The 101,657-nt window shown below is 38.4% G+C and overlaps 1 protein-coding gene across 2 annotated transcripts; it reads right to left on the bottom strand.

Annotated features, from left to right (window-relative positions):
* Positions 1 to 7,193: 7,193 nt before the first annotated feature.
* CD2AP (CD2 associated protein) lies at positions 7,194 to 93,593 on the bottom strand. Of its 2 annotated transcripts, none has more exons than XM_034426816.3 (18): positions 92,961 to 93,593; positions 79,241 to 79,401; positions 71,984 to 72,131; positions 64,618 to 64,718; positions 61,497 to 61,617; positions 51,667 to 51,848; positions 49,082 to 49,190; positions 47,916 to 48,010; positions 44,636 to 44,740; positions 38,378 to 38,414; positions 36,132 to 36,194; positions 35,087 to 35,246; positions 34,267 to 34,409; positions 17,689 to 17,810; positions 15,834 to 15,917; positions 13,864 to 14,051; positions 13,139 to 13,202; positions 7,194 to 10,364 (listed from the first exon to the last, which is right to left on the bottom strand). In XM_034426816.3, exons 1-18 carry the CDS (start codon positions 92,962 to 92,964, stop codon positions 10,323 to 10,325), a joined length of 1,929 nt encoding a protein of 642 aa, XP_034282707.2. In that variant the 5' UTR covers positions 92,965 to 93,593; the 3' UTR covers positions 7,194 to 10,322. The 2 variants fall into 2 exon arrangements, with proteins under 2 accessions (XP_034282707.2, XP_034282706.2); XM_034426815.3 differs by lacking the exon at positions 92,961 to 93,593 and adding an exon at positions 92,342 to 92,721.
* Positions 93,594 to 101,657: the final 8,064 nt, after the last annotated feature.

Here is a 101,657-nt window from a genome sequence, read left to right on the forward strand (position 1 = left end):
TTCCAGTCCATATTTTAACATTCCAATATCTCAATAGGAAAAGGAAAGATTGAATTTTGACTGGGATTAAAGTTTAAATTGGGTCTATGAAAAGAGAAGATAAGGGAAAAAGACTAAGAAATATAATACAAAGCGTCTAAGGGCAAAAAATATTAAAAAATCATCCACGTAGGAAGAGGAGGAAGGAGACCAAACTGAGAGTAGACTTTTAACAGCTTTGAAAATACAGTAGGTTGGGAAGGAAGACAAGTGGGGGCTAAAATGTGAGGTAACAATTTTACTTCCTGATTCCAGCTGAATTGTCAGCTCACTAAAAATGGTAACAAGCACAATTGTGGCATTTTAAGGCTCTGCTCCTAGTATCTGTCAGTGAAAAGGTTAAATGGAGACATACCAATATAGGAAGTACACATTTTTAGAATCCCTAACATAAGAGGAGGAAAGGTATTTGAAACTGGAAAATGGTTACAGTGTTTCAAAAATGGTATGATTTAATAGCAGTTTTTGGTTTGAGCAAATGTATGAAAACAATAGTAGTGTACTATGGCATTTATTGGATTAATAATCTTCAGATTAAATGGAAAGGGACGCAAGGACAACTTTTCTGGGTGCTGTTAGGGAATATGATAAGACTAAAAACATTCATAATGTATTTATAATGTTTGAGCAGTTTACAATTTATAACCCATTCCTTTTGTTAAAATTATCTCAGCTTCCCGACTGATGGGATCTTCAGATTTGTGTGGTGCTGCATAACAATATTGCCTGGAAAGTGGTATATAGGTAGGCATTTCTGCAGACAAGTGATCATTTTACTAGACTACCTTCCCCAGGTATAACTGTTAGGTTTTAATTGTAGGGAAGAACAAAATTAATTGTACATTTTTTATCTGAATTCGAGAAGATAAAATATTGTAATGTTGGTCTCATTTTAAATTATACCTTGAGAGACTAATTTGTCTCTCTAAATATCTCACTAGAGGTAATTCTCGATTTAACCATTTAGTGACCGTTCAAAGTTACAATGGCCATGAAAAAAGTGACTTATGACCAGTCCTGACACTTACAACCATCGCAACATCCCCATGGTCATATGATCAGAAGTTGGGTGCTTGGAAGCCATTATGTATTTACATATGGTTGCAGCGTCCCAGGATCACATGAACACCACTTGCAACCTTCCCAGTCAGTTTCTGCCAAGCAAAGTCAATGGGGAAGCTGGATTTGCTTAATGACCATGTGATTCACTTAACAACTGCAGTAGTTCAGAACAGAAGAGTACCTTAATGCAAAACCACAAAAAATATCTGGAATTAATCAGCAGTGGTTTTGCTGAAGTTGGCCAAGGGTCAAGTCTATTTCATGAACATAAATAGTACATTCACGTCTCCATGAGGTCAGATTTATTCTTGGATTCTGCCCAATGGTGGGTTTCAAATATTTTTACTACTGGTTCTGTGGGCGTGGCTTGGTGGGAGTGGCAGGGGAATGATACTGTAAAATCTCCATTCCCACCCCACTCCAGGGGAAGGATACTGCAAAATCCCCCTTTCCTCCCGATCAGCTGGGACTTGGGAGGCAGAGAATAGATGAGGCCTATGCCAATCAGAATTTTTACTACCGGTTCTCTGAACTACTCAAAATTTCCACTACCGGTTCTCCAGAACTGGTCAGAACATGCTGAAATCCACCTCTGATTCTGCCTGTAACATAATTGCTAAGGCTGATGCATATCACAGATTGCTCTACTTCAGGAATTTCCAACTATTTTGTTCAGTGGGCACACTTGGATTTTGAGAACATATTGAGACTGAAGGTGCTGGAGAGCGATATCACAAAGCAAAATGTCAGGTGGGGTATAGCAGTTGGAGGGTGCCAAGGGACACATTGGTCCCGGTGACATCACACTGAGGACTCCAGCATTAAGCACTATTGGAATTTGTTTGATTTAGCTTACACTATTATGTGGACTCAGCAACTATAGACTGTAAACCTGGTTTGATTTAATATTAATGAGCCTTGGTGGTGCAGCACACTAAAGTGCTGTTAAATAGCACCAGCTACCTGCAATTACTGCAAGTTCAAATCTCACCAGGCTCAAGGTTGACTCAGCCTTCCATCCTTTCGAGGTAGGTAAAATGAGGACCTGGATTGTGGGGGCAATAAGCTGACTTTGTATAAAAAAGAACACCGTTAGGGGTGGCCGAAAGCCCTACTAAGCAGGTATATACAAAAGTATGAAGGCTATTGCTTAATGCATTGTAAGCCGCCCTGAGTCTCTGGAGAAGAGCGGCATATAAATCATACCAATAAATAAATAAATAAATTATGGTAAAGCCCAACCATTCTAGTTTATTCAACAGAACCTAGATAAAGCAAACCTTGGCTTCATGCAATGTGTGAACTACTGTCAGATGGAATGACATAATAACAGACTAACGGAAGGGATCTTAGAGGCCTTCTAATCCTCCATTATAATGACCTGTTATTCTATTTACTAATTTGCAATAATCTTAGGAAATTTTACACTTGCAATTAGATGCAGCAACAGGTAGAAGATGTGGGCACAATACCAGAATGCCTTCTGCCATTCCTTTAGCTCCTCTCCTGCCCCTGCAGGATGCTTCCTACTACCTCTACTTACCTTTGTTCATTTTCTGGGCAGGTAAACCCATGTCCAGGACTAGGCTAAAGCACCCCAGCATTATTATTTTCTGTGGAGACCATTTGGACTCAGAGGCATTCTTGAAAATGCCTACCATCAACATTTGACAAAGCAAGGAATGGAAATGATGGTGGTGGTGTGTATTCTCAGTCCCCAGTATTTGATATATTGGGAACTATATATATCTAGTGAGATGGGATTCTTAATTGAGCATGCTTAAAATGTAAGATGTATTTGCACTTGAAAAGCACTCCAGTGATTTAGAGAAATTCATCATAACACCCTGGTGTTCTGGCTTTCAATCAGATTTGACACAATTAGACACCCATAACGTGTGCTTTTTGTGGAAAGCTAGAAGTTAAATGGACAAAATTAGTAAAGTTATGTTTGTGCCTTAAGGGCAGCATTTTGGAAGTGCTAAGAAAATTGCAGAATGTTAATTAGAGATATTTTTTTCTTATCAGCACTCTTCATAGTTAAGTTAGGCTTTTGCTTTATAGGGTGCTTATTTCATTGGATATATTGATGCCTGAGGATCTTCACAGCCAGATGAAATTGTGGTAACCTTTTAGGGAAGAGATAACATCTTTTCTGCTTTCGTCCCCAGAGGGACAGTCTTAATCAACTTCAAATGATAATGGAGAATTGCAAAGAGGAATTATGTGGAAGTTGCTATTTCCAAAAATAGATAACTGACAGATTTATTTAAGATTATGATTTTGGGTAAGTTTCCAGTGCTTGACTAAATAACATCAGAATAAGGCTGAAGATTGATTTCAGTTTCCTAAAAGCAGATAAAGGAAAGACGTAATTGGTCTGTTCCAAGTAAGCAATACTGAGACTCCATTCATCCACAGTTAGTAGCATAGGATCCAATTTCCCACTGATTATTTAGATTTGTGGAAAACATTGTCACAAACACAATTCTAGGTTGCCAGGGTTTTATTTGCATTACGCTACTTACTGTAATATCTATATAGAACTAGGATGGTTGTATTCACACATAAGATTACACTATGAAGTCAACTGAGTGGGTAAAAAATAAATCTAGGAATCTTTTTTTTAATGTTCTATACATTAAAATTCCATACAGCCAGACAGATTAATTTTTGATGCTCTGAAGAAGAAATGTGGGACAATGATAGAACCTATTAAAGTCTAGATAGAATGAACCAAAGAAGCTCCAGTGGGCTGTGAATGGAGGATCAGACATGATAAGAAGGTGAAAACCAAAATCAAATGAAGCCTGAATTCTCTAAATTTAAATCTAGGCAAGACTACTTGGAGCAATAGTTTGTATAAAAAATTATTTAAATAAACCTGAAGGTCTCTAACCTTTGCTTGGAGGAATTATGATCTTGTAGATCATAGGATGTAATCAACAGTCAATGAAAATCCAAAGAAATTGTGTCTTGTGAAATTTGGGTGTGACATCAGAACAACAGTGGCTAGATGACTTCTGAAGAAGAATGGAGGCGTGAAGACAGATCCATGTAAGTGGAATTGACAATTGCAACTAAAAACAGACAGGTGAACGAGCAGATCACCTTCTTTGACCCACTCTGGGCGAACAGAGTGTATGTTCACACAAGCTGTGCTCCATAGAGTGGCTTTTCATGAAATCTCAAGGTAGCAAACCAGGAACCAAGGGAATATAAATTCGTATTTCCTCTGCTAATCAGCTATTAGAAATTGATTATTAACTACTTTAAAAACTACTTTAAAAATAACAAGGCTGGAAACACAGATGAATGCCTTCATTCCTTAATATTTCTTAACAGTTACGGTACTTTAAAAGCTTTAAGAATATAAAATAAACAGCAAAAAACAAGATGTTTAGAAAGTTTTAAACAGATTAAGGGATTGAAAAGTTGGAATATTTGATTTTGAATATTAATACTTTGAAATAAATTCTAAAGAATAATTGTATTTTTGTGAGAAAGGAAAGTTATTTTCAATATTGGAGATACTAGAAGAGAAATAACAAGATAAGCAAGTTGGTGTTCAAAGACATTTTTGAGGAATTGCACTGGGACCTTGAATCATTGATGTCAGCTATGTTGTCTGTTCTTAGCAACATTCTATTTCCCAGATGAGGCTGTTATAGAAAAAGATTTGCAACAAAATCTATCTGAGAATGTGAACAAGAATTTGTCATTAGACATAAAAAAAAATCAGACGAGGCTTTAAAAAAAACAAAATAAGAATGCCAATCCCAGAGAGTAATTGGTATAATATTTTTTGGGTGGACTTAGAAAAGAGGCTTTTAAAATTTTTGAAGAAATTTGAGACAAGAATCAACAATCATCTGAATGGATTAAAGAGCAAGATTGTTTTATGCAAAAAGTAAGAACACAAATTTACTTTATTCAATCAGGGTTAAAACTGGGACATATTGTTTTGGGTGGTTCTTTTTGGACTTGCTGACATCTGAACTGGATTTGCTTATGGTTAATATGGTGTTTGGAGAGTCAGTTTTGTATAGTGGTTAAAGCATTAGGCTAGAAACAGGAAGGTCATGAGTTCTAAACCTGCCTGAGGCACAAAGCCAGCTGGATAATTGTGAAATTCTGAAAAACTGCCCCTAAAACTGCAGTAACTTGTTCAAGCAGACTCCGAGAGTTAGGCACAATTGAATGGAAGGGGGGAAATGTTTAAGCCTTTAAACATGTTCAAGTTTAGCAGCATCTAAATTGACTTGTCTTTTCATTTAAATTAAGAGAACTTTATGAGCTTGCTCACTTTAAAGGATATATTGTCCCCTTTGTCATGTATAATTTCAGCCTTTGGTTTATACTAGGATACTGGGACTACTTTATACCTTTTAAATGTGGATTTACTCAGTTAAGAGTCAAGATATAGAATGATGAGTCTTATGTTTGTTAGGTAATATTATTTTAGAGCTCTGTTTGAATGTTTTTGCTTAGCAGCTGAATTGGAAAAGATATTACTTCCTGAATTTCCTTATAGTTGAATTATAGGATGAAGTTTTTTTTTAATCTGTTAATTAAGAGGTGAAAAGAGAGTGAAATTGTTTACACTTGTTATGATGTGAATAGGAAGTTGCTTTCTTAAGAGTTTATTCTCTCTTTTGCATCTTTTATTTGCTTTCTTTCCGCCCCCCCCTTTTTTAGTTTATATCACCTTTTACTATTGTACCATTGAGAACAGGTTTGGTAGGTAGTGGGAGAAAACCAAACAATGTTCTCCACAAGCAGATACCCTGTGATAAATAGACAGAGTAACTGATTTAATATGTTTCCTTGCAAAAAGTAGTCCCTAAAGGGAAACTAAGAAATTCTATTTGCCTAAATTGGGATTGGGGATATACTAACCACAAATTTGCTTTTTAAACTGTGGTCAATGCGCCAGTCCAGACTGAAGGACTGAGTCAAAAGCTGGTCTGCCCGGCAACAAGGGTGGGACTTAACATTATTGACAGACTCAGTCCTTCAGGCTGATTGGGCGAGTACTATCCATACTGGCTGCTGTCTCCACTCTCAATGGAGAATATGGCAAATGGCAGCACAAAATGAATGTAATTGCTCATTTTCATGGCCCCTTCAGAGATTGGTCTTAACTAAGTGAAAACAAGGGCAATGACAAAGACATTGTGAACATGGCTTTTACTAGCAATTCTGAAATTTTTTTGTCATAACTTTTAATTATTCCAAATTGGATTTTAAGTTTGATCAGAGAGACATAGCCAAACTATTCAAGGCTAAGAGAATTAGTTTGCTTAGTACAGGGGTGTCAAACTCACGGCATCATGGCATCATCAAGTAATGTATCGGGACTTTTTCCCCCTTCGCTAAACCAAGCATCTCGCTAAACCAGAGTGTGACGCATCTGGCCCATGGGCCGGGAATTTGACAGCTCTGGCTTAGTACTTCACTATTTGTTGATCAGGCTAAACTAATTTAGAGAAGTATCAGTTAATCTACTTGCAGTGTCACCCTTCTATTATTTTGTTAGTATACTTTAATATTGAGGACTCGTTTATTATAATTAACAAAGTTTTCTCTTAAAATGTTACATATTCCATTGAAGAAAGAAAAAGACCTAAACACTGTTTTGGGCGCAGGCTGCCCACTCCTGTGCCACTGATTGCATCTTGGTTCTGGAGAGGAAATGCTGTCATTCCATCTTCCCAGTTGTCTAATTCCTATTTTGTTTCACAAGAAGTACGAATATCAGCTTTTATCTCATCAATTTTATACTAATCAGATTTCCAGATTTCCCTAATATTTCCATTCACCTCCTCAAAGATGGTTTTGAATTCAAGACCATGGTATCATTAAATAATGTTACCTTATTCCATCTAGTAAAAATTTTGATTGTACTATATTGTACTGACATCTTAAAAATTAAAAATTGAAAATCAGTGGTGACAAAATTTTTCTCACCTCTCACATGTAAATAGAATTATTTGTTTTGTAATCACACAAATGTCCTTTTCTCTGTACACAAATACAGTTGAGTGACATAAAAGATGTTTGAATGCTTTTAAACAAAAATACATTTCACATTAACAGCATATAATTTTATTTGTGGCATTCTGATAGCATACATAATTTTGCAGCACCTGTAAACAAGTCAGTAAAGATTCCTCCTTGAAAAAAATTTTATTCTTTGGAATGTCTGCATCCAGTCCCATTTCCCATCACAGAGCATAAAGACAGACATTAGAGAAAATAGCCATCATTAAAAAAAAAACCCTTCATAGTGGCAATCTCTAGGATTTATTACATCAGTCATTGCACTTGGTTATTTATTGCTACAGGAAAAAAGACAATATAATAATTAACACTTCTGAGTTCCATGATTGTCTTAAATTTATCTGCTATAAGCTTCAAGGTAGAAAAAAACTGTTTTACAGTGACCTATTCTGCCTCACATTCAGGTTCTAAATAAGGAGTATATAAATAACCTTTTTTTAATTAAAACCAATTCTTGTTTGCATAATCATGGTAGGGTGTAAAGGAACTGAAATCAGAAAAAAACCTCTCAAATTTCAACACTCAAGGCCATTTTGTTTAATTTAGGATGGATTTGATCAATTAAGAGATCATACATCTATCTCCTCTTACTGAGTGTGCTGTTCCACTCTGCCCAGGTTCGGTACTGCACCAAAACCTCTAGTTGTGGAACAATTCAGTATAGCTTTGGGGAGGAACAGAACTATGTTTTGACTAGTGCAAGTAAGGCTTTTCTTTTTAAGGCACCATTTTTACTTATTATTTCTGCTTCTGAAAAAGTATGAAGGGAAGAGGAAAATCATTCCTTTTCTTATCCTAGGAAGAATGAAGAAGTCATTTTCCCTTCAAGTTCAGTTACCAGAAGGAAGAAGTGGATTTTTGGTGAAAAAATCCTTGCAGCTTTTAAAAAAAATCCCCTTGCAAGAGAGAAAAAATATCTTTCTTCTGTGGGGATATGGAATAAAGAAAAGGCAGCTTTGCTCTATGCTGGAGTGTTCCCAAGAAAGTACGAACTATCTCTCATTGCTGGTGCTTGGGTTTATTTTTTGTTTTTTGTTTGTAAACCCAAAGTCACGTTTTAAAATTCCCCATGCTTTCTCAATTGTATAGTGTTAGTGTGTGTGTGTGTGTGTGTGTGTGTGTGTGTAGGTTAAAAAAAATAGAAAGTCAGGGTTGAAGGTGCTATCAAAAAGCTACCTTGTACTGGAAAAAAAATAATACTTTAATGAACATTGGGAGAGAAAAGGCAAATGGTTTCTAAGTTTCTATTCTGCAAAACTCTGCAAAATGACACCTAGAATGTGTAACTGCTGCTATTCACGGAAATATAAAAAACTAGTTTTTCCTATGACAAAGAAAAGTGGGGGAAGCTTTTCTAACTACTTTTTAGATAAAACAGCAACAACAAAATACAATGGTACTTTAGGTACTTTGGAGGATGGGCAACTTTTTTGTCTGTCAGTCTACCATGTTTGTTGAAGAAGATGGCTTATTGCTCTTTCTCCTAAATTTTGCAGAGGATTACTTGCAAATGATCTGTTCAAGACCAAACATGCCTCCCATCTCTGAATTCTCTGCAAAATGAGGAGGCCAATAAACCCACAAATGGTAATTTTGACTACTAAGCCAAGAATAATCAATCTCTTTATAAATTAGTATGAAGTGAATCTCTCTGAGCTAGAAATTAATAATCTGAGAACATTATTTATTACTATGATTACTAAGAAAAAACTGGCAACAGAGGATGATCATTAAGTGATATATTAGTTATATGTTATTAGCTCTGTATATATATAGTAAGCAAACAGGCATCATGACTTTACACACCCATTTTTTCATTTCCAATTTTAATCCACTGATTTATAATTGCAATTAGAATTAAGATTTTTTATGTTAAAAACACCAACATGGTTTGCTCACATCCAAGACAAAATATTATTGCCATATAAAACAGGACATAGGCATCAAAACATTCCACTCATTTAGAACAAGCCTAAAATCATTAATGAAACAGTTTCCTCTTTCAATGAAGTTTTAGGATAGCAATGCTAGAAGAAAAAAGGGCTGAATTATACTTTTATCTTTGGCTTGAACAGAGCACTGAATAAGTTGTTTTTCTTCTTTACAGAAAATAAATGGGATTTTAGGCTGTAGAAATAACTTAAAACAAGATGACTCAAAGAAACTTTGTTAAAAATATACAGTAATTCAATTTGAATTTTAAAACATAAGCCAAATATTTATCTAAAAACTCATTATTGATTTACTGAATACTTTAACAACTATGTAGATGATATACCCTTATTTTAAGACTGCATTTAGAAAACTGGTAGCTTTAAATATTTTGTTATATGTAGGTTTTTAAAATTTTACAATTATTAGTGCAAAGCATTTTAAAGCTCATAATATTGTAGTGTTAGATTTATAATTTGTAAAAAGAAATGAAACACTCAAGAGAATATTTAACATGTCAATTCTGTAGAAATTAGCAAAAATGTCATATTATAGGATTATCTCAATTTTATCCCTTGATTTTTCTAAGTATTCATGTGTTTATATGTGTCCATATGTCCTAATTATAGACCCTTTCTATAAATTCTATAGTGCAAGAATCACAGTACTGTACTTTGGATTCTCAGTTAAGGAAATATTACAATATCATAGTGGTAGAGTTTGGTGATCCTTCTGCTTCATAGTGAGAACAAACTCAAAAGACCTGAACAATAAAACAGCGTATGATTAACGTCATATTCCCTTTAGCATGATGAAAAGACTAGTAAACGTATAAAACTATACCATTTGCCTCTCTCCTATACTATATATTTTTACAGTTTATTTGCAAAGTTATATTGCCTTATTTATAGTACAGATCTCTTAAAATTAGGGTATATTCAATAAAAATATACTAAGAACCCCCCTTTTATACAGATTCAGTAGTATTCTCAAGCAAACCCTGCCATACTGCACAGTAAGAAATAAGGCCTCTCCTATATTGGCAAGAAACAAACAAAAAAGCTATCCATTTTTTTCCTCATAGCTCACAGAATATAAATAAGATTATACTCAGATTTTTTTTTCTAATGGAATGCTATCATCCGTTGGCTTGAGGTTTAAAAAAGTCAATTTCATTTCTGATTCTGAAATCCTGGCACATTAAGGATCAACGGAATGCGGCTCTTTCATGTAGTTATGAGAGCTTTCTTGAGCTTTTCTATTTCCATCTGTGAATCATATAAATAATAAACATTAATTAATTAATCAAATAGAGAATGCTTCATATTTCATACACATTTACAACCCATCAAATATATTTTAAATTTAGTACTGCTCTTCATTCTATTATATTCTTGAAATTTATTACTGGGATAAGTTATCCTCTGCCCTGACAGTCTTATGCAGCAGCAACACCACAACAGCTTCTTCCATGTAACTTATTTATTTAAATTTATATGGCTGCCTGTCTCACATAAAGCAACTCTGGGCAATTAATGCAATGAAGGATGAAATAAATAAAACACATCAGAAAACAAGCAAAAATGGATACCAAAAACAAATTCATTCAAGGAATTTCAAGAAACTGAATCCCAATTTGTATGGTTCTGAAGGTTTTAATTCAATGATTCAAGGCTTTGCTACTAATGAGTGTTTTGCAAAGTGCCTCATGACTCTACTCTCTCCCTCCCCTCTTTAATACCTACATGAAGCCATTGGGTGAGATTATATATTGGTACAGAATAAAGCATCATCAATTCTTGTATACTCAACCGCATAATGTGCACCAGTTGTGCTTGATCCTACATCAGCAGGTCTTGCTTATAGTCACCCATGCCTTAGTAATCTCTTAACTGCAATGAGAATGCCTTTGAAGACCACCTGAAGTCTTAATTTAGTCTAAATGGAACAGCCCAGAAAGTTATGGTGGAGCTCATTATGCCCATGGGATGCAACCACATTGTTAGTTCCATTGACTCCCAGCAGGCTTCTGGGTGCCTTTCAAGATGCTAATTAGGACTTTTCAAACCATATTTGGCTTAGGACCAGAATATCTGTGGAACTGCCTGTTCCCCAAAACATCAGCCTGGAGTATATGCTCCAGGTTTTCTTGTTTAAATACTGCCCTCTTATGGGATGTAGGAAGTCCATCTCTTTGGTGACTACTCCTATGCTCTGAAATAATCCCTTCCAATATATGATGGGTTCTAACTCTACTTTTTGAGTTTAACAACTCAAAAATTGTTAAAACATGGCTTTTCCTCCAGGTGTTTGGGTCTAATTGAGTTATTAATTATGGTTGCCATTTTACATTGTTTTTTAACATGTTTTTCTTGTTATTTTTACTTATTGATTTATTTTATTCCACCTTTGTTATTTTTAGAAATAACTCAAGGTGACAAACACACATAATACACTTTCCTCCTATATTTTTATTGTTTACTTTTGTTCTGTGCTGCCCAGAAACATCCATTGTTTGAGTTGAATGTCTGCCAAATATTTGAGCTGGATATCTTAGAAATGCATGAAAATAACCAAATAAATTTGAAGAACAGAGAATTTTCAGTTAACACCACAGTCCTCTATGGTACAGTGTAATATTTATTCTCTGGGAAACCCATAGCTGGAATAAATATCAATTAAAGATGAAATCTTAAGAGAAAATCTTAAATCTAAAGTAGCCATTTTATTCTTTACCCTTAGCTTTCAATTGTGGGTCTGACTATCTCAGTTTTATAGACGAATCGCTTGCCCTCAATTTCAATACCAGATTTTACAGGAGAGGATTTTTACCTCCTGCAAACTTGTAAGACTGCAGTTTTGATGGGAACGAGTGGATTGCCTAGAATCTTTGAAACATCTTGATTTTCTCAAGATTTAACTCCAAGTGACTACGCAGATATGTGGAAGTGTTTTTAAGTTTCTGTTTAGCTGCACCCTTGACAGTTTTATGTCAATTTGCATTCAAGTACTAATTAGACTCAATTCTGCTTAAATTCTAAGCCAGGAAAAGATCAATCACTAACAGTCTTTGAAACACTAATTACGGTATATTTCCTACAAATATATAAAAGTAATGTAGTTTACAAAATGGAGATTAAATACATAAATTAAAATTGAGTGTCATTTGTATAGTAAAGCTGGAAATAACATCTAACATTTACCTAGTCTTTTACCAATTTTCTCTTTAAAATATTTTCTCCAAAATTGCAATCTTGCCACAATGAAAGTGAAAATTCAAATATGTACCAAGTAGTCTGAATTTGAGGCTTCAGTAAAAGAATAGTTGAATGGCAAAATTCAAATAAAGTACAGGAAGTCTTTGCTTAACAACTGGTCACATTTGAAGTTCCAACATATGCTCCCCCACATTTATGTGATCACATTTTGTGTGCCCAGAAACCAGCGCATTATTTATAGCCATTTGCAACATCTTATGGTCATGTGAACACAATTTACACAATTTTTGTTGGAAATTGGTTATTACTTTTGCTTTCCAGCAAAATATGCCATTGAGAACTATGAGTTGCTTAACAACTGCTGTGTTCACTTTGCAATAGCTGCAAAAATGTTGTAAATTAGTTTGGTCACATGACTTGCTTAATGGGTGGCATGATTTACAATCATATTTCTGGGCTCATTTAGGATCATAAGTGAAGGACTACCTGTATATCAACAATCATTGTTTTATAGAGCCATTCACATAATATAGCAGTTCGCTGTGCCTCCGATTTTGTGTTTGCATTTTATCACCAGCTACTTTTCATAGTACTTCAGAGGAGCTTCCATCTTATTGGTTAAAATCACCCCAGAAAATCTCAGAGAATAGGAGGAAAATTGGCAAAAAAACCCCACAACCCCCCCCCATCTGTTCCCTGAAATTAGATGCCTAAAGAAGTCAAAGTTTACTTTACTATAGCTGTTTTGTTATATTCTTGCTAAGAATTTACATTATTTTATTGAAAGTAATGGAAACTGTTGGGCTTCTTTTTAAATATTTTACCTCTAAGGTACTTCGCATCTGCTTTTCTTCCTCCAATTCTTTTTTCAGTTTTTCCAGTTGTTTCCTTTAAAATTTGCACAGACAAAAAATTGCAGTGAAAAACCATCCTTACATAGCTTGTGCAATATACTAGCTAGATCTCAATTTAAAGGATAAGCAGCTTCCAAATAGAGTAGGAATGACCTACCTTGGGAGCAGAAATATGATCAAGTATTAACCGCCTTAAACTTCCTCTATGAACTAAAAGGAGCATATTTATCTGAGTGCAGAATCTCCTCACCCAGCAAGGAAACTGAAATGAGTATCTGAGTGCATATTCTGGTATGCACTCATATATTACCAATAAAACATGAAACCAGCAATCAAAAATAAAATCTCAGCTATTCCTGTTGCAGTACTTACATACATAGTTCTCACTTATGAACAAAGTAAAGTTGTTTCAGCTAGCCCTTTATCAACAAACACATTATAAAGTATTTCAAAACTAATTCTGGTAATGTATAAAAACATTGAATTAATATGACAAATATAGTAGGTTTTTCCTATCTACCTATATAGTAGGAATTGTAATACATGGTTCTCCAACTGTTGAATTCCTGTCTACCCTAGCCAACAAGACCAATGGTATGTGATGATGGGACCTATAGTACAACAATACCAGAAGGACTTCATGATGCCTAAACCACTTTAAAAAGCCATTGTGGAAAAAAATGAAAAGCTCTTACCCATGCTCCTTTTTCAAGCTTTCTACAGCCAACAGGAGATCAAAGATCTGAGATCTTAGTTCTTCTATAGAATATTTTTCCCCTTCATCTGTTTCCTGGTTGAGCTTTGCTTCTCCAGCAATTGCATTTATTACAATAGAACTTGGTCGTGGTAATGAAGTCAGAACTGGTGAAGTAAGTTTTGATGGCTGAAACAAAAGAACAATGATCTAAATGAGAATGGCGAGAATACAGTCAAATTTATTCACTAAGCAACAGCAACAGCACTTAGACTTACATATAACTCCACAGTGGTTTACAGCCCTCTCTAAGTGGTTTACAGAGTCAGCGTATTTCCCCCAACAATCTGGGTCCTCATTTTACCAACCTCAGAAGAATGGAAGGCTGAGTCAACCTTGAAACGGTCAGGATCAAACTCCTGACTATGGACAGAGTCAGCCTGCTATATTGCATTCTAACCACTGTTTCACCACAGCCATTTATTGAAGAAATAGCAAAATCTATATTCTTATATAGAATAATGGCTTAAAATATTGGCTGGTGGTACTTGATTGATACTTTGATGATTACTAAAACTATGGATAGACTATTATCATAGGAAACCAAAATTATTTTGCAATCTGCTGCATGAATAAAGACTTCTAATAAAAATGTGGTCTCTTTTATTTTAGAAAAATGATATATTATAATCAGAACTGCAGAAAAAACAATTGCTATCAATCTGCCTTCCATTGGGGACCTTTATACTGCAAAAGAGGGCTGTGAAAATATTTACAGACCCCTCACATCCTGGAAATAAACTGGAAATAAACTGTTTCAACTCCTACCCTCAAAACGACGCTATAGAGCACTGCACACCAGAACAACTAGACACAAGAACAGTTTTTTCCCAAATGCCATCACTCTGCTAAACAAATAATTGCCTCAACACTGTCAAACTATTTACTAAGTCTGCACTACTATTAATCTTCTCATTGTTCCCACCACCCATCTCCTTCCACTTATGACTGTATGACTGTAATTTTGTTGCTTGTATCCTTACGATTTATATCGATAGTTTTCTGATTGCTATTTGTACCCTATGACTAATTAAATGTTGTACCTTGTGATTCTTGACAAATGTATCTTTTCTTTTTATGTACATTGACAGCATACGCACCAAGACAAATTCCTTGTGTATCCAATCACACTTGGCCAATAAAAAATTCTATTCTATTCTATTCTATTCTATTCTATTCTATTCTATTCTATTCTATTCTATTCTATTCTATTCTACTCTACTCTACCCTACCCTACCCTACCCTACCCTACCCTACCCTACCCTACCCTACCCTACCCTACCCTACCCTATTGGAATATTGCAACTTGTGGGCTGTGAATCTCAAAAAGTACCCAAATATCTCATTTATACTGCCCAGCATCCTGAGACCATATCCCGAAAATTCAGCAGCAAAATTTGTGTAGTTTTTAAAAAAATATCTTTGATAAAGATGTGAAATTTGAGGAAAGCTAATCAAAAAGCTGTTTTTCCAATGTTATCCACAACTGAACTAGATAATAAGTAATATTTTATTTAGTCAATAACAGTATTTGTGCATTTTGATTCATCAGGCTGACACAAAAAAAATCTAACTTTAATAATCCACCACCCATAATTACTCAAGCTAAATCTGTATCAATGCACTAGAACAGTAGTTCTCAACCACCTTTTGTGGCCATGGACCACTGGGGGACCGTGATGTCATGACAGGGGCTCCGCAAAGGCTTGAAGAAATGTTTTGATTTAAATCTTGAGTTAAGTCTTGGTGGTTCGTGGCCACAAAAGGTATTTAAAGAAAGTCCATGGTGAAGAAAAGATTGAAAACTACCGCATTAGAATATTCCAGTAAGAATGTATCTTACTAAATGATTAGGATATTCTAATCATTTTGACTTCTTAGTACAGATAAACATAAGCAATGTCAACATACCTTTTTACACTCAGATAATTTTAATTTGGCACTTTCTTCTTCCTCTTTACGCACCTTCACATTTTTTTCTATGTTTTGAGTAGGCTTCAACCAAGAAAGGAAACATAAAACAGAAATCAGCGTTTTTGAGAAGTGTATTTACTCTAAAAGCTTTTTAGTATATCCATTTATAAAATCATTTGGTACATTTTATTTTATTCTTTAATAAAATTCAAGACGTTGGGTTAGCAACTATTTCTTTACAAAATGGCTAGCTATGCTTTAGTAACCACCCTTTTCACCTTGTGATTCATGGTCTGAGATCAAATGGGGCTTGCTGCTTCAGGGAACTCCACAATCTGCAATGATCACTAAAATTTATGCTATTACAGTTTTACCCAAATGAGAACTACTAGGCACTGTGTCCTGGAATGTGGTGAGTGATGTCCTCAACCCATTAGTGTTTTGGAAGCCAGAAGACACTATGTTATTTCAGCAGGCATTTGATGGATAATGTTCTCTTGTTCACTGGATTTGATTTGATGCAATGATTGGGGGAGGGAGGATTTTCGTGTGGGAGTTCTTTAACAAGTTTTGGATATTTATTGTAAACTGACTTGAGTATCACAAGCAAAACTTTTATATAAATGACTGTTTCCCTATCTGTTTATATGGTCTCTAAACACTTTACTTGTAGATGTCTATGGAGATTCTCAGTCATCCAGGTCATAGTTGTCCCAAAGGTGCTTTTTTCAAGAGGCGACTGGATTTTCTGGTTTTTCTTTGAAGACAACGAAGAGAACAATAAACAAAGTTACATTGTCATTCCATACGTTGCAGGAATATCGGAAAAGCTCAGGAGGATCTCCAGCCAACACAATGTACATGCTCACTTCAAATCCAAGAATACACTAAGGCAGAAGCTTGTCCACCCCAAGAATAAAACACCCAGACACAAACTGAGCAATGTGGTATATGAAGTATGATGCAGTTAGCCATGTACAGATCTGTACATTGGGAAAACAAAACAACCACTTCATAAACGCATGGCAGAACATAGGAGAAAAAAACCTATCAGGACTAAATTCAATACTCCATCTGCATTTAGAAGATACAGACCACTCTTTTGAAGACAACAAAGTCCACAATTTGGACAAAAGGACTGCTGATTTGAAAGAGAGTTAAAGAGGCCATCTATGTCAAAACTGAACAGCATTCTCTCAATAGAGGGGGAGGGATATGATATCATCTATCTCCAGTCTACAACACAGTCCTTTCAACAGTTCCAAGAAGGCTCCACACTCATTTGCACCACTCAGATGACCTTGATGACATAGATAAACCTCCATGTGATCTTAACAACTCGCTAAAAGAATGCAAATTACCAGCTCTGCAAGGAGTATAAATCCTTCCGTTCCCAACCATCCAGTCAGAGCTGAAGAAGCTTCTTGGATGAGAAGCAAAACGTCTTCGAAGAACAACCAGAAGGTCCAGTTGCCTCTTGAAAAAATACCATGACCAGGATGACTGAGAATCTCCATAGACACTCTAATATTTTTTATTTTCCAGATGCAAGCCAAATACCCATCCTTCTCTGCCCAAAAGGTTTCTACCTGTCCAATCCAGTCAGGCAGAATGGTCATGCTTTGGGGCCTGTTGGCTAAGGAATGCCAGTTGGTGGGGCCTAGAGGACATGCCTTTTCTGTCATAGCACTCGCCTTCTAGAACATTCTCCCTTTGGAGATCAGAATGGTCCCAACGCTGCTGGCTTTGAACTGGGCTTGGGACCCAAAGTGTGTACAGGGACCTGTTTCATGGTTAATTTAAATTACCCATTATGATGGGTAATTTATATATAAGTGGTTCATGTACTCACAGGATTCTTGCCATTGCCATTGAAGCGAGTAGGAAGTCTTCTGCCGGGCATCTTTGGCCTATTTGCAGTGGGATGTGATAAATTATCTGAGGTAGGCGATAGATCATCAAAACTTAAAAGTTCTAAAAAAAAAATTGAAAGCAGAGAACATAATGAAAGCTCAGGAGATTTCAACATCTCATATCTACATTCTAACATGGAAAAGAAATGGAGTGAGTATTAATAGGTTAAAAGAATATGCCGTCTTTAAAATGTTGAAGAGGCAAGACAGTGTAGGAGAGAAACTCACGAATTTCTAATGCAAGGATAGATCTTTCTTAAAACATCAAAACAGCATGCAATTCAAATAGAGAAGTGACTGAGCCAGCTCCCACACTTCAGGTTTGTGACACGTCTCCCACGGGACATGACCTTGAAATATCTTTTTTATGCCAATTCATCTCATGTACACCTCTTCATTTATAATATTTGTATCCTGTTTATACATCTCTATCAAGCATATCAAAATTACGCCTACCCAAGCCAATTATACACATCCCCTATTTCACATTACAGGTAGTCTTCGGCTTATGGCAGCAATTGGGCCAAAACTGCTATTGCTAAGCAATGCAATTGTACTGTAAAGTGTGATATCACATGGCTATGTCACTTAGTAGTGGCAGTTCCAGCACTCCTGGTTGCCCTAATTTAAGTGAGGATCTCATGCGACTCTGCTATTTCTGACTTTCTGCTGGCATCTCCACTGAATTTGTATGTGGGTAGCTGTCAGGAAACTTCGGAAATTGCAATCATGTGACTGCAGCTTGCTTCAACAATTGCGAGGCAGGTGGAGCACCCAGATCACAATCATGTGACCACAGGGACGCAGGTGGAGCATCCAGATCACAATCACGTGACAGTAATAAGTCTCCCTTGTTCTGCATCATTTGAACTCTTGTTGAATGAACGGTGGTAACCTAAGTACCATCTATACTCACAATATCTCCTTACTCTCAGACAGTGCTAGTTATATTACTGATCCCAATTCATATACTTTCATACATATAGAGTCCTCCATCTAACAGATTTTTCATAGTACTACGTCCCTCATACATTCTTTCCTAGCAGCAGCAAGAAGAGAGTAGAGATACCCTAGAGTACAGATAACTCTTATTTAGTGACTGTAACTGGGGCCAGTAACTCAGTTGTTAAGCAAAGTGGTTCCTAAATGAAAATCATGTAACTGCAACTGTGCTTACGATTTTGTACAGGACAATGCATATTAACCAACTGGAATAGCAAACACGTGATGGAAAGAGAGAACTTGTAAAGGTCAGAAATACTGGTATTGATCACAAATTAGTTTTTCAGCACTACAGTAACTGTGAACAGACACTGTCCAGGGCAGTCACTAAGTGAATACTATCTTTACTGATTATTTCTTTAAATTTCTATTTCACAATTGTACAAATGGCTAAGAGGGCTGAAGCTAAATTCTCATTTCCTGATTCTTGATTTATCAAAAGTGCTTTTGATTAATTGAAATGAGGAGCCTCATAATTATGAAAAAGGAAATCAAGTCCCTATTAAAAGATAATCTTTCTTTGCATAAATATAATGGCTATTTACTAAGACTATTAACTGTATAAAACAAAATCCCAGGAGAGATTATATAGATCTCATATCAAGATTACCAGAACAAAGTAGGAAATGAGTTCGACAATCTTAAAAGGACCAGAAAAAAGTATAAGAAAGTATCTAAAAAAACAGATCATTAGACTGATGTGATTGTGGACTGGTTGCTCCAGTACAGAAATTCCACATCAGCACGTCCTTCTTAAATTACATTCATCAGAACATCTTCATCCACGGGAACAGGAGAGATATTCCCAGCAAACTATTCAGGTTAATTTTGCATTTGTATTCTACAATAAACGCAAAAAGAAACTATAGCCCAACCTGCCAAAAACATAACTGTAAAAAACAGACTAGAAATAAAAGTTAAAATAAGCAAAAAAAAAAAAAGTAGTAAGAGAACACCTGTCTGATTTTGATGAATGCAAATCACTGGGATCTGATGGATTACATCCCAGAGTTCTAAAGGAGCTGGCAGATGTCATCTCAGAACTACTGTGCCATATCTTTCAAAAATCCTAGTCCCCACCAGGGAACTACCAGAGGACTGGAAAAGAGCTAATGTGGTTCCCATCTCCAAAAAAGGGAACCCCCCCCCAAAAAAAAAACCAGACCCAAGAAACTACAGACCAATCAGCCTAACATCAATACCTGGGAAGATATTGCAAAAGATAATAAAAAAACAGATCTGCCAACATCTAGAAACGAGCAAAGTAATAACTAGCAGTCAGCACGGGTTTGTTAAAAACAGATTATGCCAAACCAATCTTATTTCATTCTTCAACATAGTGACTAAATTAGTAGACCAGCGAAATGCTGCTGATATAATATACTTAGACTTCAACAAAGCATTCGACAAAGTAGCTTACCTACTTCTTTTTTTTTATTTATTTATTTTCTTTTTTTTATTGAAAGTTTTTCAAATACAAATTTTTCAACTTTTCCCCCCCTCCTCCCTAACCCCCCCTCCCCCTCCCCTCCCCCTGTGACTACTTCATAATAAAACCCAAATTCATAACAGATTATATAATACTTTACCATCCCCTTACTCCATCCCCATATACTGACCCTTTATTTCTAATAAAATTATCATATCCCCCTTATACTATACATTTCAAAATGACATTCTACTATAACATTATATAACTCCTAATTTAGCATAATAATAAATCAAATCTTTTATGTATATTAATCTAACATTTCAAAACAACCTTCCGCTATAAAACTATATAATAAATCCTAATTTAACATTTATTCAGTTCATAGTCTACCCATTTCCTTCACCCTCATCATTACTTAATAAATCTTAATATCTTTATTCTTCTGCCCACTCCCCTAAAAAATATTCCCTTATGTAAATAAAATCCTCTTAAAAAGACTTTAGGCTTGTAATCCATATAATATCTTCTGTAATGTCTTTCAGCTGGATTGTAAACTCCATCACCCATGTTAGGGTAACATCACATCCTAATTCCAACAGTATGTTCGGTATCTTCAATTACCATCTGCCCCCATCAATAGCAAATATCTTCATATTAAAAAAACAGCAACAACCACCCGAGTGACTTTATATTTGTATTCCATAAAGTGTCTGTAGAGGTGTCTTTTATCCAAATTATTAATTCCAACCACCGTAATAGGGTAACAACCAGATCTTCTGCATGCCCCAATCCCATAACTCTCTTGCCTTGTAACTCAGCATAAACGTAGTATATTTATCAAAGAATCCGGAAAAAAAAAAGATAGTTCCAATCCATTCAATTTAAGGCCCTTTTCACATCCCAAAAGTACAGCACTGCAGAGGTCTGTCACTCTCCTCAGGATAAAATAAACCAATACTTTGCCAATTATCTTTTCATATATTCAATCATCTCTTAAATAACTGGCATTACACTGTTGTTTAGTTTAAAAGTTTTTGTTTTTGTGAGACCTGCTTCTTCTTTTCTTGACTTTTTGTGGGTTGGATCTCCATCCTGAATTCCTTTCTGTAAATTGTATATCGACTATTTGGTTTTCATGCTGATCTATAACTTGATCTTGTTGGTTTTGCTTTTGTGGCTTAAATCTTTCTGGTTCTATAAATTGTATATCAACTGATTGATTTCCATGCTGGTTTGTGACTTGATGAGTCGTTACATTAGAATCCGGAACCGCCTCTCTTGTATTAAATAGTCCAGCTGAGACCTCTGAAAGAGAATCCAAAAGTGGCTCATCTGTAGAGACCTCTGTAACTTGTTGTTTCTTCATTACTTCCATCTCCTTCTGCTTTTCTTGAATTTCTATCTCTTGTTGATTTTGCTTTTTGAGGACCTTGTAGTAAAATTCTTCTGCTTTTTCAACAGTATTTAACTGATATCTTTCTCCTTGATATCTCAATATTATACCCACTGGAACATCCCACCTGAATAAAATATTTTGTTTTTTTAGCTCAGTCACCAAGCGTCCAAATTTCTTTCTATCTTTTAACATCTTAGGCGGCAGTTCTTTATATATCCAGATTTTTCTCCCATACAGTTGTGGAGTAGAATTAAAGGATTTTTGCACAATATCATTTCTTATTTCTTTATCTGTAAAGTAAATCACCACATCTCTAGGCAGTTGCCTTTGCTTTGCAATCCAGGAATTTACTCTATAGGCCTTGTCAATTTTACAAGATACCTCCTCAAGATGAACCTTTAAAATCCCAGCCAGAACTTGAGCAGATATTTTTCTTAAATCATCTCTGTTATTCTCCTGTAACCCTCTCATTCTGACCGCAAATTCTGTGAGCCTGTATTGCATCATTACAACTTCTCTTTCAATCCCTTGCTTTATATCTTCTGCATTGTAAGTCTCGTGACCAGCTTCCTTTTTAGACTTTACTTCTAAACTATTGTCTTGAATATTTATCAAATCATTTTCAATTCTTTGTATTTTATTGTCCAAATTATAAATCTTATCATCAACTTCCTCCATTTTAGACTCTAATAATTTGATATTTGTATCCATCTTTATAACAACTTCTGAAAAAGCATTAGTCACTGTTACAATCTTTCGTTGCAGATTATCATACTTTAGTTGTATCATTTCTTTAATTTCCTGCCTTAATTTTTCAAATTTGTGGTTCACAGTCTCATGATATTTTGCCATTTCCTCCTGAAGAAATTCTTTTAAATTAAAACCAATCTGCAAAGTCTGTAGGCTCAGAGCTTGTTCAGATAATTGTGGATGGGGGAACACCCCCCCCCCACTGCTTGTCTGTCAGGTTTCATTAACTTTAACGCCATCCTGCCACACAAAAAAGCTCTTTTTTTAAAAAGAAAACTTTTCCCCAAACAAGATCAAATACAGATCTCCAAGAAAAAAGAAACTTAAAATGGATATTTTCCTTCTAGTCTAGCCGGCACTGTATATTTCGCTACTGTGTAGCTTATTACGGAAGGACTTTCATTTTCGGCTTTATTCTCAAGCCTCAGCAGTCGCCATTTTAAACTTATTTTTTCCGTTCAAATAAAAACATTTGTAAAATCATTAAAAATACTTGCGATTAGGGTCCCAGGTACAAATCTCGCTCTCTTCAATTAAACCATCTGTTATTTTATTAATTGATCCAGTCCCGGCGCCTAGCTCTGCAAAAAAAAAAGCAGAGTCCTCCCGAAGCCCGGACCATCGGCGAGGGAAAATAGGGAGCCCCGCTCTGCTCGTCCCCAAGAGCAAAAAAAAAAAAAAAAAACTCTGGGGATTTCACAGAGGGCTCTACCTACCCTCGCCTGCTCTGACTCACATTTCCATCAGGAAATGGAGTTTTTCGAGCCGCCTTTCAGATGTAAAGGCGGCTCTTTATAGGCAACGGGGCTGGCGGTCACGGAGGACCGTCTGGCGGCAACGGACTAGCTTACCTACTTCTTGGTAAGCTAGAAAAAAGTGGGATAGATACTATCACCACCAGATGGATTTATAACTGGCTGACAAACCATACTCAATGAGTGGTCCTTAATGGGTCTATGCCTACATGGAGGGAAGTAAGCAGTGGGGTACCACAAGGTTCCATCTTAGGCCCAGTACTTTTCAATATCTTCATAAATGACTTAGATGAGGGAATAGAAGGGGAACTTACCAAATTTGAGGATGATACTAAGCTGGCAGGAATAGCTAACACCGTAGATGATAGCCTCAAGATCCAGATGGATCTTGACAGACTTGAACACTAGGCCCTATCTAATAAAATGAAATTCAATGTAGAGGAAAGTAAAGTCTTACACTTAGACAAGAAAAACCAAAAGTACACATATAGACTGGGTGAAACCAGGCTTAATAGCAGTAACTATGAGAGGAATCTTGGAGTTTTAGTGGACAACCCATTAAATATGAGCCAGCAACGTGTGGTGGCAGCCAAAAAAGCCAATGCAATTCTAAATTGCATTAAAAGAGGTATACAATCAAGATCAAGTGAGGTACTAATACCACTCTATAAAGCCCTAGTAAGACCACACATAGAATACTGCATCCAGTTTTGGTCACCACACTATAAAAAAGATGTTGAGACTCTAGAAAAAGTGCAGAAAAGAGCAACCAAGATGATTAGGGGACTGGAACATACATACATACATACATACATACATACATACATACATACATACATAAAAAACATACAAAGAACAGTTACAGGAATTGGGCATGCCCAGTCTAGTGAAGAGAAGGACCAGGGGAGACATGATAACAGTGTTCCAATATTTGAGGGGCTGCCACAGAGAGGTCAAGCTATTTTCCAAGGCACCCAAAGTCCAGACAAGGAATAATGGATAACTGATCAAGGAGAGATCCAACCTAAAAATAAGGAGTGATTTTCTGACAGCGAGAACAACCAACCAATGGAACAGCTTGCCTTCGGAGGTTATGGGAGCTTCATCACTGGAGGCTTTCAAAAAGAGATTGGACTGCCATTTGTCAGAAATGGTGTAGGATCTCCTGCTTGAGCGAGGGGTTGGACTAGATGACCTACAAGGCCCCTTCCAACTCTGTTAATCTGTTAAATAATTTCAAGAATATTTTTAAATGGAGCCCCATGTTCAACATTCTGCAAAAATCTAAACAAAAGGTTACAAAAGTGTGGATAATTAAGGCAGGGCTTGAGTTGGAAGATTATGTTTAGCTGATAAACACAGTCCTCATATCTAATCCTCTTCAGCCAATATACCCATCAACAGCAGTAGAAAAGGGAGGCAAGGACAGTAATCAGCAATAAATTCATCTATTTTCAAGACTGGTTGGGATTGAAGGCAGCAAATCCAAGTTCCATTGCTACTTAATTCATTGAGGATATGAAGATGTTGGGAGGATATTAAATAATCTATGTAAGGAAGTGGGACTCTTTGGAGTACTGGGTAAAAACCCTGACAATTGAAATATTAATAAACATTTATTGTTTTTAACTTAAGAAAGGGCTTTATAAATTTTATAAATAAATTTTACAAGTCTGCCACCCATCTGAGTTTTACTTACTAAAATAATCTACCATATTTTTCGGAGTATAAGACACAGCTTAGTTTTTGGGGAGGAAAATAGGAAAAAAAAATCTGCCTACCAGATATTCATCTGGCTACATCCTTAGTCTGGTCAGCTTCAGCACATTAGTTTGCTGGTTTTTTTATCCCCTACTTGGGGATAAAAAACAACTTCTAAGGCACAGGTGAGAGGAAGCAGCAATGAGAAAAGCAGGCCCCCACCCTTCATCAATGGGCCAGAGGCAGAAACTCAATCTTTGTCAATGGACCATCATCTGCAACACAATAGGACCCATCTAGCAACAGAAATTCACCACATGGCACCTGGGAAGATTACATCAGCCAGCAAGGCTAGCTAAGACTCCCACCCCCTGGGAGTCTGACAACCAATCAGGATACTCTTTCGGGGCCCCAGGAAGTTCAAAGCCAGAGAGGGCATAAAACCCGGGGACTAACTGCGTCTCACCTCCTTGTTCTGTTCAGGAATTCAAACCATGTGATCCTGTCCACCATTAAACCATCTTTCCAAGCAGTCTCCATGTTTCCAGTGTCTTTTTCCCCACTTGGAGCTGAACCCAGAAGGATATTTCTTCCTACGATACTTAGCAGAGTCTTTTTTTATACTTAAAATGACCCAACTAGCCTACCTACAATGGTCCAATAAAAGACTATGTGTTTTGCTCCTGGGATATATCAGCCTGTTCTTCCAAAGCCTGCCTCCTCCATCTGTTGCAGTCACTCAATTTTGAGAGCTTCTGAAACCACACAGTAGCCGTTCTGTCAGCAACTCTAACCTCTTGCTATAATAAAGTTAGGTGGGATTAAGCCATCTCTGTCTAATCCAGTAATAATAAAACTGTGATGCCACAACATTTTGAGTGTTGCGCCACTTTTCATCATCACCTGAAAACAACTATTCTCAAAAGCACACCCGTTCCTGCATTATTTTTGGAGGCTGCACGAGAATGGGGTGTGCTTTCACATGGCCTCTGGAGTCTCTGAAAGTTGTGGAAGAATGGGGCGTGCTTTCACAGTTTCAAGGATTGCATGGAACAGCATTCTTCAAAGCCACTTCAAAAATGAATGACTTGTGTGACCTGAGCTACCTCGGGTAGCCTGCAGGGGCCTGTCAACAGAAAATTAACACTGCCTGAAGGTAAGTCGTGCATGGTGGATACTGCGAATCACACACATGCTTGGACTGTATTGTTTTAAAAAATAAATGAATGTGTAAAGAATTGTCTTTTTTGCTTGGTGTGTGCGTGACACACCAGCAGTCAAGTTAGGCATTTTTAGAATTTTTGACAAGTCAAGCCCAAAAGGTTCACCATCACTGGTCTAATCTCTAGCATAGAGTACTGACAGAAAGTTACAGCTGGAATTTGTGTCACACTAAGATTATTGACCTTCCTCAAAATTAGTATGCTTGCCAAGTCTAAAGAAGGTACCCCATGCCTGATGGTAAAGGAAACCTGGAAGTTACAACGTGCACAAACTTGCAAAATGCCATTTGTCAAGATAATGAACGCTGCTAAAAAAAACATGTCCTATCTGCCAGCCCAGAAAGGTTTTATTTTTAAAATGGAAAAGAAAAACTTTCAGCACAATCTCTATATAAGCTTATGACCAGAAAAACTCGAGGCCGCTGAGCTATCCTTTCTATCTGCGTTACCTCTGTTTTAAAGCAAACACAAGAACATTTAAAAATATATATTGCAGTGAAACGCTTGAGTCTGAGTGAGCTGTCATTTTAAGAATATTAAAATGCTATTTTCATCTCATTCTGCCAAAATGGAAAATGGGCAGACATTTTAATATCTTCCAAATATAGCCTAATAAAATTCCTTTAAAACAAAATCTAGAATTAGGTTGAATCCAATTGTCCTTGAATCTGGAAGCCAGAAAATCAAATCAGATTTTCAAAGTAGTCAAAATAATAATCAAAATAATCAAAAGCTGAATGTCCAACCTGGGATAGACTGGTGGAGTTTAAATTGTGGATTTTTCAACTGTGTATTTTTATTGCTGCATGCCACCTGGAGTCACTTTGTGAGTTGGGCAGCTATATAAATTTGTTTAATAAAATAAATAAATACATTCAAATCAACTCAGGTGCCAGGCTTCAAACCAGTACTCAGATTACACCGCAACTTTCCAGTCATTTAATTCCTTATTAGACAACCCATGACCCCCTTGGATGATCATTTCAGAGATATTTTCTTACCAGATTCCTCAATGCCTTCAACAATGACAGAACTCCTAATGTCCTGCCTTCCAAGATACATACATTCAGAGATGTATCTGCCTTGAAAATAGCCCATGTAGAACTGTATACCACTGTCAAACATCTGCACAGGAAATGTTTTCTGACATTTTATATTATGTCATAAACTGTTTCATGATAATTTTCATATCATAATTTGTTTTATAAAATTAGCCAAATATCAATTTCATGGGAGTTATGGGTCCAGGAATTTGGACACTTTCTGAAAGTTAACTCATTTGAGGTATCTTGGTTCAAAAATTGTTGCCCTATGATGCATCATTTTGCTTAGTGAAAGGTTATGGGAACAAGATTTTTAGTGGTATACAGCAATTGGTTTTACTTGATTGAAGATTGTCAAATACAATTAGATTACCGGTATACTATTACCTAATCTTATTACTATTAGAGAAAAATAAAGTAATACAACAGTTTATTTGGTCTACTACAGGGTAAAACATCAAAGCCTTTACATATGTCTACATTCCATAACTTAGACCCTAGCCTTTTTCTTGTTGCCTTTCCAAGTTAATGGATCTTGATGGCCTTGGGAGGTAGCTGAATCATAGTTACATATTATTCTCTCTAGCTTGGGCATCACTTGTTTCTGCCATTCCAGCTTTAGCCACAAATACATCATTTTTACATTTCTTATTTATCACTGCAACTACATGAATAATTGCACAATAAATCCTATACAGGTAGTTCTCAATTTACAGCCTCAACTGGAATCTTAGTCATTGGGCAAAGTAATTAAGTGAGACACCACACACTCAATTCACTGAACTACCACAAACCCAGCTTTCCCAGTTGTGGTACTTAAGTGACTAAGTGGGTCGTTAAATGGAGTGCCGAGGAGAGGGCATAGGCTTCCCACCATATCCTGGAGGTCCAGGATTTCTCCCTACCCTATCGGGGAGACAATAACAAGATTAATTGCCAGATTAAATTGTGGTCCATTACTCCAGCATGCCGAGGGAGGGAAGATTCTTTGTCATGCAAGAAGAATGGAATGCAAATCTGGTAAAATCGCTAGCAAATGTCAGCATTCTAAAAAGCTCAGAATAGTATTTGTCTGATAGTATTTCTCTTCTGAAAGGGCAGAAACACTGGCATTCACTAGAGTTTTCCCTTCCAGAGATGAAAACGCTAGCAAAAGCTGACATATTCATTAGCATTTTCCCGTCCAGAGGGGTGGAAACATTGGTGTTTCTAGCTTTCCCCCCTCTGGAGTAGCAGAAATGATGGTTCTAGAGTTTTCCCTTCTGGAGGAGAAAACGCTAGGGAAAGGAAGCATTTTGAAAGGCTCTGAATGCCTGTGATTGCTAGTTTTCAGAGGTCTGTTCTTCTAGCACACGGAAGAATTTCCTCTTCCTGCATAGAGGGGAGGGGAAATATCTCAGTACTCTGGGGACTAGATCTCAAATCCAAAGTCCCTTCTGTTTGCATTGATTTTCTGGGTAAACTGGCAGAAAAGGTTGTAAACAGCAATTACATGATCACAGGTCATTTGGTAACTGATCATAAATACAAACAGACTGCAAGCACCCAAAATATGGTCACATGACTGAGGGGCACACATGGCAGGACATTTTACAACAGTCAAAAAGTGCTTTATGGCTGTAAAACATTTGTTTCAAGGCCATCATGACTGTGAATAGTCATAGAACAATTAGTTATAAGTCAACAACTACCTTTAAGCTTACCTTGACACAGTACAAATGTATTTAACGAGGCAAGTTATATTACGAAATAACAGATGCAAAAACCTGAACCATTAATAGCAATTACACAGTAGGCAGAAGTTCACAAATTTACTGTTACCTATAGGCATAATATGAATTTGCCCCAATAACAGTACAGTTTATCTTCTCTTCATGCTAGATTTTGTTGTCCTTTGCAGTCACCCATGTTCAAAATCAGAGCACTTACATATCTTATTTTGCATTTTAATGAAGGAGTTGCCTAGTAACTATACCAACTAACCATATGCTGAAGAGCTAAAGAATGCCTTACTCACAATGCCCCTCTTGGCCTTAGCCATACAAACAAACTTAAAATGGGAAAAGAGAGGGATTCTACTAATTACCAAAATTTACCTTTTATGCAACGTTATAAAATCATTCAAATATAACATTTTTCATTTGATACAGTTTAGTGTAAATTCTTGAAAACACAAACACGTAAGTTTAAAAAATAATTTAATAATATCTAAGAATAGAAATTTAGGTTCAAGAATTAATATGGAACAAAGGATGTGGATTGCTATATAGAAAGTTTCTTACCAAAATGGAGAAGGGGAGGGTAATTTCCTGACACGTAAGAAGGGAAACATGGCAAACAGGATAGGAAACAAAATCTGGAAAGAAAAGTCAAGGAGACGAATATCTAGAAAAGATTTTGAACAAAAAAAAAAGTATCTTGCAGGAAAAATATGGCAGCTTTATCTTCAATACATAATCAGGACATTTTTTATTTTAGCAACATCCATTCAATTTCATTCAGGGGAAGAATCTATGCTATTTTTAAAAATATGCCAAATTGGTTCTGGGTACATTTCTAACCATAGTAGCTGACTGGATCCATGACACTCTTTTTTCAGAGGTATTGAAATTCAGCTATCTCTGAATAAAGAGGTAGATGACAGGGATTATTGATTTCTACTTATTAAAGTATTACATACATCTTCTAAAAGCATATCAAAGCTTTTCTGCTAGCATATGGTTCTTGATTCCTCACAAATAGAAAATTTCACTATGCAAACTGAAGTCCTGTCCCATAGTGCTGAACAGAACTCCATGCATGCACACAACATCAAAGGTTTACAGAAATAAAGAACTAAAGTGTGAGTATTTTTCACATTTATCTCAACTTTAAAAAGTTGGACTTAAATACTGTACTGTAAGTAGTACAGTACTATTTAGTTTACTGAATGCAACAGTACCCTAGCATGGCTCATTTATAATTTATTAATTGGAATGCCTTGAAGACTGAATTAGTAGGGATTAAAAGCAGTTAAAATGTTAACAATACCAACAAAATGTTTACAAAAGTTACAAAGATATATTGTAGACTACGGAGCAAGATTATATAACAGTTTAAGAATGAAAAGGAAATAGCATATTGTAATACACAATGGGAAAATAGCAGGAAAGAAACTAGTGAATGACATTTGATAGCAATCCATTATTAAAAACTATTCAATTGCATGACCCAAATTATTACTTGGGTCATGTATTAGGGAGAGCAATATAAATCCTGCCAGATAGGCAAAATTACTTTTATTTACCTATTTTATAACAGGTTTTAATAAAAATAGATTTAGCTGTTTAAAGGTTTTATCTGTAGTATGATCATTGATGCCTGATACTGATACCTCTATCCTGAGAATGATTAAAGTATTTAAGTGCTGTATCTGAATACTACTAACATTCTCATGTCTGTTTGTAAATTTGTAACCTTCAATTGGGCAAAATTGGAAAGTACATGGCAACAATTATTGAATCAAGGAACTGAAATGGGATAACTTACAGAATGCTGAGAGCCATGACTCCTATGGAAATGAAATATGGGAAAGTTGTGGCTGCTTCAGTGCCACTATACCAACGACACTTCCCCAGAAACCCATAGGTTGTGTGGCACAAGGAGAGATTGTATTCCCACTCTCTTTCCCATGTTTCTCTTGCCCCTGTGCCCAATTGGCTGAATGGCTGTTGGCTGTATTAAAAATGAGGCCAAAATTTGAAATCTCTTAACAGCGGTGCCAGAAAGGAAAGGACGAGGGAATGACTCTGGAATGCCTGCTGACAAGGTAGGACTGCCTGGAGAGTTCCCCAAGCCTATATTCTGGAAAGAGGAAGGATGAGGGAGGGATACCTGCTGGGAAGGTAGGATTGGCTGGGGTGGGGCACTGGCATTGGTGGGTGAGCCACCTTCCCCCCTATAAGGAGGGGATCCTTGGGCACAGACCAGAATGGGGAGCAGGGGTTTAGTTGACTTTATGGTCTGTGGCTTTCTTGGTTTCCCCTCCCCTCAGCAGTGGCAGGTAATTCATTGGATCAGCTGAGGAGGAGGAAGAGGAGGCTTCACCAGAGCTCTCCTAAGGGTTGTGAGGTGAAGGGAAACTGTGCAAGCCTATATTATATGTGATCCAATGTATCAGATGTTGTATGGGAATGAGGCCTGTTGCTCTATTCCTCTGAAGGAGGAATCTCTCTCCAAAAAACACGCCCACCACAGGTGCCATGGCACATCTACAGTCCTCAACTTACAACCACAATTGAACCCAAAATTTATGTTGCTAAGCATAAAACACTTGTTAAGTGAGTTTTGCCCCATTTTATGACCCTTTTGTCACAATTGTTAAGTGAATCACTGCAGTTGTTAAATTAGTAACATGCTTGTTAAATGAATCTGGTTTCCCCATTGATTTTGCTTGTCAAAAGGTCACAAAAGGGGACCACGTGACCCCGGGGATGCTAAATGAGTTAGTTGTCAAGTACTTTAATTTTGATCATTTGACTATGGAGATGCTGCAATGGTCATAAATCAGAGGTCTTCAAACTTGGCAGCTTTAAGACTTGTGGACTTTAACTCCCAGAATTCTCCAGCCAGCTACGCTATGCTGGCTGGAGAATTCTGGGAGTTGAAGTCCACAAGTCTTAAAGCTGCCAAGTTTGAAGACCTCTGTCATAAGTGGTCATAAGTCACTTTTTTCAGTGCCGTTATAACTTTGAATAGTCACTAAATCAACTGTTGTAAATTGAGGACTACCTGTACATTTTGCCTTAAGCTCAGTTGGAAAGGACATTATTCGGGTTCAGAACGGAAGAGAGCAATCCAGTCAGGTGTAGAGCAAGTCAGAAACCAGAAATATTTAGTGGGAAAATTAATAAATATTTACACTACTGCACTCATAAAACTTCAGTCCTTTGTACATATTCAAATTGGATTAATATATGCATATAATATATAAATATAAATATACCAAGTATAAAATATATATACCAAAATTTTTTCATTTTTCCAAATATTAAATCAGATTAAAAGTATACTGCAAATATGTACAAATCAAAAGCTATCAACACTATTGCTAAAGTAGTAAAGGATATGTGCCACTGACACTACAGAATGCACACACATAGCAGCAAATCCTTCAAAATGATATTCCAGTAATCTAAACAGCAGTTTTATAGGGTTGTCTTTTAGAAAAGTTGTTTCACTAGGTTAAAAGGTGTGTGTATGTGTGTGTGTGTGTGTAATACATGGGGGAAGGGAGAGGAGAAAGGAGGTTAAAAAGGCAAATCAATTTCAGTTTATAAACTGAGCAAAAAAACCTATATCCCTGAGTACAAGGAGATTATGGGATTTCTTTTTAAAGGAAATCATTTCTTGTTTAAAGAAAACATACTTAGAAATATAAATGCACAGATATAGAGAGATGTATTATGTATCATATCTCTTTAAGATAACAGATGATTTATTGCCCTGTAATTATTAGAAGTGCTGTCTCATGAAGGGGTGAAAGAAGTCGTTCGCATGATTCTCTACAAATCCTTTTTAATCTTGTCCAGGCAAACAGGGTTTTAGAACCCAAAGATGTACAATATAGAGACAAAACCTGTTGCTTATATCTCCCTGGATCGCTCTGAGAGATTCAGGTGAACTTTTCACACAAACATCCCCAACCAGGCTGACAGACACTTGAATGGCAATGATCAGAAATACCCCATAATTTCAACCCTACATGAAATCCTCTATGTTCTGAAAGTTTGGAAATTTTTAGTCCCCATTCTTTACCCTAACCAGGCATAAAAAGGATAGCTGGGTTTGGTACATCAAGAACATTTGTATGCCCAAATAACAAAATTATCTACCAACCTACACTAGTGAGATAAACTCCATAAGAGTTTATCTATACTAGGGCTGAGAGAGAGAGAGAGAGAGAGAGAAAGTGGCCCAAAATCACAGTGTCAGCTTCCACACCTAAGGAAGAACTAGAAACTGGGCCTTCTTGCTCTTAGTCTACCTTGTGCTCTTATTTAAATAAAGATTCTGAAGGAAATACCAACTCCAATTAATAACTAATAACCTAGTAACTATGAAAGTAGTTTTGTGCTTTGCTTCAGTATTCTGATTTTTGCTTTGCTAATATGAATGAGACCCCAGTTTATTCCTAGTACACCTTCAATTTGCTTATCAGATACTAATTTATTCCACTCACTTCTGCAGACCCTTTCTGACATTAGGACAAATAATTGTAATACAAAATCTTTGATTCCCTTTTAAATTTTATATGCATTGAACTTCAACAAAATAGATGCTTGAGACCTTCTTTTGAAGTATAATAAAATAACAGAATGAGTTCTATAATGTGAAAGCGCTTGTTTTAAGGATTCTTTTTAAAAAAATGCATTATACAAAAACATTATTTTTCCCATTATCTACTTGAAATGTTAACTTTTAACATTTGGGCATAAGCATTCTCAACATTATACAGTGCACCTCATTTCAGCTTTCCAAGTATTGGAATAATTCAAAAATAAATTAATAAACAAACAAACAAATTCCAGAAGCCTGTAGAGTCTATTTGAATAACTATTTTTAAATAATTCCAAAAGTCTAAGGTAGGGAAAATCTTCCAGTATTTTAAAAAATGAATATTTATTGCGCCATAAGCAAAACAAAGTCCACATTTGGAGATGGTGGACAACATCTGGAATTTTGAAAGTCAGAAACATCTGCCATTGAGAGTGGAAGCAATGATGGATAGAAGATATCAATTTATCAAAAGGCAAATTTCAGGGCACTCTTTTTCAAGGCAGGTGAGTATGTATCCAAGTAATCCTGTGTGATGCAACCATCCATTATTTCTATTTTGTAACAATGCCTAAGGATCCTAGAAGGTGCTCAGAAGCATTCTTATGATTAAAGAATATTGCTAGAGCTTTCTGCTTTGCTGCAAGACAACTTCCTCTTTAAATTTGCCACTAAAACTACAGAAAAATGTATGAAGGGATTCTGAGGGCCATGAAGGGAATGATACACTTATACCTATAGGTCCTCTCCTACCAACCTCTACCACAGAGCTTTTCCACAACAGAATCCACTAATTATAAAGTATTCCTTTCTGAAGATGTTGTTTATTCTTTTTTGTGGTTTATTCTAATACTATGTAGCAGAAAATTGAGACTCATTATGTACACTTTTCAAATTTACCTGTTTCTTTCAAGTTCCGTAGTGCGGCTGAGTCTACCTCTACTGATTTTGATTTCAATGGTAACTGTTCAGAGTCTATCTTTGGTTTCACTGTTGGCTCAATTTCGGACTTTGGCCTCCAGGATGCAATTTCCCCATTTATCCTATGTTTGAAAGTTAAATAATTTTATCAGCAATTAAGAAAAAATGAAACATGTAACAAAAACTTTATATATGCTTTTACAAAAATTACATCAGTTCTTCAAGAATCCAGTTCTTCAAATTGTGAGTTAGAAGCTGAGATATATGCAGAGACACACTTCTTACATGCAGGTTCCCTCCTTCAGTTCTCTTTTATCGAACTGTTACTATGACTTATGATTTATATACTCAGCAATTTATGGTTTCAACATGCACTTGGGAAATAAAGTAGAGAAATTACATTTCATTACTCCGTGTGTCTGAGAAAATAACAATAAAGAAAACAAATTGAGATGGCAGAAACAAGTGTGAATGTAAAAACCTACAGCGTGTTCTCCCAATCTCAATATGATTCTTTAGAAGGACAGGATCATAAAAGGTAAATAAAGATGTATTAATTGCAATATACCCTGTTTCCCCCAAAATAAAACATCCCCTGATAATAAGCCCGATTGGGCTTTTGAGCGCATGGCAGTAAGGTCAAGTGCTTATTTCAAGGTTCAAAAAAATATAAGACAGGGTCTGATTTTCGGGGAAACACGGTAGTTACATATGCAATTCTTAACTTGTTCAAACTTTGTCTTACAGCAATTTAAAAACGGCATGTTGAAGAATATCACGTACAAAATAAGATACTTACTTAGGAACTGGTGGTTGCAAAACTGTTTTATCTGGCCATTTTGAAAGCAAGATCCCAGCTTTTAATATGCTATTAGCCTTGTTTGGAGGGACAGGTTTTTTGGGTGGTACTTGGGGAGCCACTGGTTTAGAGATCTTCTGATCCAACACTGGTTTTTCATCTGGGAACAGAGTGAGAGAATAATGTTTACCATAAAAATAATGTAGAAATGATTTATGAAAGTTTCTTCCATGGGCATAGGCGGTTCTGAACAAATACCCCAATTTGCATTCTAGAAGCCATTTCAGATAAGACTAAGACATAGTTGAATTAAGACCAAGGAATCTTGCTTCCTTTAGTTTATTTTCTCAGGTTCATACAGCTGCAACGGACTCTTTTTAAACGGATACAAGTGGAATCCAGCATATTATTCATAAAGTCTGTAAAATATTGACTTTTCCTGGCTGTAGGATTTATTAGCAAAGTTTTTGCAGAAAATCATGAATTTATATTCTTTAAAATGTATGAGAGCCAGTCTAGTCTAATGGTTAAGGCACCAGGAAGCTGTGAGTTCTAATCCACCTTTTGGCATGAAAACCAGCTGGCTGGCTTTGGGCCAGTCTCTCTCAGCTCAACCCATAAGGTTGTTGTTCTGGGGGAAAATAGGAGGAGGAAGGAATATTAAATATGTTCACCATATCAAGTTATTTATAAAAATAATAAAAGTAGGACAAAACTCTAAAAAATCTATTTTGGATGGAGTTTAAATTTCTTTTTACTGCCAACAAAATAAATTTTACACAACTTTCGGTTGTTTTACAAAAAACTTTATTTTTAATCTGTATACGCTTCTAATGTTACACTGAACAGTGTAATTTTTAGTTAGTGCTTGTTATTTCAGGGATACATACAGTTTTAAAATTCTGTAAATATTATATGCCTTTTCTTATTTAGCTCCTTTCTACCACCTGAATCATATGCTTGTATTTATACTAAAGCTGCTTTGCTTTAAACCACAGTCCTAAAAATTTTTGTTTTGGGTATCAGGGGATAAACCTGAACTTACCCTTTTCTTCATTCCTGAGATGAGGAAACTTCTTCTCCACAGGCAGAAGATCAGCCTTAGAACCTGCAGATAGAGCCAATATTTAAAAATCACACTGCTTTAGTAGAGAAACTACTGTATGATAATTTAATACTAAAATGTATTGTACACCTATCAAATATGTGGTAGAAATCCAATTAGAAGTGCTGAGTGGCACAGGAATTTTAGTCCTTAAGAACAAGAATTGTTTTATGGCGTAGCCTTTTAAAATGATTGAATATATTGTTAAAGAGATTTTTTAACTACAGTTGCAAGAAAAAGTATGTGAAACCCTTGGGATTACGTGGAGTTTTACATGAATTGGTCATAAAATGTGCTCTGAACTTTATCTAAGTCACAACAATAGAAAAACACAGTCTGCTTAAAATAATACTACACAAACATTAGATGTTGCCATGGTTTAATTGAACATAACATGTAAACATTCACAGTGCAGGGAGGAAAAAGTATGTGAGCCCCTAGCCTAATGACTTCTCCAAGAGCTAATTGGAGCCAGGAGTGAGCCAACCTTGACTCCAATCAGTGTGATGATATTGGATGTGTTGCTGACAGCTGTCCTGCCCTTTAAAAACACACACCTGTTTTGGGTTTACTGGTTTCCAGAAACACTGTCTGATGTGAACCATGCCTCGCAGAAAAGAGGTCTCAGAAGACCTACAATCAAGAATTGTTGACTTGCATGAAGCTGGAAAGGGTTACAAAAGTATCTCCAAAAGCCTTGATGTTCATGTGTCCACGGTAAGACAGACTGTCTACAAATGAAGAAAGTTTAGCACTGTTGCTACTCTCCCTAGGTGTGGTCGTCCTGTAAAAATGACTGCAAGAGCACAGCACAGAATGCTTCATTAGGTAAAGAAGAATCCTAGAGTGTCAGCTAAAGACCTACAGAAATCTCTGGCACATGCTAACATTTTTGCTGACACATCTACAATAAGGAAAACATTAAACAAGAATGGAGTACATGGGAGGACCCCACGGAGGAAGCCATTGCTGTCCAAAAAAAATATTGCAGCACGTTTGAAGTTTGCAAAAGAGCACCTGGATGTTCCACAGCACTACTGGCAAAATATAATGTGGACAGATGAAACTAAAATTGAGTTGTTTGGGAAGAACACACAACACTATGTGTGGAGAAAAAAAGGCACAGCACACCAACATTGAAACCTCATCCCCACTGTAAAACATGGCGGAGGGAGCATCATGGTTTGGGGCTGCTTTGCTGCCTCAGGGCCTGGACGGATTGTTGTCATTGATGGGAAAATGAATTCCAGGGTTTATCAAGACATTTTGCAGGAAAACCTACGACCATCTGTCCGCCAACTGAAGCTCCGCAGAGGATGGGTGATGCAACAGGACAATGACCCAAAGCATACAAGTAATTCAACAAAAAAATGGCTTCAACAGCACAGAATACGCCTTCTGGAGTGGCCCAGTCAGAGTCCTGACCTCAACCCGATTGAAATGCTGTGGCATGACCTTAAGAGAGCGATTCACACCAGACATCCCAAGAATATTGCTACACTGAAACAGTTTTGTGAAGAGGAGTGATCCAAAATTACTCCAGATCGCTGTGCAGGTCTGACCTGCAACTACAGGAAACGTTTGGTTGAGGTTATTGCTGCCAAAGGAGGGTCAACCAGTTATTAAGTCCAAAGGTTCACATACTTTTTCCTCCCCGCACTGTGAATGTTTACATGTTATGTTCAATTAAACCATGGCAACATCTAATGTTTGTGTAGTATTATTTTAAGCAGACTGTGTTTTTCTATTGTTGTGACTTAGATGAAGTTCAGAGCACATTGTATGACCAATTCATGCAAAACTCCACGTAATCCCAAGGGGTTCACATACTTTTTCTTGCAACTGTATAGGAAAAAATAGTTATACACTATCACATGGAAGTATGTTCAGGATTATCTCCTCATTTGTATTCATAGAAGTCATGAATTCATATATATATATAAATTATTGTATAGGTAAGTCACAATTAATGCGAGTTTGAATAGTGCACAATTTGATTATGATTTATAAAATGAAACTAGGCTGTGACTATAGCATGTGAGCAGTTACCATTGAGATTGGAGATGTGAATCTTTGTGTGTGCAAAATGGAGAAAAGGAAGTTCTGATTGAGACAATTATTAATAATTTCCAATCAATTACAGTCTCTTTTGCAATTATGGTCTAATAAAACCCTATCTTACATACCTTGACTTTTTGCAGGAGGTGGTGGCTTCTTTGGCTTCTGCAAAGAGGACAAAATATAAATAACTAATATTTATGCCAAGTATTTTCTTGAATTAAGACCCAGAAGACAACAGGTATACTCAGTAACTCAATTGTACTGTCTATAAATTACTGGTGCAAGGATTACAAATCTTAGGCAGACCAAAGTTTTCGAAAATGATCAGGAAAATGATAGCTGAGAAAGAAGAGGAAGCAGAGAAGGCAAGGGGAATCAACAACTCTTTCTCCTCTATTTTATTTGTTTATCTATCAAAATTGTATGACATCCATCTTGCCAAAGGAGACTCTTCTTTCTCAGAAATCTCTTATTCTCCATAAGCAGAAGTTTTATTATTACTCATTTGGAAATAAGAGAGTATCTGTGAAGGTAAGGTACAGGTGACTATTGTTAGCTACATTTTCCAGAAAAAGGTGCAATTGACATACAAAGATAATTGAAAAAAATTGGTAGCCATCCAGGAACAAAACAACAATGAACCCAATTTTTCAAGTTCACTGAATTGTCTCTAAAATAACAACTAGAAACCAGTCTGAATTTTAAAAAAAACACACCCTGTAACACAACATTCAGAACATTTCCTGGGCCTTGTCTACAATTTGCTGGTGAAATACAATTAAGAAATTGAAATAGACTGATCAAAAGATCAAGAATTTGAAAGCAAATTTTGCACGTAGCAATTATTTTTTTTACTACCTTGAACAATTTGGTATCTCTAACTTTAGATTGCTTATAAACAATTCTTCTTCTTTTGTTCTATTAATTTTGGCCCAACTTCTTGCGGCTCCTGTAAAATCAAGACTAAATCATCTGCAAATGCCTGTAGTTTATATTCTTCTTTTTAAATTCTAATACCTTTTATCTCTTCATTTTGTCTTATATTTCTATTTAATACCTCTAATGTCAACACAAATAATAATGGTGATAGAGGACAACCCTGTCTTGTGCCTTTCATAATATTAGCCTTCTTTGTCATATCTCCATTTACCATCACTTTTGCTGATTGCTTATAATAAATTGTTTTAATCATATTTATAAATCTCCCCCCAAAATCCATAGTCTGTAGTTGTTTTATCATAAATTGTCAATTCACATTGTCAAACGCCTTCTATGCATCAAGAAACATCAATGCCATCTGTTTTTCTGGATGTGCTTCATAATATTCCAAAGTATTCAGAATTATTTTCATATTGTCTCTAATCTGTCTCTTGGGTAGGAAACCATTTTGGTCCATATGTATTATTTAACAATATCTTTAATCTATCAGCCATTATTGATGCAAATATTCTATAAATCGCATTTAACAGGGAAATCAGTCTATAGTTCTTTATTTGTTGCAGATCTGTATGTTCTTTTGGTATAAGAGTAATATATGCCTCCATCCATGAGTTTGGTATCTTTGGTTCTATCAGGAGTTCATTAAATACTTCCAGCATTGTGTTGTTTATTACATCTTGTAATGTTTTATATAGGTCTGCTGGCAATCCGTCTGGCCCTGGCATTTTGCCATTTTTTTTTTGTTTTTTAATCCCCTGTTAGTTCCATCATCGTTATTCTTTCCTCTAATGCTTTTATAATCTTCTGGTATTTTGGGTAATTCAGATTTTTCTAGGTATTGTTTTATCCTGTCTTCTGATATTGTCTCTTATTTAGAGTTTCTCGTAATAATTCTGTACTATTTTCTTTTCTTCATTTTGATAGTATACAGTTCCCTTCTCATCCGTTAGTTGATTAACTTTTTTTCTCTCTCCTTTTTAATTTTGTATGCCAACCATCTTCCTGTTTGTTTGCATTTTCAAAAAAATTTTGCTTAGAAATTTTTATTTTGAGTGCCAAATCCTCTTTTTCAATTAGATTCAATTCATGTTTTTTAAGGCCCATTTGATTTTTAATCCTCTTATTTTGTGTATCTTTCTGTAGTTCCATTTCTAATTTCTTATACTTCTCTTCCATTTTTTTGAGTTTCTTTTCTTTTTATTCCTTTTTCCCAAATAAGTCATTGCCAATCCTCAAATGTATGCTTTCACTCTATCCCACACATTTTGTAATGAGGTGTCTTCCTTTTTATTTTCTCTAAAAAAGAAAGTCAATTCTTTCTCCATAAATTGTTGAAACTCTTTTTCATTTAATATTGTTTGATTTAATGTCCATCTTGATCTCTTTTTTTGTCCCTTCCATATAATTGTAATTGGATTATGATCTGCCCATGTGCTTGTTTCAATGTTTATATCTTGTATATTAACTAATAAATTGGTTGATATCCACATCATATCTATTCTAGACCATGACACATGTCTATTTGAATAAAAAGTGTATCGTTTTTCTTTTGAATATCTTCTTCTCCAAACATCTTGGATATTTAATTCCTCCACCATTGTAAAAAAGGCTTTTGGAAGAGTTTTTCTGGGTTTATTTATTTATTTTTGTGGTTTTATAGTCCAATTCAATTTCTGTTACTGCACTCATCATGTAAATATTTTCATACTTGACTTCAATTATTTTTCTGTGAAATTTTCCATCAAAATCTTGTCATTTGGGGCATATATTGCCACTAAGAGTATTTGTTTATAGTTCATTGTTACTTCCACCATAAGAATCCTCTGTTCTTCGTCAGCAAATATTTGTTTAGTGTCTTTTTAATGTATAGTACTACACCTCTTTTACTTTGATGTGCTAGTGCAGTAAATACTTCTCCCAATTTTTGGTATTCCAAAAGTTTTTTATGTTATTTTCTAATATGAACTTCTTGTAAACATATTATGTCCATTTTTAATTTTTCCAATTTATTTAAAGTTCTTTTCCTTTTTATTGCCGAATTTAATCCATTTATATTTATTGATATTGCTTTTACTTCTTCCTCCATAGTTTACTTATTAATAGTCTTTGCTGATCTTGTCATTCTTGTCTCTCTTTGTTCTTTAACATCTTTTAGCCTTGCCCCTTCTCTTATTGCTCTTTCTTCTTGTTCCTTTGCTCTCTCTCTTATTTGATCTTCTTTTTCTTTCACTGTTTCTTCCTGGTATCTAATCTGTTTTTCCTCTCTCAATCTCTCCTCTTATAGTCCCAAATATTGATCATAAAATAGTTCTGCCTTCTCTAGCGAGTCTAATCTGTGTCTTTGCTCCTGCCAATTCACCAATATTCCTTCCGGTTTTAACTACTTGAAGCTCACTCCTTTTTAAATTAAACATTTTGTCAACAACTAGTATTCTTTTCTCAGATCTCTGACTCTTCAAGGTATTTGTTTCAACACCACAATCTCTCTGCCTTTATATTTTATTGGGTTGTTTCTTGCTGTCTGTAATATCTCTGTTTTTATTGCTTTCTTGGTGAATCTTACATGTATCTCCCTAGGTAATTTGTTTCTCAATGCATATCTAAGTATGTACTCTAAAAATCTCATGGATCTCACTTCATATCTTTTCTTTAGTTTCCTCCATTGCTTCCGCCAACAACTCTGCCATTATTTCAGCTAAATTTTCCCCTTTCTCTTCCATGTTTGAAATTTTAGATAATAATCTGCACGATCCATTTCTAAAGAAATAATTGTCTTTTCCTGGTTTTTATTAGCTATTGTAAGTCTGTCATCCAGCTCTCCCACTCTTTTTTCCGTCAATTCTACTTTTTCTTCCACCTTTTGTATTCTTTGTTCATTTTTTTCAATTATCCCCTTGACATCTTTTCATTCCCCTTCTACTTTTTCCATTCTCTCATCTAATTTGCCTATTCTTTCTTTGACGTATTCATGAAACGCCTGTATCATATTTTTTAGTTCCAGTTGCCTAGTCATAGTGTCCAATGTTCTCTGAGCTGCAGGGCTAAAAGTTGTTGCCGAGGCTATTGAAGGCAGATGTGTTGTTGTTTTCTTCATCTTGTAGTCTTGATATTATAATCCACCAGGTTATAATCCAAATAGAATTTATAATCCAAATATTTAATCCACCCCGTTGGGTGAATTAAAAAAAAAGTAAAAGTACAAAAATAAGCCAACCAACCAAAAAGAAAAAGTAAAAATAAAAAGGAGACAAAGAGAGATAACAAAAACAAAACAATACAAAAATAAAGTATTACAATCCAAATCCAACATTCATGATTTTAATCTTCAGATTTTTCTAACCTTAATCCAAATTTCCTCTGGTGAGGAATTAACTAGACCAAAAAGCCAATGGCAGGAAAAAAAAAAGAGGAATGTCTGTGTACAAAAAAGAAGCACAGACCACAAATAAAAAGAAGAAAAAAGAAAAGAAAAACACAATCCAATCAATTGTTAAATACAAAAAAAGGCAACTGAAGATGAAAGAAAAAGGAACGAAAAATTAACAAGTAGAATCTCCACTCTGTTATCCATAAGTAAAGGAAAAAGAAAATATCCCGGGGGGGAGGGGCAGCATCCACAGCGAAACGATGGTTTCTTTGGGGGCTCCCAAAGGATCATCAATATTGCAGCCATCTGGGGTTTTTTTTGACTGAAGCTGTCCTGTAGGGATGGTGAACGAGAGAGGCACAGACTGGCAAGCACAGGGAAATTGCAAATTCCCTGGCTGGTCAGAAGAAGCCTCTCAACCGGACGGCTGAGAAAGCAGCCATTGAGACCTGCTATGAAGCTGGGGTGGCCACAGCAGAAGCATGGAAGTAAAGGGAAGTGTGGATCGTCTGGGTGAGATGCCTGCTTTTCTTAAAAATACAAGTTTCTTTTCATAACCTCCAGGAAATAGCTAAAAGAGGAGAAAGTGGCAAAAAGAGAGGAGGGAGAAGTGGGTGTGTGTCGGCTTCTCTACCTTCGACAATACAGCAAGCCCAAATGAAAGAAAAGAAAATTAAATGAATTAGCAGAATTAATTTGGACAACAAGAGAGTAAGAGTAGAAAGCCTGATTGAATATTTTTAAACTTTTTAATCTTAACAAATGAAATAGAATTAAATTTAAGTAATGGAATGAATTGTTTTTAAAAGGAAAAACTTCTTCTACTTTTCCTGGGTGAAAATAAACTCCAGTGCCACCTAGAGGCACCACTGAAAGGATAATGAACTAAATAATAAAGTTAAATGAATAAGACAAGACAAGACAAGACAAGAATGATCTTGATAATGCTTGCTGAACTGATTAGAAATTGTCTGGTCTAATAGACTGAGGTATACTGAGAGCCTTGTTTTTAAATTCAAGCTGAAACAGTGTACCTTTTGAAGTTTGCAAAAGAAGTAATAACAGGAAAGATTATTGACAACTCCAATTATTATTATTCTTGATACCAGGTCCTGGATGATATTACCCTGATCGTCTGTCTGATTTGATTATTTTTCATTTATTCTATCACCTGTCTCTGGAATACTGTCAAAATTTGTTCAGGAATCTATTCTGTAAGTTTGTTAAAGTCATTCATAGAATTCCAAGTATGCAATGTATATTGTAACACCTTTCCCAAATACTTCTCATCACTAGTTCAAGTTGCATTTACTTATTCTTTACTTATACATTGTTCTGTATGCTTTAGAAAGATTTCCGTAATCCCTAGTCACCACACCTTCTGATAACCCAAACATGCAGTTCAAGAATAACATATGGCTTACTAGTATGCCAGGAAGAAAATTTAGATTTTTATAAGTTTAATTTTGCTGAGACTTTTAAAGACCCAAGCCAGGATCTTTATTTGAATTAAAAATATTTCAGAGCCAAAAATGAAAGTACTAACATTATTATACATTTTGGGTTCACATTTCCAAAAAAAGCTTCAGAGTGATAGGAGTGCAAATGTAGCATTTGTCTACATGACTTCAAAGCAGTGCAGATGTATGATTTAAGATCAAGAGCATTTGTTTTCAGAAGTTGAAGACAAGGGTTGCATCCATGACCCTGCACATTCTGAAGCAATTTTTGGAGACTGAACTTGAGGTGCTGAACAGTGGTAGCAATAGTGTTTGTCTCAATCTCATCTTCCAAGATCACTTCATTGCTCTTCATAACAGGCCTACAAGAAAAGTTAGGCCACACATTAATGACTGGACCATTATGTCACCCAAATAAGGTTTCTCCAAAGAGCTCCATTGTTATGGCAATGCTATATTAACAGAACAATTGCAAGGCCAAAATAATTAAACGAGGAAAATAAAATGCTGAATTATGAAAAAAGCCTGGGACACCATGGATATATAAAACACACTACTTGGTTGTTAAACCAGCTTTTTAAAGCTAAAACTTTTTTAAAAGTGCAATAAGTACTTACAGGAAAATCTTTATCAGATTCATGAATCTGAACTGCAAAGTTATCTGGAAAAACTCCTTCTTTGCCATTAAGAATGCCTCTCCACCATCCTTCCTCCCCAGTGTCCTAAAACAAAATTACTAAATGTATATTCATTTTACACAACAAATAAATGTTAAGGCTTCATCATCTACCCACCAGTTTACATTAAGTTGCAGTTTTTTAGAAATTGAGCCACGTATTGCACTAAGCCATTAATTATGTGCTAGTTTTTAAGACTTAATATGAGATATGCATATGATCACTGAATAAGCAAGAATTTGCTCTAAGTTTGGAGCAAATTTAGTTTGGAACATGGTTTGATGTTGGCTTATTGGTTGCAAATGTTATTTTGAAAGAAGTGCTAATGATTATTTTTTTTTGCCATGAGCATATCCTTGCATAAATTAATCTAAAACATATGCATAGCATGGCTAAACAAGGAATAGGGGAAATACACAATGAATACTTTTGCCTGCCAGAAATCTAAGGCCGACTTTGTCTTGGTTTCTTTGCTTTTGACTTGAGTGATGTGTGAATCAGTCCATCATGACTTGGTCAAAAGCCATGGTTTAAAACTATCCCCTAACTTTGTATTGGTGTGCTTAGCTATAATGTTCATCACAGGTGTGGCAAATATTGATACTATGTTGGAAGGCATCCCACTTTAATTAATGCCAAGCCAATGCTTTATTCTTTTAAGTAACTTTCTTACTACTTGATCCTTTCCTTCTCAAATGTTAAAATGTAACAGCTAACCAAAAACTTCCTTTTTAATTCAGTGAAGAATTGTGCTGGAACTCTTTGACTATGTGTAAAATCATAGGAGTTAGAAGAATCTCAAAGGTCACGTAGTCAAATTTCCTGTTCAGCATAAAACTGCTAAAAGAATTTGAAGATGGCTATCCAGCCTGTATGAATACTCCATTGGACATATCATACCACTTCATGAGGTAAAGATATATGTACCCATGCTATATATCTACATATGTTTATATGCACATATAGATAGCCCTTGTTTAACAACTATTCACAATTATGACAGCGATGGAAAAGTACTAATGCTAAAAAGTACTTATGACCTCTGCAGGTTTGTAAAGCAAAGGAAAGCTCAGTTTCACTGTGACTGCTTTGCTTAACTGCGTTGTCAGTCCCAAATTGTGGTTACTAAACAAGGACTACCTATAATGCCCTAGCTTTTAAAACATTCTTTCAACTCAACTCTTGTTACTGAGAGTATATTACCAGTGTAGGATAAAATGGAAACTTTCTAAGAACCTAGAGAAGCTGACATGTGAGGGGATGAAGTGTGTATGTAAGTAGTAAACAATATTGGTGTGAGGATTCAGCCTTGCTTTACTCCTTATTTTGTCGATATTGCTTCAGTGAGGAATCTAAATAAACCTCCTTCATTCTGGTAAATATAACTGAAAAGAACTGTTGCAAAAGATACAGTAGATGCTTATCTATGTTAGTATTATCTAATTTAATCAATAACTTACTTCTACGGAGTCAAAGTACGCAGTCAAATTAGTAGTTGTTATATTCAAATGTTTTGTGGTACCGTTCTCATATTTAGAAGCAAGATAAAAAAGAAAACCTGACAATTGTCAAACATGCTCTGACCTTTCCTGAAAACTATTTGTTCATTATAAATAATCTTGTTAGCCTCTATCCAGTCTTCCAGTTTGTCGAATACTGTTTTGACATAAAATTTAATACAGTAGGAATATCTTACAAGTCTGATTGGTTCTTGGGATTCTTGGGATTTTCCTTGCCCCTTTTAAATAATATAGGTATTATTATATCTAAGCTACAGTGCTCTAGATAGATTCTGGCCTGCAGAAAAAGTGTTTTATGACCAGTACTCAAAATTATGACCACTGCACCACTTCTATGGTCATGTTATCACAATGCTGGCACTTAGCAACAGGCTTGCATTTTTGACCAGTTGCAACATCATGCAGTCATATGATCATGATCTGCAACCTGTTTGCTAGTTTCTAGCAAAAAAACCAGCAAAAAATATCTATTAGGGAGGCTGGATTCATTTAACGACCATGGTAAAATGGTCATAAAATTGGGTGACTGACTGACATCAGGATTCATTTTTATGACTACCCTGACTTCCAACAGAAATTCTGGACCCAATTGTGGTTGTAAGTCAAGGACTAATATTTAAATATAAATAACTCTGGTCTACAAATTTTGGGAAATTATCAACCTCTGAGATAAAATGTGTTAATTTTACATATTTTGATTAAATGAATTAGAAAACAGGTGATAAAGGTGCTGGTTGGCTAAAGTTTTCAAGATATTTCACAATAAAGATTTATACACAGGTGAGAGTATACAAGGGAGGGTATGTCTAATTTATTTATTTTATTTATTTATTTTGATTTATATGCTGCCTTTCTCCAGAGACTCAGGGCGGCTTACAATGCATTAAGCAATAGCCTTCATACTTTTGTATATTTTATATACAAAATGATCATGATGCCTCGTAACTTCTCAACAAAGTACGGTAGAACATTGAAAATGGTACCACATGGAAGTGTATAAATTTATCTTCGTTTTGAGAATAGCAAGGCAGATGACTATGAAAAACATGTGGAAAATTTGCTTAGATCCTATAAAGCACTTGATGCAAACACGTCACTGAAAATTCTCTTCTTACTCTCGCATTTAGACTATTTCCTTTTGAACTGTGGGGCAGTGAGTAATGAGCATGGGAAGAGATTCCATCAGGATCTCGTGGGCATGAGAAAAGATACCAAGGGAAATGGAATCCGTCCATGCTTGCTGATTACTGCTGGAATCTCCCCAGTGATGATCTTACTGCAGTTCAAAGAGAAAAGCCAAAAAGTGCAGTTTAGATACCGAATAAAGATAGAACCTTCTCATTTAATCTGATGTTAGAGCTTTTCAGTTTTTCATGCGAAAAGCATAAAGATGTTATATGAAAAACCAATAAATGATTGGAAAGTTATGTTATTGGTATCACTAAAAAGATAAATTTATAATAATTGGTGTGGCACTATTCTCATTGCTATACCACATTTTGCAGAAAAGTTATAGAGCCTCGTTGTTTTGAATTATTTTGATGCAATTTTGACCTGAAGATGTATCTTGGAAATTGGAGCCAATTAAGTCCAAAATTAAGTACTCAGGACTTAATTTTCCTTTATTAGTGACCCAATTCTGGTAAAATTAAGCTACTTTCATTTCCAAGGCTTTCTCCTTGTAGACCAGTGTAACTTACCTTATTTATTATTTGGATAATATCACCTTCTTTAAAATTAAGTTCATCTTCATGGGTACCTTCATAGGCAAACACAGTTTTGCAGTATTCTTTAGCTTAAAGGAAGGAATAAAAGTTGTGAACGCTGAGCACATTCCAATGGTTGTTGCTTGAATACAAGTGTTTAAATTTCATTATAAGTAATTAATGTGGAGTTCAGGTGACACTTAAAGTGGAATGTCTATTAAATCTGAATGGGATCTTGCATATACATATGGGAATTGAATGTTATGTATATGGATTTTATGCATGCATATTTTACACATGCATAAAATCACTGATAAGTTTATGGTAATGCATATTGTGAATATGAATCACAGAAAGATTCTGCCCATTGCATTCATACTCAACTAAACCACGATCACTTTAGTCAAGGGTTTACTATATTTTATATATTTAATTTATATTACTTTACCATAAAGTATGGCACATTACTATTAATTATTTAAAAACTATGCTAGTAAAGGATACAGAATCACTCCACAAAATCATTAGGAAGAGATGGGAAGAGTATGCATTTGACCTTCCCCTCATTTTATGAGCAACTGAAAAAAGACAAGGAAGCAGCTGAGGAACCATAGCAATTAAGTTATTGAAATGATTTCTAAAGTCCTCAGTTCAGAAAAGACAAGGAGAGTAAAGTCAAGGGAAAATCTAAGATTCTACCAGATTAACCAAGATTTATAATGGAAAATTATTATTACATTTTTCCTACACAAGCTAATAATAATAATAATAATAATAATAATAATAAATAATAAATAATAATAATAATAATAATAATCCTCTTGTGAGTCTTATGCAGCAGAATATTATATATTTACAAGCAGTAAAGAAATAAATTGCTATCAACTATCTTCACCATCGCTAAAATGAGAAGTTGCTTTCATGCCTTGTCATGCTTAAGGTATTTTAGCTGTGAAGGTGAAATGTGGCAGCCTTACATTAATCAAACATAGTGAAATCAAATGGAAATTATATTAGGATACATATTCCTCACCCAGGTTGTAAGAATGTTTTCGTCAAAAAAACAAGAATGAATTATCGGCCTTTTGAGAAATCAATTTTTATCAAATATTATATATTAAATATTTTAAAATAAAAATAAAATAGATATAAAATCATACGTTTTTGTTTGCTTTCTGTTTCTGTTTTTGCAATTTCTGTTGCCATTTCTGATTTTGTTGTGCCATGGAATGAGGTTACCTTTGGTCCAGATGGAAGATTAGGTAATGGCTACATGAGAACACGGAGATAAAAACAAGAATTAGGCAATTGGCAAATGTATTTTAATTTGTGGTCTCTGAATCACCTCAGAAAAATAAATTGCAAGTTATAAATCTTATAGAACAAGAAGTTAATAAAATACATTTCTTTTATTTTCAATGCATTTAAATGCAATGAAATATATACTGCTTCTAAATCAAAATATTGTCTATCTATTGGAAAGACTTATAATAGGCTGCAAGTCAAAGCATATTTTATTTAGATATAATCAATTTTCTGAGCCAGCCTTCAGATTTCTCTGGATATCAGCTCATCTTCTCCAAATTTAGCACATTAATGTGTTTCATCTTTATTAGCATTCCATGTTTTTTCATTAGGTGTTATTAATGGGTATTAAAGTTTCAACACTACTGGAATAACAACAACTTCATCTAATGACAAGATGGCAACATTAAATATAAGAAATCATACAAAATAGACAAGGCAGGGCAACCCTTTATATAACTAGAAGGAAATTACACATGGCAATAAACAAACCTCTACTACCTACGAAAGACTTCTAAAGTCTGTTTTGCAAATGTTCTTATACTAAAAACCACAATTACACCTGCCAAAATATAGATACACAAACATGTAATAAATCACAATAACATACATGAAAACTTAACATGTTTTAAAAAATAGATTAGATCTAAGAAAAAAGTATAGATCAAATGATATATGCTATACATGGTTGGCCATAACATTTAAAAAGGTCAAGTATCCTTTAAAAATTAGTTCAGCTTGTGGAAACGGGTACAACTACAACATTAAACTATGGATTTTTCCCAAATGGATTTTGAGCAGTGGAAGTACAACTACACAAGTGCTATTTTTCCTGACCCATGGCAGCAAAAAGCCTTTACATACTGTATTTTTCAGAGTATAAAACATACTTCCCCCCTCTAAAAGAGGCTGAAAATTAGGGCGCGTCTTATACACCGAATGTAGCCCTGCCCACCTACTGGCCCCCACACTTTGGTCTCCTTGCAAGAAACAGCCCGTTTCAGTTTCAGTACAGCCGATTAGCACAAGCAGCTGGTTGTCGGTTGGATCAGCCTCCCGACGATCAGCTGTTGCCGCCTCCGCACACCCCATTTTCGGCCTCCGCACGCCCCATTTTCCGCCTGTTCCGGGCGGCGAGGAAGCCAAAAATGAGATGCAGAGACTGAAAATGGGATGTGGGGAGGCGGCAATAGGCTATTGCCATCCCTGCAACCTGAAACAGCTGATCGTCGGAAGGCCGATCAAACCGACAATCAGCTGCTTGTGCTAATCAGTATGTGCTGAAACTGAAATGGGCTGTTTGCTGCAAGGAGGCAAATTGCTGGGAGGCAGAGGCAGATTTTCTTCTTCTGCTAATCAGACTATGCTGAAACTGAAATGGGTTGTTTGCTAAAAGGGTTAGCAAACCCAGCTAAAATTGCTGGGAGGCAGAGGCAGATTTTTTTTTTCTTGTGCTAATCAGCTGTGCTGAAACTGAAACTGAAACAGGCTGTTTGCTGTTTGGTGCAAGAAGGCAAATTGCTGGGAAGCAGAGGCAGATTTTTTTCCCCCTTGTTTTCCTCCCCAAAAGCTAGGTGCATCTTATACTTCAGAGCGTTTTATACTCCGAAAAAAGCGGTATTTTATTATCAGAGTGCATCATTTACAAAGGAGCAATCTGTGCTGCCTGAAGTACTCAACATATAGTCAGTCTATATGCATAGTCCTCCTTTAGAATTTCAAAAACCTAGTCAAACTATGGAAGATTCCCACCCACTCCCTGCCATTTCTACTGCCATGTTCATGTGCTATTTTACTGGTACAGACATGAACAGGCATTTGGAAGTTTTTGCTTCCTTTTAGTGACTTATCCATTCTATTTGTATGCTGCCTGACTCCCAATGTGTTCTTTGCTGCAGCTTGCCATACTCTTGAAACCATCTCTTTTTAATTAGGATAAAGTTTTCAAATGATAGTTTATGCAGCTGGTTGTTGTTTTTTTAATTGTATCCCACCATTAACTCTGGGAGAAAAGTAGGTATCCACAGTGACCTCCCACTTTATGCCATATCAACTTGCAAGAGGGTTTGGGCTAAGAGTGACTGAGACAAAGTTAGTGAGTTTCTGTGGCTGAGGATGGACTAGAACATAGGTCTTCCCATTCCTGGTCAAACAGACCATACTGGCCCTCAAATTTTCCCAAATTATACTTAAGAATAGAGTTTTAAAGATCTGGAGAATACGGTAAACTGCTTAATGTAAAAGGCATCAATGGGATGCCTTTTACAGCCACTGCTGCAGAATAATGTTACCTGTGAAACAGCAACTCTTAAGAAAAGGCAGAATAAACTTCTTCCCAAAATAAACAATCTTGTTTTTATAAGTGCACAAAGTAACAAGCTTTTTATCACAACATATACAATTGCTACATTTTGAAATGTGTATCATTTAGGCCCATTACCTTATCTTGCTTTTTTTCTTCTGAATCATTACTAGACAATCTCGGCTTAAGTTTTACTGAGCCTTCTTTGAAAATATCTCCAAACCCAACTCCTCTGATTTTCTTTGGTTGTGCTATCTGTGGAGACTCGCTACCATTTCCTGGTGAGGTTGCAGGAGACTGTGGTCCATGAAAAACAGATTCTAAAAATGGAAAAATTAGGTTAGCGCTTATGTTTATGTTAAGCATCCACACAGGACCAACTAAGTATGCGTTAGCATTGGGATTTTCAATGCAGGATCTATTACATTGTAAATACTACAGGAATATTAGGTTCACTTACACTCTGTCCTTAATAATATGTACATTCCAAAGAAGGTCGGTGAATTCTATATGAATCATCTAGAAGATTTGAAACCCTTCATTACTTATTTTTGGTCTCCCAGTTTCTAGCCCAGGGTATTAACCACCTCATCAAACTCATTATGGGTCTCATTATGGTAGTTTATGTTATACTTTTATTATGGAGACTCTTTGTTATGTTCATATTTTAGCTCAATGATTTGACTTTACTTTTGTGTTGTATATAGTAGGCCTCAAGTTACGATGGCAATAAGGACTGGGATTGTTTTGTTAAATGATGTGGTTGTAAAGCACATCAGGTGATAGCATCATTTGGTAGTGCCAGTTTTCATTGTAACCCCAAGTGCAGGTTGTTTAATGGGAAGCAGGTAGAGGCCAGGGAGGCCCAGTGCAGGCCATGCAGGGCCACAGGGCGGGAAGAGGGTGCACCATCATGCAAATGCAGGGAGGCCTGAAGTTTGAAACCAAAGCTTCCACAAGGCATGAGAATGAAAAATTATCCATTCTGAGACAATCGGGGGTGTTTTCACAAGGATGCCCTTAATCTCCAGCTCTGTCTCAGATCTAACTGTTGAGGTTCCATTACATGATGTTTTTACGACTCTAACCTTTCTCCTTATTACTTGGGTAAAGAAATGAAACACTAGAATGAGGCAAACATATAAAGATGACAGGAAGAGAAAATTTCACCATAACTTGTATTTTTCTGCTCTTTGATTGAATATGTCATCAATCTGAGTATTAACAGTTTACATCAATTAAGATAAAATTAGAGATACTATTCAAATACCGTAAGGTTAAAGATGTGGAAGCTTTAAAATATTTTTATATTTCTATAAGCGTATACATACATTCTTAACATTCCAAATTTTATAAGATACAAACATACTTATTTGGCAGTAACTGTAATATATCATACATATACATTTCATTGGGGTACACAAGTTAATTAAAATCTCATTATCATGGTTAAATCTGGTGACAGACCATATTTTATATGTCAGTACACCCAGAGCCCAAAGTGAATAAAGTTATAGCCCTTACTTCAATGTGATTCTCCTCTCCAAATGTGATTCTCCCTTCCCAAGGCTATATGTGATATGGAGGAAATATTAATAACTGCAATCAACCTATTCAGGAATGTGGCCTGGAGACAATCCAGGAATAGCTTAACCATAGATGAGTCTATCCTTGACATATTTGATCAAATGTAGCAATACTTAATGACAATTACGCTATTATGACAGGGCTGTTGATCAAAACAAAGTTGGATCTCACTAGGACTATACAGTAACATTTGTAAGTTTGCTTCCAAACAATGAGGAACCTCATATAAATTCAAATTCTTCAAATACTTACATATGTTTAGCTTTGAGCAAACTGTATCTCTAAATGGACTAATAAATGTGCTTGAAATTAAGCACCATATGCAATTAACTAAAACTAATCTTTAATCGCACTCCATATAAATGATACTACATATTACTAATTTAGAGTAATAGTAGTTTGGAACTGCCCAATTTCAGAATGACTCTGTGAAATGTACTCTAAAAAAATAGAAAACAATTTAAAAAATTATATGCATGGACGAGCCATATTCTATAGCCAAGAAATAAAACTAGCAGGGGCTCCACAAGCACCCTACTCCAAGGCCATATTTTTAAAGACATCCAGAACATCATCCAAATGGGAACTATGTGGATCACTGGGGGAATAGCATTTCAGAAAACAGGTGCTGCAATGAAGAAGGTATGGGTCTTAATAGACAGAACTGACCGAGGAGATCAATCCAACCAGGCTGAGAAAACTATGGAAAATCAGTAATCTCTCAAATAACTTGGTTCTATGCAATGGAGATTCAGGTGATCTCTAGCCTCTTGGCTCTCTGAGCAAAAGATGCGAGTCCAAGACAATCCCAAGTTGTTCACTAGTGCAAGTCTATTTAAGACTAAAGAAGGAAAGATTCCAGATCTGGGAAAATGAAAAATCCACAACTATTCAGTCTTGGCATGAAGGAGCCTGGATTTCTTCTTCCCCATCCAGACATTCAGGCACAGGGACAGGACACTGAAGCTCACTTGGCTGGCTAGAAATGTACACCTAAATATCTTTCACATATTGATGAAGGATGTGATTGGGGTAAATTATATGGTTGCACTGAAATATGATTTGCATTTTCTTTTATTTATATAAAGGATCTGTATGGCTGTCCATCTTAAACAAAACTGGGCCGGCCATAATAGCAATAAAATCCAATTACTATAAAACATAACCATAAAACCATAAAATGGTCAAACAAAAACGACAACTTTAATCATGACCTTAGAATGCCCTCCAGCCAATTGCAATTGATCTTATTCTAATCTATTCTATGTACTCTATTCTATTCTACTTCAGCATCTAGGTAAAAGGCCATATTTTGATAGTTTTTCCCAAATTTAAAAGGGTGGGGGCTGCCAAATCAGGGGGGAGTATGTGTTCCGTAAGGTCGGGACAGCCATGAAAAGGGGCGTTGGTCCTACCTGACACGCTCCTTCTCGTTGTGTGGAGACAGCAGCCAGCCTGGGTAGCACTCGCCCAATCAGCTGAAGGACTGAGTCAGCCAATTATGTTAAAGTCCGCCCTTGTTGCCGGGCAGATCCAGCTTTTGATGAAGGACTATAATGGCAGACTCGGCGTGTGGGTAGGCAGAAAGGAAAGACCAAGAAGAAAGACTCCAATAGGACCAGACAGGCAAAGGGAGGGTCTGGCTGCTGTCTCCACACAACGAGAAGGAACGTGTCAGGTAGGACCAACACCCCTTCTCCATTGTTCGGTGGAGACAGCAGCCAGCATGGGACATACCCCAGTTCACTGTCCCCAAGTCTGGGAGGGGCCAGGCTGGTCCGAAACTACATCACTGGCCACAACCTGTTGTAACACCTGACGACCGAAGGCAGCTTCAGCCGAAGCAAACTTGTCCAGTTTATAGTGCCGTATGAACGGTGCAGGCGAGGTCCAGGTAGGTGCCCGGCAAATCTCCAACAATGAGGCTTGCGTAGCCCAGGCTGCCGACGTGGCCGCGCTACGTGTGGAATGGGCCGTTACCCGAGAAGGCCGCGGCAAGGAACAAAGGTCATAAGCTGAAGCAATGGTCTGACGAATCCAGCGGCCTATAGTAGAGGAAGACACCTTGAGACCCAACGAGACTGGGAGGAAGGATACAAATAACGCTTCCAAACGGCGAATAGTAGCAGTCCGCTTGATGTAAATTTGCAGAGACCGCCGGACATCCAGAGTGTGCCAACGGTGCTCACGGGGATGAGAAGGACGCGGGCAGAAATTTGGCAGAATAAGTTCTTGTGCGCGATGGAAGACGGAGTTCACCTTCGGCACGAAAGTAGGATCCAATCGGAGGACAACACGGTCCGCGTGAAACACGCAGAGGTCAGCTCGGATGGATAAAGCCGCTACCTCCGAAATGCGACGAGCTGAAGTCACTGCCACCAAAAAGGCAACTTTGCAAGACAGCAGCCATAGGGAAGCCGTCCGTAGAGGCTCATACGGAGGATCCATGAGGGACTCAAGCACCAACGGAAGGTCCCAGGTCGGGTAACGATGCAGGACCGGAGGAGACAGGTTTGTTGCGCCCCGAAGAAAACGCCTAATCAGAGGATGTAGAGCCAGAGACGACAGTGAACCGCAGGTGAGTACGGATGAAATGGCGGCCACCTGGCGACATAATGTGTTAGGGGCGAGACCATCAGAGAGACCCCGTTGGAGAAAGACAAGGATGTCCATAATAGAGGGTTGGAGGACATTCACACTAGTCCGGTCACACCATGAGCAGAAGGCCCAAGTCGCAGAATATATTCTGTCAGTGGAGGAGCGTCTCGATGCCTGGATCGTCCGAATCACATCTTCCGGGGAGAGAGCACTCTTCAGGGTGAGCCGCTCAATCTCCAGGCGGTCAAGCTGAGCCAAGGAAGGTCCGGGTGGCTCAGTGCCCCTTGCGTCAGAGCATCCGCCTCGAAGGGAATGCGCCAGGAGGGAGCGACCGAGAGGGAGACTAAGTCCGCAAACCATGCTCTGCGCGGCCAATGAGGAGCCAAGAGAATCACCTCTGCCCGTTCGTCCAGGATCCTGCGGATGATCCTGGGTAGTAAGGAGGTTGGTGGGAAAGCGTACAACAGGCCCTTCAGCCACGGAACCCGAAGTGCGTCGATGGCTTCTGCCTGAGGCTCCGGAAACCGGGCAAAGAAATGGGGCAGCTGAGTAGTGGCATGAGTTGCAAACAAGTCTACCACTGGCGTCCCGAACCGATGGACCAGGGATTGAAAGATCCTGGGATGAAGGCGCCACTCCGCATTGTCCACCACCTGACGGCTCAGCCAATCTGCTTGTGTATTGGCAACACCTGAAATGTGTTCCGCCCGTAGAGACTCGAGATGACGTTCCGCCCAAAGGCCGAGTCTCATGGCCAGAGATAACAGGGCCTTGGATCTGGTGCCGCCCAACTTGTTGAGATGTGCCTTGGCAGTCACATTGTCCGTCAGCACAAGCACATGAGATCCGGAGATCAGATGGCGAAACGCTCGGAGAGCCAGGAAGACAGCTTGCAGTTCCAACCAGTTGACTGGACGAAGAGAGTCCGCTACGCTCCACGTTCCCTGGGCAAGTTGGCCTTGGCAATGGGCGCCCCAGCCCCGGAGACTGGCGTCGGAGGTTACCACCACCCGTTGAGGTTCCAGGAAGAGACAGCCTGCTGATATCGTCGGGGATCGCCACCACCGAAGGGAACGGCGTACCGAGGAGGGGACGGGAACCGGTCTGGTTGATGTGCCCTTGCCCGATTTCTGTAGAGGCAAGAGAAACCATTGAAGTTCCCGGGCGTGGAGCTGAGCCCAGGGAACAATGGCAATGGCCGAAATCATCTTTCCCAATAGCTGAGAAAGAATATAAGGGGAAGTAGACCTGCAACTTTCAATCCTAGAAACCAAGTCCCTTAAGCTCTTCTGACGGTCAGGGGAAAGAAACACCCTACCTTGTACCGAATCAATTAGGGCCCCTAAATGAACTAGAGAAGTGGAGGGAACAAGGTTGCTCTTTTCTAGATTAACAGAAAAACCATGGGCAGCTAACGTCCCCAGAGTCAACTTAATATCCGACACAGCTTGATGAGCAGAAGAAGACAACACCAAGATGTCATCTAAATAACATAAAAGCCTAACAGACTGAACCCGGAGAGAAGCAGCCAAAGCAGCCAATAGCTTTGTAAAGGTACGGGGGGCAGACGAGAGCCCAAAGGGTAACGCCCTATACTGATAGTGAATCCCCCCGTAACAAAACCTCAAATATCTTCTATGAGAAGGGAGAATAGGGATATGCAAGTAGGCTTCAGTTAGGTCGATTGAAGAAAGGAGATCGCCCCTCCTAACACCGTCAAGGATGGATTTCAACGATTGCATCTTAAATTTACGGTATACAACATACCGATTTAACCGTTTTAGGTCCAGAATGGGTCTCTACCCCCCCAAGGACTTAGGGACTAGGAAAACCCGGGAATAGAACCCCAACCCGACCTGATCGGGAGGGACGGGTTGTATAGCCCTAAAAGGAGATGCTGTACTGCAGCGTCCATACGCGCTCTCTTCTCAGGATTACGAGAAATCGGACAGCAAACAAAGGTACTCGGGGGAGGGGAAAGAAATTCAATGGCCAACCCAGATCTTAAAGTAGCCAAGACCCAATTATCAGAAGTAGACTTCTCCCATGCGGCGACAAAGAGGGCTAATCTGCCGCCAATGGGGGGAGTCGCGATGCAATCAGCGCCGGCATCGGTAGGAACGACCTCCTCCCCCTCGAAAGGGCCGCTTGGACACAAAAGGCTTTCCACGTGATGACCTGTCTAGGAAACCCCGCTGCCTACTAAAACTATTGTCGGGCCTGGGGGAAGAAAAGTGAGATGGGCCCGCACCATCAGCAGCTCGGAAGTGAGAGCGAGGGGCATAAGGGGCAAAACGAGAGTCTCCCCGTCGAAAAACCGAAGCCAAGATCTTCTTTTTGTCCCTGGTTTCAGTGAGGAAAGGCTCCAAGGCATCACCAAAGAGGCGGGACCCCCCAAACGGAACAGAAGCCAAATGCCACTTATGGCGGGCGTCAGCTTGCCAGTGCCGGAGCCAGACCAGACGACGGGCAGCAACCAAGGAAGCCATCACTTTGGAAGTGAAGCGAGCCGCGTTCAAAGTGGAGTCGGCCGAGAACTGCAAGGCTGCGACAATCTTATTCAAGTCCTACCGGACACGAGTGTCCTCCGGGGGTAACTTCTCTTGGAGCTGGCGCAGCCAAAGCAAGGTAGTGCGATTAAAGAACGAAGTGGTGGTAGCCGCCCTAATAGCCCAGGCGGAACTCTGATGAGCCCGTTGGAGTACCAGGTCCGAACGACGTTCATCCGGGCGAAGGCCTTCATTCGGATCACCCGGAACATTGGCGTTGGGCAATAGAGCGGCAATGGGGGCATCAATCGAAGGCACTTGAAGTATAGAGTCCAATTCAGAGGCGACCTGAAAGTTCTTGCGATCATTAGAAGAAAATGAAGGGGCCGACCACTGGCGCTTCACCACATCGACAAAAAGGGGAGGAGTCGGAATAGAGGTAACCGGTCTGGCCGGCTCGGCAAACATGGGATCCAAAACCTCAGAAGCCGGAGAAGGGTCCACAGAAGGTGAAGACAAACGAGCAGTGTTGCCGGCCTTAAATAATAAGGACTTAAATAAGGCTTGTGGGAAAAGTCCAGTGAAGGCCGGTTGGTCTTGAGGCAAGTTCTCGTCGTCAGACAAGACAGAATCACAGTAGTCTACATCAGTCAAAGCTGAGGGATGGCTTGAATGGGAACCAGTAGGAGAATCGGGAGCCCGAATACAAGACTCCTCAGTGATCTGTCGTTCCAGAGAAGCGGAGGAAGTCGAACGGACAGATTCCGGATGACTGCATGATTGGTCGTGTGCGGCTAAGGATCTCTGCACCACGGCGTCAATAAGAGATTGAAGGTGTTCAAGTTGAAGATGCTCTGGAAGCAATTGCCCGGAAACTGTTGCCACCGGAGAAGACGTCACAGGAGCAGAAGCGACAGGTTGCACAACCTCCGGAACAGAGACAGCTGGAGGATGAGAAGCAGAAGAGCCCCACAAATCCGAAGTCGAGATGGTCACCGGGCAATCTCTCAATGACAAATGGTCAGGTGTATCTGGTCTAGGCAGAGGCTCCTGAGGATGGTTATCAGCTACTGGAGCGGGAACCACACTCTTAGTAGCAACATTAGAGCTCGCTTTCTCGCAGAGCTTCTGTAGAACTTTGTCTCTGCGCTGCTCAGATTTCGAAACACTGCTGTGTTTGAGGCCTTTCTGACGAGACTGCGAAGAATCAGGCGATGTTAATGAGCCTCTTGAAGCCGCAGTTTCCGCAGATTTGTCATATGAGCCAGAACGAGACTGGTCTTGAGCAGCAGCACTGGCCAAATGGCCATGTTTAGATTTTGCCAACGCCTTTGGCATAGCTGCACTGACACAGAAGGCCGCAATTAGAAATAGGGGGGGCGCGCGCGAAGCTCCACCAATTAGCCCCAGACAACACAGCAATTCCACAGGGGGCGTAAAAGCTCCTCAATAATGTCAGAAACAAACAGGCAGTGTAATGTCCACCAGAGAGCAGTATGGGCCAAGGATAGGGGGCGCTAACGCTCAACAATATGTGTCCAAATTAATACTCCGGATGAATGTCACTATCAGTCGAATAGGCCACTGATGTCATCAACAGGAGGCAATAGGCAAAAGGCAAAAGGCAGAGAAGGTTAAGAACAAGTCCAGCTAAGCAGCTGACAAGGGCATACGGTCCAATTCCCAGCCAAAAGAAAACTCTCCACGCTGAGGCGCTGATTGACAGGAGCAGCCAAGCAGGCAAGGAAGTGAGAAAGTCCTCCAGAAGAAAACGGAACCAACAAGCAAGGGGGGGGGTGAAAACAAGCCTCCCCGCTCCAAAACTGTCAGCCGATGATGAAATCCTCAGCTGATGACCGGAGAGCTCATTTAATGCCGCAGTTGCAAAGGCGCAAAAACGAGCCCCAAAATGGCCGCTGCAACCTCGCTGAGGTGAAAAAACGCTGATCAGAGGCAGGAGACACTGAGAAATGAAGGCGTTGGGGCTGAAAAAGCCTTCCAGCAAACAACGAAGGGGAAACAATCCCCCCCCCAACCCCCAGAGGGGAGATCCAGAGAAAACGGAGCTTCTTTCCAGTAGCGGTCAAATAAAGGGGCAGAGTTCACTCACAATGTCCAAAAGTCGTAGTCACACAGTCCAAAGGTCCAAAGCCAATATACACAAGTGAAAAGCGTTGTCTAACAAACCGAAGTCAAAAACCAGCAGGAGAATCCAATATTTAGCTATAGAAATAGAAATAAGAATACAGAGCCTATAATCCACACGCCCGATCAACTGAAAGGACTGAGCCAAAAGCTGGATCTGCCCGGCAACAAGGGCGGACTTTAACATAATTGGCTGACTCAGTCCTTCAGCTGATTGGGTGAGTGCTACCCATGCTGGCTGCTGTCTCCACCAAACAATGGAGAAAGGCACATTTCTGAGATACCACTAAGTGGCAGGATTTCAGAGAAGGAAACTGGAGGGTACCTATCCTATCAAATCTGGAGATATAGGCAGATATTCTTAGAGAGAGGTTGTCCTGCAAATGGTCAGATCCCATGCCATTTAAAAGTGATATCCAGCATGTTGCATTGCACCCAGGAGGAAGCTGGAAATCAATGCAGTTCATGCAATAGAGGTGCAATGTGGGCAAACTTACCAACACCCAATACTGTGTGCATCTCCACATTTGGGACCAATTGAACCTTTTGAGAGTTCTTCAAGGGCAGCCCCTTGAAACACACTGCAGTGATCCATTTTACTTATGTCTTTTACTCTATTTTTTAACACATGATCTTATTACTATTCTGTATCTTATATTGCCTAATGACCTAATGCTAACCAGTAAAGTATTACACGTACCAGACTCCATATTATGGATGACCTCTCCCTTCAGTTTCATGTAAATGGTAAACAGAAGGAGAAAGTATTGATTCTTAAGGCATCCCATAGTTGAGGGGCAGAGGGCACCATCTTGGTTGGACTAGAAGGCCATCACCATGCCTTTTAGCCCTATGATTCTATTGTTCCTGTCAACGCCAACTGGAACTGACTGCTGAGAAAAGGAGGAGAATCACCACATTACAGTGCCTTTACCTTCTAAGCCCTACAGTTGGTCCAGAAGGACACCATGATCAACAGTATCAAAAGATACTGAAAAGATCAGGGAGAGCAAGGATGCATCCAACACTCCATCCTGGCTCCACCAGGTCATCAGCAAATATGACTAATGCCGTCTTTGTATTGAATCCCAGCCTGAAACTGACAAAATAGTAATCCAGTCCACCTTCTGTTCACCTGCATTTTATTACCTGTGTCTTCTAAGCTTTCTTGTACTTCTCCATCATCTGTTATCTCTAGTTCTTTTACAAAGTTAGAAGGAAAAAGGCCCGTCTTGCCATTTAAAGTCCCACTCCACCAGCCTTCTTCCACCTGTGGAGAAAAATGATGTTGGATTATTTATAGAAACTTTATTGAGATTTTTTACAAACAGAAAAAAAAGAAAAAAAGAAAAGACAAACATACAAACAAAAACATAAAAAACATAGGTGTAATAACATTTTCAGTTAGTATCGGATGTGCAGTGTTTTAACTATTTACATAAATAATACTTGGTGATATTTCAGATCACTTTTAACCGTTATTTAACACACCTTTAGGTCTATCTTTCATTTTATCATGCATCCACTTGTACCACCTTTCCCACACAGTATAATAAACTGACTTCTCATCATCATTTAATTCATGAGTTAATTTAGTCATCTCTGCGCACTCCAATATTTTCCTAATTGTGAGCTCTTCTGGTGGTTGAGTTTTCTCTTTCCAGTACTGTGCATATGCCAGTCTGGCGGCTGTAATTATGTGGATCATTAAATGTATCTTTTCCTTTCCATATGGCTTCTTTATTATTCCCAGGAGAAATATCTCTGGTGTTAGTTCAATATCTTCGCCAATTATTTCATATAACCATCTCTCTTCAATGATGTTGGATTATCTCTAACATGAAAAGTAAAGATGCTCACTGTTCTCACCATTAGAGCAAAAATACCATCAGAGATATGCAGGAATTCAGGAGTACATTGAATAAGCAGGACTAGTATATATACTTAAATGATCAGACCATGTGAGGCAAGGAATAGTGATGTTGGACAAGGAATAAGTCATTCACAAATGGATAGAAATTGTCTACAAAACCGTACGATACTAAGAAAACAGAGCAGTGGGTGATACTACTCTGTTCAACTTTACTCCGAACATAAAGTATGACCAAGTATGTTACAAATAACAAAGCAAAGACTATTTTGAGAAAACTGACATTTTGGGCCAATGTCTTGCAACCAAAAGAGAGAAAATACTGTATGGCGGCAGTATAAATTGGAGGAAAAAAGAATGGTCTTTAGTTTTCTTTTCCCTCACATTAGTAACTGACTGCAAGTTCTAAGGAGTCTGAAAACTACCATAAGCAAGAAGTTTAGAATATAGGCTTGATGAAGACTCTTAGAAGGCTGAGAAGAGAACTGTTTCAATGGCTTGTAAGATCTGTAGCACATTTTTTTTTCCTGAGGATGTACAACTGGTGCTTTTGAAAAATCTGCAACACAAGTACTCCTCATTTAGTCACCACAATTGGCACTGGTAACTCAGTAGCTATGTGATGCAGTCATTAAGAAGAAAATTATGTGACTTCTTCTGTGCTTATAATTTCACTTCCTTTTTCCTTACTTTCTTACATTCCTTTTTTCCTTACTTCCCTGCCCTTTGGAATGCTCTAATCAGCACTGGAATAATTAGGAAGAAGGGAATTAATGCTGGTATTTACATTTACTGGAGAGGAAGCGATTACAAGAGAGTAAACAGGCACACAATGGGGAATACACATGGAAAGGAATGTGATAGCAGCAGCTATATACCTAATGCATTTATGACTTCAAGTACCCATGGTTAGGAGGAAAACAAAAGCCCAAGGTGTGAAAATTATTAATGTATTGTCAGTTATAGGCAGCAGCTGGCAGCCAGATAATTAAGATAACAGAGCAGAGCTTGTTAACTTGCAGTTAGCACCTTTTGGGAAAGCACTGTAGAGAAAAACAGCTGAGGAAGAGATCAATTGTTTTAAACAATCTCTTCACTCTGTCAGAGGGGGTGGGGGAGAAAAAAATGGGTCAGGCACAGGACAATGTATACTAACTATAATGCCAAACATGTGACCAAGACAAACACATTGAAGATGGTCAGTGCATGCCTTGGTCACAAAGTTATTTTTTTCAGCACCACTGTAATTCTGAAGTCATACAAGCAGTTGGTAAACAAGCTATTTATATAGAGTCAATTGTAGTCTTTATCTTTTTCACAGTGGAAGCAACACAGAAATGAAAATATCTTAAAAAAAATTTCATCTATTTATACTACTGCATGAACTTGAATTTGATTTATGTGGCTCTTTAAATTAAACAGAGAGATACTCACGGCCCATGGTGAAATGTAAAATTTGTTACTACTGGTTCTGTGGGCCTGGCTTGGTGGGGGGGATGTGACTGAGTGGGCGTGGCCAACTTTTTTTTTTTTTTTACTTTTAAAACCATTTTTTTTACCATCTCTTCGGCCAAGAGGTTGCAGAAAAAAATGCTTTTAAAAGCCTCTGACGATCCCAGCTGAGCCACACGATCATCAGAGGCTTTTTCTTTTTACTATTAAAAGCATTTTTTTGGCTGAAGAGGTTGTAGAAAAAATGCTTTTAAAAATAATTTTAAAAAAGCCTCTGATGATCATGTGGCTCAGCTGGGCATGGGGGCGGGGGGGGGGGACAGGGATTTTTGTTACCGGTTCTCCGAACCATCCGCCGCCTTCACTACCGGATTGGGCGATCAGGTCCGAACTGGGAGCATTTCACCCCTGCCATGGGCCGGATGTGTCACACGCTGGCCACACCCATGTCCAATTTAGCAAAGTGGGGGAAAAGACGCAATATGTCACATGACACCACAATGATGATGCGAGTTTCACACCCCTGTTCTAAGTCAAAATAGATATTTGGGTCTCCCATTATAGAAGGAGAACTATATTAGTCAATGGCAGACAAAAATCAGAAGTGTGATTGGCACTTTTTGAAATTAATATTTTTATTAAAAAGCGTAAGTTTTAATGAGCGTCTCATTTCTAGTATTTTAATTACTACAGTAAATCTCTAAATAACACTATCAGATCTAACTTTCCTATTTCAATTTTTCAGAGTCCTTCAAGCATAAATAAGGACTATAATAACTGTCTAGTTAATTGTAAGTTAGAAAGATAGAAATTGTAAGATAGAAAGTAAGATAGTCATTGTCTTTTCGATAGTTTGGAACTATAATAGCAAAACAGACATTTCTAGAGTTCAATTCAATTATGACTTTCAGATTTAATTTTTCACAAATTTTTTTTAAAATAGCTTACCTCTTCATTCACGTCTACAATGTCACCTACTTTCAGTTCTAACTCATCCTCATTCTGAGGAGTATATTCAAACAGAACTTTACATGGTCGCTTTTTTGACCCTGTTGATAATAAGAAAAGTTATTCAAAATAAAGTTTCATTAAAACTTCAAGATTCTATTGTTTATGATTAAGGATACTTAAATGATAAGAATAGATGTAGAATGTTCACTGCTCTGTAAAAGAAATAAATTGATTTGTAATTCCTTTAAAATTATATTGAGATATATTTTTTTAAGTGTTTTTAAGTGTTTTGTTTATTGTTTTTAATTAATGGGGCCAAATTTATATATGTATATTTTAACTGTATTTTAATATTTGTATTTGATGTTTTTACTTGGCTGTTCACCGCCCTGAGTCCTCAGGGAGAAGGGCGGTATACAAATTCAAAATAAAATAAAATAAAAAATAAAATATGCATATTCTTTCTAGCCAGGTTTTACCTACGTAAGCCAAGTTGTTCTGCAGCCCTGGTTCTGTGAAATCTCATTCACAAGTGTCTGGGCTTTTTGTATCTTGCTGACAAACAGCAACTCTGTGCTGCTCATATTCAGACATGGAGAAAAGCACAATATACCGTATTTTCCGGCGTCTAAGACGACTTTTTAACACATGAAAATCTTCTCAAAAGTCGGGGGTCGTCTTATACGCCGGGTGTCGTTCTCCTGTAACCAGGCAGACCAGCCCGAAAGACTCTGACGAGCCTTAAATGGCTCTGGCGATCTAAGCTCTGACGATCCCAGCTTTGCCTGCTAATCAGGCAATTCAGCTGGGACCGCCAGAGCCACGGAGAAGGGAAAAACTTTTCCCCCTCCGGCTTGCTTACCTTAGCTCAGTGGTTGGGGGTCAAACAACCCTTTCACAGGGGTTTTGCAGGTGGTGCAATACAGAAAAACGAGCGCAGCCCTCGCCATCCGGAATGAATGGTGCTGTTGTGGCGGTGGGGGAGGGGGCGGCAGAAGCGGGAAGAAGCGGCGTTTGCGATGGGTGGAAGCTGTGGGAGTGAAGCACTACTTTCATTTGTACGGCAACAGCATTCCGCCTTGGTATATTTGTGTCAGGAGTGGCGCAAGGCAGCCCTCCTCTTCTGTTGCCTGGGACTCAGAGTGGTAAATGGCTCCTGATCCGGAGAGCAGCTGGATTTTGCTCTCTAATCCAGATGCCAAATCGGCCCCCTGCAAACTCTCGTCTCTAGAGGAGCGCTCCCTGAAGCGGGGCTGGAAACTTTGGTTGGACTGCTTGAGAGAGGAGAGCTTGCAGGGGGGCGATCTGATGTCTGCAATGGAGAGCGGCATCCGGCTTTTTCTCTCCGCTGTAAGAGCGCTGTAAGAGTGGCAGCCCTCATCTCCTAATGCTTGGGACTCGGAGTGGTAAATGGTGACTGGTCCGGAGAGCAGCTGGATTTTGCTCTCTAATCCAGATGCCAAATCAGCCCCCTGCAAACTCTCGTCTCTCAAGGAGCGCTCCCTGAAGCGGGGCTGGAAACTTTGGTTGGACTGCTTGAGAGAGGAAAGCTTGCAGGGGGGCGATCTGGTGTCCGCAATGGAGAGCGGCATCCGGCTTTTTCTCTCCGCTGTAAGAGCGCTGTAAGAGTGGCAGCCCTCATCTCCTAATGCTTGGGACTCGGAGTGGTAAATGGTGACTGGTCCGGAGAGCAGCTGGATTTTGCTCTCTAATCCAGATGCCAAATCAGCCCCCTGCAAACTCTCGTCTCTCGAGGAGCGCTCCCTGAAGCGGGGCTGGAAACTTTGGTTGGACTGCTTGAGAGAGGAAAGCTTGCAGGGGGGCGATCTGTTGTCCGCAATGGAGAGCGGCATCCGGCTTTTTCTCTCCGCTGTAAGAGCGCTGTAAGAGTGGCAGCCCTCATCTCCTAATGCTTGGGACTCGGAGTGGAAAATGGTGACTGGTCCGGAGAGCAGCTGGATTTTGCTCTCTAATCCAGATGCCAAATCAGCCCCCTGCAAACTCTCGTCTCTCGAGGAGCGCTCCCTGAAGCGGGGCTGGAAACTTTGGTTGGACTGCTTAAGAGAGGAAAGCTTGCAGGGGGGCGATCTGATGTCTGCAATGGAGAGCGGCATCCGGCTTTTTCTCTCCGCTTTAAGAGCGCTGTAAGAGTGGCAGCCCTCATCTCCTAATGCTTGGGACTGCAAAATCCAGCTGCTTCCCGGACCAGTCACCATTTACCGCTCCGAGTCCCAAGCATTAGGAGATGAGGGCTGCCACTCTTACAGCGCTCTTACAGCGGAGAGAAAAAGCCGGATGCCGCTCTCCATTGCAGACACCAAATCGCCCCCCTGCAAGCTCTCCTCTCTCAAGCAGTCCAACCAAAGTTTCCAGCCCCGCTTCAGGGAGCGCTCCTCGAGAGACGAGAGTTTGCAGAGGGCCGATTTGGCATCCGGATTAGAGAGCAAAATCCAGCTGCTCTCCGGATCAGACGCTATTTACCGCTCTGAGTCCCAAGCAGCAGGAAACAAAGGCTGCCTTGCGCCGCAAATATAGCAAGGCAGAATCCTGATGCTGCACTTTCAGCAGACAGATGAGGGCTGCCTTGGCCATCGGCTGGCGCAAATATACCAAGGCGAATGCTCATGCCGCACAAGTTCAAGTAGTGCTTCGCTCCCACACTTCTTTCGGCCCTCAGTCTCTCAGGGAGATGCTTGACTTCCTCTCAGCCCCAAGACACTGGCTGGCCCATGAGATGAGAGAGAGAGAGAATGAGAGAGAAAGAGAGAATCAGAATGAGACAGAGAGAGAAAGAGACAAAGAATGAAAGGGAGAATGAGAGAGAGAGAATCAGAGTGAGACAGAGAGAGAAAGAGAGAGAAAGACAGAATGAAAGAGAATGAGAGAAAGAGACAGAGAGAATCAGAGAGAGTGAGAGAGAGAGAATGAGAGACAGAGAAAGAGACAGAATCAAAGAGAATCAAAGAATCAGAGAGAGAATGAGAGAGAGAATCAGAGTGAGACAGAGAGAGAAAGAGAGAAAAAGACAGAATCAAAGAGAATGAGAGAAAGAGACAGAGACAGAGAGAATCAGAGAGAGAGAGAGAGAGAGAGAATGAGAAAGAGACAGAGAATCAAAGAGAATCAAAGAATCAGAGAGAGAATGAGAGAGAGAGAGAGAAAATGAGAAAGAGGGGGGAGAAAGAGAATGAGGGGGGAGAGAGAGAAAGAGTGGGGGAAAGAAAGAATGAGAGAGGGGGAGAGAGAAAGAGAATGAGAGAGGGGGAGAGAGAAAGAGAGAATGAGAAAGAGTGGGAGAGAAAGAAAGAGAGGGAGAGAGAGAGCGCGAAAATGAGAGAGAGAGAAAGAGAGAATGAGAGAGAAAGAGTGGGAGACAGAGAGAGAGAGACAGACAGGAGGGAGAGTGCCTGAAGGACCCCATCCCGTACTGGGAGTCCAGGTGCTTCAGCAAGCGGTGCACTGGATTCGTATTAGTGGTCCGCAAAATTTAAAATTATGAAGTTGGTGGTCCCTGAGGTCCAAAAGGTTGGGGACCCCTGGCCTAAGACCATAGGAAAACACATATTTTTGATGGTTTTAGGAATAACTTTATTGTTGGGGATCACCACAACATGAGGAACTGTATTAAAGGGTCGCGGCATTAGGAAGGTTGAGAACCACTACCTTAGCTGCTTGCCTTGCTTCGCTTGCCTGAATCCATTCCATCAGCAAGCAACTCCCTGCCTGCAATCAAGCAGGCAGGGAGTTGTGGACTTCAACTCCCAGAATTCCTCAGCCAGCAAAACAAAGCTGGCTGAGGAATTCTGGGAGTTGAAGTCTACAAGTCTTAAAGTTGCCAAGGTTGGAGACCCCTATTCTATTGGGTAAGTTTTTTTCCCCTTTGGGATCTTTAAAAAAAAAATAGTTAATTGGGGTTTTTTTTAGTTGTTCTTTTTTAGACCTAGCCATTTAAAGTTTAGGAAGTTTTAAATTTAGCTTTCATATAAAAATAAAAATAAAATAAAATAAAATAATATTTGTGCAGCTTTCTGAGATTTAGTGTGTTTCTGTAGTGTTTCACTCTAACTACACAAACACACAAAATCTCACAAAGCTGTATGTGGAATTTTGTGTGTGTAAAGTGTGAAAGTTGGGTTTTTGGGCTTTTTGTGGCTGTGTGAGGTTCCTGCTTGTTGCAGGGGCCATTTTGGGTCTAGCACAGCTGCTTTTACATTGTGGATGAGCCAGTTGTGTTGTGTTGTGTTGTGTGTGTGTAAAGTGTGAAAGTTGTTTTTTGTGGCTTTTTGTGGCTGTGTGAGGTTCCTGCTTGTTTCAGGGGCCATTTTGGGTCTAGCACAGCTGCTTTTACATTGTGGGTGAGCCAGTTGATGTTTTTTTAATTTTTATTTGGTGTGCGTTGGAAGAGGGGTAGTCTTATATGGCGAGTATAGCCCAAACCCTATATTTTAACAGGAAAATTTGAGGGTCGTCTTATACGCCCAGTCGTCTTATACGCCGGAAAATACGGTACGTAATGAAAGGAAGAACCACCTCAGGCACATGGAAAGAATTCCTTTTTCATTCTGCAAGGAAAAAAGACTAAGCAGAGTAGTACTTTAGGGAATGACTTTCCCTTCTTGAAATCCCACCAGAGATATCAGATATCAGCTAGTCAGTAAGAGATGGATGGAGAGAATTTGGACTCTGGATTATATTCACTTTAGTTTAGCAGCACTGAATCAGCTGGAAGGATGACCAATTTACTGCAAGTCACTGCTTTCTTGTTTTTCATCTGTGAACAACTTTGAACAAAAGTTCTGTATGCATTCAAAAATTCTTAACACTATACCATGCAAAGGTTGTATTAGCATCATTTCACTTAGGGAAATCTACAAATCTACAATTTGAAGGTTAAGTGCCTAAAGTTTTACATGCTGGAAAATGTGGTTTCCTTCTTTAAAAAACAAACAAACAATGAGTTAGGATTATTCAACATGAATATAAATTTTGAAAAGGGTCATGGTTAATTACTTATTAGATCTAATTTTCTTTCGTATCTGGGCCTTTTAGTTCCAAACTCCAATACTACTACTCCAACTTAAATTTACACTGCATTCTGTACTAACAACAACTACAACATTTTAAATCTAACATGCAGGAAAATAAAGAATATAAGTCTGGTCCTGACAAAAACCCCTTTAATCCATTTTCTAACCTACTGTTATCAACCTGTATCCTGATTTAAGGTCTATCAAAGTAATTTCATTTGAACTCTCAGTCTGCTTTATTACTAGATATAAACGGCTTTGGAAAAAGTGACTGGCAACTCATCCTCAAAGCTACAATTCTTACACCATCCCTGCAATGATGTGATGGCAATTTGGGTGCACAGCAACCAGTGCATTTATGACAGTTGCAGTGTCTAGGGGATGTCACATGACTGCAATTTCTAACCTGCCTAGCCGGCTTCCAACAAGCTAAGTCAAATGAGGAAGTCTAAGTCACATAACTATGTGATTTATTTAAAGCACATGATTCACTTAATAACCATGGTGATTTGCTTAACAACCATATAAAATGGTCATACAATCAGGTCCAGTCATGTGATGACTCACTTAATGATTGCATAGTTTAGTGACCAAAATTCTGATCCCAATTGTGGTAGTACAAGGACTACCTGTGTGTAGGACAGGCAAGCAGAAGACTAGCAAAGTGAATCCATGAATACCAACTAGCAATCAAAAGACACAATGAAAACTCCTGAATCTCACAACACATGAACAGACACAATCACAGCTCAGAAACTGCAGGCATCTTGGGCCAAGATAAATCCCTAAATGCTAGGGAATTACTGGAAACTTGGCATTCAGATAAATAAGCTATCAATATTTGCGGGACCGCCTTCTGCCGCCGATAGCTTCCCACCGACCAGTACGCTCCCACAGAGAGGGACTCCTCAGGGTGCCGTCAGCCAGGCAATGTCGGCTGGCGACCCCCAGGGGGAGGGCCTTCTTTGTGGCAGCTCCTGCCCTCTGGAACGATTTGCCCCCGGAGATATGAAGGATATCGGATCTCCGGGTCTTTCGCCGTGCCCTGAAAACTTTTCTTTTCCATCAAGCAGGGCTGGCATGAACCCCCCCCCCTTTTTAGTCTTTTTTAGTTTTTTAGCTTTTAAATTGTCAATGGGTTTTAATTCGAATTATTTTAAATTTGGGCCAAAGTTATGTAATTCTTTTAATAATTTTAAATTTTGTATTGGTATGTGTTTTAGTTCTGGCTATGCATCGCCCTGAGTCCACTAGGAGAAGAGCGGTATACAAATTGAATAAAATAAATAATAATAATAATAATAGCCACTTACTATTGTAGAGATAAAGCATATTTACACACTCTTCAAAAGAGAAATACCCCCCCAAAAAAAAACTAACAAAAAAACCCACTCAAAACTCCAGAACATATCCTCTCCAGTGGCCAACACCCAGATAAACAAGCAGGGATTAACAACAGACAAATAATCAAGCAGAAAATACTTGAAGCAAGGAACTACCAAGAAGAAAACCATACTCCCACCAAAACTGGCAGGGTGTAATGGAATGTACACTGGAGAATCAATAGATTAAGAGTTTTAGTAAACACAGAGCTTTACTGAGAGAGGCCCAGATTAAGAGACTATGCAGTTCTGTTCTGGATGGGGCAAGGGGAGAAGGGAATGAGAGTAGCCACACCCTAGAATCTCTCAAGATATGTCTAGTAGATTAAAAGATTATAGTTTTAGTTTTGCAAGACTCTGCCCATTAGATCTAAGCAAATAAAGGTTTTGACTCAACAGAATCTCGCTGCATAATCTTCGGGTTTGGGCCTGACACAGGGCAAGTTATTACAGTTAACACAGGAGCAAACTCCACACTCATTTGTACTGATAATGTTACCTAGTTTGATAATAAAAATTTTGCAAGCAACAACCAAACTCAGAGAGCACCAAAGAATCTACATTTCTTAGAATAATCATTTCAATGGATTGGCAGACACACAGACTGACTGGAATGTTTAATATTCCAGCTATCACTATTCAGAACCTACCCTTAGCAAAGGATAATGCAAGTTCAGAGTACCCTGTAAGAAGGGACATCCCATTTGTTTTTTCCTAGAAGGCAGGAAAGAAACAGATAGGTCACTCAAACAACTTACAGATACTTAAAGGGTTTCTCTAAATAGAGCTTTCAAATTTCCCACTTTATGAATAAAGACATCAATTCAAAAATACAATAGCACTTTTCTAACCCAATAAAGATCAAATTAAGCCTCTCTCCACTCCTTTGTGACTTCAGGAATATATATATGTTTTTAAAAGTACTGTACTGGAGAAATCAACTACAATACATACTTCTTCTGAAGCCTTTACCCTGAGGCTGGAATGCTCCGGTTGGAAGCCCATAAGTACTCATACGCTGAACAAGGTTGGCCACATTTCCATGCCTTTCTCTTTTGACTGGCAAACCATCTTCTTTAGATTCAATTTCTCTTTTAACTTCCTGGTAAATATAAAATGAGAAATTAATTGCCCATGTTAACTGTCTGGTTCATAGGAAAATAAATATAATTTGTTTAGTGTCATTTTCCTGCCATACAAATATAAATTGCAAAAATGAGCACATTTAACAGGCACACACCTAGAAAGGTTGAGCAGAAGAAATTTAGCCGAGTGGAAGGTGAGATCTTCACCTCTAGGCCACAGCACCACTCAAAAAGGGGCAATAATATTAGCAGCAAAAAACTACATCTTGCCCTGCCATCCCCAAAGTACTCTCCCACATATTTGTGGCTCCAACCTTACCTTAGCAAATAGTGCTGCTGAGAGATCCAGAAAGGCCAGGATGGATGTATCAGCCCAAGTCTGACCTTTCCAGAAGTCATCTGCACACACCACCAATACTATCTCAACTTGGCCTGAATTGTGATTACAGATAGTCCTCAGCTTTGGCACTGGAATTCCCATCATTAAGTGATGCAGTCATAAAGTTTGACTGCATTGCTTAGTGATGGCAATCTCAGTCTCAGCTGCCACCATTAACTGAGTTCTAGTTGTTAGGCAAGTAAAGTTCCTGCTGGTTTCCCAGAAAATGAAATGCTGTAGAGAGGACAAAAATTATCATTGATCTTGGGTTCAAGGTTGGTCTCTTAAGAAAGGGGCGCAACACTACTCCCATCCAAGCAGGGAGAACATCCCCATCCCATAATGAGACATTAACTACTGCTTGGAACCATTCACATGCCATCTCCTTGGAATCCTTAACCAGCCAGGAAGAACATGAATCCAGAATCCACAGGTGGTAGAGAAAGGATCTTATCCACTTGCTCAGGATTCCCTGGCTCAAACTCTTTCCAAATAATCAAAATAAAACATATACATTCCCATCACTTTCACAAGATACGCTATAACCATCATAGTTTACTAGCAAACTAGATAAAATATTAATTAAGCTCTTAAAATTTAATTTCATATTAATTATTTTAAGCATATTAAGAAAATTTCAAGAGTTCTTGATTTCTATTTGACAAAAAGTTTTACTCTGCCCAAAAATATGGAAAACTTGCAGCAGGCTGAATAACATTTAACCTCTGGAAGAAAGTTATTTCTATGCCAGCAGGAAAAAAATATGATTCCTGGAACTTCTCATTTCCATTCTCCAACAAATGGCAATCAGGTAGCTAAGTAATCCTTATGATTTTATTTCAAAGACAGTCTTGAGATATTTTTCAATACACATGACTATACCATGAGGAGTTGCCAATTCTCACCACATAAAAAGAAAGCTATGCAATAGCAGCCTACTATGATAAATATGTTGATACAATGTCAAAGTACAAATCATAATGCACTCTTAATTTCTTTATGCTATTGCCTCTTGGCAAGAGTAAGGCCAGTTTGTCTCCTATCACTGGCTGGAGTGATGTGACTTGAGCGAAGGAAGCCCAAGTCCTCACCCACACTGTGTAGATAGAATAGCAGACTGAGTTAGACAGAATAATAGACTGAATTGCAAGGGATCTTGGAGGTGTTCTAGTCCAACCCCCTGCTTAAGCAGGAAACTCTGTACCATTCTGGATAAATGGCTGTCCAATCTCTTCTTAGAAACCTCCAGTGATGGAGCACTCACAACTTCTGAAGGCAAGCCGTCCCACTGGTTAATTGTTCTCACTGCTAATTTCTCCTTAGTTCCAGGTTGCTGCTCTCCTTGGTTAGTTTCCATCCATTGTTTCTTATCTTGCCTTCTGGTGCTTTGGAAAATAAGTTGACCCCCCCCTTCTTTGTGGCAACCCCTCAAATCCTGAAACACTGCTATCATGTCACTCCTACACCTTTTTACTAGGCTAGACATATTCAATTCTTGTAACTGTTCTTCATATATTTTAGCCTCCAGTCTCCTAATCATCTCTGCTGCTTTTCTCTGCACTCTTTCCAGAGTCTCAACATCTTTTTTTTATATTGTGGCGACCAAAACTGGATGCAATAATCCAAGTGTGGTCTTATCAAGGCAATTGTAAAGTGGAACTAACACTTCATGTGATATTGATTCCATCCATCCGTTAATGCAGCCTAGGACTGCATTGGCTTTTTTGGTGGCTGTAGTATATAGCCTGCTCATATTTAAGTGGCTGTCTCCTAGGACTCCTAGATCCCTCTCACAGTTGCAGCTATTGAGCCAGGTTCCACCTATTCTATACCTGTACATTTGGTTTTTCTTGCCTAGGTGTAAAAGCTTTCTTTTCTCTATATTGAATTTCATTTTATTAGTTAGGTTCCCAGTGTTCAAATTTGTCAAGATCCATGTGGATCTTGAGCTTATCTTCTGGGGTGCTGGCTATTCGTGCCAGGTTGGTGTCATCTGCAAATCTGATGAGTTCCCCTTCTATTCCCCCATCTAAATTGTTTATGAATATATTAAAGAGTACTGAGCCTAAGGAAAAACATTTGGGAACCCCACTGCTTACTTCCATCCATATAGATGTAGATCCATTAAGGATTACACATTGAGAGAAGTGTATCAGCCAGTTACAAATCCATCTGGTGGTGATGCTGTCTGTGTATTTTATGGCAACCTCAAAGGCCTATTTAAATAATACAGGTAGTATTCAACTTACAAGCACAATTGAGTCCAAAATTTCAGTTGCTAGGCAAGACAGGTATTCAGTGAGTTTTGTTCCATTTTATGACCTGTCTTGCCACAATTGTTAAGGGAATCACTGAAGGCAGGAGTGAAAAAAAAAAGAAATATTGTAAAAAAGAAATGGAGGCAGGAGTGTCAAACTCAATTTCATTGAGGGCCACATCAGGGTTGTGTTTGACCTCAGGAGACCAGGGTGGGCATAACCAGCTCAACGTCACTCTTTTTTACAATATTTCTTTTTTTTTTCCAGTTCAGTAACAACCTAACTCTAGCAAAACAACATGATCCCTTATTTGAACACAAAGTGAAATCTGCAGCTTCTGGAGTCCTTCTTAGAATTCAAGTACTTATTCCAGTCTACTCCTTTCCACTTCCTCTTAATTTTCCATTTTTTGACCCTTATTCAATATTTCTTAGTCACTGAACAATACATGCTCAGTTCTGATTGTAGCATTTGCAAGTTCTTTCCCAAATATTTTTGCATTACTCTTTTGGCTGCATAAACAATCTGAGTTTCCTGATAGGAAATGCTTCCCCCATCTCAAGCTCTACATTTCTGTGTACTATTTATATCCTTACATGACATCCAAGTCAGATTATTAAAACTGAAGCTACCATTACATTAGCAATGCAACGAATACCAAACAGCAGGTAAAAACAATTTAAGGTTATCCTGGTACAAGCATGTAAGCAGTTTAGCAGAAAATGTTTGAGTATTTTCTCTGCGTTGTTTTAAATTAATACTGTTACCTATGGACTGCATCACAATTGCCAGTATCACCTACATATTAGTATAGTATTAGTATTTTGTGCATTAGATACCAGCAAACCCGTCATCAATGCCTTTCATTAGAACTCAGGAAGAGTTAAAAAATCTCTAATATAGGAATAAAAATAATTTAGAAATTATAATTAATTATTATTTCAGTTATCAACAATACAATTAAAAATTCCTCACCAAAAATTTCCCAGCAGAGTTACCATAAGGAAGCTGATTTAAATAACTGGATGCATAAGAAAATAAAGCATTCCGTTTGTTTCAGCCTTAACAAGTTAGAGAGTTGGTCAGGTTTTTTTTTCAAAAGAGCTGACTTTTATTTGAAAATATCTTAAAAATTGCCTACTTTGTTTTTTCCTTTCAGCAAGGCTAAAAAACAAATGCACAATGAAATCAATTAGTAAATTCTGCAGCTTAACTTTACCTTGCTAAATTCATTAAAGCCCATAAAATGGAAGCAATATCTAAATCCATATCCCAACTAAAACATTATCTAAATCCAAATAAATAAAGTTTATGAAAAATAAACAGCTGTCTGAGCCTGAAAAAATATATTATTTGCAAACAGTCCTTTAGGCAATGCCATGACATTACATAATCCCCTAAATCATTTAAAAAATAAAAACATCATGATTTAATTAGGTTTAGGAACTTCTAGCAAGAATTTTTTAAAAAAGAACTTACTGGCTCTAAAGACATATTTGCTTCAACACACCCAGGTGTATATGTTGCAGAATTTTTTACCTAGTTGTTGCAGTGGCCAAAGTTCAAATATTAACTAAGCAAACATTTCCTGGTTTGCCTACGCTTGTAGCAATACCTACTTATACCTGTGAAGGAAGATCAACAATCCTCCACTCCACACAAAAGTTATTATCCCTTTGTACTCAGTGGTACAGTTCATCTAAGAGAATATCTGTCTGCAGCTTTATGTTACTGGCCATTACCCTTTTCCCAAAATACTTTTTTACAAAATTAATAATGTCCATCGTCAGTGAGGAACCTGCTATTTACACTTCTCAGATCTTTTCCCATCTCTTTTCCTGTAAAGCCTAGAGATATGCTTTGTATTTTTTGCTTTTTATGTCTATGAATTTAGGATCTGTGAGTATAAAAGGATTATTAAAGAATTATATTTTTTTAAAAAAAAGTTAATTCAACCAAAATGCTTGCCTAGTCTTCTTTGGTGCTGATATTTAACCCGTATTAGTATAAAAGGAGTTATATTTGCCGTCCTTCCAATCAGTGCTATGTGACCCAGCCACTGCCGTTGCTAAATCATGGCTTCCATTGTGTGCAAACACAGGCAAGGTTGGGGCCTGCAGAGGATGCTAAGGGCACCTTCCTATACAGCATGATCAAGTGCTCTGGACACAGTTTTGCCATGTGCTACAAATGCATTCTATTGCCTCAAGGATGGAAAAGGACTAAAAAGGGTTTCTGTGCAGCTCTGAGGATCTGCCTTCTCAATTAATAGAGGTTGCACTGCAATAACATAAATCCAGATTCACAAATGCAGGCTAACTTCAAATTTCTTCAGATAGAAATTTGGAAGGGGTTGCAACGCTCTATTTTGGTTAAATTACTTGATTTCATCAAGGATGTATTAGGTACAAAATGGTGACTCGGGTCATGCTTTGTCCAAAGCATCTGTCAAATCCTAATATAGTGTGTGTCCTGGCCGTGAATATCATTTGATCTAACAATGGAATATTTCATGGGGAAAATGCTAGAATACTGAATTATTCACCTGTTTTATATTGGTGCTAACTACCCAGAGTCCTTGGGAATTGGATGCCATATACATTTAATAAATTATTATTTATAATAATTTGTTCTTGATACCCTCAAGATTCCCACATCTAATTAATCCAGATTAGAATAGTCTGAGGATTCTTTAAAAAAAAAGACATAATTACTATTAATTTAGTAATTAATAGTAATTAATTCTATTTTAGAACCAGTAATAAAAGCAGAATATTATATTTTAAATGAATTTTTATTTTATGGTTCTTACTGTCATGATACACAAGATCGTTGGAATTTGGAAGACAGGGAGGGATTCTTTGGCTAGGTAAAATTGATAAATTCTGGACTATACAGGTAAGAAGCATAATTTTGCTTGTGAAACATTTGTAATACAAAGAATTTATTCTATGTGAATTAACACCTCTAACTCTAAGAGTTGCACTATTACTGGTTGGTTTCGGGGTACATTCAATGTATTGTTTTGTCACTTTTAAAGTTTTGGGATGACCTGATCTCAGTGGTATCTGCCCATCTAATAAGACTAAGAACTGAGGGTTCAGGTTTGGTCCCCACTCTGGAAAACAAGGTTCTTTTCTGCTGCCACTTCTCTGCTAGGGAACAGGATTTTTCCTGGATCAAGTCAATGCCAAAACTATTGGCAATTAGAAAGGCCATTACAACACGGCTTCCTTCAGAAGTTTTTTAAGCATGACTGAGAACTGAGTCCTCCTCAGCTGTAAATGATTATTATTTTGCACACGAGTTTTCTTGCTGTGATATCACCGGTTTTTAAATTATTCATTACATTACTTTTAGATAATGTAATGAATAATTACATTATTATACAGTAGTTTGCTCCTAGTTGCTCCTATTTCAATATTTTCAATATTTATGTGAACAGGATGACTGTGTTCATATTTTGAATGATATATGTGCAAAGAAGCCTGAATCATAAGTCATGTTTCCTGACTTAAAATTATGGAAGCACTGGACTTTTGAATGTTTACGAAAAGATAAATAAATAACATTAGGAACTATCTAGGTATGTTTCTAGTTTTGCTCCAGAAAATCAATTTTAAAAACTATTTTTGCCTATTAGTGAAATAGTATCCACTAGTAAAACATATTACTTTTCTTTATTACCTATCAGGACATATTGATGTCACAATTTCCTGCACTCTATTAAGTATTTTGGATGGGATGGTCATGACTAGACATGTAAGGCCACTGAAGGCAAGTATATTATTTTTATCATGACCAAATTAGCACGAATTGAATACCTACTATTTTACTAGCAGTTCAAAGCACAACTAGCATCTACATATAAAAAGGATGTAGTGATTACTCACTACAGAAATATTAACGAAAGGAAATGCCATCAGCCCTGCCTTAGGCATGAAAGCCGGCTAAGTGACTTTGGGTCAGCTACTCACTTCTCAGCCCAACCCACCTCACGAGGTTGTTGCTCCATGGAAAATAAGAGGAGAAGGGACTATTAGATATGTTCAGTATTGAGTTATTTATAAAAATAATAAAGACAGGATAAAAAAAGCACACTGAAATATCTTATGTAAATATGCTATGTTACACCACTCTTCAAACACCCTTTTCTGATTATTTCTGATCTCTAAACTAAATTCTCACCAGTATAGAATAGCACTTAGATTTATATACCGCTTCACAGTGCTTTACAGCCCTCTCTAAGCAGTTTATAGAGTCAGCATATTGCCCCCAACAATCTGGGTCCTCATTTTACTGACCTCAGAAGGATGGAAGGCTGAGTCAAACTTGTATCACTCAGAATTGAACTGCCGAACTGCGGGCAGCCGGCAGTAAGCAGAAGTAGCCTGCAGAACTGCATTCTAACCACTGCATCACCATGGCTCTTAATATAGATATAATAAATCAAGTTAACCAACAACTTTAATGAATAATGAATGCTTACCTTAACAAAGTTATCAGGGAACATGCCCCTTTTCCCATTTAGTTCTCCTTCTAGCCATCCTTCCTCTTCAAGCTTTTTTACATTCCTTATGATTTCACCAACTCGAATGGTTAGCTCATCATCATGTACAGCATCATAATTATATTCCACAACATATTCAACTGTGGTAAGGAAAGAAAAAGTCAGTTTAGTTGAATAAAACCTATAAAAATATTTTAAAAAATTACATTTAAAAAAATATAAAGTGAAAATGAACACAGGGCTTTCAGAAGAGCTATACAAAGCATTCAATAAGGTTGCTTTGCAAAGTATATTAGCACAGCAAAACACTCCTTGAAGTTAAAACAATCTTATCTTTGGGAGTCAAGTGAAACTGCATGTGCATTTACAGGTACCAGGTATACGAAGATCATCCATAAAATGAAGTGGCTATGTGTACACATAGAACAACCTGGGGACAGCTGCAAACTTCCCAAAGAACTTGGCTACCCTAACATTTCAAGAAGGGGTTCTTTAATTTATGCTACTGCAATCAAGCTATGACTTAGAGAGGGTATATAGTCAGATTATAAGGTCAACATGAGGAACAGATTTGGTACTTTTAATTTATGTGAAAGAGAACAAGGGGAGGCACAAGAAACACTATGAAGATTGAAGAGAAAAAACATCCCCAAATCAAAAAAAGATGAATTATAACAGTTTAAAGAGAGCCAATTTGGTGTTGTGGTTAAGTGTCTATGGAATCTATGAAAAAAAGCACCTTTGTTGTAAAAGCACCATCAGTTTAGGTCTCATCTTAGGCACAAAACCATCAAAGTGACATCAGGCCCAGTCAATCTCTCTCTCTCATCCCTAGGAAAGAGGCAATGGCAAACTACTTCCAAAAATCTTGCCAAGAAAACTGCAGGGACTTCTCCAAGCAGTTGCCATGAGCCAACAAGGACTCACAGATACACACCAGCAAAATTCCTCTAAAACAGTATCTACATCTCAATTTAAAACTTAAAATTCCTATTTCAAATAGCTGACCAAATTTAATCTTCCTCCTAGATTGAAATTAATCACTGAACTGAGTGAAATTTCCTCCTTGGTATGTATGCATAGCATTGCACTATAAGAAGAATCAAAATCAGAAATAATTAACAGTAAGAAAAGAATCAGTCTTTTATGGTTAGAATATAGATAGCAACTGTTTTAAGTTATGATGGCACTGACTTTAAACCTGTCCTCAAAGTTGCAGTTATTGCAAGCATCCTTGTGGTCATCACTGCAATTTAATCACTGAGCAACCAATATGCATTTACAATTATAAATATCAAGTGAGTGGCTACTGTAACCTTAAGAGCCCGCTTCCAACTAGCATTGTCAATAGGAAAGTTGACAGGAAGTTTTAGTCACATCGTTTAATCCTTAAACAATGGGCAATTTGCAGCTGGGACTGATGGAACATGTCAGGTGTGCTCAGGTGACTTTTATTCTATGGCTGCATTGCCTAGAGCAGAGGTGGGCAACTGTGGCCCTTTTACAACCTGTGGACTTCAACTCCCAGAATTCCTGAGACAGCTTGGTTAAGCTGTCAGCTGTTAAACAGAATTCCTGAGACAGCCAAGCTGTCTCAGGAATTCTGGGAGTTGAAGTCCACAGGTTGTAAAAGGGCCACAGTTGCCCACCCCTGGCCTAGAGGAATTGCTGGTCACAACTGTGATTAGTAAGTCCAAAACCAGCTGTATATGGTACAGGTAGTTCTCCACTTACAACAGTTCATTTAATGACAGTTCAAAGTTACAGCAGCACTTGAAAAAGTAATTCATGACCATTTTTCACACTTACGACTGTGGCAGCATCCCTATGGCCGAAGTTCAGATGCTTGTTACCTGACTCATGTTTACGCCAGTTGCAGTAGGTCATGTGATCAGACAAGTAAAGTCAATGGGGAAGCCAGATTCACTTAACAACCATGTTACTAACAATTCTGGCAAGAAAGGTCGTAAAATGGGGCAAAAAAGTCACTTAACAAATGTCTCACTTGGCAACATAAATTTTGGGCTCAATTATGGTGATAAGTTGAGGACTACCTGTATAGTGAAATTGACTGAAAATAAAAGGAAAATATTTAAAGTCCTGATTTATCATAATAATTTAATTATAGAGTTTTCAAATTGATAAATACATATAATACTATAGCATAATCATGGTGGGATTCCAACTATCTCACTAGCAAAAATAATCACTTCACTATCAAATTGAATTATAACTTGTAGATCCCTGATTATAGTATTGGAGGAGACCTAGTTAAACTTGTTATTTTCACCAACTGAATCTTTCATAAAAATCAGTTTTTTTCATTGTGAATATGCCAAACTAAATTGTGTGGCAATTCCCTTTAATAACTTATGTCATAGGCCTAAACTCTATGGGCTAAGTTGGAAGCTGAGATTCTTTTACGTATTTAGGAATGCATCTCTGAAGGTTTTTTTCTTGATAATTAAGTTCCCAGCAGTGCAATAGCATTATTCTGCAAATATCCAGAGAAAGCGGTTTCTTGTTAAATTAAGATAAACATGGGAATAGGAAAAAAATATTTTTCTTGTACAACAGAAGACACCATTTTGAATAATAATTTAATTGTATATTTTCTACCAACTTTCTTTCCAAAATTCTTTTGTCAATGGAAAAAGTTCAAATGTTCTCTTTTGAGTTGGGCATCCCTAACAACCACTATATTTCAATTGCTTCAAGTTTATCAAGAAACCAATACTAGCTAGATTTACAAATTCTATTAAAATGTTTTGTAAGCCATAAACATTCACCAGAAATATCACTAGATGGCACTAGTACTCATTGACCTAATTTTTGAAAATAGATTTTTAAATGCCAAAATTTTGCAATGTTTCTGTTGTGTGAATTCTTGTACGACTTCAGGCAAACTAGTTCTTTGTCTAAAATAATATTTTTTAAAAAATAGTATTTCAGACAAAGTGTTTTGGGTTATTTCTCCCATTCAAAATTATCAAAGGCACCTGTTTGAAAAGCTTGCTAATCCCTGCTAAAATCCTTCCCATTTTATTAACAAGTACTTGAAAAATCAAGCCTCTCTCTCCACTCACTATCTGCTATTGAAGAAGTCATGCAAGGGGGAAAAAGCATTGGTTCTTAATAATTTGTGCACATTTCTACCTTTATGGAAATCTGTTAAGTATAAGTTATTATACAAAACTGAACTTTTCTTCTACTTCATAGGCAAAGCCTTTTTATTTCTAAACTTTATGAACTGCTCTGGAAAACTTTTTTTAATTGAAAAACTGAGAAAAAGGTGTACTATTGTAATAGCTTTCACTGCATTATAATATATCTAGAAGAAATTTGCCATATTATTTTAAAAAACATATACTAAATGTTGGAAAGGTTCTGAGAGACATACTATGACTACTTCCTTTATATGATACTGGTGCTGAATATCACATCACAAAATATCTTTTAGTGTTAAGTCCTATGCTGTAACACCTCCAAATGATTCTAAAGTTATCTTCTCCCTGATATCCGTGTTTCTAGTACTGCTTTTTTATTGTGCTCAAAATCTATCAGTGCACAGAAAAACTGTATTTTTTTTAGTTATGAGGTATATTGCATACAATTTCTTAGGAAATGAAAAAAGCCATAGCACTGGTATGGGCTTATTGACATAACTTTTGCCAGTAAGAAAAGGTTTCAAAATATTGTCCTGTGCAAGTTTAAAGCCCAACACTGTGCTTACAGAGAAGGCCAAGAAGCTACAACTCTATCATATATACATGAGACTTCACTACTGAATTCTATAGATAAACTTTGTACAGCAGTAAAACAAAAGTTATCATCGGCAGGTACTTCTGTTCCAAATCATAGCCTTAGAACTATCCTGCCTATGGAAGTCAATAATCAAGAGTTAATTTTAGTTGTCTTTGAGCATCTGCCATTTTTCTACCACACAAAAGGCCACAAACATTTACTGCATAAATGTTTCCTGTTCAAGTAATAAGCAATGTTTAAAAAGAAAAAAGGAAACTTCCAAGAATTTTATATAAATATGGATTTTTCATACTTAAAAGACAGAAACACGATTTTAAAAAAGCAACTGAAGTTTATTGCTAAAACTTGAATGGTAATACACCAGTGCTATAGTAGTCAACATCTGGTTATGGGCATAAGGACGGTCAAGCATCTTAATAATACTGGTATTCAAGTATTCTTAATTAATATGCACTATGTTATACTATTTTGTAAAATGTTGTCAAAATAAAACTCACTTGAATTATCGAGTAGAAAAGCCATCAACAGAGCTGAAGTCCCATTACAATGAATTTGAATTTTTCATAAAATTATACCATTGGAACAATCTAGATTAAGTCAAAGTCTGGAAATCATGGGTAAGAAACAGCAGCATGAGTACAGATGTGATAACATTAATAATCATTTAAAAATCTATGATCCTTGAAACAGAGAAAATTATAGAAATAAAAATTTGATGCATGGAAATTCCTCCCAATTATATTAATTGAAGTGATTATTTTCTCACTGGCAGTAATACAAGAGTGTGAAGGTATTTCTGTCATAGAGTCAGTGGTGGGATTCTGCCGGTTCTAGGGGGTTCGGCCGAACCCTTTGTTAAATTGCTGGCTCGCCCCGCCCCTTGCCCCGCCCCTCCGCACCACTATTTATTGCCAATAAATAGTGCCAATAAATATTGCCAATAAATAGTGGTGGGCGAGGGGCGGGCAAATTTAGGGGAAAAGAGGAGAGTTCAAGATTTTAAAACACAAAAGAAAAAAAGCTCTATTTAACTAGGGAATTGTAATAATTGAGATACTATTAATTGTATATTGTGTTGAAAGCAGAAATGGTTAAGTTGTGGTTTGGAGGAATATATGGGGGAAATTATTTGGTTTATTATTATTGGTAAATATAATTAATTGATTTGTAAGAAATTGGATTGCATGGAAATAATTGGAATATTCATGTTCATATTGATTAATATACAAAAAAGGTAGTTATATAACTAATTGCTTTATATTAAAATGTTGAATTTATATTAAACAACTGTAATATTACATAATTAACCAATGTGAGGATGGATATAAAAATAGATGACAATGGGAAGGGGTTTAATATAGAATAGAAGGGAAAAATTGAATTTGATTAAGATTAGAGATGAAGATGAAGGATATTGGTTTTTTACAAAAATAGATGAGGAATAAATATGGCAAAAAGGAAATATAGAAATTGTAAATTTAATTGAAATGACTAAACACTGTTTAAATTTGTGAACCAGCCAAATATTCTGTTCAAAGAAAATACATTGTATGTTTGTATGTGTGTTTCTAATTATTGTTATTTATTCATATTTGTTCTCTTTTATTCTTTAAAGTTTAACAATTCATTCTTTATCTTAATATCTTTATATTTGTTTGGGGTTGGCTTTCTTCCCTTTCATCTTTTTTATTGTATAGCAATCTTTCTCCTCAAACCTACCACCTCTCTCTTTTCTTTCCTTCTTACTTTCTCTTCCTCCCCTTCTTCTTCTCCTCCCTACTTCCTCTTCCTTTCGCCTTCTCCTCCTCTCTTCCTCCCTCTCTTCCTCTCACTCCTACTCTAATTTCCCTTTCCTTCCTTCATCCCTCTCTATTGCTGTATCCTTTTATGCATATGGACTACTCAGAGGGCTGAAAAAATTCTGACTGGTCCTCGCACTTTTGACCAGTCCTCGAACTTAAGACTGTCTTCACATTTTACGTTTTTGCCCTATCTTGTCACCATGGTGAAGAGAAGCAGTTGTGAAATGAGTGACACGATTGTTAAGAATGCTACAGTGGGCATAAATGATGACCAGTCATAAGTACGAAGACCGGTCAAAAGTGCGAGGACCTGTCAGAAATCACTTTTTTCAGCCCTCTGGGTAGTCCTTTTGTGCATATGGACTACTCAGAGGGCTGAAAAAGTTATTTTTGACTGGTCCTCACACTTTTGACCAGTCCTCGAACTTACGACTGTCCTCACATTTTACGTTTTTGCCCTATCTTGTCACCATGATGAAGAGAAGCAGTTGTGAAATGAGTGACACGGTTGTTAAGAATGCCGCAACGGGCATAAATGTGAGGATGGTCATAAGTGCGAGGACCGGTCAAAAGTGCGAGGACCAGTCAGAAATGACTTTTTTCAGCCCTCTGTAGTCCCTATGCAGATAGCCACGCCCACCGGTCACATGACCAGCTAGCCACGCCCACCCGGTTACATGACCACCAAGCCACACACCCCAACTAAGCCACGCCCACAGAACCGGTTGTTAAAAAAATTGAATCCCACCACTGCAAAGAGTTAATGCCACCTTTGAGATTATATGAAATAATATTGCCCAAGAAACTTGCTTGATAAAGTGCCTGGCAATCTGTAGATCTCTTTTTCAAGCTCCACTCCACCCTGTTCCAAAATTACTGTTAATACTGCAATGTATACTATTTGTATTTACACAGAAGCAATTTCCACTGTTCCCTGTGTGAACTGCCCTCTAGATAATATACTTCTAATGTGTATCCCAAGGCTGAAATGTTTATTTAATTGTGAATCAGCTAGTAAATTTCCACAACATGAAGTGAAGTATATAATTTGCTTGTTGAAATTATTAATAGCCTGAAATATACATCCTAAGATAGCCAAGTAACGCTCCAGGTTGGAATGTGCTTACCTACTACTCCCAAAATGATTCCAGAGTCACTGCTACTTCAAGATATTAACATTTATAGCACCCAGACAGACAACAACACAATTTGGCTATGTTGGGCCAGGGAGGCTGGTCCTGCTTAGAATGACAGCAGCATTCATTATAAACAAAATTATCACCAATTTTTCAACACCTTACCTACAATATAACATGTCAGATTTCTCCAGAAAAAGAATTGAGACATGGATTCAATTATCAATACTAGGAGAACAAGGAAATGACTTTTGTTTTTGTGTACATCCAGTGCACAAAACTGTACTTAATTTTCCTGGAGTAAACTAGTAATTAAAAAAAAAAACAATCAGTTCAAACTTTTCATTTTTAAGATGACTACATTTAGTAATATATAACATCTAGCAGTATATTGAAAAAAGGAGATATATAGTCTGAAACAATGGTCAATCAGTTGACTGCAGACAAGACTGTATATGATTTGTTCTGTTTGGGTATAAAATTTATGTGGCAACTGTAATATTCTACTTCTTAGGGAGGCAAAGTTGAGCTTGACAATGTACAGGCAATGCTTCAAATACCACAGAATCTAGCAGGATTTCAGTGCATCATATAATAGATCACTCCTCTTAGGTATCCAAATAGATAATAAAATGTCTGAAATAGCATGAGATCTTATGCAAGAGTATGAAAATATTGTGATTTCTTCATCCTTATATATGAAACTACAGACATCTGAGATTTCTGCCATTAAAAAGTTAATGTTCATATATTTAATGTTGGAATGCTACGGACACTATCCAGGATTTTATATTGCTGATCCTTGCAGTAACATAAATGGCAAGTAACATGTTATATTCTACCGAATTTATTCAGTAACTGAAGCCATACATTTTCTATTTTGAAGAACTAGTTTCTTAACAATAAGAAGAGAACATAGCATCCATTTCTATTGTCCAGTCATTAATTTCCATGTAACAAGTACCGTACATAGTTTAAAAAAAGTCTGGACAGGTACGTATTTAACCTTGTCAATAAATTATTGGGGTGTTTTAAATCTGTCTTGGGCCAAATTGTTTAATTCGGTTTTACTTTGCTTTTAAATTTTGTATTTATGTGTTTTATCTTGTGGCTGTTCACCACCCTGAGTCCTTCGGGAGTAGGGCGGTATATAAATCAAATAAAATGAAAATGAAATGAAATGAAAATATATTATTGTGCATATATGTATATCCTTAGAACAAAGCAAAAACGTATGTTTTAATAAAGAATTATTTTCATTACATATCCAAAGACATGATTTACTCATTCCTCTTTTATATAAATATAATGGGCCTAAGATCTGCTGAAATTTTTGTTAAGCTATTAAGACAGTTTCCTACTATGTAAAATAAATGGCATTTCCTGTTCCCTATTCCATTCTTTAAAATTTGCTTATCAAATTAATGTACATTGTCTGTCTGTCTGTCTGTTGGTCAGTCAGTCAAAAAACCATTTTGGGCAACGTACAACAATAAATAAAAACAACAAATATAAAATCTGCTCTTTTTTATATCAAGCAGTGATCACTTCTAATAAATTAGATGTTTCTAAAGTTGAAAACGTCACTGTTCAAAACTGAAATATTACAATACAATGTTAAAATACAGTAGAGTATTATCATTGGGTTGCAACAAAAGATATTTTTTCATTAACACAGAAAATGGTATCATTATCATCTAACAGTTGTCCTAAAGTTAAATCCTCATCCACTCCTAAACAAAAATGCCATCTATTTTGCACTACATCATATAAAGAGACAGGAATAATTGTGGTAGTAATTCCTGGACAATTTAAACCTAATGTTCTATGATTTGTTTGAAAGTATCAAGGACTAAGACCAACACAGCCCATATTAATATTTCCAGAAGCATATTGTCCAGAACTTTATTTACATCCAATTTATGGAATTTTTATTCCTCTATATAACCAAATCTAAGCATCTGAGAAGAATAGGAACAGAAATAGTGCTCTTTTTTCCTGATTTTCTAATAAAGCTAAGGAAGGTTCTGGTTTCAAGTCAATCATTTTCCATTTGGATATCTCCCGGATAAGCCTGATTTAATACTAAATATGGCCAAATCCAACTTTCCTCTTTCTTTTGTTTTCCAACTGAAATCAAGGAACCCATTCATTTTTATACTAATTTTCTCCCCACAAAATAGAGTTATTAAGTATACGCTAATGTATTTCTTGGAAACCAGTTAATATTACTGCAAAGGCAATTACCAACCTGCCCAAAAATCTTGTTGTTTTGTATCAATTCTCTAGACACTTCAGAAAAAAATGAATATCAAGGGTAGTTTCTGATACTACTTTTGTAATGCTATTTATGTTCTGAAAAACATTAAAGTCTTCAAACTTTGAATGGAAATATTTAAAATAAGGTTCTAAAATTCTGGCATCTCACTATTCTATTCTTATTTTCACTATTACTAATTTATATTATTCTATTTTGTATTTCCTGATGAAGACACCACATCACTGAATGCTTTAACTCCCTTAAAAAGGGAGCTCTACCCTGATAAAGAAACATGGGAGAATAGTAGATAAAAGCGTGCACAGAAACAGGAAAAGCAGGAAATGAATGTATATAGGGAAGAAATGTTAAAAAAATTTTTTAAAACTTTCCTCTGAACTATAAGACGGCAGGGAAGTGTATGACAAGATTACAAGCCTAGACTATAGGAAAAATCCTGACACGATTATTGGCCAAATACTGAAGTTCTTACTCTACTTCTGATCCTTTTGCTGTTTCTGAGCTGCAATATTGTTCACCCTCTTGATCCAAGCAGTGGAAACTGGATCCCATTTAGGCCAAACATCAAATATTACCCAGATGGAGAAGGAAAATAACTGCACAGTAGCAATATGGATTTTATATCCCCACTAGTACATATTTTTATTACTCTGGTTTTTAGTATCTGTTATGGGAATTTTGGCTATAATTGTGATAGGTTTTGTACACTTCCCCCTTCTTACTATGTGAAGTTTTTTTTTTTTTTAAATGCATTGTTCTATGCTGTATTTGGATATAATAATGTTAAGTTTCAAGTTTTATTGCCAATGAATATTAAATGGGTGACTGATGTTATCCAATGTAAACAATTTTCTATCACCAGAACTTTACAACATTGTATAAACATGGTTGCAGAACTCGCTAGATTAAAAAATTTCCCAGAACTCCTGATGATTATTCGTATTTGAGCACTAGAATTGTCTAAAGCTAATAATACTGTACATGAAACTAATTGTAAAGATAGTTCAGGAACTGCAGTTAGCCTGTTTGTGGCCTACACTGAATTGGGACTGTCTATAAGAGTGGTTCTCAACCTGTGGGTCGGGACCCCTTTGGGGGTCGAACAACCCTTTCACAGGGGTCGCCTAAGACCATCTGAAAACACATATTTTCAATGGTCAATGGAATAATTTTATGGTTGGGAGTCACCACAACATGAGGAACTGTATTAAAGGGTCGTGGCATTAGGAAGGCTGAGACCCACTGGTCTATAATGTCCTATTAAGCCGATGCCTATATGCACTTGTCTATATTTTTGAGATCAGAAACCCATTCTGACATTCTTTGTGAAGATAGCAAGTCTAAACACTGGTAATACCACAGTTCTTGAACATTCTCCTGGATACCTTTCTTCAGGAACCCCTTTTGACATTGTCAGAGGAAGTTAACCTATTTTGCAAATCCAGTGTTTTGTCTCCTTATATTCTAAACTTCTATTTCATTATCACTGTATCTTATATTTAATATATACATATATGACTGAACTTTGGTATACATGTTAATAAATAAGATAGTTATTAGCACTGGTAATGTAATCTGCTAGCCAGACTCTCATGACAAGTTTGCCAATCCACATCCCCACATAGGAGATATTATTGGGTCATTTACAATAGTAAAATTCTCTAGTCCATCTTCTGATGGAAATAAAACAAGGTTTGATCCCTTTAAAATATGAAAAACATAGGACTACTTCTGTTCCCCATGACCTCTAATTAAAGTTCGTAATTTCCAGGAATCTGGAGGACATCCAGGTAAATAAAGGAGAGGAACTTTTTCTTCAGAAAATCACTAGTCAACCCTTTCATTGTGGTAGCAGCTAGAGTGTGAAAGGCCCAAAAGCTTCTGGAAGAAAATGTTTTAGGACTTCCATCCTTCTGCTTTGTGGGCAAAAACCATTTGGAAAATTGGGGGACCAATTTCCTTTGTAACTAAAAGTTTCCCACAGAAACCCATTTATCGAATTTCAATGATTTTATAAAAAATAAAAATCAGCATTACTTAGCATAGATTTAGAGGTTTGAATTAGTATCAGTACATTAAAAAGCCCAACATACTAAAAACTCTAAAAAAAATTAATATGCTCTTAAACACAAAACTGGGAGAAGAGAGAAAGATTTAGACAGGCTTAAGTAGTGGGTTGAATTCAGTAGAATGGAACTTATCATTACTTGATGAACATTAAGGGGGTTCTAGCATTGGAAGAGAGTGAGTTGAATGGCCATCTGAAAGGTTCCAGTTAAAATTCATAAAAATAGTAGACATGTATTCTACTAGGGTTAGTTTTCTAGGAGTGGCTTTGGATAAGATCCGTGACATACAGCAACCTTACAGTGGTGAACACATCTTCCTTCCTTAAAATCAATAATTGTAAAACATGTATATACTTAATACTTGAACAAAAAATAGGTCACCACTATCCCAAACCATCTATCCTAGTCTTTGCCATGGAGGGTAAAGGATTTACCTTGTTGTTCCCTCAACTTTTATGTTTTAAGTGTACTGATATCTTTCTTATCAAATTTATCAATTCATGCTACTACATGAAGCATAGCAGGAGGGCTTTCAAGTTATTGTGTGTTCTATCAAAATAATGATCATATTTAAGATACTGAAGAAAGTGTAAGAGCCAGATGTTACTCAATTTCAAATAAGGCAGGATAAGTTAATTTTGAGACCAGACAAACAAGCTTAAGTGCATTTTGAAAGCACTTCCACATCAGTATATATTTACAGAATGTTTTCCTTTCCGTGTACGGAAGCACACTTTATATATTCAACTCCATCTAATTATACAGGATATTATACAAGAATGATCACAATGGAGGATTTGGCTTGTCTGAACCAAGTATCTTAGCCATATATGGATTGTAACACTAGGCAGCCCTAAATATGAATACTTTTGGATTGGAACTTCTGTCTTTGCAAACAATACATACAATAGATCGTCAAGAAATACACTGAATATATGAGAAACTAGCTAAAATATATGTGTGCATCATTAAACAGGGAAGAGTATATTTGCATGCAAAAAAAAACCTTCAAGAAACAGCATGTAACTACAAGCATTTACACATTTAATGCTACTACTGTTGCATTAAAAAATATCTATAGAATTTATCATAAAAAATGTAGGTTTTGCTTCACCAATACTAATTTATAAACAATCACATTTAAAGTAAAGTCCATAGGCAACCACATGTCATTCCTAACTGGGAATAAATCAAGCAACATTACATAATTTTTCCAGAGAAAACAACTTTAAAAGTAGCCCTAAAGCAATTGCTAATTAATAACCAAAACAGGATTTAGGTTTTACCAGCCACTACCACTTCCTCCAATTATAACAGTTGGTTTTTGTTACGTAGCAATAAATCAAGTACCAGTACTTTGTTTTCAAAATATATCCAGATTCTCCTGTAAATGTATTGTATATTTCATTCTTCATCAGAAAAAATATCTACATAGAATTTTATTTCCCACAAATAAAAATAAAGTTACAAATCCATCTGGTCCATTGCAGATCTTCCCAGAGATCTAATATTCTTGTTTCAATTGTGTATACTTTTTGTTTTTATTAACATTGAAATGCATTCATTACTTAGCAACTTACACAGTGTATATTCCTCAACATGGAGACGGGAGGTGCTATATTTCTGGCAATGATTTCCACAATCAAAACACCATATACTCAGGAATAGTCACACTGGATAAATTAGATTATACAGTATTTTTAGAGAAGCACACATATTTTCAGGCTGTATATGACTTGCAGGAAAAAAATTAGCAATCTTCTTTCACTTTATTTTAAAGAAACTGATACAAAAAAACCCAATACATAAAAGCATATCACTCTTTTAATATACTCAGGAGTACAACTTATCATAACACTGATCTGCGTAGCACAGAAGTAAGGCAAATGTACACAATGTCTGAACTGTAATCCAACAAAAATCTAGAGACTCTCAACCACAGTGCCTTGCAAAACAGCAACAGCTTTTCACTAGTCCAAACATGCTTCCACCTGAAACAAAACCAGGCCATAATATTAAAGCACGTTCACCTGAATAAATGAGTGTTTGCTTTTCCATCGTAAATAAAATCAATAGCTGTCAGTAGGACATATTTTCTAAATATAGGAAAAAGTTTAGAAGAACCAGGAAGTCAACTACAGTTTTCTAGCCTTAATTTGAGAGGAAGCCCATTCAAACTTCCTGTCCCGTATCCTACCTGTTCGCGTAATTATGACTAATTGGATACTCTGGAGTCTTCCAGGATGAGAAAATATGCGACTCCGCCAGCGTTAGCGCCCAGGGACTAATTGAAACCTTTGATGCTGGAGGAGGGGTGAACCTCAAAAAAAGCCACTTTCCCCATCCTATTTGGGTCTGGCTTGGGGGAAGAGGGCGAAACCAGCCAAGAATGCTCAACGAAGGGAGGGAGGGAGGAGACCAGCCTAACATTTTACAGAGCGCCGGGAGGGGTTCCTGTGGTCGTCCTCCCCCACCGCCACGCCACGGAGGTGGAGGAGCGGAGGGACGGACCGTCTTGCGGGGCGTTGTTCTCCCGCTTCCAGGAGGAAACAAGGCGGACTTCTGGGGCGACCCCCGCCCCAAAGGCCAGGAAGGAAAGGTCATTCCGTCGGAGCAATGGAGCGAAGGCTCCCTCCTCTCCCGCCTTACCCATGCTGTGCGAGCCCGGCTGGGCTGCAACCCCGCCGCCGCCGCCGCTCCTTCCTCAGCCTCCCGGGCCTCACGCTCTAGCAGCCGCCAAGCTCAGGCCGGACTCGGCAGCTCCCCATCAAGCATTCGCACGGCGCGACTCGGGCAGGAGGAGTCGGGCTCGCTCCGTGGTGGTGGCAGCGGCGGCAGCAGCAGCAGTAACAGCAGCCCGCCAAATCTGCGCCGTCCGCAGCGCTCGCTGGCGGTCTGGTCCTGGTCTGCTCGTGCTTCCTCTTCCTTGCGTCCCGCCCGCCAGACACCGGAATGGGGGCCGGCCTGGGGGCGACAAATCCCGCGAGACCTCGGCGGGCCCGCTCCCCGTCCCTCCCGTAGCGCCGGGCAGCACTGCCAGCTGCCTGCGGTTGCCAGGTGCGGGCGGTGCCGGCTGCTCTTCCCGCTCGTGAACCCGTGCCGCCTCCGCGAGGAGGGACAGGAAGCCGTTCTTGGCGCGCTTGGTGTGTCCCGGCCTTTCCACGGGAGTCCCGTTCGGTGTTAAATGGAAAGCAACACGAGGAAGTGCACGTGCAGGGGCCTTTGGCCGCTGATCCTAATTTTGTACCCAGCCTTTCAGCACATTAACTTCAACATAACTTTGGAAAGAGTAGCCCCGTCTGGCAAGAGGCCCTGTCTGGCAAAAGGCTGCTATTTTGAGAAGCTGCTACAGACATCCTCCAGTGAAACATCAGCATGGGAAAGAGCATAGAGCTCCCATACCGGTTTTATGAGACAGTCTCACCTGCATGGGAGGATGAGGGCTGAGGGATGTAACAATATTTGCAGGGTAAAGATTCTAGAGACAGTCAGGGGCCTCTCCTGTTAAAAGGAAGATGTAGCCCGCGATGGGAAAAAGTGAGTCCCTGAAAAGCATGGTGGGCTGGCTGGAACTACAACTCCAACCTGTTATCAAACTGTTTCCTGTTTGCTTAAAAAACAGCACTAAAGCTTGCTTAGTAGACAAAATGGACTAACTCTTATGAGTTCCTTTACTGTGGATTGATAGATACAGGAAGTTACTGTTTTGGGCAGACATATAAATAACAGGATCCCTGCCTACTCTGTCATTCTTCTTCAGTTTGTGATTTTCGAGGCCATCCATTTTAAGACTTAACAAGGAGAGCCGGTAGGGCCTATCATTACACAAAGTAAGGCAGGAGCAGCCTTAGAGCAGGAAGTGACAGTCAAGAAGAAAGCACATTCTGTACACCAGATGTTTTATTCTAAATGCTTCAAGGTAGCTAAGAGGAATGAAGAAACTCATCCTACTGCTTAGGTGTTGAACTGAAATGCATCTGCCAATCTAGGCACTTTTTCCAAATTGAATACAAGGAACCCTTTGTCCTTTGCTATAGGGATCAAAATATTCTGGGACTGTGACTCCCTCCCATTTGCCCCCCCAATGAAAAATTTGAATAGGGATATTTACTAAATCCAAACTGTAACTTAGTAGGGCAATTTCATTTTTCTCAGGAGATCCAATATGGCTACTCTAATAAAAATCTTATGGAACCAAGCATTAGGCCAGCCTTTTCTGTAATTTTAAAAACAACCTATAGAGGAACTGAGACTGAAAGCAGACAGTGAGCTGCCTTTACAGCAAATCTTATGAGGTTAATGTTTTAAAAAAAGAGATACAGAATCAGAAACTATAATGTTAAAATTGCCAATCCTTGTGCTCAGCCTGTACAGGTATATGATTGCATGCATAGTTTATATTACAGAAATGCCATCAAATTTCAGTGACTTCTTTACAAAGAAACAAGCTGAATAAGATCTGATGCCTCTCATATTTTCACACAATAGCAATAAGACCTATATGTAACTTCATAATGCTTTAGAGCCATAAGTGTTTTACAGAATCAGCATATTGCCCCCAACAATCTGGGTCCTCATTTTACCTACAGGAAAGATGGAAGTCAATCTTGAGCCGCTCAGAATTGAACTCCTGGAATGAGCAATAGGCTGCAATACTGCATTCTGACCACTGCAATACCACGGCTCTAATAAAAGTTTGCATATAATATTTATTAGAATGAAAGTGAGAGATCAGTAATTTTTCTTGTAAGTTTTCAAAATATGAAATTTAACTGTTTTATGCCCAAATATCATGCAGAACCCTGGTTCACATCATAAAGAGATATTTTGTGAGTCATTTTGGATTGTAAACCATGATTTAGAGTTTAGTGTGAAAATCCTATCAATAAATCATCTTTAGCATGGTGCATAAACCATGGCACTGGCTAAATATGCGATATGTAGAAATAATAAGGGGTCAAAGCAAAATTCCTCAAACAGATTAGTCCTTGGAGTGCCTTTAGCAAAGGTATTTTCTTTCAATTAGCAAAAGGTGTGTCTGTTCTAATCCTCACCTTGTTTGATGAACATCACTGATCCCAATATTTCTCACTACAGTTAAACTGGCAATAATTTAGATATTTAAATATGCACAAATGAGCTTGGTCATTGCACCCTTCCCCCAAGTGGTGAACTCTCCAATTTGCATAGGATCAAGAGAGCTGTGGGGAGGGCAGAGAAAAGGAAGCAATGGTCTCTTCATCACGAATTCACTCTCTTGGCCTTATCTACCCATCCTTCCACCCATATTCACAACTATAAAACTGCTCTCCCCGCCCCCCACATACATCTCAAGGAATAAGTAGAAAATCAGTAGATCCTGGTGTTGCTCATTGTTCTTCAAATGTTTCTCTTCACAATCTTCAGGTGGTCATGAAGATGCAGATGCAAAGCAATTTGTGGAGCCTCTAGTAAGATTTTACCAGCAACATCACATCAGAGACTAGCTCTTTCAGGAAGGAAAAACAACCATTTCATCATGAGGCCGGCAGAAGAGCCATGCCCAGCATGATACAGCCAAAGAAAAGCAATCAGTAAATCAAATCATGACTTGGTTAGCAGATAAAGGCTGCAAAAACCAGTTTCACTAGTTGTAGGGCAGTCCTAGCTTTTTCTGAGGGCTCCCCAAACCAACTCAATTAGGCGTGTTTGGTTTGGAATCAGGAGAGGATAAGGTGTTTATTCTCCTCCAGAGATCTTATGCCTATTAAATAAAAATTAAGAACCATTTATTTTCCCCAAATGTATAGATAACAAACTGGTTTTTGCAAGTCCCTATCCTTGCTCAGCCAATCTCTTCCTTGCTCACTTTTCAAGCTAAATGCACCTGGAGCTCAGGTACAAAGAAAAATAGTAGGACGTGCCCAGCTTTTTCTGTCATCCTGCCACTGTCAGACATGTACTTAGCCATTGGAAACAGCAATTCAGCTGTGAAGCTCCCTTTCTCTGGGAACCTTTACCGATCCATGTTATAGGTTATTCTTAATTAGCTTAATTTGCTGGCCCTTGGTTTCACGTTATTAATACTTCTCTAATTACTGTATTGTACATATGTTTTAAAAATGCTCATTGGACTTTAAAAAGGTATATTGTATGTGTATGAATGGATGGATGAATACTGTGAAGACTTTTCTGGGAGAAAAATCCTCATGGCTAAAAATTTAATTATACAGTATAAAGCCTGGGACTTTCTTGTACTATATTTGATATTTTGGGAGTACATTATTTATAATAGTTTCATAGAATATTGGAGTGTATAGTATGTCTATGGAAAGGTAGTGCCTCTGGTGGAGTGGGCTTGCTATCTTCTTTTTAGCATTGCTTCATCACCTTTGGTCCCCACCTGGTGCTTAGCTCTCACCTGTGGCCACACCCCAGTAAACCATCATAGTACACAGGCAAAACCTAGGTGAGGATAGCTGACAGGACTTTGACCTTTAGTGAGGTGGGTGGTTGTCTATTCCAGAATATGAAATTTATCCTGATAGATTGAGCAGAGGAGACCAATCAACAATTCAACCATCAAGAAGGCAAGTTGAGCAGATGTTGTGAAGTGTTAAAAACACAAGGCATCCTGGTCATCTACTGCAAGAGAAGAGGTCTCTAGCCGTAACATCTGTTCAAGGGCCATTGGATTAAGGTTTCTTCTGCCAAGAGAACGGGATTGTGCAATGCAGTGGTGAAATCTAAAATTTGTTACTACCCGTTCTGTGGGCGTGGCTTGGTGGTGGGGTAATGTGACTGGGTGGGCGTGGCCATTTTTTTTTCTTTTAAAACCATTTTTTCTACAACCTCTTTGGCGAAGAGGTTGTAAAAAATGCTTTCAAAAGGCTCTGATGATCCCAGCTGAGTTGCCTGATTGGCAGAGGGTTTTTAAAAAACTCTCTGATGATCAGGCAACTCAGCTGGGATTGTCAGAGGCATTTAAAAGAAAAAAAGCCTCTGATGATTGCGTGGCTCAGCTGGGCATGGGAGGGGGCAGGGATTTTTGCTACCGGTTCTCTGAACCACCTGCCTCCATCACTACCGGATCGGGCGATCCGGTCCGGACCAGAAACATTTCACTAAAAATTCCATTACTCACCAGTTTTTGTTGTGTGATTTATCTCAGTCCAAACTTAATACAACAGGTACAGATGACCACTGGCAGTTGTAATCACAAATTTTAGTAGTTTTTGACCAGTGGTCATTTATCTCTGTACCTGGGGCAGCAGGGATGTCTGGTAGCATCCAGGGAGATTGGGCAGTCCTTTGTAGGATGGTGCTGCTGACTCTCGCATGAGAGAGCAGGTTAGAAAGGTACATTAAGCATTGCTTGTCCCACATCATCTGGCTACATAACTAAATTAGGTGGGTCCGCCCCAGGCGCCTGATGGATCCTGATGGATTCTGATAGGTTCCAGTTGGAGCTTGAGCCATTTCCTGAAGATCTGGCACACGACTCGGCCGAGGACCTGGTAGCTGCCTGGGATCGGGCAGCTGGTGGGGCCTTGTATCGAGTCGTGCCTTTGCGGCCTCTGACCCGGTGTCGATCCCTCACGGCTCCTTGGTTCACCGAGGAGCTGAGGGAGATGAAACGCCAGAAAAGACACCTAGAGAGCGGTTGGAGGGCCAGTCTCGCTGAATCTGACCCAAAACTGTTAAGGTCGCATATTAAGACCTACTTAGTGGCGATAAAAGCGGCAAAGTTTAATTACTTTTCTGCTCTTATTGTGTCATCAGAGAATTGTCTGGCCCCCCTGTTCAGGGTGACCCGCTCCCTGCTCCACCCGGGAGCGTGGGAGGACCCCCTGGAAGGCAGGGCCGAGGATTTCGGACAATATCTGTATGACAAAATCGCTCAGATCCGGGGGGATTTGGACTCTGACTGGGTAGATTCAGGCAGGGTGGTGAGGAATAGTCTTGAGAACGTTATCTGGGAAGAGTTTGACTCTGTGACCCCTGATGACGTGGACAGGATTCTGGGGAGACTTAGTGCGGCCACATGTTTACTGGATCCGTGTCCCTCCTGGTTAGTACTGGCTTCCCGGGAGGTTACACGAGGCTGGCTCCAGAGAATTATTAACGCTTCGTTGAGTGAGGGTTACTTCCCCACGGCCTTGAAAGAGGCGGTAGTGAGGCCTCTCCTCAAGAAGCCTTCCCTGGACCCGGCAGTATTAGCCAACTATCGTCCTGTCTCCAACCTTCGCTTTGTGGCGAAGGTTGTCGAGAGTGTGGTCGCATGACAGTTTCTGCAGTACCTGGAGGAAACGTCTTATCTAGATCCATTCCAGTCAGGTTTCAGGCCCGGGCACAGCACGGAAATGACATTTCGCGTTGGTAGATGATCTCTGGAGGGCTCGGGACAGGAGTTGCTCCTCTGTTCTGGCCCTGTTAGATCTCTCAGTGGCTTTTGATATCATCGACCATGGTATCATGCTGCACCGGTTGGAAGAGTTGGGGATGGGGGGCACCGTGTTACGGTGGTTCTCCTCCTTTCTCTCAGACCAGACGCAGTTCATGTTGGCAGGGGGGCAAAAGTTGACCTCGAGGCCTCTTATATGTGGAGTGCCTCAGGGGTCGGTCCTCTCGGCCCTTCTGTTCAACATTTATGTGAAGCCGCTGGACGAGATCATCCATGGCTTTGGGGTGAAGTACTATAGTACGCTGATGACACCCAGCTGTACATCTCCACCCCAGGCCACCCCAACGATGCCCTTGAAGTGATGTCCTGGTGCCTGGAGGCTGTGCGGATCTGGATGGGGAGACACAGGCTCAAGCTTGTGGCCCTTCCAAGACTGAGTGGCTGTGGTTCCCGGCATCCCAATATAGTCAGTTGACTCCATCACTGACTATTGGGGGCGAGTCTTTGGCCCCCTCGGAGAGGGCTTGCAATCTGGGAGTCCTCCTGGATACGCAGCTGTCCTTGAGGAACATCTGACGGCTGTTGCCAGGGGGACTTTTGGTCAGGTTCACCTGATCCGCCAGTTGCGGCCCTTTCTTGATCGGGATTCCCTGTGCACAGTCACTCATGCCCTCGTCACCTCTCGCCTGGACTACTGCAACGCTCTCTACATGGGGCTCCCCTTGAAGAGCATCTGGAGGCTCCATCTGGTCCAGAATGCGGCCGCGTGGGTAGTCATGGGAGCCGCATGGCACTCCCATACAATACCTCTCCTGCGTGAGCTGCACTGGCTCCCAGTGGTCTTCCGAGTGCGCTTCAAGGTGTTGGTTATCACCTTTAAAGTGCTCCATGGCATAGGACCTAGTTATCTTCAAGACCGCCTACTGCTACCGACGGCCTCCCATTGACCTGTGCGCTCCCACAGAGAGGGCTTCCTTGGGGTGCCATCAGCCAAACAATGTAGGCTGGTGAGCCCCAGAGGGAGGGCCTTCTCTGTGGGGGCACCTACCCTCTGGAATCAGCTGCCCCCAGAGATAAGGAGAATCCAAGACCTCGATGCCTTCCGCCGTGCCCTTAAAACCTTTTTCCAGCAAGCCGGGCTGGCCTAACACTTTTTAAAATGTTTTTAATTGTTTGTTATTGTTTTTAATTATGGGGCCAAATTTATATATATCTTTTTAATTGTATTTTAATGTTTGTAGTTTATGCTTTTACTTGGCTGTTCACCGCCCTGAGTCCTCAGGGAGAAGGGCGGTATACAAATTTAAAAATAAATAAATAAATAAAAATAAATAAATGGCAGATCATCTCATTAGAATAACTACCAACCAAGCCATACAGATAATATTTGACATATGACCATAATGAAGCCTGACTATTATGGTTGCTCAGTGTTGGCGAACCTTTTCAGCACCGAGAAGTCATGAAATGGGAGCACGGGTCCCGGTGCAGGGGAACAATGGAAATCAGAAGAGCAGCTCCCCAGCACACACGTGCGGGAGCACCAGAATCAGAAGACCAGTTCCCTGGCACACACGTGCACACTGTGAAGCTGAGCTTCTGGTTTCTTGTGTGCACATACACACCGGTCACTTGGTCTTCTGGTTTCTGGCACACATGTGCACATGAAGACAAGGTGGCTGCTGCGCATGTGCACGCCAGAACCAAGAATTTCAGCTTTGCTGTGCGCACCTGTGGGCCATGGAGCTGCTCTTCTGGGCTCAGGCACTCCTGCACGCGCAAAGACCAGCTGGCCGGCGCACATGTGCGCACAGGAACCCAGACCAGCAACAGGCAACAGCTGGCGTGCCTAGATAGATGGCTCTGTGTGCCACTTCCGGCACATGTGCCATAGCTTTGCCATCACAGGCCTAGTTTAACTATCTCTACTCTCTGCTCTCCCTGATGTGGTCCTTAAACAAATGTGTGGGCCATTAAGTGGAACAAGGGATGCTTTGGATGGGGGAGGCCCTGGGAGGTCACCTTCGAGACCATCTTCTGCCACCAATAGCCTCCCACCGACCAGTCCGTTCCCACAGAGAGGGTCTCCTCAGGGTGCCATCAGCCAAGTTATGTCGGCTGGCGACACCCAGGGGGAGGGCCTTCTCTGTGGGAGCCCCAACCCTGTGGAATGAACTGCCCCCGGAAATACGTAAGATCTCCGACCTCCGGGTGTTCCGCTGCGCACTGAAGACCCTGTTGTTCTGCCAGGCAGGGCTGTCAATATAATAATTTTAAATTGGGGTATTTTAATTTTTGGGGTTTTAAATCGGCCAAATCTATTTAATTATTTTAATTTTTAATTATTGTTGTGTCTTGTGTTTTTAAATTGGCTGTACACTGCCCTGAGTCCTTCGGGAGAAGGGCGGTATAGAAATAAAATTATTATTATTATTATTATTATTATTATTATTATTATTATTATTATTATTATTATTATTATTATTATTATTATTATTATTATTAGTGCAGGCCCGCTCTTCAAAAGGTGAGGAAGGTTTGGGTCCTGGTGTTGTGGGAATGAGGCCTAAAGCCTGTGTGGGCCTGGTGGGGAGAGAATTGCCTCTGTGAGGGGGAAAGCCTGTGAGAACTCAATGAGGGAGTGAAAGGCCAGCAGGAACCTAGTAGGGGAAGATGGGGGTGAGACAGACAGCACTGTAGTGTCTCTGCTTTTATTCATAACGCCAAACAATCAGAGGTGTGTTGCATTATTTGTACCTTCAGTACTGGCTCATAAGTAGCTTTTGAGGGGGAGATGCACCATAATTTTAAATGGTGTTAAGAAAATGGTCATAAATTGAAGAATACTGGTATTTTGGGGAAACACTGGAATTCTTTCTATGAAATCTGATAACACTTCACTCTTCTTATCTCAAGAGGTACTCCACATTTAGAGAATTCTAGTCACAAAAATGAAAGAGAAG

The sequence above is a fragment of the Pantherophis guttatus genome, chromosome 1 (assembly GCF_059756535.1).
Source record: "Pantherophis guttatus breed Tessera chromosome 1, ASM5975653v1, whole genome shotgun sequence".
NCBI classification, from domain to species: domain Eukaryota; kingdom Metazoa; phylum Chordata; class Lepidosauria; order Squamata; family Colubridae; genus Pantherophis; species Pantherophis guttatus.

Coding starts and splice junctions, on each gene's coding strand:
- CD2AP (XM_034426815.3), bottom strand. CDS start 92,369: ATGGAAAAGCAAACACTCATTTATTCAG. Junction 44,741..47,915: donor TTATCCAAATAATAAATAAG/GTAAGTTACACT, acceptor ATTTTGTTTTAG/GACACTGGGGAGGAAGGATG. Junction 10,365..13,138: donor AGATGCGAAGTACCTTAGAG/GTAAAATATTTA, acceptor TATGATTCACAG/ATGGAAATAGAAAAGCTCAA.